Below are 119,971 nucleotides of genomic sequence, written 5' to 3'. Positions count from 1 at the left end.
AACGGGTTGGGTAGAATTGAAGTTCATTCATGCATTGCATAATTGTATAAATCTCACTAATTACATAAGACATAGGACCTCTACTGAGCTTGTAGTGCTCACTTCTTATCAAAATCTGTGCAGGTTTTGAATATGAGGTTTAATTTGTGACCTGAAAACAAGAAGAACGAGTTGTAGATAGTTTTGGACGTTTGTTGTAAAAATAAATAAATTAAGAGAGTGTTTCTTTCCTGTTATTTTGCTTGAAAAATCACAATGTAAATTACTTTGGTTTAAATAAAGGTTTCTGTTCAATTTTCATATTTCTTGTTATTTAAATTTGTAGTTTTAGTTTTTCTTTACCTTTTTTTTTTTTTTTAAAAAAATTTTTTGGTCTGAAGTTTCTCTTTACCTTACACTTCCATAAGAAGGGAAAAAAAAATTGGGTGTGACAAGCAAGTCCTAGGGAATACTCTGTTCTTCTTCCAGCGGATCTTCTGGCGGCTCTTTAGATTTCTACTACATGGCTTGGCATGAGAGGCTTGTTGTGTGGGAGCTAAGAATCCATAAGTTTAGCAAAAGAGAATGATTTGCTTGAGGAATGGATGATTATGGCAGTGTATTGTGGAATGATTGTGTGGTGTTTTAGGAAAAGTATGGGAAAGGTTATGCTTGAGTCTGGTACTTCTTAATAGCTTGAGGATGGGCTTTCTATTGCTACTGTGTTCTGTGTTTAAGGATTTAGATATTTGGATCAGCATGGTAAGGCTTAGTTTTGGGTGTTTCTGGAGGATGAGCTTGCCTCTGCTGACTCGGGTTGTTTTTGGGTTTGGAAAGGCTAAAGCTTGGGTTTCTGGGGTTTTTAGGCAACTCAAGGATGAGCTTGCCTTGGCTTGTTTCAGGGTGTTTGAAGAGGGTAAGCTTGCCTTTGCGTTCGTTGTCCCCATTTCTGGGTAACCAATGCCTCCCATTTATAAGCTCTGGAAGAGTAGCATGGTTGAGTCTTTGTCCTTTAACGCTGGCATGTAAGATGTTGAAGGTTGAGTGTTAAATATAGTTTTTAATGATGGACGGTGTGACGGTGGAAGCTGGGTTTTAATGCTGGTGGAAGAAACTAGGGTAGCTCTGGCTTTGATGCTGGTGGTTCTATTTGCTTACCCGTGTAATTGGGCTTATGAAAGTGGGCCTGAGTTTTGGTGCCCCCAAGCAGCCCAAAACTTCCACTCTTTAATCCCTCAACGGGCCTCATAGACACTTGTGACCATTCACACCACAACCCACTCTGCAAGCCTTATGCATGCATGCATGTGGTTTGGGCCCACTTAAGTGCATTGAGTGGTTTAACATTGGAAAATGTATTAGCTTGCGCATAGTTATTTGATATTTGCTTGGCATGGCACGTACATTATTTGATCATGTATAAAAAATATTCGTATATTCATTTGGGAATAAATTCCTAAAATACAGCTTGAATTATCATGTGACAACTATTGTACGTTATATTGGGCTTTGAATATCCTTGGGCTTCTCTTGACATTTTGGGCCTCAACAGCTGGTGAAATGATCTGTGTATACTAACTGGGATGTTATATTTCCTACTCAAAGTTTCTTAAAGGGAGCTTCAAGCATTGATCAACACTTCCACTCAACACCATTTGAGAAAAATATACTTGTAAGTGTCCAAAGCTGTTATTGTCATAATTATAGCTAGAGTGATTGTCTTGCATTTCCTACTAGAAATGGCAAGATGGTACCTGTAACACTGGTTACAAAAATATATGTGCACAATGAACCTCATCAGAGTTTCACTTCATTCATATAATCTTTTTGTTCCACCTTTTAGTGTGATTCTTCTCTAGGTGAGTGACACCCTAGCCACACCTTTATTTCAAGTTTGGGGTACATTGTTTTGGTTACTTTTTTAGATAGGTGTATAATATATATTACAAAGAATAAATATATATTATTTTTATTCAATAATATGTGAAAATTATGTATATAATACATTAATTTTATGTGTATTATTGAAAATTTTGTAAAAAAACAAGTGTATTAAACATGAAAAATACATGCGTACTATTGTACGTTTGTTTTTATTTTATTTTTAAAATGTGTATTTTATTGAGTCTTCAAGACGTGTACTGAAAACGGAAGCATTATTGAAAAATACGTACATAAGTGTATAATACGAGTATTAAACGAGAAAATGCTAAATTCTTTATAAAGGTAATAACTCTAAAAATGTAAAAAATCAAAAGAGGACAATAGAAACTCAGGTAATGGCCTAGTAATGGATAATGTTCTAAACTACTTTTATCGAGAAATGAAGATTAGGGAAAAAATATTCCCTTAAAAAAAAAAAAAAGATTCCTGTATAGCCAATCGGCTATACTATTTTTTTAAACGCCCAAAAATGGCTATCTGAGCTTTACATTTCCCTCCCTGCCAGGCTCGCTTCACTGAATCACTTCCCGTCAAAGTCTTCAAGTTCAAGGCCAAAAAAAAGGTGGGCAATTCCTCATTTTAGCTCTCATGGCGCCTCCCAAGAAATCAAAGAAAAGCAAGAAAGAGAGTAAATTGAAGTAAAACTTAAGCTTGTTGGTTCGGTCAGTCGAACCTAAAGCCGCAGACTCTACATTGGTGGGGTAGTTTCTTCAACCCAAGGTTTTTCTTTTCACTAAGCTCAGTCTCCAATTACTCTGCTTCCTCCTTTTTAGTGGAATGCATTCAAATTACTTGTAGTTTTAACTAAATTATCTTTATATTTTGTTTATTTTGGAAAATCTATGATGCACCGACATGTAGAACAGATGGTGGATTTTGTTCTGTAACGTTAAATTCCGTAATGATGTTCATAATTAGAGCACAAAACCTATAAACTGTGCTTTTGTTTAGTTAGGCTGTTGGAAAAATTGGCCTAGGCGCTAACCGCCTGTCTAAGCGGCTCCATTTTTTCCTAACTTTAGCTAAATTATGAACTCGCTTCAATTTCGATGGCGCTATAAGAAAAGCTGGGTTCGATTATGTGTTTTGCATCCTGAAAAGGGAAAGATGTGGTCCAAAAGTTATTGCTAGAGGGAGCAATAGAGATTTTAGCCTGCAAATGAAGCATGTAATTATTAGGAATCTGGTTTGGCCTACGTTGGATGAGTAGTTGGAAATCTGTTGAATCGGACTTGGGAATATCTTGTCTGAAACACATAGTCGGGCTTTGTTTGTTGTTATATGGAAGCAAGTTTTTCTGTCTTCCTATTTCCCTTTTTGTAGATTTTTTTTACATTTTTTCGAGTTGATTTCTGTTTTGAAATTTCCATGATAACTTAACTTTATTCTGTTTTGGTAATGTAATTCATCTGTGCAGATTCTTCACTATCCAATGATGAGGAGGAGGTTTTAAGTATCTCGTTAGGGTCTCTAAGAAGAGTTTTGACCATATATGTTCCCTCGTAAGAGAAGACCTTGTGTCGAGGCCGCCGTCAGGTCTCATCAACGTAGAAGGAAGGCTTCTTAGTGTTGAGAAACAGGTTGCAATCGCCCTAAAAAGGTTGGCATCTGGTGAGTCTCAAGTATCAATGGGAGCTGCCTTTGGGGTAGGCTAGCCCACAGTTTCTGAGGTGACTTGGAGAGTTATTGAAGCATTGGAAGAACGTGCCTTCTAACAACTTAAAACTACGCATTAGAACTAATATTTCTTTTTTCTTCTGTGTAGGTTGCAATATCTGTGATCAGGGTACTTTTGTTTGTGGCAAGGCCAATCACTTTTGTTCATGGAAACCTTCCGAATTCGATGGTTTACAGAAATGTTGAGCAATATCCCAATGCAAGCAATGTTCCTGGAATTCTCATACTTGAGATTGATGCTCCCATTTACTTTGCAAATACCAACTACTTAAGAGAAATGTACTAATTAATTAAACATGAGTGAGAACTAAAGATTTGGTGCTTAAGATAGATAATAGCAAGTACAGGGACTAAGGTTTGGTTGAGTTGTTCTTGAGGTGGTTGTACTATCTTTTCGTTTTCTGGTCATGTTTATGTTCTGGTGAGCCAGAACTAAAGATTTGGGCCTTAAGATAGATAAGTGGCTTATCAATGGGACTGGAAAAGAGATGTCCCACTTTGTTTGAGAAGGTTTGAATCAGACATTTGATTTTTATGATGATTGCACAAATTTTCATCTACAAATTGATTGAATAACTAGTGTAGTGTTTGAAGTTACCAGTTGCTTCTAACCAAGGTGCTTTCTGATAGTGCCACCATAATAGTTAAACACAAAGACCTCTGTGTGTCATCCGTTTGATTCTAATAATTTCCAAGTGTGAAGTTGGTTAACTGGCCTAGCTTTTGAGCCATAAATTACTGAAACCGTCTCATGATGAAAGAATTGATTGTGTTCTCATGATTATTTGTGATCATAGAAACTGCTTTCCAAAAATCCTTTAATCTTTTCTGATGTATTTGGTTTCATTTGTAGACACACAGGTTGGAGAGGACTTGATGAAGGCATCGTTGTAGTTGGGACTTGCATGATTTAAAAGCTACAATGGCTGGTTGCATGTCAACCACATCCAAAACAATTAAATCACGAAAAAAACACTATCAGTGGGTCATCAAACGCCATAGAAAGGCAACCTACTCCGCTTCAGATGGTACCAAGAAAAGAAATACAGGTAATTTCCAAGTGTTCATTGTAAACATACAGGTATTTTTTTTCAGAATTGATTTATCTTGTTTTGTTTTGTTTGTTATATTTGGCAATATCTAATGATAATGCTCTGTGCCTTGTTGCAGTTGCCTACTTATCTGCTGCAATGTTTCTTGGTGATAGTGATGGAGAGGGGATGAATCTTGTAATGTATTTCAAAAATACATATCTCCTCAATTCCAGGACAGCATCAAGGTAACTACATTTTGTATGCACCTTCGTCCATTTGGATAGGCATGTACTTTATTCTGATGTACTCTCTCGGATGGAAATGTGATCTTATGTTCAATTAGAACACTCAGTCTGTTGATATATTTGAATGATGCTTTTACAAAATGATTGACGATGAGACGGAAAAGGTTAATGGATTCGCAAAGGACTCCACTGTACCTTTTAGAGAGAGACTAAAGATCTTGGCTGGGGTGGTAAATCCTAAGGATCTCAATCAGAGTTCTGCTGAGAAGAAGCTTGTGCATGCATACAATGACAAACCAGTTCTTTCACACCCCCAGCACAATTTTTACAAGGTAAACATTGAACATTTATGTTTCTGAGTGAGATGATGAAACATAAAAACCATGTTGTTTGACTTTATCAAGCTCTCTCACATGCAGGGTCCTAATTACTTTGAGATTGATCTGGGCATTCATCGCTTCAAGTACATGTCAAGGAAGGGTCTCGAGTTGTTTTGAACGTCCAAAAAAGGCGGAATAGCCGCCCGGCTATACTATTAAAATAGCTCTTTAAAAATAATATGTTTATGGCGTATAGCCTCTCGGCTATACCCTTAAATATTTTGTTGTATATTGTATAGCCGAGCGGCGATACTGTTAAAATATTCTTTTTTAAGTATAGCCGGGCGGCTATACGCTCTTTTAAAATATTCTGTTTATGGCTTATAGCCGAAGCAATTTGTACGTTAAATATTTTATTTATTAAATAAAAAAAAGCCCAAAAAAGGCTATACAAGCTTTTACCTTTCCCTCGCTGCCTGGCTCCCTTCACTTCCCATCGAAGTCTTCAAGTTCGAGGCCAAAAAATAGGTGGGCAATTCCTCATTTGAGCTTCCATGGCGCCTCCTAAAAAATCAAAGAAGAGCAAGAAAGATAGGAAATATATGTGCACTATGAACCTCAACACAGTTTCACTTCATTCATATAATCTTTTTGTTCCACCTTTTAGCGTGATTCTTCTCTAGGTGAGTGACACCCTAGCCACACCTTTATATTCAAGTTTGGGGCACATTGTTTTGGTTACTTTTTCAGATAGGTGTATAATATATATTAAAAAGAATTAATATATATATTTTATTCAATAATATGTGAAAGTTATGTGTATAATACGTTAATTTTGTGTGTATTATTGAAAATTTTGTAAAAAAAACACGTGTATTAAATATGAAAAATATGTACGTACTATTGTACGTTTGTTTTTTATTTTTATAAATATGTATTTTATCAAGTTTTCAAGACGTGTACGGAAAATGAAAGCATTATTGAAAAATACTTATGTAAGTGTATAATACGAGTATTAAGCGGAAAAATGTTAAATTCATTATAGAGGTAATAACTCTAGAAAAGTAAAAAATCAAAAGAGGACAATAGAGACTCAGGTAATGACCTAATAGTAATAGATAATGCTCTAAACTACACTTATCGATAAACGAAAATTAGGGAAAAAATATTGCCCCAAAAAAAAAAAAGATTCCAGTATAGCCGTTCGGCTATACCTCTTAAATACATTAGATTTAAAGAGTACGTTATACCATTTAAACATAAAATTTAAATAGTATAGCCGAACGGCTATACTATTGTTTTTATTTTAAAAAAGCCCAAAAATGGTTCCCTCCCTGCCTGGCTCGCTTCACTGAATCACTTCCCATTGAAGTCTTCAAGTTCAAGGCCAAAAAAGAGGTGGGCAATTCCTCATTTGAGCTCTCATGGTGCCTCCCAAGAAATCAAAGAAAGCAAGAAAGATAGGAAATTGAAGAAAAACTTAAGCTTGTTGGTTCCAGTCGAGCCTAAAGTTGCAGACTCTGACTGGTGGGATAGTTTCTTCAACCCAAGGTTTTTCTTTTCACTAAGCTCAGTCTCCAATTACTCTGCTTCCTCCTTTTTAGTGGAATGCATTCAGATTACTTGTAGTTTTAACTAAATTATCTTTATATTTTGTTTATTTTGGAAAATCTATGATGCACCGACATGTAGAACAGGTGGTGGATTTTGTTCTGTAACGTTAAATTCCGTAATGATGTTCATAATTAGAGCACAAAACCTATAAAATGTGCTTTTGTTTAGTTAGGCTGTTGGAAAAATCGGCCTAGGTGCTAGGCGGGTCTAGGTGGCTCCATTTTTTTTTTCCTAACTTTAGCTAAATTATGAATTCGCTTCAATTTCTGATGGCCGCTATAAGAAAACTGGGTTCTGATTATGTGTTTTTCATCCTGAAAAGACAAAGATGTGGTCGTAAAGTTATTGCTAGAGGGAACAATAGAGATCTTAGCCTGTAAAAGTAGCATGTAATTGTTAGGAATCTGGTTTGGCCTACGTTAGATGAGTAGTTGGAAATCCTGACAGAATCGGACTTGGGAATATACAGATACAGAAACACATAGTCGGGCTTTGCCTGTTGTTATATGGAAGCAAGTTTTTCTGTCTTCCAATTTCCCTTTTTGTATATTTTTTTTACTTTTTTCCGAGTTGATTTCTGTTTTGAACTTTCCATGACAACTTAACTTTCTTCTGTTTTGGTGATGTAATTCATCTGTGCAGATTCTTCACTATCCAATGATGAGGAGGAGGTTTTAAGTATTTCTTTATGGTCTCTAAGAAGAGTTTTGACCATATATGTTCCCTTGTAAGAGAAGACCTTGTGTCGAGGCCGCCGTCAGGTCTCATCAACGTAGAAGGAAGGCTTCTTAGTGTTGAGAAACAGGTTGCAATCGCCCTAAGAAGGTTGGCATCTGGTGAGTCTCAAGTATCAGTGGGAGCTGCCTTTGGGGTAGGCCAGTCCACAGTTTCTGAGGTGACTTGGAGAACGTGCCTTCTAACAACTTAAAACTACGCATTAGAACGAATATTTCTTTTTTCTTCTGTGTAGGTTGCAATATCTGTGATCAGGGTACTTTTGTTTGTGGCAAGGCCAATCACTTTTGTTCATGGAAACCTTCCGAATTCCATGGTTTACAGAAATGTTGAGCAGTATCCCAACGCAAGCAATGTTCCTGGAATTCTCATACTTGAGATTGATGCTCCCATTTACTTTGCAAATACCAACTACTTAAGAGAAAGGTACTAATTAATTAAACCTGAGTAAGAACTAAAGATTTGGGGCTTAAGATAGATAATAGCAAGTACAGGGACTAAGGTTTGGTTGAGTTGTTCTTGAGGTGGTTGCACTATCTTTTTGTTTTCTGGTCATGTTTATGTTGTAGTGAGCCAGAACTAAAGATTTGGGCCTTAAGATAGATAAGTGGCTTATCTATGGGACTGGAAAAGAGACATCCCACTTTGTTTGAGAAGGTTTGAATCAGACATTTGATTTTAATGATGATTGCACAAATTTTCATCTACAAATTGATTGAATAACTAGTGTAGTGCTTGAAGTTACCAGTTGCTTCTAACCAAGGTGCTTTCTGATAGTGCCACCATACTAGTTAAACATAGAGACCTCTGTGTGTCATCCGTTTAATTCTAATAATTTCCAAGTGTTAAGTTGGTTAACTGGCCTAGCTTTTGAGCCATAAATTACTGAAACCGTCTCATGATGAAAGAATTGATTGTGTTCTTATGATTATTTGTGATCATAGAAACTGTTTTCCAGAAATCCTTTAATCTTTTCTGATGTATTTGGTTTCATTTGTAGACACACAGGTTGGAGAGGACTTGATGAAGGCATCGTTGTAGTTGGGACTTGCATGATTTAAAAGCTACAATTGCTGGTTGCATGTCAACCACATCCAAAACAATTAAATCACGGAAAAAACACTGTCAGTGGGTCATCAAATGCCATAGAAAGGCAACCTCCTCCGCTTCATATGGTACCAAGAAAAGAAATACAAGTAATTTCCAAGTGTTCATTGTAAACATACAGGTATTTTTTTTCAGAATTGATTTATCTTGTTATGTTTTGTTTGTTATATTTTGGCAATATCTAATGATAATGCTCTGTGCCTTGTTGCAGTTGCCTACTTATCCTGCTGCAATGTTTCTTGGTGATAGTGATGGAGAGGGGATGAATCTTGTAATGTATTTCAAAAAGACATATCTCCTCAATTCCAGGACAGCATCAAGGTAACTTCATTTTGTATGCACCTTCGTCCATTTGGATAGGCATGTACTTTATTCTGATGTACTCTCCCGAATGGAAATGTGATCTTATGTTCTATTAGAACACTCAGTCTGTTGATATATTTGAATGATGCTTTTACAAAATGATTGATGATGAGACGGAAAAGGTTAATGGATTCGCAAAGAACTCCACTGTACCTTTTAGAGAAAGACTAAAGATCTTGACTGGCGTGGTAAATCCTAAGGATCTCAGTCGGAGTTTTGCTGAGAAGAAGCTTGTACATGCATATAATGGCAAACCAGTTCTTTCACACCCCCAGCACAATTTTTACAAGGTAAACATTGAACATTTATGTTGCTGAGTGAGATGATGAAACATAAAAACCATGTTGTTTGACTTTATCAAGCTCACTCACATGTACAGTCCTAAGTACTTTGAGATTGATATGGGCATTCGTCGCTTCAACTACATATCAAGGAAGGGTCTCGAATTATTTTGATAACGTCCAAAAAAAATGGAATAGCCGATCGGCTATACTATTAAAATATTCTGTTTATGGAGTATAGCAGCGCGGCTATACCTATAAAACATTCTTTTTATGGAGTATAGCCACCCGGCGATACTCTTTTTTTAAAATGTTCTATTTATAGAGTATAGCCACGCGGCTATACCATTGTGCTTCGGAATATTCTTTTTCTGGAGTATAGCCGAACGGCTATACGCTTAAATATTCTATTTATATCGGCTATATGGTTGAAATATTCTTTTTATAGAATATAGCCGCTCGGCGATACTATCTTTTAAAATGGCTTATAGCCGGACGGCTAAACATTAAATATTCTATTTATTAAAAATAAAATAAAAAGGCTACACAAGCTTTTACCTTCCCTGGCTGCCTGGCTCGCTTCACTTCCCATCGAAGTCTTTATGTTCAAGGCCAAAAAATAGGTGGGCAATTCCTCATTTGAGCTTCCATGGCGCCTCCCAAGAAATCAAAGAAGAGCAAGAAAGATAGGAAATTGAAGAAAAACTTAAGTTTGGTTCCAGTCGAGCCAAAAGCCGCAGATTCTGACTGGTGGGATAGTTTCTGGCAGAAGAATTCTTCAACCCAAGGTTTTTTTTTTCACTAAGCTCAGTCTTCAATTACTCTGCTTTTTAGTGGAATGCATTCACATTACTTGTAGTTTTAGCTAAATTATCTTTAAATTTTGTTTATTTTGAAAAATCCATGATGCACAGACAAAATTCGGTAATGATGTTCATAATTAGAGCTCAAAACCTATAAACTGTGCTTCTGTTCAATTAGCTAAATTATGAAATCGCTTCAGTTTCTGATGGCCGCTGTACGAAAACTGGCTTTTGATTATGTCTTTTGCATCCTGAAAAGCGAAAGATGTGGTCGAAAAGTTATTGCTAGAGGGAGCAATATACATTTTAGCCTGTAAAAGTAGTATGTAATTGTTAGGAATCTGGTTTGGCCTAAGTTGGATGAGTAGTTGGAAATCCTGACTGAATCAGACTTGGGGAATACACAGACACAGAAACACATAGTCGGGCTTTGCTTCTTGTTATATGGAAGCAAGTTTTTCTGTCTTTCCTGTTTGCCTTTTTTGTAGATTTTTTTTAAAGTTGATTTCTGTTTTGAACTTTCCATGATAACTTAACTTTGTTCTGTTTGGGTTATGTAATTCATCTGTGCAGATACTTCACTATCCAATGATGAAGAGGAAGGTTTTAAGTATTTCTTTAGGGTCTCTAAGAAGACTTTTGACTATATCTGTTCCCTTGTAAGAGAAGACCTTGTGTCGAGGCCGCCATCAGGTCTCATCAACATAGAAGGAAGGCTTCTTAGTGTTGAGAAACAGGTTGCAATCGCCCTGAGAAGGTTGGCATCCGGTGAGTCTCAAGTCTCAGTGGGAGCTGCCTTTGGGGTAGGCCAGTCCACAGTTTCTCAGGTGACTTGGAGATTCATTGAAGCATTGGAAGAACGTGCCAAGCACCATCTCAAGTGGCCTGATTCCAACAGAATGGAAGAAATAAAGTCCAAACTTGAAGAAGCCTTCGGATTGCCCAATTGTTGTGGAGCCATAGATGGTACACACATCATTATGACCCTTCCTACCGTTCAAACATCAGACGATTGGTGTGACCTGGAGGACAACTACAGCATGCTCTTGCAGGGAATTGTTGACCATGAGATGAGGTTTCTTGACATTGTAACTGGTTGGCCTGGGGGCATGACGGTGTCTAGACTTTTAAAATGTTCAGGATTTTTCAAGCTCTGTGAAGGTGGACAGCGTTTGAATGACAATGTTAGAACTTTATCTGGAGGAGTAGAGATTAGAGAATACTTAGTTGGTGGGGTTGGCTATCCTCTTCTTCCCTGGCTCATAACTCCTTATGAAAGCAATGGCCTCCCAGCTTCCATTTCCGCTTTCAATGCCGTGCATGGGGCTGCAAGGTCACTTGCAGTAACGGCATTCTCGCAGTTAAAGGGCACTTGGAGAATCCTTAACAAGGTCATGTGGAGACCCGATAAGCGGAAACTTCCAAGCATCATCTTGGTATGTTGTTTACTTCACAACATAAGAATTGACAGTGGAGATATATTACAACCAGATGTTGCTTTATCTGGTCATCATGACTCGGGATATGGCGAACAATGCTGTAGGCAAGTTGATCTGTTGGGGAGGACTGTGAGGGATATCCTAGTGAAACACTTGCTGCACAGCAAGCAGACCGCTGCACCAAAGTGATTCTTGTTCTGCCAGTCTGGTTTAAATGAGTTGGAAGTTTGGAACGGTTTCAATCTGTAAAATTATTTGCTTCGGCAATTTCACCGGCACAAGCCATATACAACATGAAATGCTGAATTGCTTATCTTATTCGCATTGACATGCATAAAAGAAATGTATGTATGTTTTTGACAAACTATGTGAATCAGCCATCTTTGTATGGCGGCTTAGAAAGTAGAATGGAAGCTCATTTTGTCAAAGTCTACGAGAACTTGTAACACCAAAGAAGTTTAAAGCCAAAAATATACCACATAAATAAAACATTTTTATTTTAAGTTGTGGCATACAACTCGCTACTAACAAAAAGTAAGACAAGCAGCAATATATATATATATATATGCAAAAGAAAAATAATATGAAAAAAAGAAAAGCAAACACCATCTGAGTGGGTTTCCTTTGATTAGAAGATGGGGCCTGGCATGTACAGCAGGATCTCAAAACTAAGCAAGACCCAATACTCCTCTCTATAAAATATGGCAAAACAAGTAGAGCTCTCTAAAAAGAAAAAAACTTATGGACAATGAGACAAAACTAATGCCTCATCATTACTTTAAAACTATACCATGGGACCATGAAATTCCATTGCTTCAATCTCCCTTGGTTGGGGGCTGTATGCATGCACAGAAGGGCGCTTTCTTGCGTTTCTGGTTAGTTCTATTGCCACCATAGATATAGTCCCTCAGAAGAACTCTTGTTTTCCGCTCCGTGATCCTTGTTGATCCTCTGCTTTCTTTTTCACCATCAAGTTTCAGTAGAAGAAATTGCAGTTTCTGCACCTCCAACTGTAGCCGCCCGATTTTTTCGGACCCTCTTTTTGCTTGCTCTGAAAGTCTCCTCCTCCTCACACTCCCACCTTCATCCGACACTACACCCGAAGCTCCATCAGAGAACTGAGGACCATCTTCAACGTTCTTCATCAATTTTTGATTGACATCAAACAACTTAGTGATGGCCTCGTCAGCTTCTTCCAGCTGCCCCTTCACGTTTTCAAATTCAATACCTTTGCCCTTTTTGCTCTTTTCAGTAATCTCCACCTTCCTCTTCAGATCTTCCACGGTTATTTGAAGGTTTGTCAACTTTTGTACATCAGAATCAAGTCTTTCTAGAATCCTTCTCTTGTTGCCTTCTTGACGGGGCTCTGTAAATCTCTTAGAGAGCTCTAATTTGTCCACGCCCAATTCCTTCTCAACCAATGATTCTGAAGAGGAATATTTATTCTTGTGTGCCTTTACTGCTTCAGTCTGACTCTGGTCAGTTGTTACAGCGTCCACCTTCTGGCCCTTGCCAACCATGAAATCAATGCTGGCATCCTGGTCAGTGGTTTCCCACAACTCAAGCATCTGACCATCAGCCTCTATGGTGTCTCTTCTGCTTATCCCATAGGATGAACACTCAGATATCTGATCAAGAATGATGTCTTTTGTCAGAATTTCATTTCCTGAGCCAGATATTTCACGCTTCTTCATAGTGTTACCAACCCCATCCCTGAATTTCTTTTCTACCTGATTTGCGGAAAAATGCCTTTCCTTTTCCACTATTGCCTTTTCAATAACTTTAATTCTTCTTTGTAAATCCTGCAAGTCTGAAACACCATCTGATACCATGGCCACTTGATCTCCATCCAAATGAGAGCTTTCAGCATGCAGAAAGTCATCCTGGATACAAGTGGAATATAGATGTGTCAAATTCAAATGATATCCAAAATCACATGCACCATTGAACTATTGAAATCAAATGCAACATGCCATACGCTGAACAATTCATGTTCAACCCAATGTAGATAGAAACCAGCTTACTTTCCGTAAAATTTCCCAAAATTGAAGTACCATTTTTTTTGTTAATATATATGAAATTTGAGGCCTCAAAAGTAAAATAAAAGGAAGTTCAAAGGAGAATCCTGGAGCCACAAACAACTTGCATAATTCTGATGATAAACCATAAATTCAAATACTAGCTCCGCAATTCATCTGATATAAAAAGCAAGTCTTTCAAAAGACTTTCTGGCTAGAAGACCATACACGATGGCCTTGAAGCAAAGAACATAATTGCATTAGTGAGAACTCATGGGTGCATGTCTAGATGATTTTTGAAGAGTTCATGCAGGTTCAAAAGAGGACAGAAAATGTGCAGAACCAATCAAAAACTGCTAACCCATTATGGATAAGGAAATAAATGGAGTAAAGCTTTAAGTTCCAGATAGAAAGAAAGAAGAGAGTATTGACGCTTTAATAAATGGATCATCACCTCAGTCTAGGGACAATTGAAACTTCCAATTTCCTATTGAAGAGAGAATGTATAAACAGACATGGAGATTACCTCTGATTCTTCTGTGTCTAGTTTATGAGATGTGGCGTCTGCAAGCACATGCTTCTCAAGTGCTGTTGTACTCTCCTTCACAGAGATGACAGCTGGAATATAGGCAGCCAACTGAGCTTGTAGCCCTCCATTTTCGTATTCCAGAGTGCTGATCCTTTCTTTCATAATTTTGCTCTCCATACCTCTGGAATTGCTTCTGTCTTCAAGGATCTGACATGCTTCAATGAGCTCGCGGATCTTTCCTTCAAACAATGTTTCACGAATGGTGGAGATCTGCAGTTCACCAAAAAACGTGGCAGCCTGAGTCAACCACATTTCTATCTCTTCTCTTCCCTTTTGCAGTTCATTGATCAAACCTTCCTCTTTAATTTTAGTTTTTTCAGCTTCTTCATGCATTTTCTGAAGTTCTGACTCCAACTCTTGATTCGCTTCACGAAGGCATCCAGTCTCTTTGGCATGATGATCATTGTCTGCATATAGTCGGACGATCTGCTTCTCTTGATCTTCTAGTACCACCTTAGCCTCATCATACTTACCATTCAGATCTTCCACTAATGTATGCAACTCTTTCTTTTCACTCTGAAGTGCATTCAAGATCTGCTCTGCTTCCAGAAGCTCATTTTCTTTATGAGACAATGCATCCTTTGCATTTGCAATTTCACCATTCAATTGATCATTGCCAGATTTAACTACTTCCAGCTCATTCTCTGACCTAATTAATGACTCCTTCAGATGTAAGCTTTCCATTCGTATAACTCCCAACTTCCCCTCCAATATTCTTACCTTATCTTCCAAGTCATTATTGCCAAGATGAAGTTTATCCAAATAGTCACTGAGCTCTTCTAGTTCCAGTAGCTTTCTGGAAATAAAATCCTTGAAAACAAGGGAAAGGTTACTGTGATATATTGTTTCACCAAACATGACACATTTCTCCTCTTCTAGGTTATGCTTCTCTTCCCCCAAATCCAATGCCATTTTTGTCAAAGCTCCTTTATCTTCAAGTATCTTGGAATTCTCTTCCAATAGACTCTTGTATGCACTTTGCAAGTCCAAGAACTGCTCATGCAGATTATCTATTTCGGTCCTCAATACTTCCTCTCTGTGATCACCCTCCACTACTTTCAATTTCAATTCTTCATTCATCTCCTGAAGTCTTTGAGCCCCACTCTGCAACACCAAGAACTTCTCAGATTGGGTCCTGAACTTTCCATCCAGGGTGTTTCTTTCTCTCGTAAGATTTCCCGCATCGAGTTTCAGTTGGTCAAGCATTTCTATGAGAACTGACTTCTCAATAACCAACTGCTGATTTTCATCACGAATAACAGAGAGAGAATTTTGCGTGTCCTGAAGTTTGACAAGTATATGGTTAAGAAGCATTTCGTCTTGCTCAACCTTTTCTCCATACCCAAGGTTTGCATCAACGTCAACAGCCTTCAACACCTGATACAGCCCCATTCTCAGTACTTCCGTTTGCAAAAGGAGAGATTTAATCTCCGTCTGTTGTTCAAGATTTCCATGCTCTAGGTCAGAAATCAGTTTCTTTGACATTTTGGATGCCTCCAAGAGATTCTGACGCTCAAACATGAGAGACAAGTTCTTTTCTTCCACATCTTCTACACATTTTTGCAAGACAAAGATTTCAATCTCCGCATTCACAGCTTTGTCTTCTTCCTCTTCGTATTCTTTCTTCCTGCACATACCTTCTGCTTGGAGCTGAGAGATCTGTGATTCCATACCAGCCATCTGGGTTTCACTCAACTGAACAAAACTGACATGTTTTTGCTTCTCAGAACCTAAGCAAACATGTAACTCTTCCACTTTATGAAGTGCTGATTCTCTTTCCTTCTCCAGAACAGAGAGTTTCTCTTCTATTTCTGCATATCCTTTTTCCAGATCTTCCAGTCTTTGCCTAGTAGTGTCCAATTCAGAAGCTAAGCTTTCTCTCTGAGTCATCAGAACAGACTTCTCGTTATCAAGCAATAGGCATGACTCTTCTAAACTCTTTGATTTAACCCTCCAGCCTTCAAGTTCAGCATTTGCATCACAAAGGGAATTCTCCAAAAAGTTATTCTTCTCTGATGATTTCTTCAAATTCTCAGTCATAATCTGTAATTGGGAAATTAGGGCGGCATTTTCAGCAAGAAGAGTGCTTTTTTCTTCCAGAAGAGACTGACATGATTCTTCTAACTCCTTTACCTTCCCTCTAACCCCATCTAACTCAATGTTCAAATCAGAAAGGGAATTCTCCAAAAGAACATTTTTCTCCAGAAGTTTCTGCATGATTTCTAACTTTTCTAAAAGGGCCACTTTCGCACTTTTATCAGCCTCACACATCTGTTTTAGCTGTAATTTTTCATCCTGTAATTCCTTCACAGATGACCCAAGGCACTCTGGATCCAAGCCAACTGACTCTACCTGCTCTAGCATTGCTTGGTGTTTCTTGTTCAGGTCATTGAGTTCCTCTTTCAGACAGTATATCTCTTGCTGAAGAGCATTTCTTTGGTCCACTCGAATTTCAACTTCCTCTTCAAGTTTCCGAACTGTCTCCCTCAAGATTAAGATTTCATCTTGTAGATTTTTTATTGACATTGATGAAGACAAATTGAGCTCACTTAGGCTCTTGTTTTCCTCCTTCACCTTCTGGACTTCATCCACCAAACCCTGATTACGAGTCTCCATGTCCTTAAGAATTAAAGCTCCATTCTGAAGCTCAGAAACCAGAGATCTAAGTTCCTCCTGGGATTGAGAATGCAAATGTTGCAGCGTTTGGAAAGCAGTTTCAGCCTCCATGAATCGCAAACGCTCTTCTTGTATGCAAGTCCAGAGTCTACCTAACTCCTTCTGCTTCTCTGTAAGCTCTTCACCTTGAGATTCCATTTTCTGCACCAAAGACTCCAACTCAGACTGGAGAGTCTGATTTGATTTTTCCAGCAGAATACACTTCTCTTCAGAACCCTTTAACTTCGCAACTCCGTCATCTATTTCAGAGTGTAGCCGTTGGGCCTCTTCTTGGGCACAAGAGAGCTTATGCTCCAGACTAGATATGGTTTCCAAGCACTGGTCGTACTGGAGAGCAGCAGCTTCCTTTTCTTCATTTAATGTGGCAATTGCTTGCTTCAAAGTTTCAACTTCATGTTCAGCTTTGACAGCTTGCTCGTTAATCCTTCTGGCATCCTCCTCAACACGAAGTATTTTATCCTCCAGATTTGATATCATCTCCAGACATTGTTGATATTGTGCAAGTGCAGCTTCTTTCTCATCTGCCACCCTTGTAAGATCGTGCTTTAGAGCTCCAGCTTCAGTTTCGGCTTTACTAGCTCGATCATTGAGCTCTCCAGCATCCTTTTGGGCACAAGAGATACTGTTCTCCAGACTGGAGATTTTGTCCAAACATTGCTGATACTGAAGAAGACTAGCATCCCTTTCAGCCTCTAACTTGGTATGTGCTTCCTTCGAAGTTTGAACTTCAGCTTCAGCTTTGCTGGCTCGTTCACTCAGTCCCCTGGAATCCTCATGTGCACGCGAGACTTCAGACTCCAAAATACTTAATCTCTCTAAACACTGTTGGTATTGAAGTAAGCCAGCTTCCTTTTCGGCTTCTAACTTAGCAAGGGCATTCTTTAAGTTTGAAATTTCTGTCTCTGCTTTACCCAGTTGATCAGACTCAGACAAGGATCGAGCCTTGAGGTCATGGATTCCGTTGTTATGCATGCGGTGTTCCCTTTCTTCAGTGTCATGAAAATTGAGGCCCTTTTTCGCCCTTCCTTCTCCAGACCCAAATAGATCATTTAGCTGTTTCAAGCCCTTTCTGCTTGGTGCAGAGTCAGATTCTTCTGTAAATGTTCCATTCCTTTTGACAGCATGGAAATGGGATGAGAGCCCCAGAGCATCTTTTTGCAATTCCTCAAGATCTAATAATGCCCGTATAGGAGGTGGCATCTCAGGTGTACGGGGATCAGCCTCACTAGCAGAGGAACCTGCAGGAGACTCATCTCCAAGTGCAAGGGGAACTTGGTTGGGAAATGCTTCTGCCATGGTCCGATGAGCCTGGCGGAGTGCCCCAGTTGCATGATCATATCTTTCAGCTAACGCGCGGTATGCTCGGTAGAACTCTTCCACCAATTTCATTAATTCTGGGCGTTTTTTATAATACATCTCTGCCCTCCTAGCAAAGGAATCTGCATCTTCTTCAATTAGCTTGATCATGTGTTTGACTTTGGCATCCATATCTGTTCAAGAAGTTGAAACATAATAAATGATACACATTTATACATATAAAAGAGGGGGAGAGAGAGAGAGCGAGGAGAGAGAGAGAGAGAGAGAGAGAACAATATTGCACTAGATGAAACTGTCAAGTATTATGATTATCTTCTCAACACATCAGGATAACATTTGACAAGGCCAGTATGATCACACTGATATCGTTGAGCCATCAACAACAGAAACTGAAAATCCCCCGGCTTATATACAATTCTAAACTACTAACTACCTTAGACACCAAGTTCTCACTAACTTGGATGAGATGCACAGTGGTTGAGAAGGGGTTAGATGCATCTTAACCATCCAACAATCCATGTTTAATCTAACAGTTAAGAAAAAGAGAATTCTTTATAATTTTTTTCTTGACAGAAAGAAGTAGAATTATGTCAGAATATGCAAGGTGGTTTACACGATCAAAAATTTATGATGTCTGACGAGGGAGTTTTACTTTACTCCACATACATGAGAAACACATGAAACACAATTGCATATCAAACCAGTTATATATATTACCTGTAAGATTTTCCTGAAGCCATCTTGAATTCTTCGGGCTTATGTGGCTGTCCCACCACCAAGAATACTTACGTCTGGAGTCTGCTTGTGACGCAGTCGCCATAACTCTGGCCAATAACAGCACCACCTTCGAAACTGATGCGGTAATAGTCCGATCCACAAACCAACAACAACCAAACCGAATTCAGTAATTCTTGGTAGGATGAAGCTTAGAGTACCTCTGGCTGCTCACACAGTCACACCTAATCACCAAAATCCACAATATGGTATCAGATGAATTAGAACTAAATGGTAGGAGGTGAGATCAGATTCTTAAAAAAATAAAAATAAAATTGTAGGAAAATTAGAAAAAACAAGCAAGTACCTGATCAATAAAACTCAAGTCCAGAATCATATGCTCAAATTGACTGATATCAACTAAGTTTCTACAAACTACCTGATCAAGGACACACCCAAAAGCAGAATGATCAGACTTTGGTCAAAAAAATAACAAATTCACAAGCTTCAGAGAATTACAAATCCACACGTCTTTTTCAATCAGCGTTGAAGCAAAAACTTCAGTGATCATGCATGATACAGCTCACAGAGGATTAAGACAAACTGATCAAGTAAACATTAACACAATTTCCACGAAGCAGAAAGATTTTAATTGCCCAGAACCCAAAAATGAAAAATGAAAACAAATAAAGTCATGGGCAAGAGGATCAACTCCAAAAAAAAACAAACAAACAAACACATTGCTCCATGAAGATATACATAATGGGACCGATTTTCTGAATAGAACGAGTGAAAAGTACAGGCAAAATGATCAAACAAACTTACCCAGAAGAAACTGAAACTATTTCTCTCTCTCTCCTTGTTCCTTATTTTGCGTTTTGATTGATTAGCAGCAGTGACAAAGCAACTTGAGCTGCTTTTGCTTTACTCTTTCTCACCCCATGTTTGTTAGATCGGTCGGTCTCCGTCTCAAAATGAATGTCTCTGTTTCTCTCACTGTGTTTGCTTTGCCTTTATGTTGTGGTTTGGTATTGGTACTGTTTCAGCTTTTTCTTATGCAAACTGTCAAAGATGAAACAAAATATATATATAATAATAAAGAAAATAAAAGTAGGTGGAAAAGACCCAAACGTTAATTGAAATTAATGCATTTTAATCCTTTATTTTTCAGATTTTATTTCCATTTTCGGTTTTTGGAAAATCAGAGCATTCCAGTTCTTTTCCTGAGACTAAACCCACTGATTCTCAAGGAAAACATGCGAAATTACAATCCTCCCCATGTGGTTAGGTTAGGATATCAAAAATGATTTTCCTTTGGGTTTGCAGATGTTTGACTCTGTTTTTGTGCATGTTTTTAAGATGGTGTTACCAAAATTGCCATAAGGTTCTAAATATTTATTCTATCATACATGACATGTCTTAGATATGACTATGACACCAATTGAGCATTAAAAAATGTAGATCCAGACAAAAATGCTGTTGGATGTGAGAATGCCTATCTGCCTATGTGATATATTATACGCAATGTGGAATATAATTTTTGGACCAAAATTAAACTATCCCAATTAAATGACTTCTTTTTTTTTTTTCATCTGGTAAAGCGATATTTCAAACTATTATAATGCATAAAAAGGGGGATTTGAATTTGGGTACAAGAGAGCGAACACATTGGCTTAACTAACTAGCATAATCTACATTTGCGAGTTTCCTTAACAATTCACATTTGACCAAATTTCCTTTACCAGGAGTCTAGGAGAGTAGAAGCTCTGGTACAATTAAATTAACCAGAAATTAACAAAATTAATAGTTATCCATAACAATGAATCAAATCGTGGGTGTAAATTCAAATTACAAAATCGGATTCCTTTTATAATAAGATCAGATATCCTTGATTCTCCCTTCAATATTTGACCAGAAATAAAATTATACCTTAAATAAATTCATAGCCGTTGGTTGGTTTTTTTTGTTGGTAAAATACCCGTTGATTTATTTAATGGTGTCTAAAGCAAAAATGTGATAATTTGGAGCAGCACCTTATTATTGCAATTAGCATTAAAATGAAAGGGCTTTATGGTAAATAGCATGCAAAGCATACGACAATCTTTGACACTTGGCAGAAATGACACGGTGTCAATCACAAAAAGGTGGGCGGTGGGCAAGGACGGTTGGCATTCGTCACGCGACTAGGAAAATTCTCCATCCAAATTGGACCACGTGTATTTCCTGAAGATGCATACCCCACATTTCATTCCTTTTAAGTAATTTATTACGTGTGAAGTAAATCAATTTAGAATATAAAAAATTAACCAATTATCGCTTGAGAATGCTTTTGTTTTCAGTTTCTAATTTAGGAGTGAGAAATAGAGAGAATGTAAAATGAAATTTTCGTAGAGTCGGTTATTTTGAAAATAAAATTAACTAAGAATTAGAAATAATTTTTTTTATACAAGTGATATTTTATTGACAAAAAGAATATTCGAACTCTGGTGCATAATAAAAAACACATTCGCTCTCAGATAATATTGACAAAGGTATAGAAAGTGACATGATGTTGAATGCAAGACATCATATAAAGATAATATTGACTCTTTAAATCCATTAATTTTATTTGAACTCTTCAAAGGTGACTGTTTGGATTAAAGATTAACTATTAGTTTTTTTTTTAATTAAATAAAAGTTTATGGGAAGATTGACAACTCTCACCACTAGAGTCAAGATAGACTTACAATCGAACTTGAAGGACTTACGTGTGGTACCTAACTGCTAGCTGCCTCAGGTATGGATTTATGTATGGTAGTGAGACTCAAATACTAGTGGGGCTATACACAAGAAAGGGACCTTGCCAACTGAACAAATAGAATATTTAAAAAAAGAAATAGGATGCAAGTCATTTTCAAAGAGGGGAATGCTTAGAAACATTGAAGATGTGAAATGATTAACAAATAATTGACCCACTTTATGTTTCAATTGGTTATATAAATGTATGGACCTTATTATAAAACAGCAATGCTCCAATTCTATAGCTATTAAAATAATAAATAAATAAATTAAAGATTTTATATTTGTTGTTCTTAGAACAATATGTCAAACAGAGTAAATCGAGAAATTAACTGTTTGTTTTTCTGTAAAACGATTGAAATTCAATTTGTTATGGGACAATTGATTTGTGTAAAAAAATATATGAAATCTGAAAAAAAAAAATGAAAAAAAAACAAGGAAAGAAGAAGAAGAAGGTAAACGTGGTTTAATCATAACACCAGTAAAGGAAACCTGAAAAAGGGTTTGTCCACCCATCAATAGTTATAATTGATATGCATATGCCTCCATAAGCAGTGATGTACTGCTCCTCAACCTTTTTCCTTTTTCCTTTGCTGATCCCATGTCAACTAATTGTGAGAATATTTTATTTTATTGATAAAAATGCTTTTTTAAATTTTTTTTTTTTTTTTTTTAAAAAAAAAAGATAGATAGTCCAACTCTCCATGTAAGTGTGACGATAAAATAATTTACCATTGTAAACTCTGAGAATAAATCTTAAGATAGAGATAGTTCAACTCTCTATATTAGGTTTTTATCATCTTCATTTGATAGAAATTAGTCCAATTCCATTTTCAGTAAGAATTGGATCGCTCCACCTCAGTGCTTGTTTCATGAAAAACGTCAGTCAATCATCCACATATAATAAATTGAAACAGAATAACCCCCATAAAAATTTATTGATTTATTCCTTCATTATCTTGTATTGCTGTTAGTTGATTTTAATTTCAAAGTCTACATAAGTGGGAAGTGATATTGTTTAGACTCTTGTATGCTGAAAAAGACATTTTGAAGATGAATTATTGAAGAAGAAATAATAGGTTTGTTGACACACATGTGATGTAGTCGATGATTATAATAACATTATTCAGAAAAAGGTGTCCAAATTAGCAGCCTCTCAAATAAGGCCACAACAAGCTCGCAGGCTTTGACCGTTAGATAACAATACTAATTAGGAAGGATATTGTCAAAAATGATGTAAGACAGCAGGAGAGAGAGAGAGAGAGAGAGAGAGAGAGAGAGAGAGAGAGGTGAGGTGTCTTCTAAGTTTAGGGTCACCCAGTGTGCTTCTAGTGTGGCTGAGCCTGAGTCTCATCTTGCAAGTTAAACCATGGGGAAATTTAATATTATATATATATTGTTTTGCTTTTCTTGTGAGCAATTGATGACTTGAAAACAAGTCACCGAGCCACATGTGACATGCCTCTGAAATAAATTAGTTTGAATCTGCAATTTCAGTTTGCAATGAGATCACATTTGTCACTAGCAACTGAATCACTGGAAACCAAACAGTACAAGTTAGTCCGAATATGGTATTCAACATGTCATTAGTCATGTGTCGATATTATTATCGCTAACAGAACGCGACATATCTTTAATAATATGTTGAGATTATATTATCCCTACCAAAACGTACCGATATTTGGTTGGAACTTATAGCGGAGTGTGTAGCATCACCAAACCTATGTGCAAAATTTGTCATCCACCAAAAAGGCGACCCTACACACACCAACCTCCATAACTTAGGATGTCCTCCTTTTACTTTAACATCAGATTAAGATAGAACAGTAAAACATGAAATGAAAGAAGAAAGTTATGGAGTGGGCCCTCAAGCAAAGTGGACTGTAGATCTATTTGTGGATGGATTGGTTTAGGCATCATAGATTCCAAACAGCTTTTTATCATATAATTTGCCATCATGCTGTTAGGTGAAAGCGTGGACAAGTGTGAGGGAGAGCCAAGTAGGCCACTTCCTCCATCAGAGCTTCATGATGCATGTGCTGCCGTGCTGGTTTTAAAAAACTCTCCGTCTTAATCACACCAACAGCTTTGATACATGACAGATTTGCCATGCCCATGACAAATAATAATAATAATAGCTAGCTAGGTTGTTGCCTTGCCCCTTGGCGTCTTGGGAGAAAAGCCATTCCATGCATTTTGTCATTTCTTCATAAACCTTTGTTATTTTGTTCAACATACAATTACACCAAAAAAGTTTAAATGACCCACTGATCTCCTAAATGGCCCATATATAGTATATACTATTGAAAATAATGCATTAATAATTTTAGAGATTTGTATTCATAAGGATATATAGATTTCCTCCCCCACCCTCTTTTAACTTTACACCAAACAAGTGAAAATTTGTAATTTTAACGTTCCATCAAATAAATTTATAAAATAACACTTTGATGTACGGGATTTTGAGTTCAAATTTTATGAACCATCAATTGTTGAATTCAAAAGACAACGCATTATGCAAACATGGATTAGGCCACTTGGAGAAGATAGAGAGCATGCTCACTGACACTCGAATTCGAGTCCCTCTCTTTGTTAATGATAAAAAAACACACATTAAACCAAATAACAAATCTTTTTTTTTTTTTTTTCCTAAGTAAGAATAAATTGGATATGTTGGCTAGAAGTCCAATCATAAAATATTGGTTGACTTAATTTCAAGCAGCCCAATCGACAACCAATTTAGAAGTAGCCCAATAAAGCCCAAAATCACAGCAATAGACGGCCCAAGATGGAATTGTGTCAGTCATCATATCACACGGATAATTGTGCCAAGTAAGCACCACATCAGATCAGATCAACGTAATGGGTTGCCATATGACGAGACAAAAACAATAATATTTAAATAGCAGGGAATTATCCAAAAAAATAAAAAATAAAAAAAGAAAATTTATGGATATAGTTTCCTACACGCAAGTTCATAATAACATGACCAAGAAGAAAAACATTTTGCCGTCTACACTCGAGTCCACTCTACGTCTCACTCACAGAGCTCAAAACCATGGCGTCCGTGGCCACCATCCTCCGCCGGAAGCTTTCCCACAAACCCTTCCATTTCCAGTTACTGACAGTAAGAGCATTCTCTGCCTCTGAGCCGCAGAGGATAGAGAAGATTCTGATAGCAAACAGAGGCGAAATTGCTTGCAGGATCATGAGGACCGCCAAGAGGCTCGGGATTCAAACCGTCGCCGTTTACAGCGACGCCGATAGGCATTCGCTTCACGTCAAATCGGCCGACGAAGCTGTGCATATCGGCCCGCCTCCGGCTCGGCTCAGCTACCTCAAGGCCTCATCGATTATCGACGCGGCCATTCGCACTGGTGCGCAGGTCAGTCAGAATTTCCGCTTATGATAGTGAACATAGCTCAATATAGCTCAATAGCTCATTGCATTTGCATATGTTTTCTTTTTACTTGTTTTGCCAAATTTGCTATCTGTTTGGAGAATTGGTGAATTGGTTAACTGTTTGATTGTTTCATGCTTATTGGATTGGATATCTTTGTTTTTGTATAATTAGGCTATACATCCTGGTTATGGTTTTCTGTCAGAGAGTGCTGAGTTTGCTCAACTTTGTGAAGATAAGGGTCTTACATTTATTGGACCTCCAGCATCTGCCATCCGAGACATGGGTGATAAAAGGTACCACTCACTGCCGTCTTACTGATGTAATATTGTATCAACTGATTAGCTAATAATATATGCTATCTGTCTTTTTGATCTTTTAGTCCCTGATTTTGTGCATGGTTTAAATGTCTTGTCCACTGAGGAAATGTTTTGATTCCTATTGATGCTATGTGTGTTTATCAGTGCTTCAAAGAGAATAATGGGTGCGGCAGGGGTACCTCTGGTGCCTGGATATCACGGTAAAGACCAAGATATTGATCTAATGAAGTTAGAAGCCGACAAGATTGGATACCCAGTCTTAATAAAGCCAACTCATGGAGGTGGAGGGAAGGTTGCCTTTTCTTTGATTCCCTCAGTGATATCAGCAACTAGATTAAAAATTGAGAGATTTTTGTTTTCTTCAGAAGATGTTCTTATAGTTTAGATATTTCTTCGCACTATGTTCTTATAGTTGATATATTTCCAGGGTATGCGGATTGTTCAAAGTCCGGATGAATTTGTTGACTCTTTCCTGGGAGCACAACGTGAGGCTGCTGCTTCTTTTGGCATAAGCACGATATTGCTGGAGAAATATATTACACAGCCAAGGCACATTGAAGTCCAGGTACTCTTATTTGTTTTGTTAATTCCTAGTTCTTACTAGTGTCTAACCCATAATACTTCATAGTTGATATGATATCATTGACATTTATTATCAACATTATATTGATGTAATTCTAGTAGATATTATATCCTGAAAAAGTTAAGCTCATGTTTGGTATTGTAGATATTTGGGGACAAACATGGGAAGGTTCTACATTTGTATGAGAGAGATTGCAGCGTCCAGAGAAGACACCAGAAAATCATTGAAGAAGCTCCAGCTGTATGATCATTTCCTATATTGTCGGTGTAGATTTGTAATTGTTCTAGTAGAGTTGTAATGGAAATCCATTGGTGCAGCCAAATGTGTCGAATGACTTCCGGACTCACTTGGGCCAAGCTGCTGTATCTGCTGCCAAGGTGAAGTATTTTGAATAATTATCTAATTTGTACCTAATTTTCAACTTGCACTTGATTGGGTTAAGATGGTGAAGTTTTTACTGATCATCATTCTTGTTGGATAATTCTTAGCTAACCTGTGTTATATCTAATCATGGGTCACTACTTCAATGATAGAGGGTTTTGCCCCCATCAAAAGCTAAAAGTTACTGACATTGAGCTAACCTGTAATTTTAAATCTCTCTATCTCCTTATGATTTGAAGTCTCTGTCTGATTATTAAAGGCAGTTGGTTATCACAATGCTGGCACTGTGGAGTTTATAGTTGATACAGTCTCAGGCCAATTTTATTTCATGGAGATGAATACCCGACTTCAGGTGCTTTAACCATTCTGTTCTTTTGTATTTCAGTCTGAATTTATCAGAATCTAACAGGTTAGTTAATGTTTATGCAGGTTGAGCATCCTGTGACTGAAATGATTGTTGGCCAAGATCTTGTAGAGTGGCAGATTCGTGTTGCAAGTGGTGAACATCTTCCCATTAGTCAGTCACAGGTCCCATTATCAGGTGACATTCTTTTTTCTTGAAAAGGAAAAATAAAATAAAATCAAGAAAGAGGTCTTCGCCAAGCTTATCTTTGCTTCCATATTCAATTCCACTTCTAAAATGAGTCTTGACTAGTTTTAAGCTGAATGCTGGGTTGATCTATTCAGATTTGAGTAACATATTCTGGGTGGTTCTATGAAAAGTTTGCCTTAAAATGGCTGTGCTATTAAAATTATAAAAAAAGATGCCAAGATTTTTTGAATCTCATCAGGTAAATAATAAGCTCCTTTATAACACAAAGTGAATACTTCGTATTCATAATAACTTGGATATGAAAAATCTTATAACTAATATGAGTTTACTCACTCTATATGTTGAATCCACAAACTTCTTGAGTTACTGGATTTAATAGTTACTCATTGTGATGAAAGGTCATGCTTTCGAAGCCCGAATATATGCCGAAAATGTACCGAAAGGATTCCTTCCAGCAACTGGGGTCCTTCATCACTATCATCATGTTCCAGTCTCACCACAAGGTTAGTCACATTATAATAGCCATATGACTCATACATAGTAAAGCAAAGAATTCATTGATGTAGTACAGCTCGTAGGTATTAGATTAAGCATCCAAACAATAGAACATGGAAGAGTATAAGAGATTGAGGAGACGAAAATATAGATCGAAGGGACGAAAGAAAGGACAGAAATCACATAGTTTTAAGAGAAGGTTTACTCAATATCCAAATCTGAATTTTAAAGAACTACATGGGGGTATTTATAGCAAACTAAAACCTAGACATAATAGGATAAAAATCCCTTGCTTAAACGGAAATCATAACCCAAATAAAATAGGAAACTTAAAACTAGAAATCTGGAAATCTGGAAAAGTAGAAATCCTACTAGAATTTGGAAAACTAGAGAATCTAGGAAACTAACAAATATATTAGGAAACTAATAAATTTAGGTCCTATGCGTCCTGCATCATTCATCCCCAGTCAACCGAAAAGAAAAGAAAAAAGGGAATCCATCCCCAACATTCTAGTTAGGTTATATTGTTTAAGCACCACTTGTTTTATCCAAGGACATCACAACTAAACAAGTGCTCTTATTATCATCTCTTGTCCTTTGGTTATTTCTGTCGGTTGCTTATGTTAAATCTGTCATTGAGCAGTTCGAGTTGAGACTGGAGTTGAACAGGGAGACACTGTTAGCATGCATTATGATCCTATGATTGCTAAACTCGTAGTATGGGGAGAAAATCGTGCTGCGGCATTGGTAAAACTGAAGGATTGCTTATCAAAGTTTCAGGTACACCTAATTTTAGAGTTGTATCCTCTGCACATCAAAGCATATTTTCCAATCATTCAATCTCATATGCTATCTTATTAGGCGAGTTAGATATCTGATGCCCACAAGGCTGCAAAATTTAAACAGCTTTAAGAAAAATGTGGAAGGCAAATTGCAATTTCATATTGATCCTGCAGTTTAATTTGTTTTCGATCCTTTTCAATGCTAATGTTCTTAGACAGGTTGCAGGTTTACCAACCAACATCAATTTTCTTCTAAAACTTGCTAACCATCGGGCATTTCAAAATGGCGATGTGGAAACCCATTTTATTGAACACTTTAAAGATGACCTGTTTGTTGACCCTAGTAATTCACTGTTAGTGGACAAAGTGCTTGGTGCTGCTAGATTTAGTGCTACACTGGCAGCTGCGTGTCTCATTGAAAAGGAAAATTCTTTATTCAGAGCAAATCTTCGTGGTAAATTGAAGGTCCCATTCTTCAAATGTATGCCATTTCGTAAAAGCCCTTATAATATTTATATCTCCCTGTTCAGGTGGCGACAGCATAATCTCGATATGGTATTCTTCTCCCCCTTTCAGAGTCCATCATTGTGCTAGGCATACAGTGGAACTTGAGTGGGAGAATGAATATGATAGCAGTGGCTCAAAGTCATTGAAACTTTCAACCACTTATAAACCAGATGGGAGCTATCTGATTGAGGTAGTCTTATGCTAATTGGCCATATTTGCAACTTTGGAATTATAGTATCTTATGTGCAAGTTGTTTTCTTTGTTTTGTTCCACTGAGTCATTCCATCAGCAAGGTTTCTGTATGTCTGTGCAGACAGAAGAAGAGAGTTTCCCAGGTTTGGAGGTCAACGTAACTTGTATAGGCAACCATGAATTCAGAGTCGAAGCTGATGGTGTAAACATGGATGTTAGCTTAGCTGTTTATTCCAAGGTAAATGCCTTTATCTGCATGCAGTTGTGAGGTGTACATAGAATAATTAATCAGCATTATTGAATATGGTTCAATGTTTTATTTAAAACTTCTGTTAATTTGTTGATTCCAATTTGGGCTACAGGATCAGACCAAGCACATTGATATATGGTATGGATCACATCATCATCATTTCAGGCAGAAAACCGGCCTTGAATTGTCTGATGAAGATGAAACGGAACATAAACCCAGATTTGACAAATCATCATACCCTCAGGGGACTGTTGCTGCGCCCATGGCTGGTTTGGTTGTCAAGGTTGTGGTGAAGGATGGGACAAAAGTGGAGGAAGGACAACCTATATTAGTTTTAGAGGCAATGAAGATGGAGGTTTGTACTGCTGCTAGTTTTGGATTTTGCATCTAAACTTTTCTTTCCCTGTGCAATATTTGACATGAATTTTTTATTTTTTATTTTTAAATTTAAATTTTATAATAATTTTTTTTAAATTCCTTTTTGAAGCATGTTGTAAAGGCACCATCAGCGGGCTATGTCCGCGGGCTTCATCTAGCAGCTGGTCAGCAGGTTTCTGATGGTGGTATTCTCTTCAGTATCAAGGTCAGCAATTCGCTTTGTAATACCATTGATATGAGTTATTGAAGCTTTACTGAAATAGAATTTACATGTACAAACGTAAAAGCTGGTATCATATAATCATCAAAACATGGTTGCATATATGGTGTGGCATTTGTCCTCATACATTACATGCCAACTGGTTCTTTTATCCTCCTCTTATTAAAGACGGCTCGATGGTTTGAAGTGTGTCACACTTCTGTTTAAAAGCTACCACGTCAGCCTGTCAGGTACACATGGACATTATACTGGGGTCCACTCATGTCTGATCCTTCTATAGAGATTTCTGAGAGTAAACCATCATTTAACAATACTCTATGCAAAAATTTCGGGGCAAGGTTTAACGTGGTTTTGCTTGGATTCAATGTGCTCAACATATTCATGTTTGGTTAAATTGAATAGATAATGTGCTTGTGCAGGAGGAGTGATAATTCATCACGAAGTCTAGTGTTTCTGAATAGTTTTAACAAGGGCCGGCCTCATTCTGAAGTTGTGCCTGAACAGAGAGAGTTATCGGAATGGTGACAAGATTTCTGTTGTAAGAAACTAATTCATAGCCTTGTTTACACATAGTCATTCTCATTTCATATAATAAAATCTCACCATCTTCAGGCTGTAAAGAAACATTTGTCAGGTATTTTACAAGGAGAACAAGGGAAAAAGGGTTTCTTTTTATTTTTTTTTATGTTCCAGCTAATGTCTCTATAGTACCAGATCAGTGTCAGATATTAAGGTAAGATGCATTTGAAGTCTTCTGCTGTTGCATAAGATTCATCTGCCGAATTTTAAAAAAATGAAACCTGTCCCAACAGAGTTTCTCTGTTCGAAGGTATATCATATGTTCTCAAATTACAGCTAATTATTGTTGCACAGGATTTAAATTATTCCAGTCAAACCGTTGAAATTTTTTCACCCTTACCATGAGGTTCACTAAAGAAACGACAAGCTAAATTTTGGCATCAATGGTAGATCAAATATACTAGTTCCATGTTAATTTTTTTTTATAAAATTTATAAAGAAAGGAATCTCTAGCATCATAGGGCCTTACGAGTTTGGGGTCCTAAGTGATTAATTATGCGAATGACGCAAAGGGAAGCGATCATTCGGTAGCTGCTAAGAGCCACCTAAATCGATTTTTTAAAATTTATTTATCAACTTTCTATTTTGAGATAAAGGTTTGCAGCTCTGGTGTGTTACATTGAAGCTTTGTTGTTGGATGATATTGGTCATGTAACTTGGATGTCAAGGAACATTTTTATTTTGGGGCTTAAGTACTCTATGTAATTTTTCGGAAGGTAAGGAAATGAAAACCAAAGTGCTAGACTTTTTATTTATTCTTCTCCTAGTTGCTAGGCTTGATTCTTTTTGGTAGTCAATTTGATGCGTTAGGGCCAGGGGGCTTGACCTTCATTTCTTCAAACATTGGGGGGAAATAGGAAATATTTTTATCACCATTTTAATCTAGGGTGTACTTTTACCACCTTAATCTAAGGTGTACTTCATCACCATTCTCAGCACGTGACATAGTTATGCTCAAGTGTTTATGGGTATAATTATAGTTAACTCTTTGTTTGTATTTGTGGAAATATAGTTATGCTCAAGTATTTAAAAGGGTGATGAGTCAAAATACTCGCGGGAAAATATAATAGTTTGTCGAAGCTGATTTTATTTACATGTGTTTCGCTTGAGATGACCCAAAATTAAAAAAACTGAAAAACAAATAAAAACCTGAACAACCCGACAATTGAAAGAGCATTTATTTGGAAGGAATATGTGTTGTCCGCCGAATATACTAGCTTCAGAAATTAGGACTTTAGGTACCAACGAATTTGATATAGAATATTTGTGTCCTGGATGACTACGAAAATTCAACTAGTTTTATCATTATTTTTCTCTTTTTTTTTTTTCCATTTATGGATAAAATGGTTGACATTGAGCCATGATTATTTAATTTCCGTTTAGCTTATCTTTCAAAATTAATCTGATGCACACCCCTAAAGTTTTGGTTGACATTTACTAGATTAAATTTAAAATTTAAAATTGAGATAATACATTACAAAAGCTAGTTTGGTGATTTCAAGGGAGAGTTGTATTATATATTTGGACGGACCATCTCAAGAACGTAATCAATTCATAAAATACCGGTAAATCCGTTAAAACGGGAAGGTAAATAAACGCCGTATAAGTTGGGAATTTTATTTCATTTGGAAGAGGATTCTTCTCAGCCATTACTATAAGGCAATAGACCCGCGTGTAAATTTCCAGAGAAAGTCTCGTTTTTACCTGTTTATATTCTGTTTGATTTTCTTTTTACGATTCTATCCATTTTCTTTCTATTGGATCACTCTTGTTTTCCACTAAATTTTGCGCATAAAAACCAAACCTTTTTTCGGAATCAGTCGTTTTGATACCCAACTCATTTTTGCCCTTACTTTTTGTTTTTGTTTTTTTTTTGTGTGCTTCCTCTGATTTGTTTCTTGACTTGGTGTGATTTTTCAGCTCCAGGATTTTTGGGGCGTCTGTTATTATTTCAGTTTCTTTCCTAAAGTTCAATTTTTGAGTGTGGGTGTGATTGACTGGACTGGGAAGAAAGACTGAAGTTTTGAGATTGGCCCTTGTGCTCAAGTTTTGATTTGATAAACACAAACAAATTTTGGGTTGATTTTCATTCATGGGTATTGTTGAAATTGTGGGTTGTTTCTCTGTTTTGTGATTTTGAACTTTGAGTCTTGAGCTAGAGTTCAGAGTTTCGTAAAAATGGATTCAAGAAATGGTACTGAGGGAGTTGAAAAGTCTAGCACCGAAGAGACGGCCTTTGGCTCAAAGGGGAAGGTTGTGGGAGGTATTGAGCAAGAAGTGTTTTTCCGAGCGGATAAGATTGATTTTAAGAGCTGGGATATCCAGTTAGAGAAGCACTTGAGCAGGGGCTGGGCAAGGGAGAGTGAAGAACACAAGCAGATGGAAGAGTGGGAGATTGATTTGTCTAAATTGGATATAAGACATGTCATTGCTCATGGAACTTATGGTACTGTCTACCGTGGTGCCTATGACGGCCAAGATGTTGCAGGTACTTTGCTTTCTCTTCTGGCTTCAATTGGATTTCCATTTTTTTCTTTATTGCGTTTAATGACATACAGGGTTTGTTGCATACCTAATTCTCCATGTTTCAGTTTTAGACTTTCAAACTTAGTTTATTGGTTGTCAATGAAATTCCACCAGAAATGAAATGGAATTAAGAAATTTACATTTTGAGCTGGTACACAATAGGCCATCATCTATAACCGTTTCGTATACTATTAATAACAGATGCCAGCGATTATTATATTGTTTGAGTTGTCTTACCCATCCGTATTAGGAAGTGTTAGAATGCTGGACTTGAATTTCTATTTTTCATTGTTTTTATACTCAAGGGTTACACCTTCACTACTGAAAAGTAGCTATATATGTGTGTGCTTGAATAAGTATAGATAAAGGGTGGTATTTTCCCACTCTCCTTTTGTCTGCTTATACTCCCTTTTGTTTTTTAATAGTTTTTACCATAACAAAAAAGGGAGTGGAAGTGGACTAAAGAGGTGTGGGAACATACAATTTCTAATAAAGGGAGTGTAAGTGGATATAAGAGGAGTGAGAAAATCAGCTCCCTAGATAAAAAGCAAAGATTTTTCGTATGTGTGTGCTCGTGTATTGCAAGTCTTATGTCTCGTTTATCATCCTGTTTTTGTTTTTATCCATATTGTTCTCATGGCCTGCTATTCTTGATTTTATAGTGAAAATATTGGATTGGGGGGAAGATGGTATTGCCACAGCAGCTGAAACTGCTGCTCTTCGGGTGTCGTTTCAGCAAGAAGTTGCTGTTTGGCATAAGCTTGACCATCCAAATATTCCGAAGGTAAAAGTTATATCTGCTGATTGTCATATCGGTTGCATGAGGCTCAACACCGTTTCTTTCAGTTTCAGATACAAAAATGTGATGCAGTTTGTTGATATCTCGTCTTCTCCTTGTTGTCCTAACAGTTTTAACTTTTTAGAATATGTAATGTGCTTTACCAGGTTTACATGATGTTCAATTATTTTCTCATATGTTTTAAATTTCTCTATTTAAACTGCAACTCATTGTATCTGTGACAGTTTGTCGGAGCTTCAATGGGAACTTCCAATCTTAGAATCCCTACTAAAAGCACATCAAATGATAGTCATAATTCTCCTCCTTCCAGAGCTTGTTGCGTCGTTGTTGAGTATGTTCCAGGTGGGACGCTAAAGAACTTTTTGATCAGGAATAGAAGAAAGAAACTTGCCTTTAAGGTTGTGATTCAACTTGCTCTGGATCTCTCTAAAGGGTGAGTCAGGTTCATTTGTTGTTGCGCTGGATTTAATTGTTTGTTTTTGTTGCGTTTTAAACTAATGGATTATGTTCTGTGTTCCGCTTTCTCAGTTTGAGTTATCTTCACTCAAAGAAAATTGTACACCGTGATGTCAAGACAGAAAATATGTTGCTAGATACTCATCGAACTTTGAAAATTGCTGATTTTGGAGTTGCTCGAGTAGAAGCTCAAAACCCAAGGGACATGACCGGAGAGACTGGTACCCTTGGGTACATGGCCCCGGAGGTACTCACTTTTCATTCATCATACCAAGTCTGGTTCTATAAAGGTGGTTTCTGGGTAAAAGAAACACAATTATGTTACCAATCCAAAGACTGCTACATGCTAAAGATCTGAAGCAAGTAGCATTCTTCTTTTCTTTTTTATTCCATAGTTTTGCCTTTCCTACAAATTGGATCAGAATTCTAACATGAAGATTTCTGTAGGTCCTTGATGGCAAGCCTTACAACAGGAAATGCGACGTCTACAGTTTTGGTATTTGCTTATGGGAAATCTATTGCTGCGACATGCCTTATCCTAATCTAAGTTTTGCTGATGTCTCATCTGCAGTAGTGCGACAGGTTTGTTTGTCATTACACATACTGCTTTAGGTTCTTTGCAAGATTTTACTGCACATTTGTATTGTGAAGTAGTGGATTTAATGCAGCAAAACTTGTTTATATTGGGTTTTTAAACTATGTTGATCACCTAATGTTGGTTGTAACTTTGTAATGTATACCGTTGCTTCCTTTTCTGTCTGATCATTTCTATGTTAATGACTATCCCCTTATGCTGATGACTCCTAATACTGGGATGGCAGAACTTACGACCAGAAATCCCAAGATGTTGCCCGACTGCATTGGTTAGCATCATGCGAAAATGTTGGGATGTGAGCCCAGATAAACGCCCTGAGATGGAAGAGGTAGTGAAGCTGTTGTATGCCATAGACACAAGCAAAGGAGGTGGCATGATACCTGAAGACCAGGCCACTGGCTGTTTCTGCTTCGGCAAACGTCGTGGCCCCTGAAATTTTTCTTCCTTTCATGTTATATGTAGTCTTATGAATGTGCAGTGCAAATTAAGGGAAAACATAAACCAGTTACCAGTTCAGTCTTTGAATAACCAGATCACATCTCTGAATAATGCACAAACAGCATTTTTGAAACCCATATTGTTGTTTGTGGTTTCATTCCCTCTCATTCTTGCTTCTCCACTCCATGTACCAAAGAGTGGAGCCTTGGATATTTTCAATGTATTTAGTTTGGAATTCAAATTTTTACTGCACTTTTGCCTAATGCTTTGTTGTAAGTTGCAACCCAAATAAAAGGTCTGGCAGTATTTTTGTTATTATAGTGTGTGTGTGTGTATATGTATATTTATTTATTTTAATTCTAGTTAGATTTCATTAAAAATAGAAGGACGTAAATAGAAATTCCAAAATTAATTAATTAATTTTATTTTACAAAGCGATATTCTAAACTACTCTAATTTAGAAAGAAAGAGATTCAAACTTTAATGCAGGGCGAACCCAACTTGCCAAACACACAACTGCTCTTTGTACTTCTTTTCTTGTACAATACGGTGCACATCTAGCTAAGTTTCCACTAGAAGTCCCAATGGACCCTTCCAGTGGATTTGTGTAGAGGCTTTAGGGATCTTGGATATGCAATTTGGTGGATATTCTTTGGCTATTGGATTGATTGATTACCCATAAAAATGCTTATCCCAAAATTCACTAGTGCTAGTGGACTTATAATCAGCAACCCCACCCCTCCCCCAATATTTTACACGATGACCTCTGGAAATGAAATTGGCGTGAAAATCAATCAATAAGGAATGAGGGACAAGATCTCAGAAATAAGAGTAAAATGGGGGCATTTCTTATATTATTTGAAACTGTAAGGGGTTGACATGATAATTTCGAAAATGTTATTTTTGTTGAATATTTTGTCAGTAACTAAATATTGCTATAAAGAGTGAAAACCCAGAGCAGCGAGCCAGCGAAGCGAGGCGTTGTGGGTTTTAGAGTTGGTTTTTGCAGTTCATCCACAATCACAAAAAGTGAGCAAACAGATTGCAGAGTGGCTGTGTCCTCCTGAAACTTCGACGACGAAATGGGCAGCGTCGAAACGTCGTCGTTGATGAGGGACTTGCTCAAGCAGGCCGGCGGCGTGGCGGTGGTTGATGGTGGACTTGCCACCGAGCTCGAACGCCACGGCGCTGACCTCAACGATCCCCTCTGGAGCGCTAAATGCCTCCTCACTTCCCCTCACCTCATTCGAACGGTACCCTCATCTCTCTCTCTCTCTCTTGTAAATGCAGCATCGGAAATGAAATGGCTTTGGTTTGTAGTCTGATGAGTGTAGGCGTATGTATAAATGGGCTTTGTGTTCGAAAATCAGCCTAGGCGGCGCTAGGCGGGCTAGGCGGCTCTAGGCGGCCTGGGCGGGTCGGCTCTTTCTTTTTTCCTGACTTTGAAGAAAACCCACTCACGCTGCCTCTCTCTCTCCCCTGAGTGACGGGGATGTTGAGTTTGAGTTTTTTTCCAAATATAATAGCATTCTATTTTAATATGGATTATGAGTTTTCATTAATGAATTTGGACCACTGTTGTCATATTTTCAGATTTGTCTGGAACAGAGGGAAACTCGTACTGACCAAGATTAACATGAGAAAACTTCTTGCTCTAATTTGATTATTTTTGTTTAGTGAATAATGACTTCTATAAGCTAATTACAACTTTGATGTGTATAAAAAGAAAAGAAAGGAGATTGATTTAAGTAATAATGTCTTTACTCTTCTTTTTGGTCTTGTTCTTGTAATTAATTTGTAGACTTGATTAACTAATAGGTCGACCTGCCCCTTCGTTTGATTTTTGGTGTCAAAATAACCCTTTGTTTTATTGCTTAATGGAGCAGGTTCACCTTGATTACCTTGAAGCTGGTGCAGATATCATAATCACAGCATCTTATCAGGTAAGGCCAGTTGCCAAATGATGCCTCTCTCATTTTCTCTCGCTGAAACTGAAAGTACTGATTGTCATTCAGGCCACCATTCAAGGTTTTAAGGCCACAGGCTTTTCCACAGAAGAGAGTGAAGACTTGCTTAGGAAAAGTGTTGAAATTGCCCGTGAGGCACGTGATATCTATTACGACAGATGTACTGAAGGCTCTTCTGGTGACAGTGGAAATGGTAGAATTCTCAAGCGTCGGAAAATCTTAGTTGCAGCATCTGTGGGGAGCTACGGTGCTTATTTGGCTGATGGGTCTGAGTACAGGTGAGTCAGTTCTGCTATTCAAATTCATTGCGTAAGCTGTTATTTATGTTGGCTTGGGTTCCAGAAGCTCATATTGCAGGTCCTTTAACTATATTGTTGACATAATAACATGAATAAAGATTTTACCTTTAGGAGACTGCACCTTTGATGCCTGTGAAAGGTTTAGAAGATGAAGTTAGACAGTCTTGTCTGCTGTTATTTGCATTAAGGGAATTTTTGTCTCAACTTGACAATTCAATGTTCAATTGGCCTTCTTATTTATTTGCTTTTGGGTCTGTCCTTTGACAGTGGAGATTACGGTGAGGCTATGACACTAGGAACATTAAAAGATTTTCATCGGAGAAGGGTCCGAGTGCTAGCAGAAGCAGGTCCTGACCTACTTGCGTTTGAGACGGTTCCAAATAAGCTTGAAGCTCAGGTAATGATCACAAGCGTGTAGATGACTTTTAATTTCTTCTTCTCCTTCTTGGTAGAGGAAATTTAAGATAGGCCACTTTGTTATTCTTGGCTTTCTACTACACTTGCTTACTGATTCCTCAAGCTGTTTAATTAGTGGCCTTTTTTTTTTTAATGGTCAGCACTCATATTTGTAACTGAAAGTGAAAGATAGAAAATTTAGAAAAAACGGGTCGATACTCAAGAGACATGCAGTATTTTTTTTTTTCAAGCACAAAATCTCTCGACATAATTTGGGTTTGCACCTTTAACTTGGTGTTTATTTTTTTATGCATTAACCGTGGTTGGTGGTGTTCATGCAGGCTTACGCTGAGCTTTTGGAAGAAGAAAACATGGAACTTCCTGCATGGTTTTCTTTCAACTCTAAAGATGGCGTGAATGTTGTTAGTGGTGATTCTCTCCTTGAATGTGCCGCAATTGCTGAATCATGCAAGAATGTTGTCGCAGTTGGAATAAACTGCACTCCTCCTAGATTTATTCATGGACTGTTAACATCAATTACAAAGGTACAATCATTTTGTCTATTTTTATTTGTTTCCAATAAATTCGGTTTAGTGTTAAGTTATTTTAATCAAATCATAAATTGTTCCAACTGGGCTGGCTGACAACTTTTGATGACCAGCTGCTGGAGCAGCAATCCTGTGACCTCCAGTGACTTTAAAACTATATTTACTGTTCCAATTTCTAAGATTCTTTGAATTCCTAATGCTTAGTGATAGGTCAGCAAATGATCCATATCCATTTCCTTTTTATACGCTATATTGCTGATACATTTCTAATAACTAAGATTCCCTGAATAATTTACAATTGTACATGACACTGTTTTTGGAGTTCCCACTCTTACTTTCATGTATAATTCCTTCAGGTGGCTACAAAACCGATAATTGTGTACCCCAATAGTGGTGAAAGCTATGATGCTGATAGAAAGATGTGGGTGGTAAGTTAAACTTCTTTAGCTGCATGAACACTGCATTGGAAATTACTTTGCATCTTGTTTTCGATAAAAAAAATTCTGTTATCATCTAGAAGATGGAATTATTGCAAGCAATCGCTAACTCTGTTTACTTCTTTTTTCCCGCTGCAGCAAAATACTGGTGTTTCAGATGAAGATTTTGTCTCGTATGTAAACAAATGGTGTGAGGTAGGGGCTTCCCTTGTAGGAGGCTGTTGCAGAACCACCCCACAGACTATCAGAGCCATATACAGGACCCTTCCCAATAGGTCAACAACTCCACCGGAGCAGTAACCACATTGACTTCACGGAAAGAGAGCACCCAGCATCTATTGAGCAAGACTACGAGAAAGGCTTGTACTCAAGTCTGAAAATGGCTCTTCCCGTGTGTGATGGGGGAAGGAGACCTGGTAGGTGCCGTCAACAAATTTGTCATACCGCTTGACGCTTGCGACGTTCTTTTGGCTATTTAGTTGCGGATGGATACATGCATGGACAGATCCAAGAGTTTCAGTTTGCATGCAACTGTGCTTGTGCTTAATCAGAGCAGTTATTTGTTGAATACTGACTCCTTGTACATTATAAGCCAATTTTATTGCAACTCTTTCATTCCAATCATGGACTCAATAGTTAACGTTTATTGTCCAATGCCCAAAGGCATAAGAATGATGCATGTGCCAAATGGTGAAGCAACAATTAAGCAAAGCGGAAGAGATTGTGATCCAAGAAACCGAGAAATTCTCATATTACAATTTAACATAAAATGATGAGGTGAAAGTACAGCAGAGGTCTTAAGTATCAAAACCAGAGTAAACACCACTCTCCCTCAACAACCTCTTCTCTTCTTCAACATAGTTCTTTCCCCTGCTTGCCTGACCAAGCTCTCTTTTCCTCTTCTCCTTCTGCGAAAACGACAGGTTTTTCTTGTCATTCCGCGTTAGCACATGTTCTAGCTGCTCCCCGGAGGCCAATGCAGCCCTCGTCTTCTGTCGTTGTTCATAAGATTCTTCTTCTCCTTCAGTTCCCTTCTTGGTTCCTCCATTAGCACCCTCCTTATTGTCCTCCCTACCCGTAGACCAAGACCAGTTTGGCTCCTTCTCGGGCTCTTTTGGTGGGGGCACGCTCAGCACAGACGGCCCACCTTTGTACCCATATTGCTTCAATGCCTCAAAGTCCACAACTTTGCTCTTTCGCTTCCCAGATATCACTGCATAAAACAGAGTGTGCAGGCAGCTAAAACAAATTCAATAAACAATAACAAAACCAACATATGTACACACACACACACACACACACACACACACACATACACATATACGTATGCGTGCATGTTTCCATTGGTTTTGAACATAGCATACCTTGTGATGCTGTTTTCTTGGAGGGTTGGCCTTGCCCAGCTTTTCTCTTGGCAACTCCATCGTCGCCTTCCGACTCTGAATGTGAATCCGATGAATCACTATCCTCATCACTCCATGGCATTGTCCTCTTCATGCTGAGCAAGAATTGGGTATGCTACCTCCTAATTAGGGTTTCTAGGGCTATGGAAATTTGGGAAATTGGAAACCCCCAAATTCCAAAAGGGGTTGAGACTCGCACAGCGAACCAGAGAGAGACCGTATCGTGCGTAAATTTGTATCCATCCTATCCGGATCATGGGCCTCTGGTTCCCAGGCCCATTAATAGTTCCCAAGCCCGCCCAATATAACTTAAAGAGACACGGCGTCGTTTTAGGTTGGCTTCTTCTTCGTTCAAAGAGTGGGAAAACGAGGGAGGGTTCCCAAATTCGCGGAATTGCAGAGAGGTGTTTCAAATCAGTGGCGGCGAACGGCTCTGTAAGTAGCGCTATTGGTTTGGTTTTCATTTGCTGTTGAAGCATGATATAAATTTGAGCAGCCAAAATATGAGTCCAATTTTCCTGTTTCCGCCAGCCAACCCCACCACCACCGCCCTTCCGCTCTCTCTCCCTCTCTCTCTCTCTCTCTCTCTCTCTCTCTATCTCTCCAGCCCAACTCCACCCTTCCCCTGCTTACAGCCAGCCAACCGAAACAGAGAACCACCCCACCTTCACCCTCAGCCCCAACCACTGGTCTGGTCCAGGAGATAGAGGATCAGATTTCAGTTTCGAGCCCTGGGACTTGCTAGGTTTTATTCATTTCTAGTTCTTTCATCTTTATCTTTCTGAAGTTTTGATTTTTTGTTTTAGGAATTGGATTTTGTTTGTGTAGTGTAGTGATGGAAATTGTTTTCCAAATTCGCTTTTTTGTGGTTTGTTGAAATTTGAAAGAGATGTAGGAAACACTGAAAACGTATTTGTTTTTGTTTTCGTAATTGTGTTCTGAGAGTGACAGCCTTGAACTGAGTCAAAAAATTTGTTATAGAATTATTTCTGGAAATTAAAAATGAGAAATTGTTTGAGAAAATGGGGAAGAGATGATTTTTCTTCTTTCCCTTTAGTGGATTTCTTATAATTCCTGCATAGTGACTTAGAACCCTGGTCATCTGAAATATGGGATTATTATTAGTATAAAAAAATCATGTAATCTAATGCATCTATCTCCTGGACCAGACCAGTGGTTTGGCGGGGGGGTGGAAGGTGGGGTGGTCTGTCTGGGATGGCTGGTGGTAAGCAGTGAGAGGATGGAGTTGATCGGAGAGGGCTTAAGTCGGAGGATGGGGGTTGGCTGGGTGGGATGGTGGGAGTTGGACTTAACAGAGTTAACATGGTTATAATTGTTGTTAAGCGGTTTGCCACATGTCAAAAAGCTAGGAGGGAACAGGGTGGGCACAGGGTATTTGGTAACAGGAAAATTGGACTCCCAAAATATGCAGAACGTAAACATTGTATATTTTTTGTTAGATTTTGGGGTATGTCTGTTTAGCTGAATCCTTCATGGTTGCGTGAAATTTTGGTCCAGGCAATTTGAACCCAGTTCTTTGTTATGGAAACTATGGCTGATGGTGTAGATGGCTCCCTTATTTTGATCAAGCAAGGAGCTGAAGCTGTGAGTCACTCTACAATGGGTTGTATGTGCATCAGTTTATGTTAAATTGCATAAAATTGTGCTAAAAAGTTTCAAAATTTCTCCTTTTTCAGAGAGTTTTCGAGTCTAGCTTTGTAGGAAGGAGGTCTATTGTCAAGGAACGCTTCTCAAAAAAATACAGGCACCCATCTTTGGATGCGAAGCTTACACTCAAGCGCCTCAATGCAGTATGTTTTTGTTTTTCCTTCTTCAAGAGTTTTTGCACTTCCCTATCTGATTGTCTGAGTTTTCCCTAAATTGACCTTTTGGAGCAGGAGGCCAGGTGCATGACAAAAGCAAGACGACTTGGTGTCTATACTCCAGTGCTTTACTCTGTAGACCTTGTGCTGCATACCCTAACATTTGAATATGTGGAGGGTCCTTCTGTCAAAGATATATTTCTTGAATTTGGGTTACGCAATGGTGGTGTTGTTGAAGAACGCATGAATGATATTGCAATGCAGATTGGTCACGCAGTTGGAAAACTGCATGATGGTGGTCTCATTCATGGTGACCTGACCACATCTAACATGTTGATTAGAGCTGCTACCAACCAGTTGGTGAGTTATTTACTTTGTCTTGTGTTCATCCAATTTATGCTGGAGTGCTTTAACCTTTTTTGTGGGGTCAAGTGAGAGTGCTTTGACTAATTTGCATCAAATTCACAATTTTTTTATCCAAGGTTGTTATTGATTTCGGTCTGAGCTCGACATCAACCCTTCCAGAAGATAAAGCTGTGGATTTGTATGTTTTGGAACGAGCTTTGCTCTCAATGCATTCTTCATGTGGGAATGTGGTAAGCCGAGTCTTTCTTTTTTCAATTGTAGTTTGCTTTTTGGAAAGATGTCTTTCTTTTCATTAATTTGTAATTTTTTTTTCAAGAGAATGAAAAAAATTATAATTCATAAATGACTTAACAGAGTTCTAACAAATTGTCTTTTCCTGAGACATTCTTCTTAGTGTAGTTGACAAAATGCAAGTTCTTAGCATATATTTTACATATTTTCCAATCAATTTCAAAAAAATTGATGAATTGTTGTTTAAACTATCTCCAAACAGGAAATTGAATGAATCAAATTTATTCTCACACTTAATTCTTTGTATAGATGGATCGGATACTTGCTGCGTATCGGAAGTCCTCAAAGCAGTGGTCGTCCACATTAAACAAGTTAGCTCAAGGTGCAATTTTGCCGTACTGCTTTATCTAATTTTTTTCTTTTTGTCCTGGAGTCTGATATCTGAGTGTGGCTTTAGAGTTCCATTCTATTCTTGTTTTTCCCCCTCTTTAGTTTTCTTAATAGTTCACAACTTTTACAGTGAGACAACGAGGCCGAAAGCGCACCATGGTTGGATGAGAGCTTCTTCACCTATCATTCATATTAGGATAAGCAAAACAAGAGTCTTTGCCCGGTGACAGATGCAACAAATATATATTTGATATCTTCGTGTAATTTTTAGATGCACAATATGAGCATGTTTGTTAGAATGCATTGTATAACCGGTTACCAGTCGAATGAGCATCTCCTTGTTACTTACACGTATTGCAACATTGAATTCAGTTGAAATTTTAGTTAGCTTCTTCTTTTTTCTTTTTTCTTTTTTCATGATGTTTTCAGTTGAGACACCTCAATGATCGATTGGATACTGCTTTATACTGGAACCTAGGCAGTCTTTGATCCTAGAAGACCTAAAAAAACATGAAATATTTCTGTTTTTATGATAAAGACTCGAATTGTGGCCGGAGATCTGATCATTTGAGAAAAGGTCATGCTTTATATCTTATGCGCATAACACAAAACACGGTCATGCCTTGCTTTCTGCCTCCCCCAACTCACACTTGTAACTTTTGAGTTGAGAATTTACGTTCAAATTCTAATCCCACTTCACATTTTTCTCAATTTCTCAATTTCTCTGTCACAGTGTTACAAATGGATCATTCACTATACAACACCCATGTAAAACTCTTAGCCTTCGACCTCCTCACTCTCACCCAAACCTCATCCCCCTCCTCTTCCTCAGACCCAGTTTCCTTCTCTCGCAATGGCGCACTCCTTTCCCGCGCCGAGACCGTGGGCACCGTCACGTCCCGTGACCTCAAACCCAACAAGTTCCTCCGTTTTACTATCGACGACGGCACCGGCTGCGTCAACTGCATCCTCTGGCTCAACCAGCTCTATTCCCCCTACTTTTCGCGCCGTAACCCGGCAGATGTTCGACTTATTGCCCAAACGGCGCAGCACTTCGCGGCGGAGATTAAGCTCGGAGTGGTTGCCAGGGTGCGCGGGAAGATCACGAGCTATAGAGGCGTTACGCAGATTACTGCGTCGGATGTTGTCGTTGAGAGGGACCCCAATGTGGAGATTTTGCATTGGTTGGATTGCGTGAGGTTGGCGCGAAAAGTTTACAACGTCGTTCCTCCATGCAAATAAATATAGAATTCAAATTGAATCTTGATTAAATGGGTTTTTTGTTTTGATTTGTATAAGTTGGGTTTTGCAATTTGTGAGTTTGTAATTTGGACAAGTGTGGCTATGGATATTGTTAACCAATAACATCCCTCTTTCTTCTTTTTCTTCTTTATTCCATCCTCCTCTGTTTTCCTCTGCTTGAGTTCAAAACCCAAGTGAAGGGTCCTTGGTTTTTGATAAGTTTTCATCTTTCACGCGATGAGGTTTTTCCGTACATTGGTTTCTGAAGAAATGACCAACCAACCACAGAAAACAATTAATCACAAATTTGGAAGTGATGTTGACTCCAAATCTACACTAACGTATAAAATAATTCATCTGTTCGATGCATACATTTATGGCTAAGCAATTAACATTCATTTGGGAATTAGTGGAGAAAGAGATGTATGTCTTTATATACAAAGATGGTCAAGAAAATGGGAATGTTTACAAGCAGAAAAACTAAGGTGGAAAAGTTATCCGGCTTGTCATTGCGTTATTGACCCAAGATTGCTCTCCTCGTTGCATGAAAGTCTCTCTCGTCTACAAGACCACTTTGCTCCCACATTTGTCAAAGTATAGTCTCACCTCTTTCATGGCTTGAACTACCATTTCCATTATTAAAAAGGCTGGGAGAGGAAGACAAAATGAAGAAATGATGAAAGAATAGACAAAGACCTCAAAGATTTGATGGGCAACAAGAAACAGCATGGATGGTGATTAAAGCTAGGGAAATGAAATGGGGAAGCAAAGACAGTACTAGTGACAAGATCTTCTCCGCGACAATAAAGTGGATGCAAATTTAATACAAAGCAATGTGGGTTTTCCCATCCAAAAGTGAAAAACTTCACATCAATATCAACAAGTCAATTTCTTATAGTTTACAATTTTTTGAGTGAAATATTTAATGGTATCCCCTTGGGAATGTTGTACTACAAGAACCACAAGTCACTCTTGTAACTCTTAAATTGGCGAAGGGTCCTATTTGTTAGGAAAAAAAAATGTTGAATGTTATAAATTGGGCTCATAAAATCCTCCTCCATGTCAAAGCTTAGGGTTGGGCTTCGAGCCTTTATACTTGGGCAAAATTTTCTTTTTGAGTATAAAAACCAGTAACTTTTGAAATACGTTTATGTGGTCATACACAGTATACATACACATACATGTCGGTGAATGGAAGGACAGAGAGTCTACATCAGAAGCCACATCACCAAGTACTTGAGGCCCAAACCCAGAGGTGCTTTGGAAATGCCTCTTTCTGTTTTGGCAGACGAAGAGATAAAAAATGACCATAGAATCGAACAACAAAGCCCATCACAAAGATACCCAAAAAGAAAGAATTTGAAAAAAAAAAAAAAAAAAAAAAACCGAAAGCCAAAATTGACACGTTAAATTTGGAACTTTGTTATGAGAAAAAAACTGTTTGGGCAAAAGAGAAGAGGGGGGTGGTTTTAGAAGAGGTTTCTAAAGCTGATAAAGCAAAAGAAACCGAATGAAAAATCATGTTCTCACTAAGAGAAGAAGATACTTTGCCCAAAGTACAAATCAAAGATCATCCTTTGACTGCCTCGTTGTTTGTCTGTCTATGATTTTTTTCTTCTTCATGATCCTAACACCAGTTGAAATACTGTGTTCTTTCTTTAGAGTTAAGACCAATATCCATTTATTTTATAGATGAGAAATTACTTCTTTTGTGTTTCTTTAGTATTTTTGAGAAGTTACTTCTTGTGAATGACTTATAATTTCAATGATAGAGCATTTATTTTATTTTCACCGTTAGAGTTAAACTTTAGACCTCGTACATTTCATCATTGAAGAAAATATTGTAAAAAGATGAATCACAACTTGATCTATTTCTTTGGTATTTGCCAAAGTGACCAAATTTTCAAAAACAGGGGATTTTGATGGTGGGACATCAGATTGAGGGAGAGAGATTCCTTGGTATCGATTTTTTGATGTAAAATTTGACCAAGTTTTCTCTAATAATATGAAGTTTGCAGTTGATGTCCGACGTGGCATTTTGCTAATGGATAAGGTACAAGTTCTGTACAATAAAGGAGATAGGGAAATCATATATTACATTCATAATATCATGAACTGAATCCAATTATATGGTGTCCTCTAAGATCCCACTTTGCTGAACAAATTTGTGTGGAAACAGTTCTCACTAATAAAAAAAGAGCATTTGATCGAGTTTGTAGGGTAGCATGTCCCTTCTTATGACCTTTAGCCCATAACTCTTTCATAAATTTGGCATTACTCTTTCTCATGCTATTGTACCAATCCCAGGGTGCTGCCATTGTGACATGCATTAGCCAAACTTAGGGTCCTACAGTCACCAGAGTAATTTGTTAACTTTGTGGTATAATCGAAGATCAGCAGGTGTTGAGTTTGACGGTGAACCACATATATCAGTACATTGAACATGTCAATATGCCAAAGGCCACGTTGGTGTAAAAGGAAGACTTTCGTATGACAGCTATCTGTCTTTAGACAAGTCTTTGACAACATATATTGGGGACTGGTTGGCTGTGATGGTAGTGGAAGCTTCACTAGGGAAGTGGATTGAATGGGGTTTGTAAGGGATTCCCATTTGGCATTTGCCTGTTTAGCTTAGTAAATTAATCCTTGAATATGCTGATTGATGCAAAGAGCCTTGAAATGTGAACAATTAAGAGTATGATAAGGGAAGTAGACACAGTCTCCCACATGTAGCATGTGTGATTAGGATTAGTCAATTAAAGAAATCAAGCCCGGAGAGCTTAATCCAAGAAATTACTTTGTTCAAGCTAGGTATTAAACAACGATAATTAGATACTTAACGCGCGAAAGCCTAGGAGATCGCGTGGGTTTAGGATTTAGGATTGAGTTAAGCTAGGACTAGGGACCCTCAATGGCCTAACACGATCCTATCTTTGTGTAATCTGAGAGATGTGAAAATGGTTTGGCTTTGTCTTTTTTACTTGTGTGACTTGTGCTTCCTGGTTGTGCGGTCTGCAAAAATGCATAGGGCTTGATATCAATGAAAATCATGGACAATTGGCCCCTAAAAAACCAGATCCTACCAATCCTATGTTTGTGTAAGCAAGTATCTTATAGACAAGGGCATTTTCCCAGACACAAATTCTACCTTTATCCATGTATGAAATATGTGAATGTGAGCAAATTGCAAATTGAAATTCCCAAAACTGAGACGCCAAAAATTGGGGCAATTGCCTTGGTCCTCATGGACACAAGTATTGATGGAGTCAAAAAAGCCTCAATTTTGCATAACAGTTGTTGAGCTCAAAAGCAACCATTGAAGGTTTTGAGGAGATGCATGCAATGCTTCTTAAGTTGGACCACAAACATTCTCCCAATCTCCCCTCAGCAATGAGGATCCATTGGAGAAACAGCCCTTTTGCTTATACAAAAATCCAATCTATGAAACCCTATAAAAACCTATGGCTATGGATGCCTCAAAGGAAGCACAAAAACCCACATTGGGGGGGAACAGTCTTGACCTATACAAAAATTTTCCTCCAAACATTCCAAGCAAATCTGCAAAACACAATCACATATTTTAAAAGGTTTACCAACCAAGTAGACCCAGTCATTCTGTCACATACCAAAAGATTAAAATCAGAAAATATATATATTTCAAAGAAGAAACACAGAAAGGGAAACAAACTCCCAAATGCAATATTCCTTTTATTTATTTATTTAAATTTTTTTGCAGGGGTTCTTTTAACTGCTTTTTTAACTGGTAGAAGACCAAATGGAGGAGTGGGTACAAGTCCTGCTGCTGCTTGGGCATTAGATCAAACCTAACTTTGCTGACCGTGGGCAGAAATTTTAGAGAGAGAAAGGGTTGCCAGTGAGAGAGAGAGAGAGTGTGTGTTGGGTGTGAGTGGGTGACCAATATAATCCAAAGCTCTCAGTGTCCCTCCCCAAGTCCCCAAGCAAAGGGCTGGTCTGGCCTTGGATTTTGGGGTAAAAAGCCTCAGACACAGAGAGCCAAGCTCTCTCTCCTCCTTCCTCACTTATACACTCACTTTATTCTCTCTTCAAATTCGATACTTTGCTCTGTACCCATAACGAGGTTTTTTTACCAGAGACAACACCACACACATAAGCACACACACACACACACACACACACACACACACACACACTCTCTCTCTCTGAATCCTGCATTGTCTTCTTGTTTCCTCAGGATCTCATCATAGTCTTCTACCAATAGAGGGCTGTCCTTTTCTGTATCTTTCCGTTTGAGTTTCCTCTGTTTCTTCTCTCTGCCAAACACAGAAGAGGGAAGTGCAAAGAGAAAAGTACCCAACTGGGTATTTTGAATTTTTACCTTGTGTTTGGAAGCTCGGAAACTAAAATGCCCAGGCACTGGACTTTTCCTTGTTCTCCCACTTGGTTTTTCTTCATTACTTGAGAAAACAGGGGATTACCCATTTATTCTGTTCTTCTCCTAAGAAAATCAGTGAGCTTTTCCCATTGTTTTTAGCGCAAAACCAGAGCTTCAACCTTTTTGGTTCCTCAGTTTTAACTTTGTTCATATTCTTCGTCTTCCTCCGCATTCATTTGTAAAAGGAAATAGAAAGTGTTGGTCACACGGAGCTGAAATTGGCCATTATTTCTGTAAATCCAGATAGCCTTATGAAGCAGTGAAACAATGAGAGATGGGAATTCCAAGAAAAGCAAGGTTTGATAAATGCCAGAACTTGTCTGATTTTGTGTGCATTTTTGTTCTGAGATTGCTGACTCTGTGTTCTTGGTGAAGCTTTCATGGCCCAAGACACTGGTCAAGAAGTGGTTCAATATTAAGAGCAAAGCCGAGGACTTTGACGCAGACGACGCCGTTTATAGAGGTCATTGGCCTATCTCTTGGTCTCATATACATGCATGATTTGGGTGTCAATTTGGGATTCTGGATTAGGCAATCTTGGATTTTTTAGCAAGATCAGAAATAGGATTTCTCTGCAACTTGTTAGCTGAACTGTTTTAGATTCTTCTATACCCTGATACACACTACCATTGTTCTACACTGCATCACTGCTAGTTTGGTACAAAAACTTTGGTTTGAATGGGGTCTGCTGCTTCTTTCTCTATTTGCAGTTCAAGATCTTTGTTTTCTATTTCTTCCTCCTACTGAAATTCTTTCTTTTATTATTATTATTATTATTATTTTTTGGTAATCTGAAATGTTCTGATTGTTTTATTTTTGTTTTCTTGTGGTGTTTGAATGTGTGCTCTTGATTCATTAACAGTGGAAAGAGCGCTGCTTTAACAACTTTATGGGTTTTCTTTTTCAGGTGGTGATGAAGAGTGGAGGAACACCTATTCAGAGAGGGAGGCATGCACAATCAAGAAAAGCAAAACAGGTTCAGTATCAGGCAGAGCAGTATTGCTTTGGACCACACCATTCTTAACCCTCATTAGTATAGCATCAAACAAAATAAAATTATGCTTTTTCAAAGCCTTCTAATTTCTAGCCAATTTTTAATTTGGACTAATCCCTCTGAAACTCCAACTAAATGTACAGAAAGATTAAGTAAGAGGCACTCTGATAGAGTCCGAAGGGGTAAGATTGACATGGACGCATCACAAGTTACAGATGTACACAATTATAGGTACGTCTTTCTTAAGCATTGTCTTGTAAGCACTTTTTCTTTCTGGATGAAAAGATTTAGACCAATTTTTTTCGGTGAAGCCTTCTCTTCTATGTAATATGTATTGGGTTTCTCTGCAACAGTTGGTTTTATTTGTATTTTCCTTTCCGTGTGGGCACAGGATCTTTGTAGCTACATGGAATGTGGCTGGAAAATCTCCCCCAAGTGGTCTGAATCTTGAAGATTGGCTCCACACCTCTCCTCCTGCTGATATTTATGTTCTTGGGTATGTTCTGCAGATCAAGATATGTTCTCTCCAGTATATGCAACATTTGTTGTGGTAACAAAATCCTCCTCAATCCTTTTGGTTTCCAGGTTTCAAGAAATAGTTCCTTTGAATGCTGGCAATGTTTTGGGCACAGAAGATAACGGTCCAGCTAAAAAGTGGCTAGCTCTTATAAGGAAGACTCTAAATAATCTTCCTGGAACAAGTGGTGGTTGCCATACACCTTCACCAATTCCTGATCCAATTGTAGAATTAGATGCAGACTTTGAAGGATCAACAAAGCAGAAGGCTTCCTCTTTCTTTCACCGCAGGTCCTTTCAGTCCTTGAGCCGCAGCATGAGAATGGACAATGACATGTCAATGCCGCAAGCCCGACTTGATCGACGATTCAGTGTTTGTGATCGGGTTATGTTTGGGCACAGACCAAGTGATTATGACCCCAATTACAGATGGGGTTCCTCTGACGATGAGAATGGACCTGGTGATTCACCTGTTGTCACACAGTATTCACCAATGTCCAACAGTGGGTCTTTCTCATTGGAGGATAGAGATAGACAGCCAGGGAACTCAAGATACTGCTTGGTTGCCAGCAAACAAATGGTTGGTATATTTTTGACAGTATGGGTAAAAAGTGATCTTAGAGATGATGTCCGCAATATGAAAGTGTCTTGTGTTGGAAGAGGATTAATGGGATATCTTGGAAATAAGGTACAAATCTTTCTAATATATGTCTAACTTCAGAGCAAGATGAAGAAAACACAGAATCTTATTCTCTCGAGTTTTCCAGGGTTCAATTTCCATTAGCATGTCTTTGCACCAAACAAGGTTTTGCTTCATCTGTAGTCATCTGACCTCTGGCCAGAAGGAAGGAGATGAACTTCGAAGAAATTCTGATGTCATGGAGATACTGAGGAAGACAAGGTTTCCCAGGGTTCATGGCATGGGAGATGAAAACTCTCCTCAGACAATACTAGAGCATGAGTGAGTCCCCCCTTTGTCCAATTTTTGTAATATTTGCTTTTGTAAGTCTTTTATATGCTTGTCTAGTCTCGCTGTTCTTTCTCTTGGATTATTGAAGTTGAAATTCTGTTAAGAAACTTGCCTTACTGTGCAAAAGTTTGAAATCTTATTTTCCTTCTGCAGTCGAATCATTTGGCTTGGGGATTTAAATTATCGCATTGCCCTTTCTTACCGCTCTGCAAAAGCTCTTGTTGAGATGCGCAACTGGAGGGCATTGTTAGAGAATGACCAGGCATGTTACCTATTCCCCTACAAGCATTGTGCTTTTCTTTCAAATGTGTTATTCTTGTGTTCCCCCTTGGGGCTAAAAAGAAAAGGAAAGAAAAAAGAGTTATGGTCTTTATTTGACTTACTTTAGAATTTCTTGTATCTGAAATTTATATGGTTTATACTCTCAGCTGAGGATAGAGCAAAGACGAGGGCGTGTCTTTGAGGGATGGAGTGAAGGAAAGATATATTTCCCTCCGACATACAAATATTTAAATAATTCAGATAGGTATGCAGGTGATGATAGGCACGCCAAGGAGAAGCGAAGAACTCCAGCATGGTAAGAACAAACCTCTTACATCTGTGAAAATGGAGAAGTTATCAGGCATTTTATTGTAACATAACTATGAAAGCATTTACTTTTTGTGATTATATGAAAATCTAAACTTGCTATCTGCGTGTGAAGGTGTGATCGTATATTATGGCATGGAAGAGGCATTTATCAATTGTCTTATGTTCGTGGGGAGTCAAGGTTCTCAGATCATAGGCCAGTTTACAGCGTATTTCTGGCCGAGGTTGAGTCTATTAACCGTAACCGAATCAAGAAAAGCATGAGTTGTTCCAGTTCCAGAATTGAGGTAGAGGAGCTGTTACCACACTCACATGGATACAGAAACACTGACCTCAATTTCTATTGAAGGCTGGCCTTCCCTTTCTGTCCAGTATGCTCAGCTCAGGACAACTGAAGCAGAATTTAATGCACTGTTACATTACTTCAGGTAATATTCTAAAATGTGGAATGCGCCTCTGTCTTCTCCATTCATTGCATATTTTTGCGGTTTAATTTATCTATAACTAAATCAAATTTTCACGGGCTGTAAACAGGAATTCCTACAGATTCAAAAATGCTATTAGTGAAGTACAAATTTTTCCTGGAATTCCAGCTCCATTTGACCTCCTGGATCAGTTAGGTAAATTTTGCCTTGTTTCCTCATATTAAAAATGATCTTTTGTCATTACTACCATATAAAATAATGTTGCTGTCATGAAAAAGTTGGATTCTTTAGTCCATTAAGGCTCGGTTGACTTCATATTCGTGCATGAAAAGATAGAATATGTACTGTGCATAGTTTTTGAAAGCATGGCCGTAAAACACGTCTTCTTTCCCATTAAAGTTTATTGTTGAGAAGATTTCTTTGTCTTGTTCTTGCTCTTATCAGTGAATCTTTGGTCCCCAATTTGCAAGTAGGCACAGCGGCAAAGAAAATTCTGCCATGATGGTGATAAAGACAGTCTGTTGCCCACAATCCAAAAGAAGGTTGGCCTCTCACTTTCTTTCCTTTTCTCAGTTTGGCTGCAATTCTTCTTCCTACATTCTTTTGTCCAATTCTCTCCATACCTTCCCTCATCACACAGCAGGTACAAAACTTATGTGATTCTGTTGATAACTTTTACCCCACATGTTTGCAGGTTTCAATTCTTTTCATCCCAGTTGGCAAACTTGGAACTTTCTGACACAATGGTTTTTAGTAGTGATCTTGGTAATGAGGTAAGATTAAGAATTAAATTACAAAACTTTTGTTTGGTTTCTATGACCTGTAAAAAAGAACCCTAAACTTATCCATTCATAAGAATCATAACTGACTGCAGTTGTGGTTTTTGTAGGATGAGCTGAGCTGATCCATTTAGAGGCGCCAAGTTGGTTTGACATCAAATTTGTTGACAATTCTTTTTGAATAAAAAATTAGATAAAATCAGTGAAGTGTCCAGTGGACTATAAATATTTAAAAAAAAAAAGAAGAAAAAAGTAGAGGAGCAAATCAACAGTGTTGCTTAGTGTTTTTTATTATTCATTTCTGTTTTTGTCGTACTGGATAGAGAGAAAAGAAGTGAGATGTGATTGATACTCATTGCTGGTGAAAGAAAAAAAGGGAAGTTGGAACATCTGATTGATATAAAGTTTTCTTTGCTTGTTGCTGCAAATGATTTTGCCTACACAAATAAATAAATAAAATTCAGTTTTGCTCAAGTTCTTCACCAATCTTTGGTTTGTATGTTTGCACCAAAATGGAAATAAACAAATTGGTTCGTGAGGGCAAAACCTATAGAAGTGGGCTCCCCTAAACCTATAACATATTCCTCAGTCTTCTCAATGCAAATTGCAATCAAAGAGCAATCCTGTCTGCAGCAGCAAAGCAATCAAAGAACAAAAACAACCCACTTTTTTTTCAGCGGCAAGAATTAAAACCCTACATCAAATCTAACAAAAAAGCAATAAATTAAACTAATTGATAAAAACTTGTCTTGAAAGCATAGAGACCAACTTGAACTGCCCATACTGAAAAATGTATGAAGTAATGTTCTCTCTTTTTGTGGGGGGGTCAATTGTGTACAGAGATGGGTGCAATTTATTGACCAACAACAACCCACGCTAGTACCAACACGTATTCATAATAGAATTTGAATTGCAGTAAGTCAGAAATTCAATTCCATCAAAACCAAAACCAAAACAAAACCAAAATAGTTAAATCCCATTCAATATTATTCGAGTTATAAGCACTACAACGGTCAGTTATCCACGCACACGGAAGTGATTTTTATTCGTAAATTTTACATTTGACAAATAGTGAGAATGAAATTAAGAGAGATGTGGAACTAAAAGATGAATCGTATTCATATTGGACAATGCTTTATTTAGAGAGATTTATAGATTAGGGCTAGGGTATACATGGAGGAGCAATTTCATGGTGTGTGTTGGGGCAGACACTACTGAAAAAAGTGGAAAATCAGACACTACATGAATGCGTACTCCAAGAAAGAAATTAATAGGTACTTCTTCAGTCAGTGCCACAAGAAAAATAATATTTAAAATAAAATAAATACTCGTAGACCACTAGTGGTACCTGCCATTTTTTCCCATCAAACTTTGTTACAGTCTTCAAAGTGCTGCTCCATTTTTACGCAATGGTGAAAAAGGTTAAAATTCAACTGAAAACCGCGCGCTTGAAAACGGCCTTTCTTCCCAAACACCAAGACCCGTCTCCGTCTTCGCTGGTTTTCCGTGCTCGTTAACCTTTTACTTTATTTTCCTCCCTCAGTCGCTCTGTTAGCGAGTGGTGCATCACACTCCCGATGACTAAATTCGGTGTGTCGACCCAATCATACGGGCCGGCCGAGGATTGGCGTGAATTACTGGAGCGTATCGCGCACGCGAATTGAGTAAATTTTTCCGCGGTGTTTGTACGGGCAGTGCTGGGTTGACGGGGTCCGTTTAAAAGACGGGGGACACGTGGCGGATGGGTGGAGGGCGGAGAATTTATTTATAAAAAGGAGGTCTCTCGAGGCGACAAAAATGTGGGTACAAATTCTGGCCATGTGGCAATAGAGAGGCCCACAGGATTTGTCGACTTGGACACATCATTCAAGTTCAATTGAGAGATTCCCTGCTCTTCTGTTCTGATTCTTCTTCACTTTCTCTCTTTTTGACAGGAAAGTTCGGTTTCTACGTCCACTTTTGAAAGTAAATAAATTAATCATAATTACATTGTGAATTCCCTTATTATTACCGGCACTAAAATGATTATCCAAAATTTTATTCGAATGACTTGGATCGATGTATGTTTAATATAATTCCAGTCCACTTCTAATCGAATTAATTTTGTTTAAAGAAATATTTGAGCTATGCATGTTTGTGCAAACACCGTTTTCTTGCACTCGAGTTCGAATACCTACAAAGAGTTCAATTGTATCCAAACTTAAAAAGAAAAGGAAAAAATAAAACAGCAAAGTCGATATGCCACTTTTGCACATATCTCGAGGAATTGCTAACTTCAAAAGACAAAGTTGTGCATTAGCTGCACGCATAAGCAATGCAGTGCATGGGCAGTGGGTATGTGTTGCGGGGCCCATCCTTGATGATCAACTTTCTGAGGTTTGCTTGTTGATTATCAAATACCTTGCCCAGAATTTCTGCTTTTGCATTCGAAGTGTAATGAGGCGGACACATCGTAATGACCAACTGACTTATCTACACGTTTGTTGTGTAAGAGTGTCGTGTTTAGAGAACTACTAACATAAAAAGTATAGTCATTATGCTTTAATTAATGAGCTTTGGATTGAGGTAAGAGTAAAGAGGGGGAGGCAAGAAATCCAAGTGGGGTGAGGTTTGGTTTGTGTTTTATGAAGCAAACAATAATCTAGATAGATTTGTGGAAGGTCTAAAGACCAAAAAGTGAAGGCCAATGGCTCACCTTCCCACACAACCAAACCAATACTATACCACAGAGAGATCTCTAGCCTCTTCTTTTAATTTAATTTAATTTTTAATAACGTAATTAATTGTCTGATTGCCTTCAATAATTTTATTTATTCTATAATTATATTTGTAATTAGCTAGATTAGGTTAGGTGCAAATATATTTGTCTCTTTGTTATTTTGGATATAATGGCATGCTTGGCGTGACGTGAACTGTCAACATACTCTCAGCCCACGTGTCTAATTCTTATTGGTCGAGCTTTGAACAAGACAGACAGTCTCACGTCAGCCTTAGAGGACCCGAACCCCGCCAGCTCCAGGCTCATTTAATTCCACCCCGGAACACTGGTACGGAGTCTCTCTCTATCTCTCTCTCTCTCTCTCTCGGGCATGGGTGACTGATCACTAACGTGGCAGGGGTCCTCTGGCACGTGACGTCATACATCCTGTCCGATGAAATGATTGTTTCGTTTTGCTAAAGTTTGGTGGTGGATGAGAGTGGGGCCTCAAAATTTTGGAGAAGTTTTTGTAATGAGGACTTTCGACCCTACTTGTTTCTTGGTTTTGCTATTCATGTGTTTTAATTTTCATCTTTATAGGAAAAGCGATTTTATTGAAGGAAAACTCCCAACATTACAAGAAATCCTCAACTAAAACACCCGGGATAGATAAAACAAAACGAGCTAATCTATAAGCCACAATATCTAATCTATAAGCGACAATATCGACCTTCATCTTTCATTTGCAGCATCTACATGATTATGATTTTGGTACATATATATATATGATGTGAATTCAGTGTTATGTCATGGTCAATAAGCCTGGTGCAACAATTTCAATCATGTACTTACTCATGCTGCAGGCTGCATGTGGTCCTAGCTATATATGCTTCTCCTTTAAACATACAAATCCACAATGATGACATATATATATTTGAATCACTTTAATCGTATCAGATTCAGAGTGAAAGTGTTCCTTCAGTGTTCTTCCGGTTGCCTTTTGAGGGGTTTGAAAAATTTTAAAATGAAAAATTTGTAAAACGTTGAGGTTGGTCCCAGAAAGGTGCCGATTCAAACCCAATGAAAAATCTGACAGGACTGCCGCACGCTTGAAGATAGCCACGGGGGTTCAGATTGAGAGTAAGTGAGGTGTTTATTTTATTTTATTAGAAAAAAAGCACCCCCCAGTCAAAGCTCTGTGACCTGAAAAAAACCTTCTGATGATCCCCCACGCCATCACCAAACTAAACTATTGATTTATAATTACAAGGCAAAAAGAAAAAAACTCAAATACAAACCAACTTGTAGACAGCAAAATGCCAAAAATAGACAGAGAGCATGAGGGTTCAGATTGAGAGTGAGTGAGGTGTGTATGACGCCCCACCGAAACCCTACATTTTGAGAATGAGAATGGATTGACCAAAAGATTAGGGTTAAACATGAAAATGGCAATGCTGAGTTACGTCCCAGGAGATGACTTCTGAAAGATAATAAAATCTAAAGCTAGACATAGGATAGTGTTCATAATAAATATACTACTTGCTTACTGGGCATGCATGCAACGTTTGCAGGCAGGCAGGCAGGCAGCAGCAGTAGCAGGAGGAGGAGGGTACCAAAGTAATAAATGGATATAAATATTTTTTTTTCCTTTTTCATATTTATAGAGGTGTGAGTGATGTCATGGTTTAGACCGTATTTAATTAGGGTTTTGGAGAAAATTAAAGGCTGATATTGCTTGTTGTACAAGGCGTCAGTGAGTCAGACTCAGGCACACACAACACAAATGATCCAAAGACAAACAGTCAGCAAGGATAATTAATTATTTACAGATTAAAATAATGTGATCATGGTGATATCATCATCCCCATCGTTAATTAATTTATTTATTGGCATCTCCTCCTCCTCCACGTGCAAACCCTCCTGGAGGCTCTAGCTTCTTCAGTCAGCGAGCCAGGCTGAGCCAGGCCCTCGTGTTTCGTAAATTTTCCCATTTGAAGGCAACGCTGCCGATGTTCTCTCTCTCTCTCTCTCTCTCTCTCTCTGTCTCTACCTAATTCTTGTTTTTAATCACATTCGTGACTGATCATTTTGGCATTAAGTTTTTCAATTTTCGCAGATGACAAGGAAAATATATTTTTACAACCCACTAGTTTTCTTTTTTCCTTTTTCTTTTGAGTGCAAGCAAGCAACAACCCAATAATATTATAATAAAATACTATTTTCAATCTTCACAACTTAGGCAAATAACACGCTCCACTAGTAGGGTTAGACCGAGAGACTTTTGGGACATGAAATGAACAACACACCTCCTTAGCTACTACCTGTCCAAGCTCAATTGCCAATGATACAGAAGGAGGAGAAGCAAAAAAAGAAATTCAGAGACGTGCTGGTTTGGTTGCCAATAAGAAGATGCAGGAATATATTAGCAACCAGTTTAACAATTGCACAGGCATCTCAAGTGCATAATTTTTATATTTATTAATGTACTCTGTTTCTTTTTGTTTCAGAAACCTACATCCAGTAAAATATACTTAAAAAAATTACATGGAAGTATGACTGGCGGAGACAAATAATGACAGATGCGCCCAAGATATATTTTAGGGGTAACATAATAATCATACAGTTGCAGCCTTGAGAGACAAAAAGTCTGAAATCTTGTTCATGTAAAAATCTGGTTGTATGGAGTTGTTAGGACTCTGAAGCACTGACAAAGTGGTGACACCTATAAGACAGAAAGGGAAAGCGCCTTAATTAGCTCAAATACATCACAAACTCAAGAAAACTTGGGCCAAAAATGCAGACTTTAGTTTAGTTACCTGAGAGAACAAGAAAAGTTTTGTAACCACCATTTTGTCCAAACAGAATATCAGTATCTAATCTGTATCCCAACCATGCAAATCTGTGACTTCACTTCAAGATGCCAAATCTGTCATTGATTAAATTCAACTCACTAATATCAGCAATTATATGACCAATAGTTTTCATCAGATCCATTGAAGTTCACTTCTTTAAGATGTCAAGTGTTCTGCGACTTAGTACATGTCAGCTACTAATTAGGATGCAAAATTACATCGCGAAAATTGTACATTCTGTTACAATAATTGCATTCTTGTATTTACAAAATCATTGATGTTTACCTCATTAGTCAAAGTCATGTCTTTTGGCCTTTGAGTGTCTTTTTAAATTTTAAGACAGGGCACATAAGCTAGATGGTTGCTAAGTATAGTGAGTGATTAAAAAGATGAGTCAATGATGAAACTCCTCTAATGTTTGTCAGAAAACAAAATAGAGCAATTTAACTTCAATAACTAAAGAATTCATCTACAGTAAGATAAAACAATGAAGAACAATAAATAAAGCATTTGACTTACTCGTTTGCTAAGTAGTCCATCATAAATGTTGAGGGTTTTCCCACAACCAGCGGCTCACGTTGAGTAGATCCACGGATAGCGCCAACCATAGAACCACCACGGTCCACCTGAAGTTGAGTATAAATTATAGTAGCTTCATCAATTCGGTAACAACCTGTTTGGCTAGGTATTTTCAGGTCCAGAAATTCAAAATTTCCCAGTCAACTTTAGAAGTTTAGGTATCATATAATCAAGTCATTTGGAACCACTAACCCATGCATCAGTAAATGGATCATAGATAATCTGATTCAGTATTCTGAACATTAACGAGTTCAATAAATTCCAATAAGTTTTTTTTATAAGATCGAATAAAAGGTGGTCGTTTTCAGTCTTATCTCCTCTCCCTTATTTTATGCTTTGATATATTGAACAGAAACAAGGAGATGAAAGCATAAATAAATGTGAGTGCAAAGTGTACAAATAGGAGTGTGAAAATCGCTACCCCTAACAAATGACTTTTGAATTTTAAACAAATTCCAATTAGGAAAATCTTTACATGTTTTGCAGCATAACACAGTTGAAAATAATCTAATTAAAACACAAAGTGCAACAAGAGAGGAGAGAAATGAACCTGCCCATTCCTGAGCATCTTTGAGATGAGTGACAGCATCACGATTTGTTGCAATGATAGACATCCAGGGTTTTCACGTACACAGAGTGTTACATACCTTCCATCACATAAACATTGATTAATGATAACGGCCACCAGAGAAGACCAAATGCAATACATGTAACAAGTGCACTGCATATATAATAAGACCATAATGTTTATATGGTGTTGGCACTTGGTATAGTAACCATTTAATACTTTGTAACACAATATTTGCATATATGCCCGAATTTGAGCACAAGTACAGTCCATAGAAAAATAAAGAAAAAAATATAGTGAATTGTGGCAGTTATGTGGCATCCATTTTTCAATCCAAACCTTCAAACATTAAAGTTTAAATATTAAACCGAAGCCCTAATAATTTCTGAGGCAAGAAGAATCTAAAACAGATGCATGCACACACAAAAAGATGATGTTTTCAAAAAATTATTATTTGGTGGGGGAAGAGAAAAAAAAATAGATTTTCTGGAGCAAACTGCATGTTCCCAGGAGAGGGGCAGGCAGTGATGATCCTCCTTTACTTCATCCACTGCATCAACATTCATACTAAATAATTACCAGGGGAACTTTCAGTTTCCAAATATTTGCTTTTACATCCAAAGAAGATGTAGACCTCGTTATGTCTCTCGAGCAACAATTTGCTATTTATACCTGAAGATCTTTTAAACTACAGGTAACCTTTTAAGCTTTATCCTAAATTTAAAATGAAACTGAAGATACAAATGCAAGGGAAATAATGACACCAAGTTTTGTGCAATGCTCTTGTTAGCCAAATGAATAACATGTCATTTGATTTCGCAGACTAGGATATAAAATAGAAAAAGTACAAGTAACAGCATCATGTACTTAAATGATTTCGGACTCATACTTACTGGTCCACCAATGTATGGATATCCAGCAAGCTCAAGCTCCTTCAAGATACCTTCCTCACCAATCACATAAACCTATAAATGGCTCGATCATCAGTCTATTTACATCTAAGTTCATGATTAACATGCACCAGTTAATTCATTTAGTGCTAATCATCAGGTACCAGATGCAAGGAAATCACAACAAAACAAACTTCTTTCAGAATACGCAAAACTTGGAATCTCATAGCAAACACAATTTACCATGCCTGAAAAGCTAAATTAGTATCTATCTATAACTGACAGATTTGTCTCGTCTTTAGACTCAACAATAAGTCGAAGTCTTCGCATAATGCAATATGGCTCAGATTTTCAATATTCCAGAGCCAAGTGTTTCAAGAGACAGGCTACCAAATTGATGGGTTCAACGGAACAATGAACAACCTTTAAAAGGAGTCACAGAGGTGACAAATTAACCCAAATGTCAAAATCAAGAACGATTGACATTATCCCAACAAAATAATCTCAAAATTATAGCAGAGCAGAATTAACATTACCATGATATAAGCAAGGGCTCAGATTTTTTATAACCTGAACTAAACCAAATATCAAGATCAAACGCGATAAACATTAGCACAATACACAAACTAAATTCACATTTCTGATAAATCAATAAAACCTAGCCTAAGATCAAAATCAGCAGCATTAACATTACCACAGCACGAGGAAAAAGTAAGAAAATTTGAGATCCAACGCAACATCAAAATTAAGCGAAATTAACATTTCAAAACTAAAAAGGCTCGACTTTGACAACCCAGAATCAGAATGAAGAAAATTCAGAAAACCAAAATCATTTTATAGAAACTAGAATATGAAAAAAAAAAGAAGAGAAACTGTAATAATTAAAAATAAAATAAGCAGAAATCCACCTGGTATCGATGTGAGGAGGCATCCTTGGAATCGTCGGAGTCGTTGTCGATGAACTCGTAATCCACAACTCCAGACTCGTCGCTGTCCATAGCGGCTATACTATTTTTATTTTATTTTTTTAATATACTATAGCCGGCGGCTATACTATTTAAATATTCGAATATTTATTTTTTCAAATCTTCTAGCCGCACGGCTATACTATTTGTTTATAATTTATATTCAAACACTATAGCCGCGCGGCTATACTATTTTTAATTTATTTTTTTAAATAGTATTACCGAGCGGCTATACTATTTCAATATTCTAATAGACAGTATAGCCGGTCGGCTATACTATTTTGAGCTGCCATACTGTTTTTATCTTGGTTTTCTAAATCGTATAGCCGGCCGGCTATACTATTTTATTTTTATTTTTCCAAATGGTATAGCCGAACGGCTATCCTTTTTTTTTTAATAGTATAGCCCTTCGGCTATACGGTATATTCTAATATATTTAAAGAGTATATCCTAACGGCTACACTATTTTTATTTTGGTTTTTTAAATAGTACAGCCGGGCGGCTATACGATTTTGAATTTATTTTTTCAAACAGTGTAGACGCCCGCCTGTACAATTTAAATATTCGAATATATTGTGACTGTTATAGCCGCACGGCTATAAAATTTTATTTTAGTATTTTAAATCGTATAGCCGCACGGCTATACGATTTCAATAGTCTAATACATTGTGACTGTATAGCCGCACGGCTATACTATTTTATTTTAATTTTTTAAACAGTATAGCCGTTCGGCTAGACTATTTAAATATCGAATATATTTGAACAGTATAGCCGTGCGGCTATACGGTTTTAACAGAAAATCCCCAATTCTGTGCAGGTATGTTTAAAACCATATTGTATTTCATGGTATATTTGATTGTATTCTTGGTAGATATATGATTCTGGGCTTCCAATTGTGGTTGGCATCTGCTATTATCTGTAGTTTTTGTAAATTCTACTGTGATGATGTTCCAAAGTACATTCAGAAATGCTAAAAGCAAAATTATTCAAGGTACCATGTGTTCCTTGCATTGTTGTATTTTCCCTTGGCTTATGACAAAGTTGAAGATACCTAAATTCTTATGATACCTTAAATTAGGTCATCTGACACCTCTTCTCTTTCACAGGACTTCTATGAGCTGTGGCCTCAGAAATTTCAATGCAAGACAAGTGGTGTTACCCAGGTATAAAGTTCATAGCATCTTTTATAAAGTAGTTGCTAGTTTCATTAGACTATTCATTCTGTTTATGTGGTTGAAGAAGAATGGTGAGATACACACCTCGAAAGATGGGTTTTAAACACCTTTGTAGTTTGTGCTGTTATTGTTATCAAATAGGGCTTATGAAGCAGAGTGTTCCACAGAGTTTTAAGTTTTTAAACCAACCCAGTTGAGCAGTAAATTGGGATGCAACAACCTTTCCTGCAGCTTTCTTTAATATATCTTATTTAATGTTTGACTATGATGATGTCCGTTGGTGACCACTTAATTGGATGCATGATGCTGTGGAACTTAGAATAGATTCCTGTACATATTCAAAGGTTGTTCTTATGATGCATCGATGAATCAGGGATTCCTCATTATTCTTAGCAGTATACAGTCTATATGCATGTATGTGATAATGCACTGACATTTGATTTCTCAGCGCCGCTGGATTGTGGTGAGTAATCCTAGCCTGTGTGCTCTTATCTCAAAATGGCTTGGAACAGAAGCTTGGATTCGTGATGTTGACCTTCTAACTGGCTTGCGAGCATATGCAGCAGATCCTGACCTTCAACAAGAATGGATGATGGTACTCTCTAGGCTTCATATTTGTACATTGAATCAATGAATGGTGAAGGTTTGGTCACAAGTTCTAAGAACTTCTATCCTGTTCATCTTTTCTCCTTTGTCTAATAGATTACAATGAAATTTATCACTTTCAACTGCAGATTCGTTTAGATGCAATGTTTGATGTGCAGACAAAGCGAATACATGAGTACAAAAGACAGCTGCTTAATATACTTGGCATTATCCATCGATATGACTGCATCAAGGTGAATCTGATTTTATATGGTGAAGAACTTTGCATTCCATATTTTTATAACTTCTTAACAAACAACTATCTTATACCTTCTACAGGGAGCTATCACCATCCTCTAGCATTGTGCATACCTATTTCATCTTCTTGTCACAGTAATTTAACAATTTGTTGGACAGTAATGTATTAAGTTTTCAATGAGATATGATGTAGAGTTGGAGCTTTCTTCTCTTTATTTTTTTCTTTTTTCGTAAGAAATTTCTTTCTTTTTGGCCCCACTTATAAGATGAGCACTTAGATGCGGTAGATAAAGAAATTTTTGTTTGTATAGCCGCGTGGCTATACGTTTTTTACCGTATAACGTATAGCTGCTCGGCTATACATTAAAAATTAAAAATAGTATAGCCGAACGGCTATACACTTTAAAGTCTATTTCCCTCTCCCGCCTTGTTCTCCTCTCTTGTGTGCCTCTCTCCCAAACGACATGTTCACCTCACCACACCAACGACAACAACGACAACTCCTCCCTCTGCCAACTCCACCAATTCCAGCTCAAGATCGCCCACTTCAAGCTTTATTTTTTATAATTTTTTTTCCTTCAATTTGTTACCCATGATTTTCTTCTTAGCTATTATTAATTTTGTTATGCAGAATCAGTTCTAGCATAAAGTGTTCAAAATCTGAATGAGACAATCGATTGTATCGAAGAGCATTGACGACATGGCGCAGAAGATCCATCATTTGCAGTATGTTTTGTTCACTCTTAAGGTTTGTTTCCCGTTTCAGCTTCAAGTCTTGAGCTTTCAAGTATATGCTAAATTGAAAGCAAATATATAATATTTGGTTGCATTTGTATGTCACAGGGAGACTCAAGGCTTAATGCTCTAGAAGAAGAGGTTCATATATTTTTCAATTTATTTTTTGTAATTTTTAATTCAATGAATAAGTAGCAGAAATAGTTTGTTGGATTTGAGAAATAGGCTTTGCAATGCTTTTTAGGTACGGCTTCTGTGGGCTGCATCAAGAAGTAGTACAACTTGGATCTTCAACGGTTGCCTCTCAGGCTCAAAAGGTCATGCACTGATGTACTCAATCCATCTATAGTCTACGGCTATGAGTGTGTGATGTTGTTAGTGTGGTGTTCATTTTGCCATTGGCTTCTTTCTCTTTGCTTTCAGATGGCCGATATCGTTACAGAACAATGGATTTAAATTCATGGAGTTTCTATGGTCTCGCGTAACGAGGTTCGGTTTTTAGGCCCCAATCTCAAAATCTCACTATTTATTTCTGGTTTGGTTTAGCAATAGATTGATTGGTTTGGTTCTTCTTGGTTGGACTGCTTTTCATTCTTTGGATATTGCATTTCTGTTATGGATTTTGACATTTCTATTCTTTGTTTGGATGGTTCTTCTAACTTCTTATTTGTACATTTAAAATTTAATTTAATATGTGACTGTAAAAGATGGCTAATTTACAGGGGCATATGTCATAAACGTGAAACATTGGCACCTTCTTCAGTTTGCATTTCTGAAATGATATACGTGTTTTGTACCAAAACAAAATCGAAGAGTTTTCCAACAGCACTATAAATCAATTACAAAAGATTGAAATTTTGGAGGTGAAGAAAGCAGGGGCGTCGCTGGGCTTATCACAGAACATGTAGGGAAAAGAAAAATGGGTACAAATAGAAATTGGAGAAAATGAAAGAGAAGGTAAAGCCTGAAGAAGTTGTAAAAATCCTAAACCTCTTTTGCCTTTCCTCTCCTTTCATATAAACATTTCTGCCTTTACCTTGTGGCAAGAATAATTGGAGAAAAAGAAGAAAAAAAAAGAAGCAAAAGATGTTCCAGTAGCTTCATTTACAAGTTTCAAAATCTGAATAGGATTCTATAGTAGCCTCGATTCTGTTAGCAGTAGACAAACTTGTTGTTAGTCCCTGCACAAGCAAAAATTAAAGCATGCCCGGTAGGCCTTGCAGCCTATGGATGTACCAAAAGTAAGAAAAGGAACAACTTTGTATGTAAAAGTAAAACGCATAAACGATGGGGCCTATTGTCACTTTAGCTAGAATTGAACTCAAGAAAAATTCCAACTCAAAAGCAAAAGTTTGTGCAGTCACTCCCATTATCCCATATGCCCTTTTTATTTCTTCAGTGTGAATGCTTGAATTTTTGTCCTCCGACAGTGCTTGAGTAATTGTTCCTCTTCTCTTTTTCCATCTCTGATTATTTTCCGTGGATCGTTTTCGAGCTTTGTACAATTGCTAAACTAAAATGTGATCTAGCTGCAAGCAACTGCTTTCAATTCTCTTTCTTTCTAAACAAGAGAGGCTACAAATCTCTCAAGCTGGCAGTGGCAACTTATCTCTAGCTTTTTTTCTCTCTCTATCTCTCTCAATCTGGCAAGTGGCTCCTCAGCTGCAACTTAATTAACCAAACTGCTTTCTATCTTTCTGCTTTCTATCTTTCTTTCTAAACAACAAAGGCCACAAATTTAAATATACATCCAATTTTGATATTTTTTTTATCCCTCATATCTCATTCTCAATATATACATCCAATTTGGATACATGTAATGCATGTTTTGACTTGCAGGTTTGCAGGTTGTGGAAAGGAATATGAATTCATCATCTTCTTCTCCTCCTTTTGCGGCCTCCCTTCAAGAAAAGTATGATGTGTTTCTTAGTTTCAGAGGTAAAGACACACGCGATACTTTTACCAGTCATCTTCACGCGGCTTTACTTCGGAAGAAAATTGAGACCTACATGGATCGCAGACTGGTGAAAGGAGATGACATTGGACCTGCCCTTCTGGAAGCAATCGAGAAATCAAAGATTTCAGTAGTCATTTTCTCAAAAAACTACGCTTCTTCCACATGGTGTTTGAAAGAACTTGAGCATATACTAGGATGCAAGGAAAGATATGGACAAATTGTTGTACCCATTTTTTATGGCATAGATCCATCACATGTAAGAAAACAGCAGGGAACTTATGCACTTGAAGGTCTCCAACTTAAGAAACGTTTTAAGGGCAGTAGGGATGAGGTGGTCAACTGGAGGGCTGCTCTGGAGAAAGCAGCCAATATTTCTGGGTTTCATCATTCAAGCAAAACAGGGTAGCCAACTCTCTAATTTGTATCAATTTCCACTTGTGATCATTTGATTCATACTTACTATTGTTCGTCTTTCATAATGATATTTGCCAGGACAGCGGCCGATTTTGTAGAGAAAGTTGTCCAAGATATTTTGACCAAATTGAATTGCGAATCGTCAAGTGATTTAAAGGGCCTGGTTGGAATTGAAAGGAAAATTGAGAAAATTGAGTCCTTATTGTGCTTAAGTTCACCAGGTGTTTGCTGTGTAGGTATTTGGGGCATGGCTGGTATTGGCAAGACCACCCTTGTGGATGCTGTATTTCACAGGCAGTCCTCTAAATTTGAAGCTTGTTGTTTTCTTGCAAATGTTAGGGAGAAATCAGAACAAACGGGTGGACTAAATCAGTTGCTAAATAAACTTGTTCGTAAGATATTAAAGGACAAAGATATAACCATCGACACTCTGTCTATAGGACAAACTGCTATTCAAGCTAGGCTCAGGCGTACAAAGGCGCTCATTGTTCTTGATGATGTGAATGCTTCAAGCCAACTAGAAGTTCTTGTTGGTGACCATGATCGGTTTTGCCAAGGCAGTCGAATCATTATAACTGCTAGAGATAAAGGCGTTCTTGAGGAAAAAGTTGATAATGAAAAGATATACGAGGTTGAGGGATTAAGTTTCAATGAAGCTATTCAGCTCTTTCATTCTCATGCTTTCAAAAATAAGTCCCCAACAACAGATTATACTGAGTTGTCAAAAGAGGTGGTAGAATATGTTAAAGGCATTCCATTATTTCTTAAAGTTATGGGGTCCTCATTCTTTCGTTGCAAGAGCAAACAAGAGTGGGAAGATCAATGGAACAAATTGAAACGATTTCCAAGTGAAGAAATCACGAAAGCTTTGAGAGTAAGTTACGATGGATTAGAAGAAAATGAGAAGGAGATATTTCTTGATATAGCATGTTTTCATAAGGACGAGAATATTGATGATGTAAAAAGAATGTTACGCATTCGTGGTTTCTATGGGGAAGTCGGAATCAAAGTCCTCATTGATAGGTCTCTCATATCAATTTGGGAAGGATGGATAGAGATGCATGATTTGCTGCAAGAAATGGGAAGGGTAATTGTTCGCGAACAATGTATTGAAGAACCCGGAAAACGCAGTAGGTTGTTCATTGCAGAGGATGTCTATCATGTGTTGACAAATAACCAGGTACGTAGTTTATGTTATGTTCACATTTACAATAAACAAGTCAGATTATTCCTACAAATATGATTTTGATTAAACTTTTTATATTATTAATTCACCTTTACACTTTGCTCTTGATTGTCAGAGAGCTGCAACTGTTCAAGCCATATTCTTTGACTGGTCTAAGATTGAAAAGCTAATTTTGAATCATGCAAGTTTCGAAAAAATGTATCGACTGAGATGGCTACGTGTCAATTACCCTCTTCTCAAGAACATCACATTAATCGATTCTCTTGATCTTCCCAATTCTCTTAGTTATCTTGAATGGGAGAGATATCCTTTGAAATCTTTGCCATCAAAATTTTCTCCTGAAAAGCTTGTTGAGCTTCATATGCCGTTCAGCGAAGTTGGGGCGCAACTTTGGAATAAAGACCAGGTATATATGCTTATTTTAGTTCTTGTATAACATGTGGCCTAGGAAGTAATAATCTGCAAGCTACGTTGTTAATTCTTTTCATTTCTATTTAATTTGTTACAGAATCTTGTCAACTTAAAAGTGATCAGTCTTCGTTCCTCCTATCATCTAACTGAAGTTCCAAATCTCTCTCAAAGTCAAAAAATTGAGTGGATAGATCTTTATGACTGTAACAGATTGGTTGAAATTCCTTCGTATTTTAAATATCTTGACAAGCTTACAAATCTTGAACTTGGGCGGTGCAGAGAGCTCAAAACTCTTCCGGATATGCCATGTAATGTTGAATTCTTAGGTTTATCTAGGACAACAATAGAGGAATTGCCTTCATCAGTTTGGTCTCACGAAAAAATATCTGAGCTTGATATTAGATATTGTAGAGACCTTAAGAGTCTTCCAACCAGCAGTTGTAAGCCAAATGTGTCAGGTACTTTTAGTCTATGTGGCTGCAAATCTCTTTGCGAGTTTCCAGAGCTTCCCAGGAATACAACAGTGCTAGATTTGAGTAAGACAGGAATAAAAGAATTGCCGTCATCAATCAAGTTTGTCTTTGGTCTCACTACAATTAAACTGGTCGCTTGCAAAAGCCTTGTGAGTCTCCCAATGAACATTTGGAATTTGAAATCTTTGAAGAGCCTTGATCTCAGTCGTTGCTCTAACTTTCAACACTTGCCAAAAATCTCAGACCCTATGGAACATCTGGAGTTTCTAAATTTATCAGGTACAGCGGTTGAAGAGCTACTGCCATCAGTTGGAAATCTAGTTGCACTTAAATATTTATTTCTCCACAAGTGCAAGAACCTTGAGGTTGTCCCAAACAGCATATACAATTTAAGCAATCTTAAAACTCTCTGGTTTAATGGCTGTTCGGAACTGAAGAAATTGCCTCCCGTCTCAGTGGACCCAGTCGGATTGGTATCTCTGGAAACACTAAACCTCGCTAAGTGCAGTATACTAGAAATCCCTGATGGCCTTATCTGCTTAACCTCATTACAAGAGTTAAATCTGAGAGAGACCAACATTAAGAGCATACCTGCAAGCATCAAACACGCTTCTCACCTGTCTCGCCTTTTCTTAACCGATTGCAAGAGCCTTGAATCTTTACCAGAGCTCCCCCCATTGTTGCAACGTCTTGAAGCACATGGTTGCACATCACTGAAGACAGTCTCAAGTTCAAGCACTGCACTCGCACAAGGTTGGGGCGAATATATATTTTATCCAGGGCTTCATGAGAAATATATATTTTCTAGTTGCACAAAGTTGGATCAGAATGCACGAAGCAACATAATGGTTGATGCACAGCTCAGAATTATGCGAATGGCAACTGCGTGGTCAAAGTTTAAAGAAGAAAAAATTGAACAAGCATCATACGATTCAGATGATGATTATGATTCAGATGATTATGATTCACAGGATTATGATTCAGATGATTATGATTCACAGGATTATGATTCAGAGGATGATGATATGATTAAGGTCTCTATTATATCTCTTTCTTTCTTTGTTTGTTTGTCTCTCTATCTACCTCACGCACAGAGTCTGTCTCACTCACTTCTGTGGAAAATTTTACACGAGTTTAATAACTAAGATGTCCATTCATGCTACAGGAAAATTTCGTTGCCATTAAATGTTGGGGGTATGAAATTCCAAATTGGTTCAGCCATCAAAGTGAGGGATCTTCAATCAACATCAAGCTTCCTCCTGATTGGTTTAGCACAGATTTCTTGGGTTTCGCTCTATCTCTTGTTATTGCATTCAACGAGGATGTCGCTGAATTCTTTATGACGATTGGTTGCAAGTACAACTTCAAAACTAGTAATGGTGAAAGCCATGAAATCAACCATCCTTTGCATCCGTTTACGAATTTTGGAAGCCCAGAGCTCCATCAGGTGTATGTGTGGTGGTATAATAATGTATTTGAAGAAGTTGTAGAGGGAGCTCAAATCCCCACTGCGTTTTACAAACTTGTTACTGAGGTCTGTGTTGACTTCAGCGTACTGGGTTTTGCCAACAAACCCTATTCGGAGGAGGAGTTGGAGGTGGAAAAGTGTGGGATTTGTTTGTTATATGGCCAAGATGCTGAGAGCATAAAGAAGAGGATTTTGTAGCTAAAGCGATCATGAACTTTCAGCCCTAACTTCAATTTTTGTTTTTTGTTTTGAGGTGCAATATCATTTTTATTTGAGCTGTTAGGCCATCTCCAACCATGAGGGCCAAACCCAAATTTTAGGATTATAGCCCCAAAAACCTTCTCCAACCATGTATAATGAGGGGTGGTAATTTGGGTCAGACTGAAATCTTGGGTGGAATTTGGCCCAACTTTCCAGTCCGGGTGGAATTTCTGTGGGCCCCAAGTCGAAGCCAACTTGTGCAGCATGTGAAGGAATGACAAGACAGAGCAAATTTGCTGGACACGTGGAAGGCTCACATCAAAGAGACGTTGGAATCCAACAACTCCCTTTGAAAACCAATTATGCATCTACTTGTTCTTTTTTTAATTCTTTATATAATCTTTTGGAGCCTTTAAAAGCTGGCCACGTGTAAAGCAATGGGAACCAACTTTTTGTCATTTTTCAAGCTTTCTCAAATAGATATAAACAGCCCATATTTTTTTGGGAGTTTCACTAAAACACCCAAAATGGAGGTTGAAATTATAAAAAAAACCCAACACCCAAAACACTTTATAAACACACCCAAAACCCATCATTACACACACTCAAAACTCATTTATAAACACACCCAAAAAGTTGACTTTGTAGTTGATTTTGGGTGTGTTTCTATGTTTAAATAGTGCTTGAGTTTTTTTATAAATACATGTCTAGAATTGGGTTTATTTATAAATTTGTATATTTTTTTCAACTTGATTTTTAAAGAGAAAAAGAAGATCCAATTATCAAAATTAAAATCAAATGGTTAAAATAATATTTGTAATTTATCTAAATGACATCCCACTCTCAAACTATACAATCATTCTCATTTTAATTTCAAGCCAAAAAAAATGTTATGTTCATGGAATTTTAATTTTTTTAGATTAAAATGTTTAGAAAATTAATTCACGAATGTTGAAACAAAATTAATGTCAAGAAAAATTAATGACAAAAAAAATTTAAGCGTTAATCATTCTTAAACAATTTAATAAAGTTGCGGACTCAAATTATGAGTCCGCAAGGTTGGAGGAAAAAACAGTTTGAGTCCTAAAAATACATGAATAGTTGTATTTTGGAGGGTGAAAATTTGAGTTTAGCCCTAATATGATTGGAGATGGTCTTACAAGCCTTGTGGCTGAGGATGCTTATGCTTAGGGATGTCGCTTGTACAAAAAATTAAAAAGTAGAGGGGAATCCAGTCTAGTCTCCTTGTAACTAATTCAGTCTGAAAAGGACTCCTCGACTTTTACAGGGAGATATAGAACATGGATATCAATGGTGCCATGTCGTTCTCCACGTGTCACAACTTTTTCACCATTGGTGTTTGGGATGCTTTATTTATTTTATTTTATTAATCGTGTGATGTGATTCGTTAACGTAATTTTTGATCGATATACTCAGTCCATCTATAGTCTATGGCTATGAGTGTGTGATGTTGTTAGTGTGGTGTTCATTTTGCCATTGGCTTCTTTCTCTTTGCTTTCAGATGGCCGACATTGTTCATAAGTTTTGCTGATTCACTAATATTTGCAAGTTTCTTTTTGAAAATAATTAAATAAATAGATGCACCTATAAAAGGCTCGATCACCAGTCTATTATCATCTAAGTTCATGATTAACGTCACCCATCATTTTTATTAGGCTCTAATTCTTGATATTAATCACATTCGTGACCAATCATTTTAATGCCGAAAGCATTAATAATGCTACCAAAATCGCCTAATACCGAAAGCATTAATAATGCTATAAGGAATATTTAAGGATCCCCGATCCACCAAGAAGATCTAGACTGAGAACAGAGCCAGAGTGAACAGAGTATAAGTAAACAAAGAAGTCAAGTGCACCAATCAACTCTCCACATTCACATTACAGGACAAAAAATTACTTCCAAGACATTCAAAACTGAAAAACAAACATCAATACTACACCCTGCAAGATTTAAAAGTTGCAGACAAGTAGTGAATCGTTAACAAGCTGTGAATCATATTAAAAGGGGTAAAATGAAGGCAGGCTAACTGTGGCACAAGTTTAACTCCGTACTCTATTCTGGTAAAGCTCCAGTCTGTTTCATCATGACCACAAAACATAACAAAATGCAGAATTTGGGAACCTACACTACACTACCAGTAGGTTTCATCATAACCGCAAAACATACAAAATGTAGAATTTGGGAACCTAAAAGAAACTAGGCAAACTTTACAGAACCTAATTATAAGCTAAATTTGAGCATCTAAGACAACCCGTTTCTAACCGAAATCGCATGCCAATCTCAAAAATTTGACAGCCATGCGATGCAAGTTAGCCTCGACTAACTTGTTGCTTTCGATCCATTGACATTGTTGGTCATGCTGTACATGGTTCTAACTGGTTGAACAGGTACTTGCTTTGGTTGCTCTGCTATCTTGTCCAGGTCAACTTGCTGGTCACGGCACTCTGGGGAACAAAATGCACGAAAGGGACTGCACGCCACCATTTCAAGTCCAAAAACACACAAAATTCAAAAATTTCAGTAAATCTGATGACACGGGAAATAGAAACAACTGTGAAATGATATATAATTCACATAATATTTATAATTGCGAACGAAAAACAAATGAAATGCGAACAACAAAAGAAGAATTATAAATTACAACTCAAATTTGTATTCTTTTAAATTTAATTCCTTGTTTTTCTTTTCAAAATGAAAAGAAATCAGGGAGATAAATAAGAAAGAAACCTTACCCGCACATGAACACGTCCTCATTGTGAGGGAGCCTCCGGCGACAAAAGTAGCAGTGGTCAAGGAACTTATCGACCTGCGCCTCGCGTCCCATCGTCACAATCTCCGGCGACGACATCGTCAGAACCGACGGCGGAGACTGCACAGCCTCCGGCGACGGCTTCAGAGCCTTCGCGCCATTACCGAAAGCCGTACGGACGTGGAGCCGGGAATCGGAGGACTCGGCCGACCGCGGCGGAAGGAGGCCGGTGTCGCCGTAGCTCGAGGAGTGAACAATGCGGGAGCGTTTGGCGGACATTGAAGATGGCTAGGGATTTGGGAGGGGAAGAGAGAGAAGCGAATTAGGGGTTTTTGAGAGGTTTGTGAGTGTAAGGAACAAACAGCTGAGAGAGAGAGAGAGAGTACGGGGGCTTTTGCTTTCTTCATGGTGCGGTGTATTTATATGGTTGCGGTACGTCACTGTGTTAAAATGTGTACCCGCCTAAAGCTCGAATTCTTGACAACAACGCGTCTTTTATTTATTTAATTATTATTTTACTCAGAAAAGCAGAAAAAGAAAACAGAAAAAAGTAACGCGGTGATATTATGAGGGCGTCGACTGAATTAAATTAGGCAAGCTTGGACTGTTACTAACAAGATCAAATAGTTAATTCTCTAATGATTCTTTTGTGAGGATTTTGAGTTCAGTATTTTATAATGGAACTTTATATTAGGGAAATTGTTTTTTGTTTTTTTGTTTAAACAAAGAATATTATAAACGTCTATAATTTGCGGAAATGAAAATTCGAACTAATGTTTAGGTATAGCCAAAATAGAAGTCTAAAATAGTATATTTTAGAAATAGAAATTCGAACTAATGTTTAGGTTTAGGTAAATAGAAGCCTAAAATATTATATTTTAGGTATAAGATCGACAAAAAATCTTCACTCACCAGAATGTCTGAATTTACCATCTCCTAAATGAATAATTGATGGTGGATATGTGTAATGGCTGAGTCATCTTATGCGTAACTTTGGGAATTTATTCACATCAAATCTCCTAGTCGATTTTTGTTCATAAACCACCACTGATTAACAACGTTTTACATATATATGTATATATACTTCTTCACCTATGTGGACGTCCGGACGTTGTAAACATAGAGGAAAGCGGGGAGGTGGCCCCTATTAAAGGTTGTTAAATAAACAAATCAATCAATCAAATGAGAAATTATGTGGATTAAGAAATAAGTTTAGTTTAAAATTGTAGTTTCTTCAAACAAGGCTAGGTGATGATCCAAACATGAACTCGAGCCTTTTCTCATTCTGGGTGAAGAACTAATTAACGCAGATAACCAAGAACTATAGTGTCTTCTACTTCTTCTCAAGTTCATTGGATCAAAGCTGAGGCATGTATGAAGCGGATAAGAAGACAGTTTCCTCAGCACACACCTACCCAATTCTTAAACGCTAAAGCTGCTTCTCTTTTTTTAAGCTGGGATTCTGTCTGGAATTTGGGAGCCTTGCCCTTGTAACTTGTTCTATGGTACTTCAAGAAGAGTGTTCGGTACTTGTACTTATCGATGAACATTTTCCCTTTCTCCATAATTTCCACCACTTCATTTGCTCGACTGAAGAATCCGCCCCTCACGAACGTGTAAAGAACAGAATCCAGGAGTTCCTGATCAAATTTCATTGAGGTGGCAGAAGCAATAGACTTCATCTCCCCCCAAAGCTCCGTCACCTCTATATATTTTCCTCCTACAGCAGCATAGCCAGTGACCATAGAATGGAAAGTTTGAGCATTTGGGGCATGCCCCAAACTTCTCATCTTCGTCAGAGCTTTCTCTGCATCCTGCATCAATCTCTTCTTGCAGAAAAAATGGATTATGCTGTTCCAGTCATGAACCCCGGAATCCATTGTCTGTCCTTCCTTGATTTCCTGCAAGAGCTTTGCCATCAACCTAGGTTCACCACCTCCTCCTGCACATTCGTTTACCAACCTTTCAAACTTCTGATGACCAGCTCTTGGTATCTTCGCCTCTTTCATCTCTTGGTACAAATGGAGGGCTCCCTGTGTATCATTTTGAAGCACCCTGGATTGGATCAATGCCTCATAAGAGCTTGAGTCTAGCTGGATCCCTCCCTTACGAGCATCTCTTAAAAGCGATGCTGCGTTTCCTGCTTGGTTTGCTTCACAATATGCTTTTAGAAGAGAGGAGTATACAGAAGAACCAGTTCTTACACCAGCCAAGCACATCTCATCAAGAAGGTCATGTGCTTTATCTAACCATCCAAGTGATATGCATGAATTAATGACATGAACCAAGGCAGAATCATCATTGGAAGCCGGGGAATCTTCTTTATCTGCCTTTATAAGAAACTCTGCCAAATCCTTGGTCTTGTCCGCTTCTAGGAAGGCCTTGACTAATTTCACAAATATTTTTTCAGTTGGCTGGAGGATACCGCGGTCTGTTGTTATCAATTCAACTTGGCTCTGCAACTTAGCTAACACTACACCAAGCACTTCCTTTGCCTCATTCTCAAGTCTCAAGAAATTTCTATCCATAGAAAACTCTTCATAAGATACTAAAGGGCTACTAATATGACCATATGATTCTCTAGAGCTTGTACTTTTCCCAGATCCAAAACCCGATCCAAGAGGGGACATATTTCCCCTTCCAGGAGCATCAAATACCAGTGTTGCTAATGCAAGAGAATTTCTTGCTTCTTTCGGTTTCCGTAGCATTTCCAAGACCATGTTGGATGCAGAATCTAGATCCCTGAATTTCAAATGGCATGTCAACAAGCAATTGTAGAACTGCCGGAACTGAATATCACTTAGGTTAGGGGATTCATCGATGTATCTTTGAAGTTTCCTAAGCTCATCTCTTCGTCCATTTCTCTCATATATTTGTGCCATTAATATCAATAAGTTAGCATCAGTTTTGACACCAACTCGAGGCATCATGTCAAGGAGCTGCTCTGCTTTCCTAGTTGTCCCAAACATGAGACAGCCAGCCAAAGCAATGTTGAAAGCAGTAGTATTCGGCTTCATAGCAATCAAAGGTGCATTAGACTTCTTACGCGGGTCAATCCTATTATCTTGGAACAAGTAACCAATCTCAATTATCAACTCAGCAGCAAGGTAAGCCCCTTGAGCTGTTTGAGACATGTGAGCCAAGATAGCAGACCAGGCAGCAACAGGCGGAAACTGTTCCATTTCTACCATCTTTCTCAAAACAGTCGACGCAGGAATGGGTAATCCAGCTTTGGCAAGACCCAAAGAGAGATAAATTAGTGTCTCCTTCTCTAACAAGTTCTGTCTGCTTTTCTCAATAGCCTGTTCTACCAACCCATAAGCCCTCTCAAGCCACAGAACATCAAAGCTTTGTACAGAACTTGTTAAGAGCTTATTGACAACAGATTTCCTAAGAAACCCTTCCATCTGCATATGCTGCTCATGCAACTTCCATGCATCATTTAGTCTGTGCTCATCAATTGCACTTTGTATCTCCATGGTTAATTTAGCTGGGTCTCGAGCCTGGACCAAGATTGTTCCCGCGACAGTTGAAAAGAAGTTTACTTTAAGTGTAAAATGTTCTGGAAATCTCAAAATAGCATCTTGTACATTTGAGTTGGCCAAAGAAGAAGAGCCAACGAACCCAGAAACAGGCCCGGCATTTGAATAAGCTCGAAGCTGGGATTCAGAGGCCCGAGCTATGCTATAACTAGCATCAGCAAGTGCAAGATATAAAACAGAAGGGCAAACTGAAGCTGTCCGATGGTTGAATTTCCTCATATGAAGCATCGTATCCAGGCAGAAACATTTACCAATCAACTCACTACCAACAAAAACACCCTTCAATTTTTCTTGAAAGATATATTTTTTATAACACAGCGCCGAATTCCAAGTACAGAAACAAGTAACCGAAGGCATGTAATCGGCCAATATCGTTGAGGCATTTTATCAAGCAGTTGATAATCAAATTGAGGTTGCAAGGAGAAGTGCGGTTTATTGGACGTGCAAGGATAAGCTCAAGTACGCGAAAAGTGGAAAAACTTACTGTTAATTTGGCGTTGGTATGTCCGCCAAGTTCGATAAGAAGATGAAATGCAAATATGCAGAAGAAGAAGTTGAAATTCAAATATCTTAACGTTCAAGAGAGGGAGGAGAGGAATTGAGTGAAGGGAAGAGGGAAAGAGGCGGTCGGTTTTGAGAAGAAGGATACCGTTGGGGCTATTCATGGACAGGTGGGCTGCTTTGACAAATATCATAGGGCCCATTTTAATTTTAATTTTTTAGAAAAGGGTCCATTTTTATTAATAGAATTCTTTTGTGTCATTTTTTTTTTGTCAAAGTCAGAAAGGAATAGGAGGTTTTCTCACACACATTACTAAGATGCAATGTGATTTGGAACTTGAGACACTAGTCTGCAAATCAAAGTCATGCGATGTGATTTCGAACTTGAGACTATTAGTCTACAAATCAAAGTCAATTACCATTGAACTAAACCCCATCAGCTAATTCTTTTGTATAATTAAGTTTTCTTTTTCTCTTGTTTATAATTGGTTTAGGAAAAAAAAAAAGTATTGAGAAACCTAATTTTCTCTTTAGAGACATGGGTTAAGATGATGGTCATGACAATGAGCTTGTGCAAGTTGCACAATTGCATAAAAATAAAAATAAAAATATACTTTTCTTTAATTTTAAGCCATTGAAATACAATAATAAACCTTTTTTTTTTCCTCTTCTTTTTGTGTGGGTGAGCCAAGCAGGGCTTTGGCGATTAAAAAAAAATATTCCAAGCAGGGCAGATATAATTATGCAGAAATCCAAATTTGTTGTGACCAACCTGACCTGGACATGTGAACAAATTCTATTTCACATTGACTGATATGTCTGCGAAGTCTTATTGCAAAGTCAGACTCAAATCCATGAAATTTTTATGTTTGTGAAAACAAACTTCCAAGCAAAAGCAAAACAAACCAAAACATACAACATGCTGTTAACTTAGTAGAAAGTCGTTCTCTTTATTTAAGGTTACAACCCAGAATTTACATTGGTAGACACTCGACACATTCTCACCCTACCAGCAGGTTATAATATATACAATATTATCTCAGAACCACAAAACTGCAGCAGCCTCTACTTAGGGCTTAACAAAAACCTCTACTTAGAAGACATAAAAACTTCGAAGCCCTTCAACTTCCCCCTTTTTTCATGCATAAGCACGCCATGTTCAGGCTGTTCATTTGGTCCCTCAAAGAAGAACTCATCGTCTTGGTTATTGAAGATGCGATCCACTTCTCTTGCAGGCACATTGAAAGCCAGCTCTTTGGCTTCCCTGTCAAACTGGCTCACCACATTCTTCTTCCCTGCCAGAGGGACCCTGATGTTGTCATGAGCATTGACCTCAAAGCAGATGATTTGCAGGTTGCTATTCCTCGAGGCTATGGCTGTCATTGGGTGACCAGCTGGTGCAACAAAAACCGCCCCACGCCTCAAGTTTCCGCTTATTTTCTGGTACCTTGGGCTGCTCTTCTGTCTCTGCTGCGGCTGCGGCTGCTGCTCTTGTCTTCCGGTTGAGCTAACGTGAGGACATGCCATCTCAAAGTAGCCTTCTCCATCTAGCACAAAAGAGATCTTTGTGGCTCTCGAGTTGAAGAATGGGCCCACCATAGCCCCCTATATTACAAAACAAACATACAATTCATTGAGCTATTGATTTCATATAACTGTTGAATTGAATTGGATTGAGAGAAATTTGAGTTGGGTTGTTTACTTGGGTTATGTTGGCGAAGGAGACGAGGAGGTCGAGGTCTTGAAGCTGCTTGAAGTCGTTGAAATCTGCTTCAAAGAGACGGCCAAATTTGTTTGCTTGGGAGGGATGCTTGCTGAAAAGATTGAATGCATCACTTGATGATTGTCCACCATGGAAAGGCCAGAAGCCTTCGCTTCCACCTTGGCCGTGCTGTTGGCTCAGTTTCTTAATTTGTTCTTTGGAGGCTCTGGTTATGCTGCCCTGCCTCTGCTGCCCAAATAGCCTCTCCAGCTTATTCATCTCCGTCTGTTTGATTGCAGTAAATCAAAATCATTAGCACAATAAATATGATTAATTTGCCAAATTAAAGAAAAAGCAAAATACTTTGTACCTTTAAAGCGGCTTGAAGTACTTGTGGGCTGAATGCTTTGAAAAACGATTCTGGGTTTTCACCACCGGCGGCATAAAATGCCTCGTACTCACCAGGAACAGAGACTGGCTTCATGAAATTGACAATGAAGAGCTTTTCATTCTCATCTCTGTTGACCATATAAACAGGGGTACCTGCTGGAATTCTAAAGAGATCTCCACGTTCAAGATTATGGGTCTCTCTCTTCTCTCCCCTAACTATGGTAACGGCTGGTCGACCTTAATTCACATAAAAAATACAAAATTAATTAAAGATAATAACAAAAACACTTGATTAATTAAGACCCAAATTTTTATGTAGAGAACAATTATCAAACAGGTAAGCTACTTACCCTGGAAAACAAAGAGAACAGTATCAGCATCAAAATGGGATGGAGCTACAAATGCGTGTGGCTTAGTGACAAGAAACCCAATTCGATAATTCTCAATGGCGCGCAAAAGATCCGACCTTTCAGTGAATTTCTGAAGAAGCTGAAATCTGCCTTCCTCTGTTTGAACTCTGGTCTCAAAATGCTCATCTTCGAAGAAGTAAGGATTTTGGTCTTCTTGTTGTCGACCCTGAAACTCCTCCTCCTCCTCTTGCGCACGTCCGGTCTCTGATATTGGATAAAAGCTTCCTCCTCCTCCTGATTTCCCTCTGTGTTTCTCTTCCTCCCTCTTCTGCTTGATGTATTTGTCACACCCTTGCTCACACTGTTCCCTCTGTTTTGAATCAAACCCTTGCTGGTGTTCGCACTGGTGCCTGCACTGCTTCAGCTCTGGGTCTTGCGTAGCCGAAGCTACATATACACTCAGAAACATAACAGACAAGAGCAAGGCAACCAAAAGAAGCTTACTTTTCAACGCCATGGCTTTGTGTTTCAGATTTTCCTTGATTTCTTGGTGAAGATGGTGAATGCAGCGGAGCCCTATAAAAAGGAAGAGATCATGGAGATAAGGGAAGAAGCCTCGAGGGCATGCATGGCGACGAGTGTCCAATTTACGTGTCAAATGTTTAAAGTAGTTACCAAGCACTGAACATGCAGGCTTGTCATTGTCTTGTATTACTTTAAATGGGAACGACAAAAGGGTTGGGGGAGTTTGGAGTTTTGATCTGCTTGCATTGCATTTGAGTCTGTGTAGAAAAGTCGCCGTGTCCACGTGATTCACATGGCAGTGGCATGAACGGACATGTAAACGCTAGCAAACAAATTTTGTTGACTTATCACTACGTTTTTTATTTTATTTTCTTTTGGTCAGACTTCTCGATGATATACATAGAGAATTATGGTAAGACATCCAAAATGGCTCAAAGTTATGAACTCTGTCTCAAATTTAAACAAGGAAACAAGATAATTAAGTAAATTGATGACCTTGAACCTAAGAAATAAATAACAAAAACAGAGCACAAGTTTGGTACAAGAAATTCTTAATCATTTTTGGCAAACATATGAGAACTAATATGCTCCCATTTTTCCTGCAACATCTTCCATCTGACATAGAATGAGTGGAAAATTAACTCTCTCAAAGTTCAGCCATGCCCTTCCCTGTTTTAGCATCATAAGTCTTCTCCAACACAACATTCATAGGAGTATCCTTTGGACCAGCTGCAACCAAAGTTGTTGATGAAAATTATCAGCAGAAGATATGGCAAACAGAGATTATCCTATTTTATTTTTGCCCTTTTACAAGTACCAACAAGAAAGTTATAGTTTTCGGGACTTGAGAAAAGTACCAACAGTAGGTCTTGGAGTGGTTCTTATCTTCAAGATCTCAGGACGAGGGATTATAGATCCCGATGCCCCTATTCCTCTAGATACTCGAACTTTTGTTCCATCCTCAAGATATCTAACACCAACTTTACAAGCCCTCCTGCACAAATAAAACAAAGAAAAACACCAAGGTGTGTCAAAACACAAGGTTAAAGAGTGCATGCCCGCCTACCCTTTCACAGGATCAACAAATAACAAAATACTACGGATTTTTAAAACATAATGTTGAGAGTGCATCCATACCCTGTCACTGGATCAACAACTTGCACATTTGAGGCATGAAGTGGGGCTTCGACAGTAAATATCCCACCTTCATGACCTTGGCCTTGCTTGATATGTTTCTTTACCTGCAAAGACAAAGTACTTGTTCAGCGGCAAACAAAATCCACATAATTCGTTGGAATTGCCAAAAACCTTGAACATTGAAATTATAAGGATCAAATAGATCAAAGTTTTTCATGTAGTTTACAGAACATCATATACTACATGGTTCTTGTTTGGATGGTATCCTTTCAGCCCTTAGTGTAAAGGTCTTGCATTTGAAGTTCAAACCCATGGATTTTTCCAACAAGACGGAACTCATTACATATACATTGCACAAGATAGAGAATTTCATAAATCATATGGACATTCGAAGAGCTTCAACCATTAAAGATATTTTTATACATAACCAAACTGTTTACAGACTATCAACAAGCCCAAAAACATGATTTATAATATATTGTAGAATATCAACAATATCAATCTGATTTGAGTGGCCAAAGGATTCTTAACAAGTTTTCTCAGAAAGAAAATTGATATAATAAACAGCTCAAGAAATTATAAGACAAAATCAGATCAAAGGAGTAGTATACCAATAATAAGGCTAGACTGATACCAGATTTTTTCCTTCCACAATAACACGATTCTGAGAGCGAATGACTCGCTTGATAATACCCGTATCACCCTTGTCTTTGCCCCTTATTATCATCACCTGCAAATGAGATTGGAAAATAGTTCACTTATATATGTAGATACAGAAAGAGGCAAAGAGCAAATGATCTTCATCTTCCTGACATTATCTCCTCTGAGAACCTTCCAGTGCCTAATCAGTTTCTCAGCAGCTTTCCAACCCATTTCTATCAAATACAGATATCTACAGAAGCCATGCACAAATATTAAAACCAAAAGATGTGGTATTTCAGTGTTTGATCAGCATCACACTTACTTCAAATCTCAAAGCATAAGAACTAGCAATCAAGTACTAATAAGCATCACACTCGCATCAAATATCATAGCATGAGAAATAAGCACAAGCATTTGCTTGCTTTTCACTTCTGTAACACCACCATTTCCTTATTTCAATAACTGTGCATCGAATATAAGATGACCTTCAAAGACTCACATTTTCATTTCGGTTCCAGGGTTAATCTAGATTTTGGGTTTTTTGCCTATTAACGTAAAATCTATAAAACCACACCTATTTTATACTTGTGATAACAAAACCACACTTCAAATTTTCATGATGGATATAATTGTTCATGACAAAAAAAACGTCGCATTCCAAGTAAAGAAGAAAGGAAGCCGAAACCAAATGCGCTCTAACTAGTCAATATCTTTGAGACATTTTATCAAGCATTTGATAGTCATACTATTCTTAACAGGAAATAAACAGGAAAAGTAGGTACAAATACGCGAGCAAGAATAAGCTCGAACCTCAAGTAAAGTAAAAGTCGAAATGCCTACTGTTAACTTTGTGTCCGTATGGGCTGTGAAGTTCGCCAAGAAGAGCTAGGCAGAAGAAGAAGAAGACGAAGTTCAGAGTTATCAGAGGTTTTAGAGGAGGGGGAGGTGAGCCAAAGAAGACAACGATTTCTGTGGGCTAAGTTGGGCCCAGCTCGATTCCTTCGGGCCAAATTCTTAGATAGCAAAACATTTGGGACAAATAATTTTGATACGGTGTCGTTTCCTGTCTTTTTGGCAAGCATTTGGTGTGGGAGTGTGCAACAATAACTATTAAGACATTGCTTGAGGGGGTTTGTTCTTCGGATACTTATTTCTATGTACGTGGAGCAATTGTCCCTTTAAACCTACCCACAATTCGACACCATCAAAACAAGGGAGTTTTAGTTTTAAAACACAATATAGTTTATTAATTTGGAAGATAGGAATACAATTTCATCTAATTAGCATGAGGCCAAAGACTAAAATGTAGTACCTAATTTTACAAAAATATCATTAAAAAAATATCAAAATTACACACAATGTCACTCCTTCTAAAGCAAGCACATTATGCCACATGTTCATATCTAGCTAACTGCCATCGTCGTCGGCCACCACTGCTGATTGCCACCCACCGCCTCCGGCCACCTGTCACCACCACCACCAAACTTGATTTTGTAATATTTATTTAGTTATACAATATTTATATAAACAATCAATGGTTTTTTAAAAATTTTAAAAAAAATCAATTCAACACTTATTCACACAAATACTGTAAATAAAAACAGAAATTGCAAAAAAAAAAAATTAAAAATTACAATGTAGATATCAATTATATTTATAAAAACAAAAAACAAAAAACAAAAAAGAAAACGAAAACGAAAACAGCTACAAAAACAAAATTTAATTTTATTGAAGCAAAATGGAGGAACCAAGATGAAAGTACTAAAATGGAAACTACAATGCAGAAATGGAAACTGCAATATATAAACGGAAACTACAATGCATAAACGAAAACTACAATACAAAAATAGAAGCTGCAATGCTACCCAAGATGTGTGCCCATAGATCCCGAAAACAACCCACAGTACGTAACAGCCCTGGGCACCAATGTGTCATTTTGTACATGCACAGTTCCTTGTTAGGTGTTCTTGTTCCCACTTCATTTGTATGTCTCTTCTTGGAATATCAATAAGAATGAAATAAAATGTTTTTTTTTATAAATAATATAAGCAAATATCCATCATTCATTATATTTCTGTTTTGATACAAGTGATAATCAATTTTGAATTAATCTAAATTACGAAGAGGAGGATTCGAACTCGGGTGCATAGTGAGGAGCATATCCACTCTAGCCAACTACGAAGAAGGATTCATCTCACAATTTTATTTTCATCAAAGTGAATTAACATTGCGGAGTTTTGTGTTGAAGAAAAGAAAAAAAAACGATTTATTACATCTTGCGAATTAATACACTATTCATGGAAACTGCATGTATATGTGAAAAACTCCTCCACAAATTAATACATTATCAGTGGAATGAAAGCTCATTAATTAATTTATTGTATATCGCTCTTCCTCTGTGGTTGTAAGTGCTTGCTCCTTGGCTATTCAACAAGCTCATACTTTGATATTCTTCAGCCTTTCTGCAGCACAAAGCAAACCCCACAATTAACCTTAATTTCATACATTTTCCTAGTAAGTTCTAACGATCAAGTATGATATTGATTGATACGCGTATTCCAAATTTACAGTTTGACGATATAAATATTTATCTGATAACATAAAACACTGAAAAAGAAAACTTACCGGCACTCTCTTTACTTGCACATTCAGTGTCACAGCTCATCTCACAGTAAGTTCGACCGTGGGCGTCGCCGTCTTCGCATTCCTTCAAGCAGTTGCCGAAGCACTCCTTGTATTCCTTGTGATCACCGTCTTCTGCCTCAGCCTCCCGAATGTGGAGTGCTGCAACAACCACCACCAACATGAGAAACACTGCAACAAGCTTCTTGGCCATTCTTCCTTCTCTAATTGGCTCTTCTTGTTGTTTAACTTTCTGTTTTGATAATTATTGAATTAATTAACAACTTCTCTGTTTCAGTGTTTCTCAGTGACTTGGTTGATATATATAGGGATTTGACAGCTTATTTTAGGCAATACTGGTGGTTGATATTGTTCTTGCATATGAGTAGGGTTAGGAGAGGTGTCCAAATGCCTTCTGAAATTGCACCAAGAAACGGTCTTTCCGCCCCTTTCTTTTCCCCCAAACTTTTTTTCACAAAAAGTGGTATTTCACAGATTTATTTTAAGACAGTTTCATATTACGCAGTGGAGATTAACATCAATCCCAAAACAATATAAAATGATTTGAAGACAGAAATTTCATTACAAGATGTGAATATGATGTATACCATACAAAAAGGCATACATAGAGCCACGTTGAAATTTCCCTAAAAGGACTTACAAACCATAAGTCCGAAAATTATAAAAGAGAATGGTATTCGCGTATCCCTAAATGTTGAAACCGAGAATGAGTTAGGCCAACAATGTGTATCAAACTTACACATATTAAAATCGATCCCAAAATGATAGACCTTAAGAGACACTTCTATTACAAGATATATGAATGTGATATAACGTACAAAACGGCATATGCATAAGAAGGGTAGCAGCAATAACTATCAGCAGGACTTATAAACCACAAGTCCCAAAATTATGAGTAGGAGAGAGGGTGGGGAAACATGAGATGGAGTAGATGCTGATGGTGATGGGGTCAGTCGACCACTCCCTGGAGTAGATTTTGTTGGAGCTTCGGATTCTACTGGTGGAGATGTTGGCTGCAGATCATCAACTGTCCCAGATTGTGGTGCAGGAGCTTCTGCTACTGCCTTAGAAGCTGCACACCAGAAATGTTTGACCAAACTGACCAATGCCTTCAGAAGTCAGAAAAATAAAATGAAAAGAAACAATTAGCAAATTTGTGATTACCTCTTGGACTTAAAGGGGAAGAAGCTCTTGGTGGGGGAGTTGGCCCTAGTAAGGCAGGACCTGGAGCTGCTAAGGGACTAGCAGCGGCTGCCAATTAAAAAGAAATTTCGCACAATTAGCTTAAAAGTATATTTCAATTGGCCACACTAAGATTAAATTATAATTAGAAAAATTGCAAGATTATGTGAGTGGCAGAGCACCTTTGCATTGTAATGGGACGCCCCCCATGTTACAAGCTCGAGGAAGAGAGAGCGCCAGGGTTCGGTTAATGGGCAGTTGGAACGGGACATTGGCAGTTATGAGAAGACAAGCACAGTCCTTGCCGGTGCCCAATAACGACTTTACCGAACTGCAACAGCTCTGTGTTGGTGGTGTGCCATTCCTGCTGCTCCCAGTGATATAATTTATGCATGGGGTGAAGTTGCTGATCATTGAGGCTGTGCATGGTGTGCTAATCTGCCCGTTAATCGACGTTAGCGAAATGATTAAGAGGGTAATTGGGATAGTAATCAATCGAAAAGCCTTGAACAATTCCATGAGTTAGGCTTCAATGGAATACTGAGGCTTAGAACTTAGTTGAGTTTGGCTCAAGCTGAGGAGATAGTTTATAGTACGTCGAAAACCGAATTTTCTTTATAAAAAAAATAGTGAAAAAGAAAATAATTTTAAAGAAGAGTGGTTTTGAAGTGGGTTTTGGAGTTCAACTAATTTAACTAACGTCTTTCATACTTGAACGAATCATTTACTTGCAGGATTTGCTTTTACTTGAATGAGGAAAGTTCTAGCTAGGTATTGGCTATCCTCTGAACAGAGCTTTGGGGCAGAGGATTGGTGTTCTAACTATGTAAATTTGATTCAAAGTCTATATGATTTGTCCCTCTCAAACATAAGTTGTTTGTTTATTATCTCATATTTTTGCCTAAACATACTAATTGTTATTTTAGTGGGTCCAAATTTAAGGTTTAGGTAATCTAAAAATGGAGCAAATCATTAACTGATTTGAAAAAATAGCACTTTTCTTATGTCACAAAAGCAGTTTTTGGTTGCCAACAAACAGCAATTCAGTAGAAGTTGGCCACCCAAATACACCAATTTATTTCTCTCTTAGAAAAGAAAAAGTTTCCTTTATAAATCCCATCTCATCCCTTCCCTTTCCTCGCTGAAACACCGGATATCTAGTATACAACATAGGGTAAATTTCACTTTACTACTCGGATATCTATTATACAATATACATCTCCCCAACTTTTGAAACTATTCTTTCAACAAGTAGAGTTGAAGATATGGCATTCAAAGGAATTGAGATGGCTCTAGCCCTGGTCCTTGGGTCCATGCTTTTGGGTGGAGCCATGGCTCAATCAGGCTGTACCACTGCACTCGCAAGCCTGGCACCATGCCTCAGCTATGTTACAGGAAACTCATCAAACCCATCATCTTCATGCTGCTCACAGCTTTCTAATGTTGTCCAGTCATCACCACAGTGCCTTTGCTCATTGCTCAATGGTGGCGGCTCCTCACTTGGTATCACCATAAACCGAACCCTTGCTCTGTCTCTTCCTAGTGCCTGTAAAGTCCAAACTCCACCCGTTAGCCAGTGTCAAGGTAAGGAGGCCAAATTGTTTACGTATTGACCTAACAATAAGGTTTTTTATAGAGAAAAAGAAAAAAAACTTTTGAGTTAAATTGAATATTGTTGTAGCAGGTACCAATGGACCTACAACAAGTCCATCAACTCCTCCATCAAGTTCCTCTGCAGATCCCTCCAATCAAACACCTTCAGATGCTTCTACACCAGAAGCTGCAATTTCGCCTTCGGCTACAGGTATATATCTTCCGTAACTAATTAGTCTGGAATATTATGTTGTTATACTGTAAATTTCGGTATAAATATAACATGTGACATGATGTCACATGTTATATGTACGAAAGCGGAGCCAGAAATTTAAGTAAGAGGGGGCACCTTTAAAAATTCAAACACTTTCTTTTATGACAAATCAACCTAGTTTTTAAGAAATCCCTAATTTTATCACTTTTCTCTATTTTTTTTTTTCTTTACTTTTTGTATGAATAACCTATCACTCTTTTATGATAACAAAATACATGCAATCCAACGGACATTTAGACATAAAAATGAAAGAGAAACAAAGAAAATAGAGGTCATTTAAGAATTTGTGAGGAATTTTATAATATTTGTACAATATACTAACATAAAATTGCATGTACAACAATAGTTGAGAGGGGCCAGTGCCCACCCTGGGCATGCACTGGCTCTGCCATATGCCCCCTATCTTTTGATGCTGAGTTGTAGCTTTGGGTGAATGCAGGAGAAGGGTCGAAAACAGTTCCATCCACAAAAGGAAACACATCTGATGGAAGCAACATCAAAGCACCCCTTCACTTTGTTCCCTTGCTCCTTTTCGTTATCTCTTGTGCTTCTACTCTCACCAGTTTTTGAGTCTTCTACAGAGATTTGGGGCCTGTTCTAGTCCTACACATATTTCATTACCATTTCTTTTCAATTTTATTTGGGTGTTCGTGGAGATGATCATTATTTTTTCTCTGGAATCTTGGCGATGGAGGTCACTATTTGTACTTGGGTGTGTTTTGCTTTACATCGTTTGTTTGTACTTACCTATTTACAATTTATAATGAAGTATGAGTAGGGTACTCTTGCTCCCTTTAAATTTCATGTTCAACCATAAATCATAATCTACCTCCGCCGAGTGACACATGGTAAAAGATCAAAACCGATTAAAATTGAGTTGGATAGATTTGATCAGTCAGTTTTGACAGATTGAATTGGATCTTGAATAACCTTAATATAATAGTATCCGTTCGTTAAAAGAAAACAAAAACAAGAAACAAAATCAATCTCATACTCAAGCCCACCCGGAGGGATGCCAAAGTTTGCATTGAAAAATAAGATAAAATTGAGGGCCGAAAATCTTCTAATATGGGTTATTAATTTAGCATATCATAAGCACTGCAGCCGTCCATAGAAAAGCTGGATAAAGTGCTTGACGAACACGTTTGAGCAGCTCAAATGATGAGCTCATGCTCTTAAATTTCAAATACCCTAAAAACGAAGGTTTTGATTCTTCGCTCCAAGTTCTCAAATTTCACAAGCAGCACCATAATAAATAAAAATTAAATTAAATTAAAAAAGGGCAACCACTGCTCCAACGTACAAATTCAATAAAAACCAAATGGTTAAAGCAAAAACTGGTTACGTCTTCGAACCACATTTTGGGACCCAGGCCCAATTGAGTCTAGTCCCACGATGGCAGTGACCCATAAATCTGACAAAAAAACAATGATACTTGTAGAGGCCCATCTCTCTCATCGTCATTCAACCCAACAAGCATTTTCCATTTTTTTTAATTATAATTCATTCAAGTAAATATGCATATTTAACTATGTGATGTGGGCTCATGGGTTGATTTAGGGTTTTGGTTATATAGGGTTTATGGACTTTGTTTGGGCTTATAGCTAATTGTGTAATGTGGGCTAGTAGTTTTAGTGCAGTTTTTGTCTGCGGGGAGAGGTTTCAATGAGGAGTTTAAAGTAAGGAGGTAATTTGAAGAGACTGATCCCACTATCAAAACATTTAAAATATTTAAGTCCTATGATTTCTTTACATTTGTTGATGGTAAGATTGACCTCCTTAAATAGCCTTCTCACTTAAACTTCTCATTATAGCCTCCTCGTTGTCCGCGTTAGTTTTGCTTTTAGCATGTTAATTTGTTGCCCTCTTGGAATTGGTATTTTAGATGTCTTGTTGATGTCTTTGATTGTACCGTTGAAGTTTATCTAATGAAGTTTCTATTTGATCCAAATTAAAAATACTATGTGAACTACCAAATGGTCCAAATCTGCAAGGGGCTTGTAGTTAAGCGATTAAGTATTTATTCATGCATATGAGATCTTAAGATCCTAAATATCGCTTATATGAAAAAACAAAATGGTACAAATCTACCAAAGCAGGTTGGCCTGCCTTTCCTGGACAGTCGCAATAAGCATCACATTTTCTTCTATGACCTTAACCATATTTGATTTTTAGTACACACGTGGACATGCATAGGGCAAACTTTATTAACTTATAATTCTTAACTCTTAAGAGTCCCCCTCCTAAAGTTCTAGTTTAACAAATAAAATCTGTTGCAAAGTAGGAAAAGTAGGCAACCCAATTTGAAAGCCAAGCCAGCTGCCTCTTTTTGGGTCACAATTTCCCCTTTATATATAAACCACAAACCCCTCTTGCTTATACAAAAATAAAAAAACCCATTACCAAGAACTTGCTCATCATTTCACATTTCACATAAATATAGTGTCACTTGCAAATCAAAGCCACTCTCACTCAAGAATAAAAAAATGGCCGTCAGGAGGATTGAGATTGTGCTAGCTTTGGTCCTTGCGGTGGCTCTGTGGGAAGGCACTGTTGATGCTCAATCAAGCTGCACCAAAGTGATCATCAGCATGTCCCCATGCCTTGATTACATAACAGGAAACTCATCAACCCCATCTTCCTCATGTTGCTCACAGTTTGCTAATGTGGTCAGCTCACAGCCAAAGTGCCTCTGTGAGGTTCTTAATGGAGGCTCCTCTTCCGTTGGTGTGAACATCAATCAGACGCAGGCATTGGCCCTCCCCTCTGCTTGTAAAGTCCAAACACCCCCGATTAGCCGATGCAGCGGTATATAAAAAAAATTACAAAATTCAAAAAACATAATGTATGTGATTCTGCAGGGTATATAACCTCTGGTCATGATTTTGCAGGGTCATCTCCACCGGGTTCTCTCTCAGGGGCGCCAACTTCTCCTTCAGGTAACCAATTTGATTCCCAAAATCACATTTCTTTACACTAAATTCTAATCGATTTACAATTTGACATGTTACTCTGTGTGTGTGTGCAGGGAGTGGATCTAAAACTGTACCATCACCATCAGATGGAAATTCTAACAAGATGGCATTTCCTCTGCTGTTCTTCTTGCTCTTCATTGCATCATATGCTTCAACTTCCACAGACAACTAAGCTCCTCTTCCATGAATGTTTATGTAGCTAGACTCGTGGGACTATATAGTATAGGGTAACATAAACTTTTTCTTATTTTTGCATATTGTTAGGTGGCTGATTGGTTTATGGTTTTTGTAAATCCTTTGCTTGGGGGTTCAGCCTCTCATAGAATTCAAATAAAATAGTCACAGATTTTCTACTTTGATATATATATATATATATATATATATATATATATATATATATATGGACACAAGCAAATCAAGCACTGAAATCATAAAAATCAATTAAGCTGTCACCACTGACACCTTGGTGCTATGAAGCCTCCAATGAAGTCAATTTGCAATAATATGAATGGGCAGCTGAAAACAACAACCATAAACTTGAACAATGGTAACTCAAGAAAAGAGGATTGTAGCAGTTGGTTGCTATGCTACACAATTAAACTTGAACAATGGTAACTCAGAAAAAAGGTCAACTGAAACATCTGTTGAGAGTTCTTTTCTCTTGCTAGCATTGTTGTTCCTCAACCTTGAAATAGAAGAAATGGTGGGCAACATGAACATGACTCCCACTACAGAAATTACTATTATCCCAAAGGGTGGATCTAATTTTTTCTTGCCACCTATATATAAAAGAAGGCTGGTTATAGCAAAGATTAATAGAGGGAAAAAAAAAAAAACTCTAGTAACACTAACAAGAAGAAAGATAGGGTTTCAAAGGTCATGACTAAGAAGACTTGGGCCGGACCTCTCGGGCTTCTCTTATTTTTTGGGCTAGGCCGAGGTTTCAAAGGCCGGCCCTAAACGAGCTTGGCGGGTGGGAACTTTTTTTTTTCTAATTTTTATTATTATATCTCTTTGTTACAATTTTATATCTAGGTGCAAAGTTTCCCAATATTTATATCTATGATCAATAATAGAAGCAAAACAAAATATAAAGGAAAAAGTTTCTCAATATTTATCAAACTTTTATCTTCATAGCAACAAGCATTTTCAATTATTGGATAATAAGAGTATACATTAAATGCGTCATGAATATTAATTGAGCATGGAATAACATGACTAGATGTTGGATAATACACACCACAACAAATCTTTGTTGAATTATCATGAATGAACACCATTGGGCCAATTTTATTGTTATGTTTATTATTTAATTTATTTATGTACGGGTTGGGTCTAAACGGGCTCAAATGGGCCGGACAGAGGTTTCAAACCCTTAGTTCAAGCCCTACTCATTCTTAGAAAGAGTCGAGCCGATCGAGCCTAAACATTGGGCCAAACTGAGTTTTAGCCCATAAGGCCTCGAGCTACCCATTTCAAAGCCTATGAGACACGAGACAAATGATGATTATAAGTTTTACCTAATAAATCAAAATGTGCTAGAGGAATGTTCGACTTTGTTTCCCCCTCTGTAAATTGTCAGACATCCAGCAAGTTCCTATTCCATATCATGCAGCCAATTCCTTGCACAAATGCATATGTAGTACAAGAACAACTCTTAAGGCACGTCTCCTCACAATCCTCATCTAGACAAGGAACCAAGTGTGCAAAAGCAGACAACTTGGCCCGCCTTAGCACTACAAACCCATCTTCATCATTTTCCTATGTACTATTTCTTTGACTTTAATAGATCTTCCTAGAACACTCATCTAACCAATTTCCTCTCATTCATTGGTCCAAGTCCCTTGGTGTTATTAGCCCCTAAAGGTTGAACGGCTTAGATCGGGCCAGTCTTATCTAAAGTAGGCTAAGCCTAAGGCCTACCTAAGGGCCAAGAATTTTTGGGTTTATGGATATGCCAAGACTTTTCTCTGTCTGAAACAAGAAAGGAGAAAATGAAGACGGAAAAGAAAATTTTGAACTTGGAAACGAGGTTTTTAAACTAGGTTTTTGCAAGAGATGAGTAAAGTTCCCATAATCTGATCTGACAAACTCTTTGCAGATATGCTTCATTTGGTCTAGCTAATTTATAACCATGTTGAGAATTGATGATAATATAGTTCATATTCACATTATCTAGGTGGTTGAGAGTGGTTGTGTCTAGCTCATATTAACAGTGAGACAATTGATGATAATATAGCTCATATTCACATTGATCCGTACATTGAATAACAATGTACAATATTAGTTTCATCTTACATAATAAGGAAAATCTCATTTAATTTACCAAAATTAACAACTTGCTAGCTCATTAGCCATTTCCTTGTTATTGGCCCTTAAGGGTTGAATCGCTCAGGCTAGACCAGTTCTATCTCAAATATGCTAAGCCTAGGCCCTACCCAAGGGCCAAGAATTTTCAAGTTTATGGGCGGGCCAATGGGCCGGGCCTATATGACCATATCAAATAGGCCACATATATTATATTTAATTAAATGCAATGATTAGTAATACTAATTTACTTTTATAAACATATTAAATGCAATTATAATTAATGATAATATTAAATGTGCCTATATGATCATAATAGACCCTATCCTTTACATGACGGGTTAGTCTAAGTCCGCCCATAACATCAAGTTGGGCCAGCCCATAACACCAAGTTAGGCCAGCCTATAATCCAAAAAATAGGCCGGGTTCGGCCTAACTTGTAACCTTGTGGGTTGGTTTTAAATAAAATATTTCAACTTATTGTATATTTTTCACTGTAATTGAAATACTTTGATCCAACCTGTGCCATCATCAAAAGGGTTTAACGTATTTTGAGAACACTTGGGAGTATAACACTATGGCAGGTCAGTGTTTTATTCTCGAGATTCTCAATGTACGAGACTTGTCACATGACCGGACTATCGGGTCGTGACACTTGGGCCATTTTTACAGGCCTACTTTGATTAGTACCTAAGAATAGATCCTCCGTCCACATAAAATATCTAGAGCTTTCATGATAAATTGGTCAATTTTAATTTGATTTCACAAAGATGATACATAGGTTCATTTTCAAAGATTTACATATATGGACGGAATCCTTATGCTTTTGAATCATTTTTGGACTTGGATGTGGTGAAAGATATAAGGTTGCACAAGTACTAGGATTAATGTGGAAGCATGGAATAGAAGTTCCTTTGGATTAATGTGGCACACTCTCCTTCCTTGCATACAAATTTCGTTTGGTACACTAGACTGACTAGATTAATTAAGAACTCGTATGGATCTTCCTCATCCCTCACCATATGATCTGTCGACGAAATCAGCCCACCCATTTGAGCATGTCCTTCACTTCAGATGTCCTTTTTGATTCTATGTGTTGTGTAATAAACCGTTTCTTATTGTCACTTTTGGTTTTGACTCTTTATTTTATTTTATATGGTTCCTCATGTTGCTCACAGCTTGCTAATGTGATCAGGTCACAGCCACAGTGCCTATGTGAGGTTCTTATAATGGAAGCTCCTCTTCCCTTGGTGTGAAGTGAACATTAATCAGACTCAGGCAGGGGCATTGGCCCTCCTGTCTGCTTGCCATGTCCAGACACCCCTTATTAGCGTGAGAAACTTTCATGCAATGGGGATAACACTTTTTGCTATTCTCGACCACTAATGTAATGATGCATTGGATAACTTTTTCACTTATCATTATGTTATTGGCCGGGGAATAGCAAAACAGTGTTATCCCCGTTACAAATAAGTTTTTTTGCTAATTAGCCAATGCACGGGTGTATAAAAGCTAACTAAATTTAAAAATATATATGCGTGTGTGTATGTGTGTGTGTATGTGGGTTTGTGCAGGGTCCATTTACTTATCTGATCATGATTTTGCAGGGTCATCTCCAGCAGATTCCCCCTCAGGAGGAGCACCAAGTTCTCCTTCAGGTAATCATGATCAATTTGATCCCAAATAACATTATTTCCTTTGATTGGGGGGTTCAGCCCCTCATGGAATTCAATCAAATAAAATAGTAACAGATTTTCTACTTTGCCATATATGAACACAAGCAAATCAAGCATTGAAAATCATAGAGATTAATTAAGCTGTCACCGCTAACACGTTCCAATGAAGTCAATTGACAATAATACGAATGGGGCAGCTGAAAACAGCAACTATATCAACCTCAAAATCATGGGCTTTGACCACATAATCGTGTTGTTTAAGTAAATTCATCACAAGATAAAATAATCCAACTTTTCATTCTTCTATAAAAGCACTTTTGTAGGTCTATCAATGCAAAATTGCTTGTATGTATTGCTTGTTTTACACGCAGCCCCCCACCCTACTGATAGCTGCGTGCTGCAGTCAAACAGCAAAATATACACCAAACCTCCACACGGCAAGTTACAGTATTAGGTATATGAGGTACCAGTTTAATTTATTGGAAGGAAAAGTCCTACAAATTACTGTTTCTGCAGAATGTACGGAATATGCCATCGAATCAAATTCTAGAACATATATTGGAAGGAGAACAAAAAATGTGGATATATGCCTACCTAGTGTGCAAGGATAACGATTCATGAAGAAAAAGCCAGAAATTTTTTATTTTTATTTTGCATTTCTTCGGGTGAGATTTTGGAGCCACGTGCCATGCACGTTTCAACATGAGATGAAGCAAAAATAACGAAAATGCCATTGGCAAGGCAAAGCGCGCAGGAAAAGAGAAGGAAGGAACAAGAAAAGCTGTAGAGAAGATGTGGAAATGAAATTAGGAATATCCACAAACAAAGGGTTATTCGGTTTTTAGGGTAAGTGAAAGGAAACACAGGAAAAGCCCAAATTCCGAATTCCCATCTGTCCCATAACGCTCAAAAACCACATTGCCCTTGCAAACAAGACAACACGCACACAACATTGATTTTGTAACTCGGCGTTTTCTTTGATAGCCCTGAAAAGTCATCCTCTCAGCCTAGAAAACCAAACGCTACCCTTTTATCTCTCTCTCTCTCTCTCTCTCTAAGAATTTGAGCAGCAAAGCCCAAATCTTTGTGTTCTTCACCCGGTCCCGTGTTTCAGGTACATCCACTTTCTCTCTCCCTCTCTCTCTCATGAGCAAGGAAAGAATGATATACGATTAGAGTTGTTTCACTTGTATTTCGACCATAATTTTGCCGTGAATTGTCTGAATTTTTTAGTTAACATTGGAATTATTGAATACCCACTTTTCCTTGTGTTGAATTGGAGATGGCTTTTATGTTAAAGGTGAATAATTGTAGTATAACACTAGGTCTCCAGTTTCAAAGTTCTGTGCTTGTACATCAATTGGCGAATGAATTTGATTGATTCTGTTTTTGGGTTGAAAGTTGAAACTAAATTTTCATACTTCTGCCACATAAGTAGTAATGCATGTGAATCAAACCCAATTTGGTTGCATGAGGCCTGAATCATGCACGAATGGTGGAGTCTGATTGCAGTTTATGAATTACCTTTTAGCTATTTTCTTCTTTGGGAATGGTTTTTGTTTTCATATTTGAAGTAATGCTACGGCGGATCTCTTACCTATTAGCTGATGGGTTTTCGTTTAATGTCTGAATTCCACCTTCAGGCAAATAGTTATGCCATAGCTGAGAGTGATGTCTGCTTGAGAGTTTGCAAACAAACAATCAGCTTATATTTGAAATGTTATATGTGTTTGTCTGCGGTGTTTGACTTTGAGTAGTGGTACTGGGGGCGATATCTTAATTACCGGTTAGACTTCAGGTGGACTGACGGCAGAAAATTTTCAGCTTTAACCTAAATGAAATAACACATTAAAGTTTGTTTTGAATATCATACCTATAAGCTATTATATCATGAAGTTCAAATTTTTATAATATCTATAAGCTATTATATCATGAAGTCAAATTTTTAACTTTTTGGTTTGTTTTTAGGGATTTCTGCATAGAGAAGAGAATTGTTTTGTTTACATCTCACAGAAACTGGTAAGTAAAAGAGAGCAGTCATACTCATGAAGCCATGTTTTTCTATATTACAATATCAGTGTGTCAACAAACCTCAGTGGTTCAGATATTTAACATTCGCATTTCTTTTCTTATCTTCTTATCGAATTGTGCAGAATAAATTTTACCCTCTTTATTTGTCTAGGGGTTGGGACTGGGGTGGGTTTGACCTTTTCATACTAACTCTCCCTTGCTCTTCTACTGAGTATGTGTCTAAGTTATTACATTTAGGTGTTATTGCTATTCTTATTTCTTTTGACCATCATGGTTTATTTCCTTACTCCAAATTTCTTTGTATTTCTTTCTTTTGTCTTTTTTTGTTTTTTCTAATTGAGAGAACTGTTTTCTCTACAACATTTAGTTTAGTTGATAGGGTGCAATTGAATGAAGGACCATTTGTTCTAATGTTGTTGAAAATTAATGAACATTATATGGTCTTTATGTTATCAGTTATGCACTGTGGGTTAGCTTTGAAATGTAGAAGTCTCTGGGATGTTTAGCATTATCAAGAGGATTATGGATGCCTTTTGTCAAAAGTTATTGTATTTGGCATGCATCTGAATGGGTTTTCTTTCTGAAAGTTTTTGTTGAATGAGGAGAAAATAGAGTAGAATATGTCTGTATTTGCACATAAGGGCATTGCAATAATTGATGAGGTGGTTTGTCACGGTGAAATTTTGTTAGTATTGTGCATTTTGTTTAGTTCAGCTTTATGGCATCCTGGGATAAACTTTTTATATTCAAAACATAGGATGAAACTGGACTAGGATTACTTGGGTCAATCTGCAGGAAAAAAAAGGCCAAATATTGAATTGAAAAGTGGGATCAGAACTTAAACTGCTGAATAGGAGTGATTTTGAGCAGCAATTAATCCATACTAGGTGATAGGTTTACTCGGACATCTTGACATTCCTTGGGCAGATTCGTTAGAAATGAATATATAGTAAGATGGGAAGGAAAAAAAATGCTGCAACATGTCACATTTATTTTCTGATTACTTATGAGGTTGGATAGAAAATACAATGACTTGTATTACCTCTGTGTGCACCTTTGCTAATGTTAATACACCTTCATTGAAACATTGGTTTTGAAAATTTGAAATGAATTTAACCTCATAACCTCATATTTTGATTCTTCAGATTGCTTGTGCCAGTGCTGCCACCGAGTAGCAACAATCACCAGTGAAGAATCATCTGAAACAGATGAATTGTGATTATTATGTCTGAACAACTGATAGAAGGTCTCCCTGACGCTGTTTCCCTTAGGTGTCTTGCATGGGTTCCTTTCTATCTCCATCCCAAGTTGGAGCTTGTTTCTCGTTCCTGGCAAGCTGCCATTCGTAGCCCTGAACTTTTTAGAGCTCGACAGGAGGTTGGCTCATGTGAGGATCTACTATGCGTGTCCGCTTTTGACCCAGATAATTTATGGCAGCTATATGACCCTCATCAAGATCTTTGGATTACACTCCCTGTTCTCCCCTCTAAAATCAGAAACCTTTCTCACTTTGGTGCTGTCTCTGCTGCCGGAAAATTGTTTGTTCTGGGTGGTGGCAGTGGCGCTGTTGACCCACAGACTGGCGACCAAGATGGCAGCTTTGCAACCAATGAGGTGTGGTCATATGATCCTGTAATTAGGCGATGGACACCATGTGCATCTATGCTTGTGCCTCGTGCGATGTTTGCATGCTGTGTTTTAGGCGGAAAGATTGTTGTTGCAGGTGGTTTCACCAGCTGTCGAAAATCAATTTCTCAGGCAGAAATGTATGACCCTGAGAAGGATGCGTGGGATCCAATTCCTGATCTCCATCGCACTCATAATTCTGCATGCTCAGGAATAGTGATTGGAGGAAAGGTGCATGTCTTACACAAGGGTTTATCAACGGTGCAAGTCTTGGACAATGTGGGGCGTGAGTGGACGGTGGAGGATTATGGTTGGCAACAGGGTCCAATGACGGTTGTTAAGGGTGCACTTTATGTGATGAGCCATGGTGTTATCTCCAAGCAAGATAGAGAATCAGTGAAGGTATTGGTTTCGGCATCTGAGTTTGGTCGCAGAATTGGGTTTGCAATGACTGGACTAGCAGATGAGATTTATGTGATTGGTGGGGTGATTGTCCCTGACCAATGGAACTTGGAAATCAAGCCAATGTCTGATGTTGATGTTCTCACGATTGGGAGTGAAAGACCGACTTGGCGCCAGGCAGCTCCAATGACACGGTGCCGTGGAACGATTCTTGGTTGTACACAGTTGAGAATTTAGGTGTCCGTTTGTTCAAGTTGCTATTTGTTGTTCGTAAGTGCTCTTCTTGATGCTTTTGATTCCTGCTACAAGGAATTGGCCTTATGCTGGCTACCTGTATTTTTTGGCTTGCTAGGCGTAGTCTTTGGCCTTGTTTCATGTTTTGAACATCAGCTTGAGAGTTCCTCTTGGAACTCCTGTATGCCAAGGTAACGGTAAAAGGCCCAGCACCATTGGAAGAGGCAACAGTTTAGTGGTACAAGAATTATATGAACTATTGTCATGGATGAAGCACTAGTTTTCCTTTTTGTTTCCTGGATAATCAAACAAAGAATCTTCTATATGTCCGCATCTTTCTTAAATTTCTTTCATTTATGTTTATTTCATGAGGAAGCCAATGCTATTCAACAAATGCATTACTTCTTGGATGATATGGAAGCATATAAATGATAGAAATTGAATTTTTTTGGAAAAACTTGTGCCAAAGCCCAAAGCCAATTTCTACCCTTGGTCGAGGTATAGAATATCTTCTTTTCTTTTTCCCAACCGAGTTTCTCCACTTAAATAAAAAGAGGGAGCTGGTTTTTCCGCTCCACTTTTGTCTACTTACATTTCTTTATTAGAAATTGTATGTTCTCACTCCTCTTTTGTCACTTACACTCCCTTGTTGGAATTGTATGTTATAGTAAAAAGTATTAAAAAAATTATATGTTACAGTAAAAAACCAAAAGAAAGTGGGAAAATCAACACCCTAAAAAGATAAGCTTAATTTTCTGTTTTTCCCTAGATTCGAATGTCAGAATTGCCTTTTAGATTTCAAATTTTTTCACTTAACCCTCCAAAATCTTACTAGGTGTACCACTTTATCATTTTCCGTTAACTTCGTCTACAAAACCGTTAAGTCGTTAACGTGACATGGGCAGTTTAATTAATTTAAAATAAAATAAAATTCAGAGCCCATAAGCCAATGGGCTATAGCTTCCATAAACCCAAAAGTTAAAACCCCAATTTGGCCTGAAACGCAAAACCCTGAAGACGACGACCACTAACAAGAACTTTCTGTGAGCAACAATGGAGGACGCTGCGATGGAAAACGGAGAGACTAACAAGGATAGTGAGGTGGCTCCTGCCCTAATTGCAGTCCACCCGACCCAGAATTCAGTTGCAGTCGCTGTCGGGTCGGACCTCCGCGTCTTCGACCTCCTGTAAGCTATTTCCCCCACTATTCTCTGTGCCTTGTTATTTGGCTTTCAAAGTTTGGTTTCATTGACTACGATACCATTCTGTTACGAGTTCCTGAAGATTAAAACGACGGCGTCTCTGTGTACTTTGAATTATACAGGCTAAACACAGTGTCAGTTTGGTCAAAATTTGAACTTTAAGCTCTGTTTGAGTTTGAGTAATATGCCAGGATAGTTGGAAGTTGAAAATAATTACTTTACCTTGTGGTTTTTTGACAGTGGGGGTTGTGCGGTATCTTTGGTAGATGATTCTGATGGTTCTCTTCACAAGGATTCCATAAGAGCCATTCGTTATGGAGCAAACGGGAAGCTCTTTGTGTCTGCTGGTGATGATAAACTTGTCAAGATATGGTCGACCGAATCGTGGCGCTGCATTAGTTCCGTGTAAGTTATTGAATCCCTCATGACATTATTGGCTGTTAAACTTTAATGGTACTCTTATAGTTAATTTTTAGGGTGATATTTCATGGAAATACATGTGATACCACTCAAAGGCCTGCCCTTGGTATTGTACTACATTTGTTTTCTAACATCCAGACTTGATGCAATGTAAGGTGTCTTTCTTCTTTTAAAATATTTCCGTGGCTTTTGTTATAGGTGCTCAGAGAAAAGAGTGAGCGCAGTTGCCATTAGCAATGATGGTTCCTATGTTTGTTTTGCTGACAAATTTGGGGTTGTTTGGGTTGTGGATGTGGATGGGTTTAATGGAGATCAAGATTTTGTGAATAAGAAGGCAGCACCACTGCTTTCTCACTATTGCAGCATCATAACAAGCCTGGTGAGTTCTTTTCTGTTGTTTGAGAATTTCTTCGTCATCTTACTTTTTTTAAAAGGGTGCACTCCAAAATCACCCTTAAATTACCTCTTGCACTCATATGTGAGTGGTAGAGGAGTGTGGGATGTGAGTTGTGGAGTGCCAAATCATCCCCCTTTTGAAAATTAACGTTTGAATCTATCAAATTCTGACATTCTCCTGTTGACATGTGTGTGTAGTCATACTTTGTCTAATTAGTTGGTTTCATATTATAGGCAAGGTTTTCTGTAGTACATTGACTTCCGTGTCAAGTTTAGGTTCAACTGTTATATTCAATCACCCATTGATACAGAAAAGATTTCCTGGATTGTTTCTTCTTCATGTTTCAGTTTTTCCTATTCTATACTAGTGGTTCTTCTTATAGTGTAGGTGGAAATTGTTTTTATGGCCACCTGATATCCATGAGAGTGGTAATTAACGTTGTAATTTTGGCAGGAATTTTCACCAGATGGACGATTTTTCCTTAGTGCTGATCGGGATTCCAAAATTCGAGTAATCCAACTTTGCAACCCATTCAATAATCTGATAGCTACATTACCCACATAGCTCACATGATTTTTCTTTTGCCAGGTTACTGTGTTTCCCAAGAAGCCATTAGATGGAGCCCATGAGATACAAAGTTTTTCCCTTGGTCATACAGAGTGAGTGGCTTTTCATATCTCATCTGTTCTAGGATGGTGGACAACGTATATAGATAATGCAGAGCTTGCTGTTTCTTATGAATTTTGCAATTCTACATAAAACATGTGGATACTTAGGATTTAGGTGCCAATATATGGTAGTGGATTAACCTAACTGAATCTTGATTGGGTGGATTATGCATAACTACCTATTTGTTTAAGAAATCCTCTTGCTACTTAAATTTTACTTATCTTCACTTTCATGCATCTATTGGCAGGTTTGTTTCTTGCCTCGCTTTTGTTTGCACTCATGAATGCCCCCAGGGTTTCCTTGTCTCTGGAAGTGGTGATTCAACAGTAAGTAATCGTGATTCATAGCAACTCATGGCCTTTGAATTGCTGCAAGGTGCATCTTGTGTACTATAGAGCAATTAATGTGTGTTGATTTGGCAGGTTCGCCTATGGGATATTTCCTCAGGATCTCTCCTAGATACTTGTGATATCAGAGAAAAGGTACTTCAGTTGTTCTAAGTTTCCTGAAGTTCCCATTGACTTCTTTATTGTTTCCAAACGACTTTTCTGTTGGCGTGCTGTTTACTTGATTTCATTCTGAAGGCAGGACTTTTAGAATCTAAAGAAATAGAAGACAGGTATGCTGCTGTTACTGATTTATGTACCATCCCAGATAGCACCCTTGTTGCAGTGGCTGTCCAAAGGCAAGTTCCTAGACATTGGATTTTCTGTCTCTTCTTTTGTACAGTGGTTATCTGTTTATTCATCATCTTGATACTCGTTAAGTTATTCCATTGCAGTTTGCAAGGAATAATATTGTTAAGCTGTGATCTTTCTGCTCAAACACTCTATGTTGCCAAGGTAAGGACCTCAATTAGTCAATTAATATGAACAGTAAGAATGTAACCCTATCACAGGACACATTGACCTGTTATCTGGCATTTTTAATTGAATTTACTTTCCATGAATCTGTCTTCTTTAAACACATTTCGTCTTGCATGACATTTCTTGGAGCTAAATTGCTAATAATTTATCATGACGCAAACAAAGAGTGGCTATTAACAATTGTGTGATTGGACCAGGTGGTTTCTATCAAGGGAGATGCCTTTATACCTACAAGCTTGGGGACTAACTTTTCCTCTGGATTATTGTGGATGGTAACTGGTGCCTCAAACTTGCATGATTCTCAACACCCTTGTTTGTCCCGTGTCAAGGTTATCTCTGGCTTTAAGGAAAGCAGTCCTGATTTTGTTCAGCATGGACCAATTGTTTTGGAAGATGATGAGATCCCTAGGGGCGAGAAATTGCTCGAGAAGTTGCAAGGAAGAGTTTCCTTTGACAAAAATTATTTCTTGACAGCAGCTGAGGCTTTGAAAACATCCATGAGCAATTTGCTAATAAAAAAGCAGTACTCTACGGAGAAACGAGAATTTAGAAAGAGAGGCAGAAATGACAAGAAAATCAAAAAGTGATGTGATTCCAGCAATGGCAAAAGGCCTACTGTGAACTTTGTGTAACCCTAGTGATTTTTTAATTTTTTTATTTTCTTTCAAATATTTGTAACAAAATTGTTGTATTATTTTTGAGATATTAGAAAACTGTACCTTCGCAACTTGCAATCAATTTTTGAGTAGGCCTGGCTGTATTCAACAGATTGCTTTTAACTACAATGTCTGTTTCTTTCTGAGACACGAGTTGATTTGCACTGAACAGTTTTGGTAGGGCTTCTAGCCTTAAATTGTGTCTGCAGTAGAGTGGATCCTATGTGGTACAGCCTACCAAGCTATGGACCAACTGCTAGATAAATTCCTTTGTTGTTAATGTTATTAAATTCCAGACCAGCAAGAAAATGAAGGTGAGGATCATGGCTATGGCTTTATTTCCTTGGTTAGGATTATGTCTTAATATTATAAACCAGATTCCACCTAACCTGACTAAACATGTTTTGGATGTTGGTCATAGAAGGAAAACAATCAACGTGAAACCGTTTACCATGCAAAAGATGTCGTTTTTTTCTTTTATCAGAGGACAGCGAATCGAACTTTTGAAACTGTTCTAACATTGTGGAAGAGGAGTATCACTAGATTAAACCATATAAAGGAGATCAATTATTCGGGTTAGTGATTATCTTTTAGGAAATAGTCTCTTTATCCTTGATGGTTTACTAAAGTGGATAGCTAATTTGGGATTGTCTACTTCTTCTACGCACCAGATATTTTGAACATTTTATTATAATTATCATATTGGGTCCATCTTAATAAACCCCCAAGCAAGCACCTCAAGTAATTACTTTGATCCTAATTCAGAAGGTTGATTAATTATCTTAATGAAAATTGATTATCTCCTAATGCATTACGCCACGAAAACAAACTTGGTCCCCATCCTTCCACCTTCATGGCTCTCTTTCAATTCTCTCCTTCCACATGGCAATGGCACATCATCACGCAAACAAAAGGATCATATAATATTAATCATGTCTTAGTAAATTAATTTACTTAATAATATACTTAATCCAAGAGCCCCATTTTCAACTCTTCTTTTGTATTTTATATTTTTTACGTCTTTTCTATGAATGAAAACAATTCAATGCCTTAAGAAAACTGAGAAGAGGCCAAGAGCCTTATTTAGTGCCTCAGTCAATAAACCAATTATGCATCTCTCTCTCTCTCTCTCTCTCTCTCATTACAATTTTTTGCAGCAAAAAAATTATTGACTGACAAACATCATCTTGTTTGAAATCATGTAATGGCACTTGGTTTGGCATGATGATATTGACTTCAACATGTTTGATAGCATTTGTGGGGTCGTTTCTGTGTTAACTCCATCGATGAAGACGTCTGGAGTGGTTCGTTATCCATCCCCGAATTGGACGATGCTGAGCGTGTGGGTCAGATCACTATTAGGAGCTCTATATTTCCCCCACCTACTTCTTCTACATCAATCATGGAGAGCACTAATTAGGTTATAGCAAGTGAAATCTTGATCATGCTATAGTTGAAATATTTTGTTGTTCATCGTCGATCTGATTCATTAGTTATGCATAAAGTTCATTTGAAGTGTAATGCAAGGAGTTGTACTAACATCAGTTGTACGTGATAGTTGATCAATATAAGACTTCTTATAAGACTCACAATCGATAATAACTATAAAAACATCACGCGTCCACACACGACTGACACTAACACTATTCGTAATCTAATTGTTCTCAAGTTCAATTTCACGAACAACGGTCATCAATTCAAAAAGTTATATGAGCAGTTTCTCTACGATGATATTAATTAACAGTCATTAGTGGATATTACCTCGAGGATAAAGATCATAAACATCTGTTATTGAATAAGCTAGGGAAACAAACTTCATGAACAGCCTCTGCTTTATTGTGGATTAGACAGAGGCTGTTTTTTTTTGCCATGATTAGAACCTAGATATAGGTTCTTAATAAAAGCCAAATGTCTAATCCAATGTACCATCAAAATAATTATATGATTTTGTTTCCCATAATCACATTTGTTTCTCAGTTAAACTTATATATGATCACTTCTCCTTCCGAGTTTAGAAGTACAAAGTGCAGTATTGTAGAGGCCGTGGAGCCCACATTTGACCACAACCTAAAAAATTGGGCCCAGGAGTTGGGTCAAGGTTGCAAAGCAAAATGGATAGGGCCCACGATCGGCATCGGGATGATGTCTGAGTGGAGTTAAAAAGAGGGCCCCACCAGTTTACGTAACCAACGGCAAACGATTTCTGGGGGGGTGGGGGCGATGGTGTAGTGTACGTCTCTGGTAGTACATTAAACCCTGTGAGTGAAAGAATCAAAAAAATTTCGCTACCCGTTACTTTCAGTGGGCCCCGCAGGCCCCACCCAAAGCCACGCCAGTTGTTTTATTCTGGCCCTACTAATCACTTATTCGAGAGCTAACAAACAAGCAAGCCCCACACTCAATTGGACCAATCCAAGCTTCCACCACACCCCTAAAATTGACACATCATTTTCTTTTTAACTATAGACAAAATTGGTTAAATTATATTTTAATCCTTATCCGAAGGAGGGATAATCTTGTAAGATAAGATTATTCAATTTTGAAGTGCATAGACTAAAATAAGAGTGTCAAAATCGCTACCCTAAACAACAGGCGGTGAGGTCTTTACAAAACTTTATTATTTATTATCATAGTAATTAAAATTGAGGTCCCAAAGCTAAATAACAAAAATAACATATAACTAACAACAATTAATTTGGTAATGGCTTTTTTTTAGTATAAGCGATTGGGAGAGGGGGTTGATAGAAATATTCATTGAGTAAGAACTCAACTAACTGAACTATACCCCACCTTCAAATTATGCATTTTACACTAACCCAAAAGTTGAAAATCTGCTAGGTTTCTATTATGAGCAAAAACTATTAGTTTTAACTCCACCATAATCCACGTGAGAGATTAAAAGATGGTATGATTTTTTTACCAAAAACAGTAAATAAAAAATAATAATTTGTGCATAGTGATTAGTGGATTAAAAAAAAAAAGAATGAGAATCGTTAGGGTGTGAGCTCAGCATTTCCTATGAGTGCGTGCGTTTTATTTCTCGCACTAAGTCCAAGTGAATCACGACAAAATAGAAAATAAAAAATAAAATGAAAAAACCCAACTGAGAGAGAAGGCTCTTCAAAGAAAGACAAAATATAATCCGTTCAGAAAGAGAGTATATTATTTTATCTAGCATGAGAAAAATACAAAAGATTATTTATTATTAAATGGAAATATTAATTTATGGGTTCTGAGGCTGTGGGTCTGTGTGGTCAAAACCACCAATTCTCATGCAAACAAAAACACGCCTCCCTCATTTGTTTTCTCACTCCTTAAAAAGCACATCCAAACCTAACTCTTTTTCTTCCCTTCAAAACCGAGGGCCTATTCTTTCTCATCTTTCACTTTCTCTGTTTGCCAAGTTGCAAATTCATTTTTACAGGATTGAAACTGAATACAAAACCCACTACCAGAAAAGTGAAATTTTAGAGAGAGAGAGAGGCCAAGAAAAGGAGAGGAGCTGAGCTTTATATTTCATTTCTTTTCTTTTTTCTTTCATATTTACTTGATGGTGATGATGGCTCTTTTGTCATGGGAAGTGGCAAAGCATTTATGCCAATTCTGCCTGAGACAGCAGAGGATATAGATAGAGGGTTGCTCTCTATATGTCTGCCTTGATCACATGGCATGCATGCGGTTTGCTATGAATCTTGGTGGGAAATTGAGTCTTAATACGTTGCAGTACTTGAAAGAAACAGGAGGAAGTGAGGTTACCAAGTTGCTTGTTTTTTAGCATTCGGGCATGGAGGCTACAGAGATTTAGGAAGGCCTTTCAGTCTCAGACTCTGTTTTTCTCTTCCTTTTTCCTTTTTATTATATTATTTCTCTTTTAGTTTTATGGTTGTAGAGCCATGCATTCGTTTGCTGGTTGAAGAAAAAGAGAGCCTTTAATTTAGTCTACTTTTGGAACTCAAAAGGTGATTCTTGAGACCATCACTTGAAGCAATTCATAGTGGTTTCTTGGTGGGATTTTTCTGATCATTTTGAGTAAGTTCTCCAATATCCTTTCTTTGTTATTATTATCTCTGCTTTACTCTATTTTTATAATCTCTCTCATGGCAATCTTGGATTAATTTCTCTCTCCCTCTCTCTCCTCTTTGGCAGTGATCAATTTTTTGACTTTTTGGGGGCTTAGAATCATTTGGTTAGAGCAAGTTATGCTGAGGAATAGATCTAGAGCAGTGACCAGCAAGCAAGCTTTAATGGCTGACCACAGCTCCCAATCATCTCCAACTCAAAAAAACTACACCAAACCCCCATCTTTCTTTGGTTCTCCAAGATTCAGAGCTTTCACAATAAAGGGTCATTCTGAAACTGATTCTCTGATAAGCCCGACTTCAATTCTTGACAGCAAACCATTTCCTTTTGCAACCCCATTTTCATACGATCAAAACCAACCCAAAACCCCAAAAGTAGTATCAGCAAACAAAAGCTCCTGGCACCAACCAGAGCCCAAAGGCATTGGCCTTGCTCTGCTTGAGACACTCAATGATGAAAAGCTTGAAGACAATGCTTCTAAACCCAACAGCGGGAAGGTCCTGTTTGGAACTAAGCTTAGAGTTCAAATCCCTCCCTTTCCAGCCTCTGCTCTTTCTCCAACTCAGTCTCCGAAATCTCCAGCTGATTTCAAGATCAAGACTCGGAATTCCCAATCATCAGCAATTGGGTCTGCTAACTCTGGCATCCAAACAGAGCATTCAAATTCTGCTCAGGCTCCCACAGGGTGTGCCTCTGTGAGTGAAATGGAGCTTTCTGAAGATTATACATGTGTGATATCTCGTGGACCAAATCCAAGAACAACCCACATATTTGATAACTGCATTGTAGAAAGCTTCTATAGCTTATCGGATCAGTCCAGCTCTGCCTCGGTGAGTTTCCTTAGCTTCTGTTACACATGCAAGAAGAATCTTGAGCAGAAAAACGACATCTACATTTACGGGTTTGTTTCAATGACCCTTTGTTTTTGTTTTCAAATGAAATTATGAAATGATATATGTTTCATGTTCTACGGAAGATGAACTATTGGATTTGCATTTGATTTGTCATGCAGAGGTGAGAAAGCTTTCTGCAGTCGTGAATGCCGCTACCAAGAAATGCTCTTAGATGAAGTTGGGAACTCGGAGTTTGATGATGCTATAAGGACTTGTTCTTGAGTTCTCTCTGTTTTCCCATTGATAATTTTTGGAGACCAGAAAACTGGTAGATCTCAAATTTTATCTTGTCTTTGGCTTTTAAAGTTTTACCCTCTCCCCTCCCCTGCAGATAAAAGATAAAGAGAGGAGGAGATATTCTAGTTCGTTGCTGTAGAGTTTATTTTATTTATTTAAAGACTTATTTCATTGCCTGAGGTTCTTGTCTTCCCACTGTTTTTTTAATGCGAACTTGTAGCAGATGATTTTTTCTTCTTCTTCTTCTTTTGTTTTTTTGGGTCTAATTTCAGTATGTGATGATGTATGACTCGAAAGCTGCCCAACTTTTGTGTTTTTCTTATCATTCATACAAAGGGGACCGATAATTCATTTCATTCATGCACACGACATATAAACATATCTGAGTAATTATCAAGTGGTGACAGTTGGATAAGATAAACGAAAGAAAAAAATAAATAATTTTAAAAAAAGGGTAAGGATCCAAACTTGAATTCCTTTTCAAGACCTATTCCAGATGACCCAGATAATTAAATACTTGGAAGTTGTTAGGAAACTATGATAAGATAAACGAAAATCTTACTTGCCAAACTGCTTGCAGCATCATTTCAAATCGAACCCTTCCCCTGTTAAACTATAAAGGGAAGGAAGAAAAGCTTGAAATGAGAAAAGGCTGATGATGAAATCAAGTGACCAAGAAGCCAAGCGGCCCTGTTTCTGGTGTTGCTGAAGAGGGAAGGGGTAAAGGACTTAGCTAAAGGCTGCGTAAAGGGATCCAACAAAAAGAAGTACTGGGCTAAAAGTCTGTCAAATGTTACTTTTGATGCAAGTATTAATGAATTCATTCACCGCCATTTATCAGCCAGTTTCTCCTACGTTCACGCCTCTGCGTTTAGCAGAGCACAAAGTTGGAATTTTCCCAATAACAGAGCAGCAATGATTGAAGGGACCAAAAAGAAAATACAGTTGCAGTCATAAACTCAATCAAATTTAAAACAAGACTATCATTAGTTAATGACACTTGCGTGGAACGGGTTGCTATCCCTGGTCAAACATGATACAGCATCCGTGATAACTTTATACTCTACATATTATGATTGACCGAGAAAATAAAACAATGTTATTCACGTTTTGTGCTCCTCATATGAGGACAAATCAACCAAGAAAAACCCACTTGTTCATTGATGTTTGTTCACTGAAATATGGAATACGTTAGGCAACTTCTTGGGAGTTTCCCATTCCATTAGGAATTATCTGCATCATTTTTGGCCTTTCTTAATCTCTAAGCTTTCTCAGCAGGGTGACTAGACCTGAGAATTCTCCTCGAGATGCATTGGAGAATAAGTGTCAAGTTTCAAATCCAACTAATAAAAAGTATACACCGAGATTTCCCAACATCACCATCTTGCAGATTAAATCCATGAAACGACCCAATACCTCAATATCAATAAGACAAAACATCGCACCATGATAATTAAATGGATAACATAATATATAACTTACATAAAATTAAAGATGATGATAGATAAACACTACCATCCAAGTTCAGATAGACGATACCAAACAGACTTAACACTGAAATTTAAATAGACAATAAAACAAGGAGACCAGATATTTGTTCGACACAACATATTGACTCCATTGATCCTGGTACACAAGACAAAGCAAGCAGCCTCCCACGGACATCATGCATTCTTAGACACAGGTGACCATACACTGGAATTGCATTTGCCTCGTCCAAGGAACTATTACAGATAAAAGGACTTAGATTATCAACCGCTAAAGAAACCACCGCCTGAATAATTTTCCAACTTGCACCCTGCTTCAAACATATTAAGAAGAAATCAGTCACCACTGAATCAAACTATACAAAGTATATAGTATAACAATAAGGTGGAACAGTAAACCAGATTTATTACCTTGTTGAAGGCCAGGCGAGATCAACAATCTCCAAGGATGAAAATGATGTGAGGACCGCAATCGGCAACATTCATTTGCAAGAACAAGGAATTGATGGGTAATTCCAACTCAAGACATGAAACAGAACAGAGAAACACAGATTGACCAACCCTATGAACTGAAGATGCAACAAAGCAGAAGTAGGAAAGAACAACAATCACTGCCCCTTCCCTCTTTTCTTTCTTAAAAACCAGAAAAGATGGTGAAGGGGGGAGAGCACCCTTGATAAGAGTGTAGTTAAAGGGGTCAGATTGTCATTAGAAGTAAAGAGAGTTATGTTTAGAGTATGAAGGCAAATCGGGCCATAACAGACCACGCAAGAGATTTCAATGAAAGAAGATTTAAGGCAGCCAATAGGAACAACATTTAACTAAGGAAAAAAGAGACTAACCAGTGTTAAGACTATTTATAGGGACACTAAATCTAAATGCAAGAAAACGAAGATGCAAAGATGAAGAAGAAACCTGCAGAAACCTAAAGAATTCTGTATGGATAGACCACTTGACTTTCTAAAGCATATACAACCGTAACTGGAACTAGAGACCTAAACCTAACTCTACAGGGATAACGAAAATTAGCAAATATGTCAGGAGATTACATTGAAAAGTTAAAGTCAGAACTTCAATATTCAAGTATAATGTAGTTTCCCTCGGCTTCCATAAAGAGTAGCCAGTTACTCAATCCCATGCCAGAATGTAGGCAACCATCCACTTCGAAAGTACAAGCCTACAACTTTTTCCCTTCTGCTTCCGTAAAATTTTGGGTCAGTTCCATCCATGTCATAAGTCCCGCAGTACACATACCACGCCCATTTTTCCAAACAAGCATTCATCTCTCAGACCAACTTCACATCCAACATCCAGAGATCGTTGACCCACCACAACCAAGACAGTCGATTGTAGCACCACCACAGAAAACTAAACACACTCATCACAACCCCAGACTACCAACCAATTTATTCACTCTATATACAATCTAAACTTATTTACAGGAGCCTACTGCTCCCCTGCTCTTCATTCATCGTCAACATCAAGATTCAGAATGCGACGCAGAGTCCTGGTCGCAGAGTCAGCATTATGAAAGAGGTCTCTTGCAGAAGAGCTATGCTCCCTAGTTGGGGATGCAGGTGCAGACTTGGCAATTGGGTGAGTTGGGTGCATTTCCATATCAGAAGCTGAGCTTGGCAATTCAAGCGACACGGTTCTCTTGGGTCGGATTGAAAACTTGGGTATTGGCAGAGAGCTAGGTGGGGGAGAGTTGGAGTAAGCAGGGCCAGCCCAGAGCTCAGAAAATGAAAAACTTCCATTAAAAGGCTTTTCTTTCTTCGAGCTTTTGACATTGATAGCAATTGGGGTGCTTTTACCAAGTGTTTTACTATCAGACTGTGAACCTACACTAGGGGTAGGTGTCTTGTTTGGACTAGGTGTAGTTATCTTAGAAGAAGAAGAGCATGCTCGTTTAGACACAGGAGTAGAGCAATTCTTCGATGGGGTAGGGAGTATACCTGTGCCGGATTGGAAAGTCCGGCAATTGATCGCTCTGAAGTCCTTCGAAGGTGACGGGCCGTATCGGGCAGGCCCGTGTGGCTTGACCCGGTTGTAGTACTGGTTCTTAGGCTCCGCCACAACAAGAAGAGTTTCCATTATGAAAAATTCACTGGGTCAACGAGTATAACTGGGTCGAGTTAGAACGATTCTGAGAGCAACCGACTAGATCTACAGCTATAACTCAATTGCAGGGCTCAAACTGTATGCTAAAAGATTGCAACTTTAGGGTTCGAATTGCACGAAAACACTTCACTTCACTTCTAGATCTTCTCCACAACAGATCCAAATCGAACATGGACAACAGGATCCACAAAAGAACAGAGCAATCAACTACAGAGCCACCGAATCGAAGACCCCAGAACCGAATCAGATTCAGATCAGCCAAAATCCTCTTTATCACTGTAAATTACAAAATAAAAAAAGAAAATTAGTTTCAGCAACGGATTAAAAATCATTTTACCAAACCCACCAAAAAATGAAACTTTCCATAACCTGAATCTAACTACCACGACCATTTTCTCGAGAAAGTGAGAGAAAATTACCAATAAGGAGGAGAACACTGTCAGTAAAGTCACAACAGAGAGGTATATGGAGATGACTTAAGATCAGAGAGAGTTAGATTCCTCTCTTTCTTTCTTCTTCTTCTTCTTGAGGTCTGATATTTTTGGGATCAAAATGAAAATGGAGATTGGGAAATTGAACCCCGGAGAGAAATGAACAAGAGAAAAGAGAACACGAATCTGAAATGACTGTCTACAGTTGTATATAGAAAAACCTATAGAGCCTACGGGTACTACTGGTGTACTGCGCACTGCATCCTCCCTCAATACTGTATAATGTATCATGGTTACACAAGTGGGCTTCATTTTGACTGGATTTACAAGAATGGCATTTCATCATCCGTCTAGTCTAGTCCCTAGACAAAGAGTCAGTTGACTCCTTTGCCCTTACGCCATTAGAGTTAAAAATAGGAATATGCATAGTATTGTTTGTACCAAATTTGGATTATACATTGGCGTGGTGTTTAAGTGGCTAATTTCATGGCAAATAAATAATCATCTGCGAGATAAATTATGATCCAAGTAGAAATTTGGGTTTTATTTCATGGCTTCAAATATGGAATAGAATAAATTATTTGTTAGCATAAGTGGATTTTGTGATAGATATCAGACTCGTAGTGAAATTAGATAGCTTAAAGCACTCAAAGTTGGTTTGCTATATGAATATAGAAATATATTCAAAGATAAATGGGATTATAATTATCTCATGCATAAAAATGCAAATTATGCCGCTGAAGTTACACCAAATTAGGTTTGACAGTAAAGATGGATCCGTGTTGGTTTGCTATATGAATATAGAAATATATTTGAAAAGAAAAACTGGGATTTAATTATCTCATATGCATAAAAATGTAAATTATATGCAGTTGAAGTCACACCAAATTAGGGTTGATGATATAGATTGATTATGTGTTTGAAAATTCCCTTGCTTATCTCTCAGCTTAAGTACAAGTTCACTTGGATCACGTTGATGAGTTCGACCATATATGAGAAGCACAACTGTGAACTTTGTCCCCATCTCACCCTAAAAGTTTAACTATTAATCTCCTTAAACGTATTGCAAACAATGTAGAAAATATCATACTTTCATAGAACAATTAGTAGTACCATTGAAATGTAAAATTACATGATTCATCCTTATAGTTATGCAAAACTCAATAATCTACTATCCTATATTTTTTTACCCGTATCATATTCATTTAAATCTAACATTTTATTTGTACTTATCAATATTATTGATTAAATTACACTTATTATATGTATAATTTGACTTATTTTCTAGTCCAATCCACACTTATATGGCCTTCATGTTCTATTGTTTTATAATTTGTGCATGTTTTGGCCAAAAAGAATGATAAAATGTTTGTTTGGGATCAAATTGAGATAACTAGAAAACAAGTAGAAGAAGTGGAGTTAATTTATAGTATTCGATAAAACCAGAAAATAAGGATCTTTTCATGTTATATAATTATTTTCTCGGACTTTTCCAAGTAAAAAAGATCGTAGATAAAACCGAATTACTGAGGGCATATTGGGAAACCTACATAACTATGAATGACATAGGGCGGCCCCACCAAAGTCGTGCAATAGAGTATGTGCATAAAATATCGGGACAAAAAAGAAAAGATAAAGATTATAAAAAATAAAAAAAAGGAGAAAAGACTAGTTGGAGATTTTGACGTGTAGTGGGTAGGCAACGTACAGGTGTCTGTGTCTTGATTTAGGTCGGCCACATAAAGTTTTATTTAAAATTTAATAATTTAATATTGCTCCCCCTTCCAATACCACCCCAACGAATAAATCTTTGGCTTTGCCTTCCAACGGCGGGTTTTGTGAAAGTGGAAAAAAGCTGTCTAAAGAAAACGTTTCTTTTTCCACTCTACTTTGAATGGGATGCCAAACCCACCCTGTTATTAGATTTTAGAATCTTAGATGAGGACATGTTAGCAGAACGGGGATGTAGCTCAGATGGTAGAGCGCTCGCTTAGCATGCGAGAGGTACGGGGATCGATACCCCGCATCTCCATATTTTTAATCGTTGGTTTTTACACATATAAAAGAAGCTACTAGTTCATCTTCATTATAATAATGATACACAATATAATGTGGGGAGGAGGTCCATATGTCTGCTTACATTACATCATTCAAACTTATTGGACTTGGAATTATTGTTTGCATATGATTGGACACGACATATGTACAAATACAATTCTCCATTTGCAACCCAACCCACCATCATTGTTCCTAAATTTGACCAGCCCAACCAATTCCAATACTATATATTTTACATTAACGTTTACAAATTACATTTTTTGGGTGGGCCAAAGACGGATTGATCTCATTCTATAATGCTCTTCTTTTTTTATTTTCAATGTCAATCTAATTTTACAGTGCTACTTACCCCAATTGTCAATTATTTAGTTGTGTCACCACTAAATCATTGACATGTATCCTTTGTCTCAGATCGATTTCAAACCAGAAAAGGAAGACCATAAAGGGATAGGAGAAACTCATACACATAGATACCACGGGGCTTGAACCCTGAATCACTTGAGAGCATACTAAAAATTTAAGCCAATCCAATAAATGTCTATTGATAAGACATTAAACATCAACCAGTCCAAAGGACCTTTATGAGTAAGTGGGTGTATCAGTAAACAATCAGCTCATTGTATCTTATAACTGTAGATTGGTTTCAAAACATTTGGATTTGGACTTGACGATTGTTTTATTATGTTCGGCATGTTGGCCCATCGTAAGAGTGTGCCCTAAAACAATCGAAGTAGTGGTTGATATTGATTGGTGGCGAAGGTTTCAGCTCTTGGCATCAACGAGACCCGAGTTGGCAAGCGTCACTTACTATATTTAGCAGCTAAAAGTTTTTCGTTATATCTAACTGAGTAGTTATATAGATTTATTTAGCTCACAAACTTATTTTGTAATTTTCCCTTAAATTGATTAAATTAAATTAGCTCACACCATCTGTTTAGACGAAGGAAAATAACTCAGAATTTAATTAATTGTTGAGAATTTAAAAGGAGAAATTGACAATTCATTTATTTGGCAACTTAAGCACATAATTTATTAAATAATACGTGGAAAAAATCGTGGAAATTGAGGGCATCAAATTCCCGAGTTTAATTTCCACCAAAACCAAAATATGCATTATTTCCATAGTGCAGTTTACAAAATTCAATATAAATAAATTCAAACACTGAAATATTTAATTACCAAAAAATAAAATGATGAAAATATAAATTATGTCATTTAAGAATTTTATGTAATTTTCAATTCTTTGGTAGAGTAGAACATTAACAATATTATAATAAATTCTGTCAATTCCGTTAAGAGATTTAAGAATCATTGAAGTGTGAGATTTTCTAAGAAACTTCAAAGTTTGAACAACTTGACGGATTCATTGAGTAAAGACAAAAGAGGCTAGATCTTAACCTGTAAGACTTGAAAATTCTCAAAAGTTGCGTGACCTGCTGAAATGTCATCCACGTCTATGACTTCCTCACATATCAACAACTGAACCTGAAAGTCGCTTAGTATTTGTCATCTGACTGAGATAGGTGAAACATTTTCTACGAGTTGGGGTGGCCTCTACTTGAGCAAAAATCCAACTATGTTTCTTCCTTTAGCACTTAATTGCATGACTCACTGAGAAAGTTAGCCATGAATTCTACTACCAAATGGTTTGCCATGAATATTATATTGCTCAACTTCCTTCCAATCCTTCCCTCTTCCACTTCCATTGTCATTGGCTCTATAAATCCAAATCAACCCATGAGAGATGGCGATGTTCTTCTCTCTAGTACTGAAATCTTTGCACTTGGGTTTTTCAGCCCGGCCAATTCTCGTAACCGGTATGTTGGAGTTTGGTACAACAAAGTTCCAAACCAAACCATTGTCTGGGTTGCAAACAGAGACAACCCCATAATTCCGGTCACTGATAATAATGCCTCTGGAGTTGGACTTCTAGCTGTTCATGGAAATGGAGGCCTGGTCATCTATAGGAAGGACCAAAATACCCCTCTTTGGTCTGCTAATGTTTCAGTCTCTTCGCCAAACAATTCCATGACGGCCAAGCTTTTGGATACAGGAAATCTTGTTTTGCTTGAGGACGACGATGGTTTTAGCCAAAGGGTATTGTGGCAAGGCTTTGATCATCCCACAAATACATGGCTTCCATTCATGAAACTTGGGCTGGACCGGCGGTCCAAGTTGAATCGGTTCATCACATCTTGGAAATCTCAAGATGATCCGGTAACCGGTATCTATTCGTATCGGATCGATCCAAGTGGGTTTCCGCAGGCGTTTTTATACAAGGGTCAAGCTCCGCGATGGCGGGCCGGGTCTTGGACCGGAGAGAGATGGAGCGGTGTGCCCCAAATGACAAATAGTTTCATATTCAACATTAGTTTTGTGAACAATCAAGATGAGCTATCCATTGTGAATGGTATCACGAATGAATCAATCTTCTCGAGGACGGTGCTTGAAGAATCAGGAGTCGTTGTACGGTCCATGTGGCATGATCAAAGGCAACAATGGATCAAGTATTGGTCTGCTCCAGAAGAGTTGTGTGATGATTATGGGAAGTGTGGTGCCAATAGCAATTGTGACCCGTCCAATATGGGTAAGTTCGAGTGCACGTGCCTACCCGGATACGAACCCAAGTCGCCACGTGATTGGTATTTAAGAGATGGGTCGGGTGGGTGCGTGAGGAAAAACGGAGTATCCATATGTGGAAACGGGGATGGGTTCGTGAAGGTCGAACGTGTGAAGGTACCCGACTCATCTAAGGCACTTGTGAACATGAATTTGAGTTGGAAAGCATGCCCGCAGGAGTGCTTCAGAAATTGTTCTTGCAAGGCGTACGCAAAAGCAGACGAGAGATGGGGAGGGTTTGGATGCGTGACATGGCATGGGGACTTGATGGACACTAGAACATTTTCGAATGCTGGCCAGGATTTCTATGTACGAGTTGATGCAATTGTGTTAGGTAGTTGGTTCATCTCTTTTTCTCTACAAGTCAAGATCATTTTTCACTCGATTAGACTTTGTTGGCATAGTTCGTTTATCCCTTTGTTCTTCTATTTTTATCCCATTATAATGCACTATGACTGTGGATTTTATTTGTGTTTTTTTTTACCCTTGAAGCTCAATATGCAAAGTCAAATGGTTCACTTAGCAAGAAGGGAAAACTGGCAATTTCTCTAGTTTCTGTTCTGGTGTTCCTTCTTCTTGTAGTTCCCGTTTCTTATTGGTTGGTAAGGAGGAAAAGAAAAGGTAAATATCTGATACAAATTTATTTTCTTTTCACTATTCATTTGTCACCAAATTGTTCTGCACTGATATCACCCACAACAATGAATTCTCCTTTCATAGAAATACAAGTTGTGCTGCTAATGAAACAAAGGCTAGATAGATTACCTGCTCTGCATTTGATGGCAGGTAAGCAAAGACAAAATAAGTATTCCCCTAGAGTTAGCACAAGGTCAACCTACTTTGAAGATTCTACTGCAGAACTTGATGAAAGTAGTATGCACTCAGACATACCATTCTTTGATCTAACAACCATAGCGGCGGCCACGGACAATTTCTCTCTTGCAAACAAGCTTGGAAAGGGGGGTTTTGGCTCAGTCTATAAGGTAGTTATCTTTGAATTATTTCTCAAATCAGAAATCAGATTTTTGTGAATATGCCTCGGTTTTTAGTTTTGCATGCACAAGAGCACTTTCAAGGGCACGAGAAGGCAAATTTCATACAAAAATGTGGATTATATTTTCAGGGTGTGCTTTGTAATGGTAAAGAAGTGGCAGTGAAAAGATTATCAAAACATTCTGGGCAAGGAATTGACGAATTTAAGAATGAAATTGTGCTGATTGCAAAACTCCAACACAGGAACCTTGTCAGGATTTTAGGTTATTGCGTTCAAGATGAAGAGAAGATGCTAATCTATGAATACGTCCCAAACAAAAGCTTGGACTCTTTCATCTTCAGTATGTCTTCCTTTTGCTTTCATATCTAATTTTGTCACTTGAAAACTAATAAGGAAGCAAGAATTTAGTCTATTTTCTTACTTTTAACATCCAGATGACACAAAAAGAGCACTTCTAGATTGGACAGTACGCTTCGGGATCATCTATGGGATTGCTAGAGGGATCTTGTATCTTCATCAAGATTCAAGGTTAAGGATTATCCATAGAGATCTAAAGCCCAGTAATGTTCTACTGGATGCTTCTATGAACCCCAAAATTTCAGATTTTGGTATGGCTAGAATATTTAGAGGAGACCAAAGTGAAGCGGATACAAATCGTGTGGTTGGAACATAGTGAGTTAAAATTTTCTACAAATGTATAAGATATCACAATAGTTTCTAGATTCACAAGACCACCAACTGATGGAATACTTGATGATGCATATCACAAGAGCAGACAATTCATAGGCTAATTTCAACATATTTTGTGGATTAGTGAATCTATGCTTTCGTAATCACTTTTCTTTCTGCTGCAGTGGTTATATGTCACCAGAGTACGCAATGGAAGGACATTTTTCAGTTAAATCTGATGTATATAGTTTTGGAGTTATACTCCTAGAAATCGTTACTGGCAGAAAAAATTCTGGTTATTACCACGACAAGTATCCAGACGCAAATTTGGTTGGACATGTAAGTTTACTGGCTTTGTGGAAAACTATGTAGTTTTTCCTCTACTTATTCATGCTAACTTTGATTATCTAAAATCGTTTTTAGGTTTGGAACTTGTGGAGAGAAGGTAAAGTCTTGGAAATCGTCGATCCATCTCTGGGTGAATTGTACCCTGTCAACGAAGTTGTGAGATGCATCCAAATTGCACTCTTGTGTGTGCAAGAGTATGCCACTGACCGGCCAACCATGTCAGCAGTTGTTTTCATGTTAGGGAATTATGATGCAGCAGTTCCTTCACCAAGACAGCCTGCATTTTTGTTACAGAAAACTTATGATGCTGGAGACCCATCAACCAATACAGAAGGAGCTAAGTCTATGAATGATGTTACATGTACTAGTGTACAAGCTCGCTAAAAGGCCTAGTCCACAAAATATTGGATGTTAAGCTACTGCAACTATAGCAGCCTGCGTCAAAATTATTCACTTGAGGCTTTTTGGTTGCTGCATTCACTTTGAGGCTTGAGGCTTAATTTCCCAACTCTGCATAATTTCCCTTTTAAAAAAAAATAACATGCGTGTGTATATGTAGTATAGAGGTTTATGCAAATTAGGAGCCCTCCCAATTTGAAGGATCTAGGAGGCCGTCTTGCCCGCATGTGGCCAAGGTCTCCCCAGTTAAATAGAAGTAAATCAATTACAATATGAACCTTGATGTGCTGGAACAATTCTTTTTTGGATTGATGATGCTGATGGATCGAATATTATTGCAAGGACTGAAAAATGGCCAATTTATAAAGTAGGCTAAATGGGGCCTAGCGTACAAAAACTAAGATCGTTCGACCCTCAAACTGACACTGCACTGGTTTTAATTTTACTCATCTCCTCAAACTCCCCTACTTTCTACAATTCGAAACATGCATAATTTTTTCCCAAGAATCTAGAAGGTACAATACTCCAACACAATCAGGTTTTGCTTAACAGAAAGATTGCAGCAAAAAGGATTTAACTTCCTAACCAATGATGCTGATACAAGTGATCACATAGCCAAGACGTTAGAGG

At 37.8% G+C, this 119,971-nt stretch overlaps 23 protein-coding genes, 1 long non-coding RNA gene, 1 other non-coding gene and 1 pseudogene across 39 annotated transcripts; 16 read left to right on the top strand and 10 right to left on the bottom strand.

The window, feature by feature from the left end:
* Positions 1-9,843: 9,843 nt before the first annotated feature.
* On the top strand, positions 9,844-11,854 carry LOC103334207 (nuclease). Its single transcript, XM_008237152.3, has 2 exons — positions 9,844-10,087; positions 10,676-11,854. Exons 1-2 carry the CDS (start codon positions 9,949-9,951, stop codon positions 11,728-11,730), a joined length of 1,194 nt encoding a protein of 397 aa, XP_008235374.1. The 5' UTR covers positions 9,844-9,948; the 3' UTR covers positions 11,731-11,854.
* Positions 11,855-12,076: 222 nt separating this feature from the next.
* NET1D (kinase interacting (KIP1-like) family protein) lies at positions 12,077-19,882 on the bottom strand. The gene is made up of 5 exons (XM_008237153.3): positions 19,681-19,882; positions 19,223-19,294; positions 18,859-19,100; positions 14,086-18,314; positions 12,077-13,424 (listed from the first exon to the last, which is right to left on the bottom strand). The coding sequence occupies exons 3-5, from the start codon at positions 18,959-18,961 to the stop codon at positions 12,357-12,359; spliced, it is 5,400 nt and encodes a 1,799-aa protein (XP_008235375.2). The 5' UTR covers positions 18,962-19,100; positions 19,223-19,294; positions 19,681-19,882; the 3' UTR covers positions 12,077-12,356.
* Positions 19,883-24,619: 4,737 nt separating this feature from the next.
* Positions 24,620-30,369, top strand: MCCA (methylcrotonyl-CoA carboxylase alpha chain). Of its 2 annotated transcripts, none has more exons than XM_008237155.3 (16): positions 24,620-25,018; positions 25,208-25,329; positions 25,498-25,645; positions 25,781-25,918; positions 26,081-26,176; positions 26,254-26,313; positions 26,577-26,669; positions 26,747-26,858; positions 27,269-27,373; positions 28,009-28,145; positions 28,367-28,601; positions 28,678-28,844; positions 28,968-29,084; positions 29,209-29,451; positions 29,584-29,679; positions 30,114-30,369. In XM_008237155.3, exons 1-16 carry the CDS (start codon positions 24,692-24,694, stop codon positions 30,120-30,122), a joined length of 2,205 nt encoding a protein of 734 aa, XP_008235377.2. In that variant the 5' UTR covers positions 24,620-24,691; the 3' UTR covers positions 30,123-30,369. The 2 variants fall into 2 exon arrangements, with proteins under 2 accessions (XP_008235377.2, XP_088910041.1); XM_089053915.1 differs by having other exon boundaries at positions 24,877-25,018; positions 25,239-25,329.
* A 1,417-nt stretch (positions 30,370-31,786) lies between these two features.
* LOC103334211 (serine/threonine-protein kinase 52) lies at positions 31,787-35,402 on the top strand. Its single transcript, XM_008237156.3, has 6 exons — positions 31,787-32,761; positions 33,462-33,583; positions 33,823-34,031; positions 34,127-34,301; positions 34,502-34,636; positions 34,876-35,402. Exons 1-6 carry the CDS (start codon positions 32,452-32,454, stop codon positions 35,080-35,082), a joined length of 1,158 nt encoding a protein of 385 aa, XP_008235378.1. The 5' UTR covers positions 31,787-32,451; the 3' UTR covers positions 35,083-35,402.
* Positions 35,403-36,022: 620 nt separating this feature from the next.
* On the top strand, positions 36,023-39,388 carry HMT2 (homocysteine methyltransferase 2). Its single transcript, XM_008237157.2, has 7 exons — positions 36,023-36,340; positions 36,974-37,030; positions 37,103-37,332; positions 37,621-37,750; positions 38,091-38,294; positions 38,654-38,725; positions 38,873-39,388. The coding sequence occupies exons 1-7, from the start codon at positions 36,170-36,172 to the stop codon at positions 39,032-39,034; spliced, it is 1,026 nt and encodes a 341-aa protein (XP_008235379.2). The 5' UTR covers positions 36,023-36,169; the 3' UTR covers positions 39,035-39,388.
* A 73-nt stretch (positions 39,389-39,461) lies between these two features.
* Positions 39,462-40,351, bottom strand: LOC103334213 (uncharacterized). The gene is made up of 2 exons (XM_008237158.3): positions 40,099-40,351; positions 39,462-39,947 (listed from the first exon to the last, which is right to left on the bottom strand). Exons 1-2 carry the CDS (start codon positions 40,229-40,231, stop codon positions 39,532-39,534), a joined length of 549 nt encoding a protein of 182 aa, XP_008235380.2. The 5' UTR covers positions 40,232-40,351; the 3' UTR covers positions 39,462-39,531.
* An 81-nt stretch (positions 40,352-40,432) lies between these two features.
* LOC103334214 (Protein kinase superfamily protein) lies at positions 40,433-43,347 on the top strand. Of its 3 annotated transcripts, none has more exons than XM_089054437.1 (7): positions 40,433-40,572; positions 41,656-41,742; positions 41,835-41,948; positions 42,033-42,320; positions 42,443-42,556; positions 42,867-42,939; positions 43,078-43,347. In XM_089054437.1, the coding sequence occupies exons 2-7, from the start codon at positions 41,680-41,682 to the stop codon at positions 43,113-43,115; spliced, it is 690 nt and encodes a 229-aa protein (XP_088910563.1). In that variant the 5' UTR covers positions 40,433-40,572; positions 41,656-41,679; the 3' UTR covers positions 43,116-43,347. The 3 variants fall into 3 exon arrangements, with proteins under 3 accessions (XP_088910563.1, XP_088910561.1, XP_016650596.2); XM_089054435.1 differs by having other exon boundaries at positions 40,492-40,572; positions 41,671-41,742; XM_016795110.2 differs by having other exon boundaries at positions 40,496-40,572; positions 41,671-41,742; positions 42,036-42,320.
* Positions 43,348-43,489: 142 nt separating this feature from the next.
* On the top strand, positions 43,490-44,340 carry STN1 (Nucleic acid-binding, OB-fold-like protein). The gene has a single exon (XM_008237161.3). The coding sequence runs from the start codon at positions 43,689-43,691 to the stop codon at positions 44,187-44,189; it is 501 nt and encodes a 166-aa protein (XP_008235383.2). The 5' UTR covers positions 43,490-43,688; the 3' UTR covers positions 44,190-44,340.
* Positions 44,341-48,138: 3,798 nt separating this feature from the next.
* LOC103334216 (DNAse I-like superfamily protein) lies at positions 48,139-53,264 on the top strand. 3 transcript variants are annotated; one of them, XM_089054742.1, is made up of 14 exons: positions 48,139-48,900; positions 48,979-49,066; positions 49,511-49,579; positions 49,741-49,828; positions 49,989-50,093; positions 50,183-50,801; positions 50,881-51,074; positions 51,237-51,345; positions 51,512-51,660; positions 51,787-52,099; positions 52,206-52,291; positions 52,570-52,638; positions 52,791-52,869; positions 52,986-53,264. In XM_089054742.1, exons 1-10 carry the CDS (start codon positions 48,871-48,873, stop codon positions 52,016-52,018), a joined length of 1,683 nt encoding a protein of 560 aa, XP_088910868.1. In that variant the 5' UTR covers positions 48,139-48,870; the 3' UTR covers positions 52,019-52,099; positions 52,206-52,291; positions 52,570-52,638; positions 52,791-52,869; positions 52,986-53,264. The 3 variants fall into 3 exon arrangements, with proteins under 3 accessions (XP_088910868.1, XP_088910869.1, XP_008235384.1); XM_089054743.1 differs by having other exon boundaries at positions 52,567-52,638; XM_008237162.2 differs by having other exon boundaries at positions 52,541-52,638.
* Positions 53,265-58,006: 4,742 nt separating this feature from the next.
* LOC103334217 (phosphoglycolate phosphatase 1A, chloroplastic-like) lies at positions 58,007-61,499 on the bottom strand (annotated as a pseudogene). Its single transcript, XR_016128323.1, has 6 exons — positions 61,371-61,499; positions 60,440-60,537; positions 59,555-59,651; positions 58,945-59,051; positions 58,390-58,499; positions 58,007-58,295 (listed from the first exon to the last, which is right to left on the bottom strand). The product of XR_016128323.1 is annotated as a phosphoglycolate phosphatase 1A, chloroplastic-like (transcript).
* Positions 61,500-62,242: 743 nt separating this feature from the next.
* Positions 62,243-63,646, top strand: LOC148916019 (uncharacterized). 2 transcript variants are annotated; one of them, XR_016128200.1, is made up of 4 exons: positions 62,243-62,590; positions 63,051-63,197; positions 63,337-63,441; positions 63,527-63,646. It is a non-coding gene; the product is annotated as an uncharacterized LOC148916019 (long non-coding RNA). The 2 variants fall into 2 exon arrangements; XR_016128199.1 differs by having other exon boundaries at positions 63,051-63,441.
* Positions 63,647-65,568: 1,922 nt separating this feature from the next.
* On the top strand, positions 65,569-70,748 carry LOC103334253 (disease resistance-like protein DSC1). The gene is made up of 5 exons (XM_089055323.1): positions 65,569-66,539; positions 66,630-67,731; positions 67,853-68,143; positions 68,246-69,655; positions 69,787-70,748. The coding sequence occupies exons 1-5, from the start codon at positions 66,043-66,045 to the stop codon at positions 70,285-70,287; spliced, it is 3,801 nt and encodes a 1,266-aa protein (XP_088911449.1). The 5' UTR covers positions 65,569-66,042; the 3' UTR covers positions 70,288-70,748.
* A 1,416-nt stretch (positions 70,749-72,164) lies between these two features.
* LOC103334218 (uncharacterized) lies at positions 72,165-73,465 on the bottom strand. Its single transcript, XM_008237164.2, has 2 exons — positions 73,047-73,465; positions 72,165-72,784 (listed from the first exon to the last, which is right to left on the bottom strand). Exons 1-2 carry the CDS (start codon positions 73,340-73,342, stop codon positions 72,634-72,636), a joined length of 447 nt encoding a protein of 148 aa, XP_008235386.2. The 5' UTR covers positions 73,343-73,465; the 3' UTR covers positions 72,165-72,633.
* Positions 73,466-74,237: 772 nt separating this feature from the next.
* Positions 74,238-77,257, bottom strand: LOC103334219 (Pentatricopeptide repeat (PPR) superfamily protein). Its single transcript, XM_008237165.3, has one exon. It carries the CDS (start codon positions 76,960-76,962, stop codon positions 74,464-74,466), a length of 2,499 nt encoding a protein of 832 aa, XP_008235387.2. The 5' UTR covers positions 76,963-77,257; the 3' UTR covers positions 74,238-74,463.
* Positions 77,258-77,999: 742 nt separating this feature from the next.
* Positions 78,000-80,404, bottom strand: LOC103334220 (vicilin Cor a 11.0101-like). The gene is made up of 5 exons (XM_008237166.3): positions 80,224-80,404; positions 79,549-80,124; positions 79,179-79,435; positions 78,809-79,093; positions 78,000-78,711 (listed from the first exon to the last, which is right to left on the bottom strand). The coding sequence occupies exons 2-5, from the start codon at positions 80,063-80,065 to the stop codon at positions 78,196-78,198; spliced, it is 1,575 nt and encodes a 524-aa protein (XP_008235388.2). The 5' UTR covers positions 80,066-80,124; positions 80,224-80,404; the 3' UTR covers positions 78,000-78,195.
* Positions 80,405-80,551: 147 nt separating this feature from the next.
* Positions 80,552-82,882, bottom strand: LOC107881418 (uncharacterized). Of its 4 annotated transcripts, none has more exons than XM_016795171.2 (6): positions 82,663-82,882; positions 82,024-82,102; positions 81,845-81,940; positions 81,211-81,314; positions 80,931-81,067; positions 80,552-80,802 (listed from the first exon to the last, which is right to left on the bottom strand). In XM_016795171.2, exons 2-6 carry the CDS (start codon positions 82,081-82,083, stop codon positions 80,720-80,722), a joined length of 480 nt encoding a protein of 159 aa, XP_016650657.2. In that variant the 5' UTR covers positions 82,084-82,102; positions 82,663-82,882; the 3' UTR covers positions 80,552-80,719. The 4 variants fall into 4 exon arrangements, with proteins under 4 accessions (XP_016650657.2, XP_016650658.2, XP_016650659.2 ...); XM_016795172.2 differs by having other exon boundaries at positions 82,693-82,880; XM_016795173.2 differs by lacking the exon at positions 82,024-82,102.
* A 1,146-nt stretch (positions 82,883-84,028) lies between these two features.
* Positions 84,029-84,881, bottom strand: LOC103334222 (major pollen allergen Ole e 6-like). The gene is made up of 2 exons (XM_008237167.3): positions 84,478-84,881; positions 84,029-84,314 (listed from the first exon to the last, which is right to left on the bottom strand). Exons 1-2 carry the CDS (start codon positions 84,686-84,688, stop codon positions 84,289-84,291), a joined length of 237 nt encoding a protein of 78 aa, XP_008235389.2. The 5' UTR covers positions 84,689-84,881; the 3' UTR covers positions 84,029-84,288.
* Positions 84,882-85,034: 153 nt separating this feature from the next.
* On the bottom strand, positions 85,035-86,272 carry LOC103334254 (non-specific lipid transfer protein GPI-anchored 16-like). Its single transcript, XM_016795216.2, has 3 exons — positions 85,860-86,272; positions 85,660-85,746; positions 85,035-85,567 (listed from the first exon to the last, which is right to left on the bottom strand). Exons 1-3 carry the CDS (start codon positions 86,194-86,196, stop codon positions 85,353-85,355), a joined length of 639 nt encoding a protein of 212 aa, XP_016650702.2. The 5' UTR covers positions 86,197-86,272; the 3' UTR covers positions 85,035-85,352.
* A 534-nt stretch (positions 86,273-86,806) lies between these two features.
* LOC103334223 (non-specific lipid transfer protein GPI-anchored 15) lies at positions 86,807-88,343 on the top strand. 2 transcript variants are annotated; one of them, XM_008237169.2, is made up of 3 exons: positions 86,807-87,261; positions 87,359-87,481; positions 87,984-88,343. In XM_008237169.2, exons 1-3 carry the CDS (start codon positions 86,943-86,945, stop codon positions 88,112-88,114), a joined length of 573 nt encoding a protein of 190 aa, XP_008235391.1. In that variant the 5' UTR covers positions 86,807-86,942; the 3' UTR covers positions 88,115-88,343. The 2 variants fall into 2 exon arrangements, with proteins under 2 accessions (XP_008235391.1, XP_008235392.1); XM_008237170.2 differs by having other exon boundaries at positions 86,809-87,261; positions 87,362-87,481.
* Positions 88,344-89,919: 1,576 nt separating this feature from the next.
* On the top strand, positions 89,920-90,872 carry LOC103334224 (non-specific lipid transfer protein GPI-anchored 26-like). Its single transcript, XM_008237171.2, has 3 exons — positions 89,920-90,352; positions 90,436-90,483; positions 90,573-90,872. The coding sequence occupies exons 1-3, from the start codon at positions 90,031-90,033 to the stop codon at positions 90,689-90,691; spliced, it is 489 nt and encodes a 162-aa protein (XP_008235393.1). The 5' UTR covers positions 89,920-90,030; the 3' UTR covers positions 90,692-90,872.
* Positions 90,873-95,085: 4,213 nt separating this feature from the next.
* Positions 95,086-99,120, top strand: LOC103334225 (Galactose oxidase/kelch repeat superfamily protein). 2 transcript variants are annotated; one of them, XM_008237172.3, is made up of 3 exons: positions 95,086-95,616; positions 96,471-96,521; positions 97,679-99,120. In XM_008237172.3, the coding sequence occupies exon 3, from the start codon at positions 97,758-97,760 to the stop codon at positions 98,796-98,798; it is 1,041 nt and encodes a 346-aa protein (XP_008235394.2). In that variant the 5' UTR covers positions 95,086-95,616; positions 96,471-96,521; positions 97,679-97,757; the 3' UTR covers positions 98,799-99,120. The 2 variants fall into 2 exon arrangements, with proteins under 2 accessions (XP_008235394.2, XP_008235395.2); XM_008237173.3 differs by lacking the exon at positions 96,471-96,521 and having other exon boundaries at positions 95,288-95,616.
* Positions 99,121-99,758: 638 nt separating this feature from the next.
* On the top strand, positions 99,759-103,116 carry TRM82 (Transducin/WD40 repeat-like superfamily protein). The gene is made up of 10 exons (XM_008237174.3): positions 99,759-99,982; positions 100,238-100,402; positions 100,616-100,796; positions 101,268-101,324; positions 101,403-101,473; positions 101,731-101,809; positions 101,906-101,965; positions 102,068-102,168; positions 102,265-102,325; positions 102,547-103,116. The coding sequence occupies exons 1-10, from the start codon at positions 99,849-99,851 to the stop codon at positions 102,934-102,936; spliced, it is 1,299 nt and encodes a 432-aa protein (XP_008235396.2). The 5' UTR covers positions 99,759-99,848; the 3' UTR covers positions 102,937-103,116.
* A 3,165-nt stretch (positions 103,117-106,281) lies between these two features.
* LOC103334227 (FCS-Like Zinc finger 8) lies at positions 106,282-108,394 on the top strand. The gene is made up of 3 exons (XM_008237175.2): positions 106,282-107,034; positions 107,152-107,986; positions 108,098-108,394. Coding segments are annotated over exons 1-3 (939 nt in total). The 5' UTR covers positions 106,282-107,033; the 3' UTR covers positions 108,201-108,394.
* A 1,274-nt stretch (positions 108,395-109,668) lies between these two features.
* LOC103334229 (flocculation FLO11-like protein) lies at positions 109,669-112,517 on the bottom strand. 2 transcript variants are annotated; one of them, XR_001678110.2, is made up of 3 exons: positions 112,243-112,517; positions 110,114-112,099; positions 109,669-110,013 (listed from the first exon to the last, which is right to left on the bottom strand). XR_001678110.2 is itself a non-coding variant. In XM_089055478.1 (2 exons), exon 2 carries the CDS (start codon positions 111,794-111,796, stop codon positions 111,167-111,169), a length of 630 nt encoding a protein of 209 aa, XP_088911604.1. In that variant the 5' UTR covers positions 111,797-112,099; positions 112,243-112,506; the 3' UTR covers positions 110,328-111,166. The 2 variants fall into 2 exon arrangements, 1 of the variants encoding a protein (XP_088911604.1); XM_089055478.1 differs by lacking the exon at positions 109,669-110,013 and having other exon boundaries at positions 110,328-112,099; positions 112,243-112,506.
* Positions 112,518-114,213: 1,696 nt separating this feature from the next.
* TRNAA-AGC (transfer RNA alanine (anticodon AGC)) lies at positions 114,214-114,286 on the top strand. Its single transcript has one exon. It is a non-coding gene; the product is annotated as a tRNA-Ala (tRNA).
* Positions 114,287-115,832: 1,546 nt separating this feature from the next.
* On the top strand, positions 115,833-119,426 carry LOC103334230 (G-type lectin S-receptor-like serine/threonine-protein kinase At1g11410). Of its 2 annotated transcripts, none has more exons than XM_089054521.1 (7): positions 115,833-117,265; positions 117,424-117,552; positions 117,718-117,914; positions 118,055-118,265; positions 118,360-118,597; positions 118,780-118,933; positions 119,018-119,426. In XM_089054521.1, exons 1-7 carry the CDS (start codon positions 115,939-115,941, stop codon positions 119,324-119,326), a joined length of 2,565 nt encoding a protein of 854 aa, XP_088910647.1. In that variant the 5' UTR covers positions 115,833-115,938; the 3' UTR covers positions 119,327-119,426. The 2 variants fall into 2 exon arrangements, with proteins under 2 accessions (XP_088910647.1, XP_088910646.1); XM_089054520.1 differs by having other exon boundaries at positions 117,652-117,914.
* The last annotated feature ends 545 nt before the right edge of the window (positions 119,427-119,971 follow it).

This window comes from Prunus mume, linkage group LG6, assembly GCF_029339155.1.
Source record: "Prunus mume cultivar Tortuosa linkage group LG6, ASM2933915v1, whole genome shotgun sequence".
Lineage (NCBI taxonomy): Eukaryota > Viridiplantae > Streptophyta > Magnoliopsida > Rosales > Rosaceae > Prunus > Prunus mume.
The sequence above is the reverse complement of the archived record's forward strand: the minus strand, read 5'-3'. Positions and strand labels throughout refer to the sequence as shown.

Excerpts from the sequence above, each read along its gene's own strand:
- LOC103334207 (XM_008237152.3), top strand. The coding sequence starts at position 9,949 with ATGGCGCCTCCCAAGAAATCAAAGAAGAGCAAGAAAGATAGGAAATTG. Across the intron at positions 10,088-10,675 it reads GAAGAATTCTTCAACCCAAG|ATACTTCACTATCCAATGAT; the intron begins GTTTTTTTTTTC and ends TCATCTGTGCAG.
- NET1D (XM_008237153.3), bottom strand. The coding sequence starts at position 18,961 with ATGGCGACTGCGTCACAAGCAGACTCCAGACGTAAGTATTCTTGGTGG. Across the intron at positions 18,315-18,858 it reads GCTTCAGGAAAATCTTACAG|ATATGGATGCCAAAGTCAAA; the intron begins GTAATATATATA and ends CTTCTTGAACAG. Across the intron at positions 13,425-14,085 it reads TAGACACAGAAGAATCAGAG|GATGACTTTCTGCATGCTGA; the intron begins GTAATCTCCATG and ends ACTTGTATCCAG.
- MCCA (XM_008237155.3), top strand. The coding sequence starts at position 24,692 with ATGGCGTCCGTGGCCACCATCCTCCGCCGGAAGCTTTCCCACAAACCC. Across the intron at positions 26,177-26,253 it reads TCATTGAAGAAGCTCCAGCT|CCAAATGTGTCGAATGACTT; the intron begins GTATGATCATTT and ends CCATTGGTGCAG. Across the intron at positions 28,146-28,366 it reads ATTGCTTATCAAAGTTTCAG|GTTGCAGGTTTACCAACCAA; the intron begins GTACACCTAATT and ends GTTCTTAGACAG.
- LOC103334211 (XM_008237156.3), top strand. The coding sequence starts at position 32,452 with ATGGATTCAAGAAATGGTACTGAGGGAGTTGAAAAGTCTAGCACCGAA. Across the intron at positions 34,032-34,126 it reads GCTCTGGATCTCTCTAAAGG|TTTGAGTTATCTTCACTCAA; the intron begins GTGAGTCAGGTT and ends CCGCTTTCTCAG. Across the intron at positions 34,637-34,875 it reads CATCTGCAGTAGTGCGACAG|AACTTACGACCAGAAATCCC; the intron begins GTTTGTTTGTCA and ends CTGGGATGGCAG.
- HMT2 (XM_008237157.2), top strand. The coding sequence starts at position 36,170 with ATGGGCAGCGTCGAAACGTCGTCGTTGATGAGGGACTTGCTCAAGCAG. Across the intron at positions 37,333-37,620 it reads GCTGATGGGTCTGAGTACAG|TGGAGATTACGGTGAGGCTA; the intron begins GTGAGTCAGTTC and ends GTCCTTTGACAG. Across the intron at positions 38,295-38,653 it reads TGTTAACATCAATTACAAAG|GTGGCTACAAAACCGATAAT; the intron begins GTACAATCATTT and ends TAATTCCTTCAG.
- LOC103334213 (XM_008237158.3), bottom strand. The coding sequence starts at position 40,231 with ATGAAGAGGACAATGCCATGGAGTGATGAGGATAGTGATTCATCGGAT. Across the intron at positions 39,948-40,098 it reads CAAGAAAACAGCATCACAAG|TGATATCTGGGAAGCGAAAG; the intron begins GTATGCTATGTT and ends TGTTTTATGCAG.
- LOC103334214 (XM_089054437.1), top strand. The coding sequence starts at position 41,680 with ATGGAAACTATGGCTGATGGTGTAGATGGCTCCCTTATTTTGATCAAG. Across the intron at positions 41,743-41,834 it reads TCAAGCAAGGAGCTGAAGCT|AGAGTTTTCGAGTCTAGCTT; the intron begins GTGAGTCACTCT and ends CTCCTTTTTCAG. Across the intron at positions 41,949-42,032 it reads CACTCAAGCGCCTCAATGCA|CAGGAGGCCAGGTGCATGAC; the intron begins GTATGTTTTTGT and ends GACCTTTTGGAG.
- STN1 (XM_008237161.3), top strand. The coding sequence starts at position 43,689 with ATGGATCATTCACTATACAACACCCATGTAAAACTCTTAGCCTTCGAC.
- LOC103334216 (XM_089054742.1), top strand. The coding sequence starts at position 48,871 with ATGAGAGATGGGAATTCCAAGAAAAGCAAG. Across the intron at positions 48,901-48,978 it reads GGAATTCCAAGAAAAGCAAG|CTTTCATGGCCCAAGACACT; the intron begins GTTTGATAAATG and ends TTCTTGGTGAAG. Across the intron at positions 49,580-49,740 it reads AATCAAGAAAAGCAAAACAG|AAAGATTAAGTAAGAGGCAC; the intron begins GTTCAGTATCAG and ends CTAAATGTACAG.
- LOC103334253 (XM_089055323.1), top strand. The coding sequence starts at position 66,043 with ATGAATTCATCATCTTCTTCTCCTCCTTTTGCGGCCTCCCTTCAAGAA. Across the intron at positions 66,540-66,629 it reads CATCATTCAAGCAAAACAGG|GACAGCGGCCGATTTTGTAG; the intron begins GTAGCCAACTCT and ends GATATTTGCCAG. Across the intron at positions 68,144-68,245 it reads AACTTTGGAATAAAGACCAG|AATCTTGTCAACTTAAAAGT; the intron begins GTATATATGCTT and ends AATTTGTTACAG.
- LOC103334218 (XM_008237164.2), bottom strand. The coding sequence starts at position 73,342 with ATGTCCGCCAAACGCTCCCGCATTGTTCACTCCTCGAGCTACGGCGAC. Across the intron at positions 72,785-73,046 it reads GAGGACGTGTTCATGTGCGG|TCCCTTTCGTGCATTTTGTT; the intron begins GTAAGGTTTCTT and ends GGTGGCGTGCAG.
- LOC103334219 (XM_008237165.3), bottom strand. The coding sequence starts at position 76,962 with ATGCCTTCGGTTACTTGTTTCTGTACTTGGAATTCGGCGCTGTGTTAT.
- LOC103334220 (XM_008237166.3), bottom strand. The coding sequence starts at position 80,065 with ATGGCGTTGAAAAGTAAGCTTCTTTTGGTTGCCTTGCTCTTGTCTGTT. Across the intron at positions 79,436-79,548 it reads TGTTCTCTTTGTTTTCCAGG|GTCGACCAGCCGTTACCATA; the intron begins GTAAGTAGCTTA and ends ATGTGAATTAAG. Across the intron at positions 78,712-78,808 it reads CCTTCGCCAACATAACCCAA|GGGGCTATGGTGGGCCCATT; the intron begins GTAAACAACCCA and ends TTTGTAATATAG.
- LOC107881418 (XM_016795171.2), bottom strand. The coding sequence starts at position 82,083 with ATGGGTTGGAAAGCTGCTGAGAAACTGATTAGGCACTGGAAGGTTCTC. Across the intron at positions 81,941-82,023 it reads AGGTTCTCAGAGGAGATAAT|GTGATGATAATAAGGGGCAA; the intron begins GTCAGGAAGATG and ends TCTCATTTGCAG. Across the intron at positions 81,315-81,844 it reads TTGTGGAAGGAAAAAATCTG|GTAAAGAAACATATCAAGCA; the intron begins GTATCAGTCTAG and ends TTGTCTTTGCAG.
- LOC103334222 (XM_008237167.3), bottom strand. The coding sequence starts at position 84,688 with ATGGCCAAGAAGCTTGTTGCAGTGTTTCTCATGTTGGTGGTGGTTGTT. Across the intron at positions 84,315-84,477 it reads TGCAAGTAAAGAGAGTGCCG|AAAGGCTGAAGAATATCAAA; the intron begins GTAAGTTTTCTT and ends TTTGTGCTGCAG.
- LOC103334254 (XM_016795216.2), bottom strand. The coding sequence starts at position 86,196 with ATGGAATTGTTCAAGGCTTTTCGATTGATTACTATCCCAATTACCCTC. Across the intron at positions 85,747-85,859 it reads CGTCCCATTACAATGCAAAG|CCGCTGCTAGTCCCTTAGCA; the intron begins GTGCTCTGCCAC and ends TTTAATTGGCAG. Across the intron at positions 85,568-85,659 it reads TTCCCCTTTAAGTCCAAGAG|CTTCTAAGGCAGTAGCAGAA; the intron begins GTAATCACAAAT and ends TCTGGTGTGCAG.
- LOC103334223 (XM_008237169.2), top strand. The coding sequence starts at position 86,943 with ATGGCATTCAAAGGAATTGAGATGGCTCTAGCCCTGGTCCTTGGGTCC. Across the intron at positions 87,262-87,358 it reads ACCCGTTAGCCAGTGTCAAG|CAGGTACCAATGGACCTACA; the intron begins GTAAGGAGGCCA and ends ATATTGTTGTAG. Across the intron at positions 87,482-87,983 it reads AATTTCGCCTTCGGCTACAG|GAGAAGGGTCGAAAACAGTT; the intron begins GTATATATCTTC and ends GGGTGAATGCAG.
- LOC103334224 (XM_008237171.2), top strand. The coding sequence starts at position 90,031 with ATGGCCGTCAGGAGGATTGAGATTGTGCTAGCTTTGGTCCTTGCGGTG. Across the intron at positions 90,353-90,435 it reads CCCGATTAGCCGATGCAGCG|GGTCATCTCCACCGGGTTCT; the intron begins GTATATAAAAAA and ends ATGATTTTGCAG. Across the intron at positions 90,484-90,572 it reads GGCGCCAACTTCTCCTTCAG|GGAGTGGATCTAAAACTGTA; the intron begins GTAACCAATTTG and ends GTGTGTGTGCAG.
- LOC103334225 (XM_008237172.3), top strand. The coding sequence starts at position 97,758 with ATGTCTGAACAACTGATAGAAGGTCTCCCTGACGCTGTTTCCCTTAGG.
- TRM82 (XM_008237174.3), top strand. The coding sequence starts at position 99,849 with ATGGAGGACGCTGCGATGGAAAACGGAGAGACTAACAAGGATAGTGAG. Across the intron at positions 100,797-101,267 it reads GCAGCATCATAACAAGCCTG|GAATTTTCACCAGATGGACG; the intron begins GTGAGTTCTTTT and ends TAATTTTGGCAG. Across the intron at positions 102,326-102,546 it reads AAACACTCTATGTTGCCAAG|GTGGTTTCTATCAAGGGAGA; the intron begins GTAAGGACCTCA and ends TGATTGGACCAG.
- LOC103334227 (XM_008237175.2), top strand. Across the intron at positions 107,987-108,097 it reads AACGACATCTACATTTACGG|AGGTGAGAAAGCTTTCTGCA; the intron begins GTTTGTTTCAAT and ends TTTGTCATGCAG.
- LOC103334229 (XM_089055478.1), bottom strand. The coding sequence starts at position 111,796 with ATGGAAACTCTTCTTGTTGTGGCGGAGCCTAAGAACCAGTACTACAAC.
- LOC103334230 (XM_089054520.1), top strand. The coding sequence starts at position 115,939 with ATGAATTCTACTACCAAATGGTTTGCCATGAATATTATATTGCTCAAC. Across the intron at positions 117,266-117,423 it reads AGTTGATGCAATTGTGTTAG|CTCAATATGCAAAGTCAAAT; the intron begins GTAGTTGGTTCA and ends TTACCCTTGAAG. Across the intron at positions 118,266-118,359 it reads CTTGGACTCTTTCATCTTCA|ATGACACAAAAAGAGCACTT; the intron begins GTATGTCTTCCT and ends TTTAACATCCAG.